The 144,179-nt window shown below is 37.9% G+C and overlaps 1 protein-coding gene across 1 annotated transcript; it reads right to left on the bottom strand.

Annotated features, from left to right (window-relative positions):
* Positions 1-31,651: 31,651 nt before the first annotated feature.
* LOC127540253 (cytosolic beta-glucosidase-like) lies at positions 31,652-130,308 on the bottom strand. The gene is made up of 5 exons (XM_051964860.1): positions 129,912-130,308; positions 106,900-107,127; positions 100,155-100,960; positions 98,866-98,989; positions 31,652-32,957 (listed from the first exon to the last, which is right to left on the bottom strand). The coding sequence occupies exons 1-5, from the start codon at positions 130,000-130,002 to the stop codon at positions 32,755-32,757; spliced, it is 1,452 nt and encodes a 483-aa protein (XP_051820820.1). The 5' UTR covers positions 130,003-130,308; the 3' UTR covers positions 31,652-32,754.
* Between the last annotated feature and the right edge of the window lie 13,871 nt (positions 130,309-144,179).

The raw sequence follows: 144,179 nt of genomic DNA, 5'->3' as shown, positions 1-144,179 counted from the left end.
GAGATAAACATTTGGTTAAACTGATTTTTTTAAACAGAAGGAATCCAAATTACCAATATCAAAATTGAAAAGGATAAATTCACTACCGATGAAGAGGAAATTAAAGCAATAATTAGTAACTATTTTGTTGAATTATAAGCCAATAAGGCTGACAATCTATGTAAAATAGATGAATATTTACAAAAAAAAATTAAAACTACCCAGATTCACAGAAGAAATCAAATATTTTAACTACATTTTAGAAAAAAAAATGGACAAGCCATCAATGAATGTCTCAAGAAAAAAATATCCAGGACCAGGAGGATTAAAAACAAAAAACAAACAAAAAAACATAAAAAATTACAATAGCCTTAATAGATACAAAAAACATTCATTCCTAATAAAAAACAAGAATACACAAAAATAAAAAAGCTTTCCTTAAAATTATATGCAATTAAAAGCAAAAGTAAGTCTTATCTGAAATTGAAATAAGCAAGAAGCCTTTCCAACAAGAACAAAAATAAAGCAAAGATACAATTATAACCACTTTTATTCATTATTTTTTCTAGAAATGCTAAATATAGCAATAAGATCCAAAAAAGTAAAAAAATCAGAATAGACAACGAGGAAATAAAAAATGTAGGGGTCAGACAGAAGGTGATTAAAACCATGAACTTGAGAATGAGAATGTTGAGGGAGAAAGGCGAATGAAGTGATCTGACTGGAACTAGATAGATTACAAAGACCATATGTTTCAGATTCTGAAGATCTCTTTGGGGGTTCTACATTCAAAATTTACTAGCAGCATAACCTTGGGACATAAGTTTTGCTTCACTGTATCTATTTCCTTACTTGCAAAATGGGAATAGTATTATTTCTACTATCTACTTCATAGAGTAATTGTCCATAAAATATTTTGTAAACTCTATGTTACAACAGAAATATTAATTATCATTCTTATTTGGGAGTCCATGTCCTGAGGAGATGTGGAATAAGGTTAACTAAGTTATTATCTGAACTAAGTTCAGATTTTTTTTTCTAACTGAAGGGGTGCAGATGGGCGCTGTCTAAAAATCACTCCTGATACCTCTCCAAGACTCAGTTTGCTGAGCAATTTGGTTCACTGAAAAGCAATTCCGAGACATTTAAGCTTTCAAACTTGAGTGTAAGTTACCTGTAATTAATATTAATTAAGACAGAGACTTTCTTCTATGAAAAGAATGTGGGAATCTGCAGGGTTCATTTTCCTATTTGTCAACTTTTATTTGAAAACAGCAGGTGAAATTCTGATTTGAACAATGTTTAGCCTCAAACTATCATGAAGTTGTTTTGGTATCTATGAAATTTGCAAAAGACTGCTTTGGTCTAAGCTCCTGAACACTTTTTATTGCTAATTTTGGCAATAAACCTGTTAATTAGTTAATTGTAAAACATTAGTGAATCAAGCAAAAAGAATCCATCTGTTTATAAAATTTCAAAGATTTCTTCTGGGCATTACATTTAAAAATCAGGGTGGATACTCACTGTATCTCTTCCTGACTATAAAGCCTTCTTTTTTTCAATGCTTATACAGTAAAATTTTAAAGTCAAGAGCTGATATGTTCAAATGAAACTACTTGGCTGGAGGGGAAAGGAGGAATCTGCTTTTAAGGAATTTGTAATGATAATGGGATACAGAATGTTTTCTATGAGTTGGTGAAGCAAAGGGAAGATTCTTATCAACCATATTCCCTGCCATTGGCCTACTACTGCTGCCTAAAGACCCCCTATGCCCACAAAAAATCTAGCATTAGCTCATTCTTCTTTCGACTCAAAAATTGTCCCCTAAAGTACGGGAACCTAGGAGACACCGATAGCATAGTGTAAAGTAGTTCATCAAAATATCTTCTTCCATATTAAGAGAGATAGAGCATCATGGGGACACTGGATATTTGGGAAAGAGGGGAAGGAAAAAGTGAGGGAGGGATCAGAAGGAGAATCCTGAGATGATCAAAGAGAAATTTGGCTCAATTCACAAATTTTCCTGATCCCGGGCTTATACTTCAATACACACACTTGGAAAAAAACAGTCCTGGTTTCCTTTAGTAAACAAGATGTGACAATAAAGTAATGAAAGTAGTTTCCCAGTGGGGCTCATAAACTAACTCTGAAGGCAATTCCTAAAGAAGAGTTACAAACAAGTATTGTTGGAATAAATTTATAGTTTCCTAGTAAAACTACTTTGAAGAACAACACTCATTGGGATATATAAAGTTCTATCAGGGGAATGCTGTGGATATAGTTTACCTAGATTTTAGTAAAATATTTGATAGCTTCTCATTCATACTATTCTGAGCGATAAAATGAAAATATATGGGTTAGACCATAGTAACTAGGTTTATTCAAAATTGATCGAATGCTAAGAATCAAAAAGTAGTCACAGAGGATTTGATCTCACTTAGAAGGAAGGATCACTAATAGAGAATCCTAGGTAACTATGCTTGATTCTGTGCTTTGATCAGTGACTTCTATGATGGAATAAATATAATGTTTATCAGATTCCAGGATGACGTAAGCTGGGGTTAGGATAGTGGTATATTACAAGCACTTTCAACTGATTCTCTAAATCAATTTGTTAAAATTTCAGTACAATCATTTACACCTCAGAAATTGGGAAATGCTCCAAATCAAGGCTCCAGGTATTGTCTTGTTTACTGTTTAGATTTCCAAATGTCATGGAGAAAATATTAATTAATCAATTAATGTATTCTCTCGTAATTAACTTTTATAGACAGATTAGACTTAAAAGTGTGTTCTGAAGACATTATTCTCTTTTTTTCCAGGAGGTCTGGTTGTTAAACATTTGCCAGCATGAGGCTGAGTCTTCAAGCAGAGGTTGTGTTGACCACTTGCTGGATGTATTGTGGAGAACTTTCTTGCTCAAGTGAACGTTAGATTATATGACCTCTGAGAAGCTCATGTGCCTCCCAGATTCATTAATTATGTAATAAAATATAGAAGAAAAAGTACAATGTTCAAACTGGCAACCAGTTTAATGACTATATTCCAACCTAGTTCTGAAACTAGGCAAGTCAATTCATGCACTAGATCTTGTGCATTGGTTGTGTAATCTTTTCTAATGCAAATAAAAGCTGAAAATGAGATCTCAAGCAACAGACCAAAGTAGTGATAAAGGCCTTGAGGAAAGCTGGGGTGTTTAGACTCACTTCCTTGTGCATCATTTCCCCATGGCCTTCTCACTTTCCTCAGACCACGTTCACTCTCTGAAAGAAGTACTCCCTGAGCCACCAAGATATTTTGTCCAAGACTGTGGCAGTCCTGGACAGATCTAGAGACTAGGACACCACAATCATTCAGTAGATCCAATGGTCACAAGGTGACAGCCTTCAGATTCAGCTCTGTATACAACATGTCTAAAGCTTATGACTGAGGATTTCTTCTTCTCACCTAGAGAAAATGTCCTTCACATTAATCTGCCTCCCCAGGGGCTTCTAGTAACCTGCATATATAGACCATAGGTGTGTAACATGAAGCCTGCAAGAAGCTACAAAAGGCCCAATGGGAAATGGGGGCTAGAGAAACCTTATTGAAATGTAATTAGGAAATGTTTAAGAAAATGAATAAAAATAAAATACAACATAATATTATGGTTTTCTGAGTTAATATATGGAAGTCAGGGATCTGTTTCTTTCTGAGTTTGATACACTGATATAGATATAATCAATAACACGAAAGAGTGAAGAGGAGAAATTCTTAATGACCAAGAGTCAGAACTCTTCCTAAGCAAATTTGTGATGTCAAATCAGTCTTACCACATCCTTTTCACCAGGTATGGTGTTCTCTGAACTCCCAACAACCCAAGGAACTCCAGTACCATTCAGTGCCTCCAACAAGTTAATAAGTTGTTTCTTGTTTTCTTTTAAATGTGGGTTTCCTGAGAATTCTGCAGTTTATCCTATCACAGTATCCAAAATTGCAATCATTCACATTGATTCTTAATGATCTTTGAAAGACATAGACATTGTAATTCTATGATTGCATGAGGAACCCACTAATAATTATTGTCTCCCAGTAGAAAGCAGAGTCCTGTAGAAATGAATTATAAGACCGATAGTTTTGGATGGGAAAAAAGAGATAAAAGAAGTTTGGAAATATTGAGACATTGACCCAACCTGAAGGAGGTATGGGAGTAAGGGACTAAGAAATTAGAAGAGAGTAACAGAACAGGGAACAAACAGGAAGACTAAAGAATTGGGGAGGGGGGAGGCAAAAGGTAAGTACTTAAGGAAGAATGGAGTGAACTGAATACAAACTTTGCTTCCATGAAAGTGGAAAGAAGGCTGCTCTAGGAGGTCTGGACAGCTCTACTAACTACACAGACAAATAAAGGGCAATCATTTCAGATTCAGGGACATCAGAGCTCCCGGATCAAGAGAGGACTTGGAATAGACCATTGAGATCAACATCGGATTTGTCATCCTACGATTTCAGTATGCATTCGAGATCTCTAATTCACTTTCCACCAACACCATCATGACAAGAGAACTCGAGGATGGGGAGCCACATATCAAAACATGCATAATTATGCCTCCAACACCTGTTTGGTAGATACATGAAAAGACTTCATTTCCAAAGGCTGTTGATAGAGTGAGACCATATTAAAATACAATATTTTTTAGCAGAGGGGTAAAAAAATACCATCTTTAAATATGCCAGCACATAATGTCTCATTTGTCTCATATAATGTCTGATTTGAGGATAAAGATCCTTTTTTCAGCACTGAAAGCATGCCCCCGCCTATATTCATCTGAATTACAGGATCATTTTCATATCCAAATGGAACATTTCTTTTCATCTGACCAGGAATGAAGATGATACAACATTCTTGGCTGAGATTGAAAATATATCAGGATGGAATATTGATAACAGTCCCCGGTTTAGAAAAAGGGAGGTGGGACAATGCACTGTGGAAACTGATAAAAATGAAACAGTTCCTAGCAGAACCGAAATGATAACCTCACTAGATAGATCCTAATGACAGATGTCTTTGAGATCTAAAAGGAAGACTCCAGGGGGAAAAGGAAATAAACTTGGGCATTCTAATAAAAGAAAGAACAATCTAAAGGCTAATGTTAATTGAATTATGTGTTGTAACCAGATAATATTCTATTGTAGAAAGATGAAAGCCGCGGTGATATCAAAGCATCTGGTAAAAAGACATCAGCTCGACTCCACGGAGTTTATTTTTAAAGGGGCAGAGCCTAATAATGTCCTCAAAAGTAAGATGATCCTAATAACCCCCAAATTTCAATAACTCCAATGGATTTGTCATCTATTCAATTTGGATTCTTCTTCTAATAATGCAGATTTCAGCTTATCACAGCAACTCTTGCCCATGGATTTGGGTTCAGAAAGTTTGGATGGGAATCCTTGTTTGGCTATTTTTCTGCTACACAACTTGGGGTAAATTATTTCATCTTGTTTGGCCTCAGTTTCTACATGTCTAAGCTAAAGTGGAAGGAGATTCTTAAATCTATCATGTTTCCAGAAATCCTCAATGCAGGACAAAACAGACAATCTAAAGTCCTGGAGAGTTTTCCCATCATTATCATGACATTGATTTTTTTTTAATGTATACACCCTGTATTCATGCCATGTCAAATATTCAATTTTCATCACTTCCAAAGTACTGATTAAATTGTCCACATGTCCTCCAGAATTTAATCAATATGTGTTTATTAAGCTCCCATCATGTGTCTGTCCTCAGGCAGCTTGCTGTTTTCAATTCAATTGCTGTGCTCTTTGAAGAGTAAGAGAATATAATAAAGACAAGAATAAGCATATTGAATTCATGAGATTAAGAAGAAAATAATTTAAATAATGTTTGTTAGGAAGTAGAGTCAGCTTCATTCAGTATTCAGATCACAAATCCTTAATTGGTCTCAGAATTATAAGTATATAAGGGTGAGGATTCAAGACCAAATGAGATCATGAGGTCATTCTTCCCTAATGTATATTACTGATGGCAAATTCGTCTCAACCTGCTAATTCTAGCCTCTCCTACCCACTGACACTCCAAAGATTGTTCACTTTTCACAACTGGATCAAGTCCCTAACTATTCCAGTTTCATTGATCATCCTTATCATTGGAACCTGTGTGTGTGTGTGTGTGTGTGTGTGTGTGTGTGTGTGTGTGTATACATATGTGAAATGCCTCCAAAGAATTTTAGAATTAGAAGATACCTCAGATGCCATCAAAACAAGCATTACACTATAGTAATAACATAATAGAACTTGTTTCACTAGATGAACTTTGTATTCATGCCCTTTATTCTCTGAGGCTCAGTTTCCTCATCTTTTAAATGATGAATATAATATTTACATGACTTAAGCTAATAAAGTTTCTGCTGGGAAAGCCTTTAACAAAGATACATATCCCTGTATATCACCTATAAAAAGGTGACATGTTATTGTCTGTGGACATTCTAGTTCACTTGAAATGTATTTTACTATATATTTAGCATGAGAACACTCTATTGAACACTTTCAGTGATGAAGAGTTCATTACCTTATAAAAAATAACTCATTCCATTTCAAATCAGCTTAAAACATTAAAATGATCTGCCTGAAATCTACCATCTCTAAATGCCCCCATTGGTCCTCATTTTGCCCTTTAGAGCTACATAGAATAGTTCAAATTCCTCTTCTACATGATTTGTTGTGGTTGTAAAAGAATTTAATCTTTATTATTTTTTTTTAAAAATTGCATTGATGAAATGAATAATTTTGATTATATTAACTGAGAAAGATTTTGTATAAACAAAACCAATGCAGCCAAGATTAGGATGGAAACAGAAAACTGGGGAAAAAATTTACACCCATGAGTTCTGATAAGGACCTCATTTCCAAAATATATAATTGACTCAATTTTATAAGAATACAAATCATTCTCCAATTGATAAATGGTCAAAGGGCATGAAAAAACAACTTTCAGATGAAGAAATTAAAACAATTTCTAGTCATATGAAAACATGCTCTAACTAGTGATTAGAGAAATGCAAATTAAGACAACTCTGAGATACCATTTCACACATCTCAGATTTGCTAAGATGATAGGAAAAGATAATAATAAAACTGGGACACTAATACATTATTAGTAGAGTTGTGAACTGATCCAACCACTCTGGAGAGAAATTTGGAACTATAGCCAAGCAACTATCAAACTGTGCATACTCTTTGATCTAGTAGTATCTTTACTGACTGCCTGGAGAGATTTACATGAGCTGATACTAAGTGAAGTGAGTAGAACCAAAAGAATATTGTACACAAGAATTGTGGGAACTGAGTGTGGATCACAAGATAGTATTTTCACCCTTTTTTGTTGTTGTTTTCTTGGTTGGTTTTTTCTCTCTCTCATTTTTGTTGCTTTTTGATCTGATTTTTCTTGTGCAGCATGATAAATGTGGAAATATGTTTAGAAGAATTGGACATTTTTAACCTATATTGGAGTGCTTGCTCTCTAAAAAGGGGGCAGTGGATGGGAGGGGAAAAAACATAGAATACAAGGTTTTGTAAGGGTGAATGATAAAAACTGTCTTTGCATGTATTTTGAAAAACAAGCTATTATAAATAGCTTTAACAATAAAATATTAATAAAAATTAAAAATAAAATATTGCATTGATGATGGTGATATTTTACCATGAAACTCAGTCAAAAAAGTTACCTCCCTTTATCATTTTTATCACTTGAAGATAAGCCATCAAAGATGCACAATAAAGAATAGTTTGTACAGAGATATTTAGAAGCTCTCCCTCCCTTGAGAAATTCAGGTCTTTGAGAACAGGGATTGTGAAGTTTTTCTTGTTTTCATTTTATTTTTACTTCTAACATAGCCCAATAACAAGCACATAATAAGTGTTTATGTGCTTGTTATTGGGCTATGTTAGAAGTGTTTAATAAATGTTTGTTAAACATCTGACCGTGAAGTCCCATGTCATCATGTGCTTCATTGTTGGCTCTCTCCATAGATATGTTTCTACTGTATTGCGGCTCTTCCATATTTTTATTTTCTTCTAATGTTATAACTGTCAATCTCTGTGGTACCTGACTTAACAAGGTATATTTGGGCAGCTTTCTCTGTGTCCCCTTTATAGATTAAAACTTTCTTGATCAAAGGCACAAGATTGCAAGAAAATATATTATTTCAGCAGCCCTCATTTGGTATATTGCATCCCCAGAAGAAAACCAAATATTGCCAGATGTTAAACTATGGCTTAGATGGGCTTGATAAGAAAAACTTACAGAGGTCATTTTGTCTACTCAGCTATCTCCAAATAAAACTTTGTACATTAAAAATTCCTGTTCTTGTATTATTTTTTCCCTAATCACCTTATATGTTTGAGAGTGATTTGAGAAAGCTAATTGCTTATTTATCCAACTATATGAAGAGTTTTTCCTAAGTCACTTATTTTCTTTATTTCAGGGCAGATGTATAGAAGAAATGGATATTTTCTTATATCAGAAAAGACTTGGGCTATACTTTAGGGAGAATTTTCTAACTAAAAAGTCTATGACAGATCATGATAATTTTTAAAAGGCTATAGAATATAGTTTTATTAGAATGGTTAAAACAAATAGTAGACATCTGTCACTAAAGAACATTTAAGGTTTGAACCTGCCTGGAATCAGAGAAATGGATTAGGAAAACTCAAATCTATAAGAGGTTTCACTCAATCTAACATAGCCCAAACCCATGCAAAACTGTTTGTCTTATCGACCTGTAGCCTTTACAATGGATTTCTATTTTATTCTGTGTTTGTGTCTCTTTCTTTCTTAGGTATGTTTTTAAAGAAGACTATTAAACAGATTCTGTTTTTTTTTGCCTTTGTATTTTAGGCACCTTAAAGAGTCTTTTAATATATAAATCATAATAGGAGCTTAAGAGAATTGAACAGTGACAACAATCTAAAACAATTCATGGGAGAGATAGTAAAAACAAATCAGATAAATATGGACATCTCAAAAGCTTTTTTTTTTTTTTTTTGATTTGTTTTTTAAAGGGGAAAATCCAGGAAGGCAGAGAGACAAGTATGATACAATAGAGACCTGGTCCAAGCAAATTGTTTAACTTCTCAATTCAGGATCTTGTCCCACAGAGCCAACATAGCACAGGCCATAGTTTTCTCTTCCCTCCCAGTAGTCTTTTACCCACTAGAGAAAAGAGACCAACCAATTGCCTGAAAAGTCATTTCCAGGATAAGGAGCAGGTGAAAATAGGAATCAACTAGAGAAATGCTATTCCTTCGTATCCAATGCAGCCCTGAAATGAGAGAGAGTGATGCTCTTGGGTAGTGTTGAGTTGGGAAGTAGTCTTCCAATCATAATTTATGGCCTTCAAAGAGTTCTTTGAAAGCCAGGAAGGGGGGAGGGGGTTGATCATAGAAGAGTACTTTCGGAGATATGAGTTGTTATAAAGAGGAAGCATTTTAGGACTTTCCTCATTCTATAAAGATGTAAAAACATTCAACAGAGCATTTTGCTTGGTTTGACAATTACATTAGACTGAACACTCACTCACTGGTTTTACTACAGTTGTTAACAGGTAGAGAAATAATTCCCAGAACTAAGATCGATGACTACATATTCTCCCAATTGGCTTTGACTTCAGAAAACCAAATTCCCAGTTAAAAGAACTTCCAAAACTTGTGTTTTGGGGAAAATGGCATAGGATCAGTTCATAGAGTCACAAACCAGGTTCCCTTTAATAAATTCTTATATAATAAAACAAGTGACTTAGTGAATGGATAGATGCATTATAATTCCATCCAAATATGTTAAGCATTTAGTATTTCACTGAACTAGAAGCAAGATGGTTTATAAAGACTATTCCAGAACTTAACGTTTAAGGGAAATTGGCTGCCGATTTTCTCTTCAGTGTTACCAGGGAACAATAGTTAAGCGTGGATGTTTACAGAACAGTGAAATTTTACCTTTCTGTTTACTTCCCAGACACTTTATTACTGAAATAAAATATTTCCTTCGAACTCTGTCTCCCATTGGTCCTGATAATTCCATTCCCCACCTCCCTTCCATTCATTTGACTCAGTTCTCATCACAAAATTTGCTTCTGAAACACTGGATTTGATTTTTCTGAAATGCTTCAAATGTCTGAGAGCATGTGTTCCTTTCTTGAATGTTTCTTGGCCATGGATAAAGGATGTTAACAGCTGCAGCAGAACCAATTAGAGTCCATTCTAACCCGATAGACAAGACAAGCAAAATGCCCACTTGAATGTTCTATGTCCTTATAGAATGGAGATTTGCCGCTCTCTGGGTCCATCTATAATAATGAACTCCTGGTGTCGTTTTCCTAGCACAGATGCCCCCATGGTACCTAATTACCGCGTGCCACCTAATTTCACTTGTCCCAACTGACTGTGATATAAAAGAGAAAGATAAGACCTTGATGGTGGTATAGGAACAGAGATTTTAGGAGAGCAGAATACATGAATATCAACTTTAGGAACATTCAATTAAAAATGCAAAAGCAAAGCTGTCAGAGAGACTGGAAGGCAGCTGGATGAAAGGAAAAAGATTAGTGAAAACCCTGGAATGAAAGCACTGTTTTCATACAATGCTCTAATCAGGAAGACAAGTGGCAGTTGTTAGGAGGCACAGAGATGCTGAACAATGCCTTTCCAGGGGAAGCAGTCACCACAAACCAGGCGAAGCTTCAGGAGGCTACACTGACTTGAACATGGGAAGAAGAATTGCCTAAAGATGTTATGACCCCACATCTGGTGGCCTCCCGGGGACAGAATCTCACATGGAGACATTCGCTCGTTGACGATAGTGAGTATATTTCCCCCTGCCCCACCAACTTTATTAAGATCCTACTCCACCAACTTTATTATGATTTTTCTGTCGATGTACATTTCCTACTGCCCTAATTATCTAACTTTTCACATTAATGGTAACATATGTTGAGCTTCCATTTTGTCTAATTGACAATATTAAGAAAGCATTTTATCTGCTTATTTTCAAAACTGAAATTCAATTTAAAGGCGACATATCAGATGTCATTAATTCTTCGATAAATAAACATCTATATTTCACTAGAACAAAATCTCCATTTCAAATCTTTGTTCCAGAATTCACAACCACAAACAAGGTTTGCAAGCATTCATCTTCTTCCATGCCATATTAAAACAACAACACATTTTCCTCATGTGTCATTTTAATAAAATCCTTCTATGAAGAAATGTACTAAGTAAGGACTTGGAATAAATGCTCCTATCTCTTCAATTCATTAAAAAGTGAGTTAACTTGTAGCTAGAGATGGCAAGATGGTGCAGAGGAAACAGCACTGGATTTGAAGTCAGAAAGACCCAAGTTTCTATTCTGCTTCTGCCATTTAGTATTCTGTGACCTTGGAAAAACACTTCATCTCTCAGCATCAGTTTCCTCATCTGTAAACTAGAGCCAAGAATAACACTTACTTCACAGGATTGTTGAGAGCATCAAATGAGCCAACTTTTACAAACTCCTTTGCAAACTCAACACACTATATAAGTGCTATCTACAGTGTGTTTTTTAGTAAACATCTACTGAAGTGGAAACTGGTTTTTATTTGGGGAGGGGTTGGTTTTGGGGAGGTTGTTTTATTTTGTTTTATTTTTGTAAAGTAAATGAGAGATCCTGACTCCTACCCTCAAGGAGCTTAAAATGCTATTAGAAAAACAAAGTGAATATTCCAGTAACAATCATGCAAAGAAACATCTGTACAAAATACCCAAAATTGACAAAATGGTTGGCTTTGCATTGACATAATTTGGTGTTAGAAAATTGCAGTTAAGATCATTATACACGGCAAAAAGAAGACTATACGATGATCAATTCTGATGGATGTGGCTGTCTTCAACAACAAGATGGTTCAAACCAGTTCTATTTGTTCAGTGACAAAGAGAGCCATCTACACCCAGAGAGGATTGTGGGAAGAATGTGAAACACAAAATAGCATTCTCACTCCCTCTGTTGTTATATCTATATTGTATATAGATAGACATACAATTTTTTTTCTCTAATTTCATTCTGCCTGGTTTAGATATCAGATTCATATTTTTTTTTCCATTCTGGATCCTCAATCCTTTTGGAGTTTTCCTGTCACTGGTCTTTCTTAGTTCTCTAATATATCTATCTATATACCCCTATATTCTGGAGGTATTGCTAAGGTTCTGTCTTGTTTCCTTTTTTCTTCTCTATACTCTCACACAATGAACATCAACTCCAGTGGGTTTAATTTATCTCTATGATGATGACACCCCCTTTGTTTATTTCCAGTTTCACCCTCTCTCCTGAACTCATCACACATCAACTAGCCATCTAGTCAACAATTTGAAACACATACCCCATAGATATCTCAAATTCAGCATGGCCAAAACTGAGTCCCATCAGCCCATCTTTTAAAGTCTCCTGTTTCTGTGAAGAGCACCACCCCCATATTTCCATTCACTCTGGATCAGAATCCTAGTATCATCTTTAATTGTTCCCTATCATTGATTCTACTTATTCGGTTTTCAAATCCCATCCATTCAACTTCCATGATCTCTCATATCTTTCTTCATTTCTCCACTCAGAGTCCCCCCCTCTACTTTGGGTCTCATTAACTGTCATGGGGACTGTTCATAAACTCTATGTCTCACATCTCTCCACTTTCCAATCTACCCTTCATGTATCTACTTAACTAATTTCCTAAAGCACCACGGTGACGGTGCCTCTCCTCTATTCAATGAATCCCAGAGTATCTCTAAAACCTCCAGGGAAATATTTCCCCCCTTTGGCATTTAAAACCCTTAGTAAACTACCACTCACCTACTTTCCCAGACATAATGCATATTATTTTCCCTGCATATAACATGGCAGATTTGTAGAAATGCTACTCACCTGCCCTTCTGTTCATCTTCCATATACAGTGGCACAGCCAACCTCTCCTTACTATTCTTCATACACAACATGCTGTCTTCCATCTGCCTGTCTGGAATGGTCTTCTCTCTCACTCTATTTCCTAGGATCTCTAGTTTCTTCAAGGGGCTTTTCCTGATATATCATGAACTAATGAGTTTTCTCCAAAGTCACCTTGGCTGGGGACAAGGGGCAGAGGGACTATGCATTTTGTATGCATTCATGTAGATTTCCCTAAAAGTGATGTGAGTTTTTTGAAGTCATTGATTAATTTATTTTAGATTTTATGCCCTCAAAACTTAGCATGGGGCTTATTACATAGGAGGGTTAATATTTATCGGTTGATTGACATAAATATCAGGACTGGTACCTCCTTTACTTACTTGCTTTGGCACAATTCTACTGAGAGGCAAAGGCATGGCCACATGACTTTTTGTGATCCCCACCAGATCTCTGGATTTTCACAGCATATTTCCTCCTCTCATTTATTATACTTCCTTTTTTAAAAAGTGCAAGGACAATTTAAATCCTATGGGCAATCTTTCCATTATAATTATTAAAACAATAAGGAAAAAATGCTTGAGGGAAAAACAAAATTCTGGTCAAGAACTTGAGGATGGCCTGACCCTCCACTTGACATGAAGTACATGGGAAATGGCTGCACCAACAATTGATACACAGCAGTGTTTTCTTTGTCATTGCTGGACAGGAGGGACTTTCATAAAATGATTTTCTGTCACCATCTGAAAGTGATCGGGTCTATGAACAATGTAATGGCAGAATAAAGTGCTTCTGGAAACCCCACTGAGGAGATACTGTTCTTCCCACATATTTCATGGATATGGCCCTGGGCAGAAGGAGGGAGAAGAAGGTAAGTTAAAAGTTTGGCTCAGGCTAAGAATCTTCTATTTCTCTTGGAATGGCTACTCAGCATGGCTAGGGATTTGCTCAGACTAAAGATAGATCACATTAGGTGGTTGACAGCAGTTAAAATATGAGGCCTCATTTGTAGCTACCAGAGGCTAGAGGGTGTTTTTTATGAAGTTGCAGCTTATTTTTTTTTCACAATAAATTGGGATAAACATAAATGTAGAATGTTAATAAATATAGAAAAATCACCATCAGAATTAGAAAATATACACCCTGAAATGAGACATCAGGAGCCAAAAGATGTATTACTCATTTTTAAAATATCTCATTTTATCTTCACAACAACCCTAGAAAGCAGATGCCATAATTATCCCATTTTGCAGTTGAGGAAAGTGAGATAGACTGAAGGTAAGTGACTTTCTTAGCCATAGAAGCAGTAAGTTGCTAAGGCTGGATTTGAACTCATGTACTTCCAGCACTCTATACAGTATGTTTCCTAATTGACTGTAGGCCTCAATAATAAGTCATTGAATCCAAAGGATTGATCTTTCAGGATAGTCTATGATTCTAAGTGTCTCAGCCACATAGATAAGACAAATTGACTACAAAAAAAATTTAGTCTACTATTCTCCCAAAGTAAAATTGGAATTAATTGAAAGATTTGGGATTTTAGAGATTTGTAGATATTTCCATGTATGTCAGGGCTCTCTGACAAATTGATTACAGCTAAGTTACAGGATCAGAGAATTTAGTTTAAAAGAACCTCAAAAGCTCTCTAGTTAAATCAATCCATCAAAGACACCCACTTCCCCCTTACAAGATACTCAACATGTAGTTATTCAACTTCTTGAAGGTCTCTTTTGAAGAGAACCGACTCGATCTAGAAACATCCCATTTTCCTTTTACAGATTGGGATAAGGATTGGACCGGTGATTCCATCAATCTAAGGAAATCCTTCTTCTGATGCAATTTAGATTGGTACCTTCTCTGAAACTTCTGCCTCAGTTAATGAGAAAGAAAATTATTTGCTCAGGGTCATGAAGCCAATATGGAATCCCAAGTCTTCCTGATTCTGAAACCAATCTCTAATGATACTACTGTGTCTCATTGCCTCTTTCTGCTTTGGAATAGTGCCAAATTGAATGCTCCAAATCTACAGACATATTTGATTCTTCTGTCAAAATATAGGTCCATTTTTTCAGACACTGGCAACCCTAAAAATGCATTAATTCCCTAGCTACCCAGAATAACAGGGACATTATTGTCCTTGGGATTCATTAAGTCTTCACGGACCTTTAAATACTCATTACAATTACTAACTAGCTTTTAAAATGAGTAACTTTGGCCCAAAAAGTCCAACACTTGGCAGAAGTCAATTGTCATTATTGTTCTTTTTATTATTATTGTTAAGCATAGTAATAGTAGTGTTGGTGTAGTAGTAGTGGTAGTGGTGATAGTAGTAGTACGAGTACTGTTGGTAGTAGTAGGAGAAGGAGAAAAGAAATGGTGAGAGTAGTGCTCATGGTAGTAGGAGGATGAGAAGGAGAAGAAAAGGAGGATGAGGAGGAAGTGGAGGAAGAAAAGAAAGAGGAGAAAGAGGAGAAAGAGTGGTGTTGATGGTCATGCTAGGAGTATAGTAGTAGTAGCAGCAACAGCAGTAGTAGCTGTAGTAGTGGTGGTAGAACAGGTAAATCACAGGATCACAGAATTTAGTTTAAAAGATATTGATGAAATCACAAGTCTAAGACACCAATAACATTAAAAGCAATAACTGATATTTCTATGGGCTTTAAAGTTTGGAAAGTGATTTATATACATTATCTCATGACTGGCTGAACTGCCCTGCCCCTTCCCTACTGACCCAATTTGATCCTCAGATGGAAAACCTGATTGGTCTTTGAGACTGTAATTGAAATCTTTCCAATTTGTTTGGATTAGACCTTGAACTTTTAGGCAGTAAAGATAACAATGGAAAATGAGATAATAATAGCTTAGAGTTCAGAGTTGGGGTGTATGGTCCATAATGTTTGATTATAGGACATGGATATCAATCATGTTGTATAGTAGGCATTTGGGGGGCACTGATGAAGCTATCCTATTCACATCATGTAGAAATTGTATCACAATTCCCTAAAGATCTCCAAGTCTTTTGGAATGGAAATATTAAAAGCTGGCAGATATGCTACAAGCCAGTTGGCTCTTAACCTTTGTCTCCTCAGCCACTCCCATAAGTTGTGATGAAGAGAAATTAGATGATCTTGTTTCATTCACTAAGTTGAAATGGTTCATATATTCGACTTTATCATAGTTCCAAGATTTCATACAGCTGACCCCAAATGTTCCTTGCTTCTCCAGCCTCACATTTCTCCTGTTTATGGCATTCATTACATTTGAAGGGCCTCAACTCGTGGGGTTTATGCACAGTCATAGTTTGGGCAAGGTTATCTCATTGGAACTATTATTATTTCTAGGATGCTGTAAATAAATCCTTGCTCCACATCTAAGATCCCTTATGACAAATAGAGCATTTCCAGAGTCCTGTTCCATTTTCTTTGGCTGTAAAAGAGGAGTTTGGTCCATATTGGTTCGAAGGTACTGCCACCCCTAGGATTTAATTTGATAATTAAAGTATTAAGACAATAGCTTATCTTTCCATTTTATTATAACCAAATCACAATTATTCTTCTAGGTAGAGACTAATAATTGACTCCTAATTTTGCGCTCTCCCTCACTGATTGTTCATAGTGAGGTTGGCTCATTTCATAGAGGAGAGCCATTCCTGGTTCCCCATGGAGAAAGTCAAATTGTCGTTCCCAGGGAGGCTCAAAGAAGCAATGGGTGGGAAGGGCTACTTCTGAGCATGTGGTGACCCATTGGGAGAAGGACTTGACATTTCATATGAAGTAATAGACCAAGAAGTCCATTGGTTTTCCTCCCACATCTTGTGACAGAAATGAATGAGTGGTGGAAAGGGAGACGAGAAGAAAGCTTCTGTACAGCACTTTCTTGGGTTGTCCCAGTAGCATGAAATTCCATTCCAGCAAGGCATGAAAGGTCATGTTTCTCTACTTCCCTAATCTGGAACTTAATTACAGGAAGAAGAGAAAGTGTGCAAAGAGAGGGGGAGAAGGAAAAAGAGAAGGTTCCGGGCCAGAGACAGGCTAGTTCTAAGGCAGAATTTAGTGAGATTGAATCAGCAAGGAAGTGAGGGGAAGGGGACCTTTTACTGGATGATCACTTAACAAACATGTGTGTCATACTTTCAGTTCACCAAGTCCCCCCATTCCAGAGAATAACAGTCAGCAGGGGCACAGGAAGTCCACAAAGTCCCAATCACCCATGAGCTGGCTTATGTGGGATTTTGCAAGAAGGCCTTAGTGCATAAACAGACAATCAGCTAAAGGAAACTACCCCATTACCATGCCCCGTGATTAAGAATTCTATATGTGCCTCCAATCACTAACAGGTCATCTAGTCATGAGGCCCTGGGCCTCGGCTGAATATATGTCATCAAAAATAGAAGCAAGGAGAGATGAGGCAAAAGGAGGGAAGCCATAAAGGAAAGGCAGGAGGAAATCTGGGAAGATAAGGGGCAGCAAAGGAGAATGAAAGAAGAAGGCAAACAGGAGAGGCAGGTCGGGAGAGAAGGACGATGGGAAGAAAAGACCAACAGTCACACATTAGGGCAAATATTTCACTCCACATGGAAAAATGTAATAAAGCATCCCCCTGGTATTGCAGCTCCCCTTCCATTATTAGAGCACAAAGAATTGTCTCTGCTTCATTATTGCTTAATTCCAGAATAAATGTTGCCATCATCCCTTCGTAGAATTATGAACTGTGTCTTTATTTACTTGCACGGCACAATTTTCAAACACGCGACAGACCATTGCTCATGTTCTTCATTGTCATGGTATTAGGGAAATGTAGCATAGGCTCCAAATTTGCAGCTGCTGTCCAATCAATAAGAAGATCACCCCATCCGAATAATGCCCTGATACGTGACAGTCTCTCTTTGGCGGCTCTGTTCCTTGGGACTTGGGAACGCTGTCACCCAGGAAAATGAGCAGCATTTCTGCTGACAGCTTTGTTTCCTAGTCACCACTTTTAATGAAGCTCTTCCAAAATGAGGTACGAGATTAAATACATTTTACGTGCCGTTATCAGAACGATGATATTAGCATTCTTTGTGGCAGCGAGGTCCCCGGCAAATTACAATGGACTTACATATGCAATACATTCAGTAAAAATCGGGACTTCCAAATGGGATCAGGCTCATGAGTGTCAACATGCCACGGCGATGATATGCAGACTTTATCCCCCACGTTTTCTTGACAAGAACAAAAGTGTGCTTTGGCAGACTTTCCAAGTACATCAAATTACTGCCCAAAATGGAATTTATTGCCCAGGCGAAAGTTTAGTAAAGAAGGCCCGTAAACTGTAATAAAAGGCTACTATATCTCCCGCTCCCTCGCTTCTAATGTGACAAGGGTATTATTATCCAATATAGCCATAAAGCCTTTTATAGAGATATTTTTCCCCTTAGCCCTGTTATTTTAATTTGTGCACAGGTTTGAGTCCAGGCAATTTCCCCCTGCAAGAGCTCTCCTCTAATAGAATTATCCTCCCTCCTCCCCAAGATGGCCTCCAGTCTTCAGTCCACTGGCCGCAGTAGGTCACAATCGTGTGCAGACCCACAGACACCTCTTGGGAAATTTCCATTACCTGTGCCAGATACCTAGTGCCATGCAGTCCTCTCTAGAGTCAGCACAGTCGGTCCCAACCTGCAAAACCTAAGCATTCAGGGAGCTCGGTGAGTTTAGCTTTCTCCGCTCGGGTACCTTATTTTGTGAATTCTTCGGTCTTCTCGTAAAGCATCCCTTTCCAGAAAAAGTAAGCCTAACAGGATTAAATGTAATTTAGAGTCAATAAGGAGAAGTTTGCCATCAGGCAGTATTGTAATAGATGGTATTATCAAAAGGTACAGGATTTAGAAGGTTTGCAGTGACCCATTCTACTGTTAAAGATGAAATCGGGAGGAAAAGAAATGTCATTCTTAGTCAGACCCTCTCACTAGTTCCCTCATGCAAGCAAATCAATTCACAGTCCATTAGAGTAATAAGAGCCGGGTATTATATTTTATGGGATTGGGCGGGGGGGGGGGAGATACATTTAGAAGAGAATCGAAAACACAACCCAGGATTCCTGGGACAATCTTCTTTATTGCCACTCGAGTGGTAAATAAAATGTTTTCGGTTCTGCATGACGCTGAAAGTGAACACACAAACGGTACATAAAACGTCCTGCATGAAAGAATTGCAGCTTGGCTCTCGGCGTGGAGGCCCCTAAATCATCACCCACCTGGCAGGGAGCTGCAGCTCTCCCCTAGTGGCCCTGTTTTGAGGTGTGTCTCTCAGGGCACCCATGTTGTGAAGGAGCCGTTCCTTACCTAAGATCCACTTGCCACGGCTATGCAAGGAGCGACTTCTTCAGCGCTTAGCAACAGAGCCCTGGCCAGCTAAGGGAGGGGGCTCTGTCCTCAGGATGGCCAACTCACTCTCCTATTCTTGTGCCAGCCAGGATCCGTCTTTACCAATGGTCGGCCTTAGACAGAATGGGTTACAATAAGGAAAGAGATAGGAAGGGACCAAGAACTGATTTCTAAAGTTCCTTTGATGATGTACTGTGGACAAGAAGAAAAGCTTTAGCTTCTCTGGATGACAGATTCACCAGTGGGAAGCTGGTCCTGAAGTGTCGTGCTGACTATCTCTCCCTTCATTCCATATTCTAGCTGTGCCCTCCTGTCACCTCCAGAATCAAGTATAAAATCCTCTCCTTGGCATTCAAGGCTCTAAGCTGCCATCCCCAACCTTTTCAGTCTTCTGAACCTTGTGCCTTACACACTGTGCCATCCAGTACCACCTGTCTTGCTGATGTCCCTTAAGTAAGATGTTCCACCTCCTGACTTTAGTTGTATCTCATGCCTGTTACTTTCCTTATCCCTGACTTCCAACTTCCTTTAAGTCCCAACTAAAATCCACCATTTTCTGCATGCCTTTTCTGTCTCCACCCCTTTATACTTTCCTTCTTTTGATTATTAGCAATTTCTCCTTTTAGCTCTTTTTGCAGCTAGCTGTTGGCATGTTACCTCCCTGTTAGAATATGAGAGCCACAAAAAGAAGACAATGTCTTTGCCCTCTCCTTGTGTCTCTTAGCACTGTACCCAACATATAGTAGGTGATTCCTAATGACTGATTGTTGACAAATCTGGCCTTAGTTCTCCTCGGTTCTAGCTCACGTCCTACCTTACCTTTCCTCTTCATTTTACCTCATCTCTGAACTGATTGTGTGATCACTTCCCATCCACTGCAGCGGGAGAATTAGATTCGTGCAAGAGGGGACAAAAGAAATGGAAAAACTGGGGGAATGGGAGTTGAGGAAAGAAACAAATGTCAACTTTAAAGTGTTTGGGGAATGGGAAGTACAGGTCAGAGAAAGGCAAAGGAAAGTCATCATCAGCATCAAGTTTTATATGTTTTCCCTGTCCATTCCCAAATGGAGACAGCTGGGTCACAGGGCAGATGGATCGCTAGGCTTGTCAGGGAGAGCTGAGTTTTAATGCTGCCCTACATAAATTTCAATTATTATAGTTAGTGGTGATCATATTCCTTAGAGACAGTAAAGAGAAAGCTATGAAAAGCTGGGTTCAAGCTTAATCTCTGATACATACTGGCTAACTGACCCTGGAGACTAACCTAATAAGCAGCTCCCTATAACTATCAATAGCAGAGAAGGAACTGACCTGCATTGGTAGAGGTAGGTTTTCTCATTTGGGAGTTCCTTATATTAATGATATCACACCTCACCCTATCATCATGACCACCAGCACAATCACCATTATTGTCATCATCATCACCACCATCACAATCACCATCATCATCACCACCACCATCACAATCACCATCATCATCACCATTAGTTTATCTTTGTTCTTACTTCAGAAACTCACTAACTCATGTCCCAATCACATCCTCATCTCTGTGTCCAGCATTTCCTATCTTGATGGGGATCTGTGATGGATTTGTAAACCGTGTCTCGATCAAGGGACTTCTCATTGCTCAAATCATCAGCCGGCCATTCAATCATGCCATGGAGAGGCAGCATGGTATAGTAGATAGAGTATTAGAGTTGCAGAAAATTTGGCAAGTCATTTAACTTCTCTCAGCTTCAGTTTTGGGAGCTATAAAATGGGGATAATTAAAATAGGTGGAATATTTCAACAGACCACAGTGAGAAGACCAATGATCAAGTCCTTCCTCAGAAACCTAGTAGTAGTTGTGTAACACCAGACAAAATATTTAACTTTGTGTTTCCATTTCTTCATCTGTAAGATGGGCATGGGACTGGATGGCCTCTAGGATCATTTCCACTTCCATATGGATGATGATTTGTTCCTACTTTACCTAAATTTCACTATTTTCCACAATATTACCATGGGATCCCTTGAACCTGGCCTCTTTATTGGCTCTCTCTCCTCATTTCACTACAAAAATTGCTCAAACTGGCTCTGCCCATTTGCTCAAGCTGTCTCTTTCATGGAATGTCTTCCAATGTCCTTTGTACCAATCTCAATCTAATATCCCCTTGAAAAATACATCTCATATTCTATCTTTTCTACAAAACTGTCACTGAAGACTATAATATTCTCCTTCTCTTAAATCCCACAGCTTTTTCAGTCAGTCCTTCATTCTCTATCTCTTTTTTATGTGACTTCTTTTTTCCAGACTAAACAATGATCTCCTCTAAAGCAGAGATTGTATGTCCCATGTCTGGGGGATTTCAAGAGAACTTTGGACTATAGTAGATACTTTAAAAATATTTATCGACTCCAGTTGTTATTAAAGCCCCATTCAAAAATGGAAATACAATCATGACTCTCTTATTTTATACTGTTGAATAAGACAAAGGAAAAAGTAAATCTTAACAGCTACTTTGTAGCCATAAAAGCTTTATTAAAGAGGAAATTTCTAAGCATTTACAGAACTAGTATTGATCAATTTGGCTGTTTTTTCCTTCCTCTTTTTCTCCTTAAAAAAACTATTTCATGCTATATCTCAGAGAAGCAAGGAAAGAACCCAATTAAAAACATAAAATTTTAATAATTTTTTTTAAAAAGAAATGGATATGGTTACCATTATAAGCTAGGGTAGATTAGTTAAGAACATATTATAGCAGACTGATCACAAATCATTTTTCTAGGAAAAAAATGTTATTTTTAATTTATGGAACAAAACAAGCATTTCCATAACAGTATATTTTTTAAAAAATAATTGCACATGTAACTGCAAATCTACTAGGTACAATTTACTATTCCTTTTAAATATACAACGGTTGTCATGTAAATTTATTTTCCCCTTTTTTTTTCCTTCCCTTTACCCACATTAGAATTTGCCATCATTAGAAATACAAACACATATATACACACATACATGTATATTCATATATATATAAAATTATTCTTCATATACTTTTATTTATCAGTTCTTCCTCTGGATGCTGATAACATCTTTCTTTATATATTCTTTATTACTAATTTGAGTATAAGTCAAAATAACTTATTCTCTCATCCCTTTGTAATAGGGATTATGAGATTGTTAGGTGACGCCAATGACATAAACATGATTACCTAGTCATCAAGGAGTAGATTCATACCTCTATTCTTTGGAGAAGAAGAGATCCTTGGTTGATAGAAGAATAAGGTGACTTTTTAGAAAGCCAAGTTTCACTCCCTTCTACTTCTCTAATAACAATGTCTATGGCCCATTTTGTCCCCATCAAGAGTTCCTTCTATTAAAAACAAAATCTGGCTTTTGGCTTACAAAGTAAGTCTCAGTCCCCTACAAGCACCAAAGCTAACCAGATCAATATCCACCGATTTTTATTAATACTGTTGAATGGAGAAGGACTTGATATCCAAAGCTTTTCAGCAAGACAATAATACAGTTCTATAACCCTCTTTCGAATGAACTCCATTTCCCTCACTACCCCAAAGATTCAATCAGATTCCCCCATAAAAACCACAGCCCAGAACAAATGGAGTTCCTAAGCATGAATGGAAGTGATAATTTAAGTGAAGGGTCCACACGTGTCTTTCCACTCACCAGCTTCCTTCTGGGCTCTGCTTCTACTTTTACTCTGGCATCTCTGCATCTTTTATCAACTATGGAGTCCATCTTGGTATACATCATCATCTTCCGAATAGCCCCCTAGCTCTCACGTTTCACTGTGCAACACCATCAGGCTTTCAAGTTGCCTGTTGCACCCATATTAACCCTAGATTGGCTTCTCATGCACTTGAGAGTGTGGTTCTTCCCCTCAGATGGTCCCATACTCTTCATGAGTGTTCTAATCAGAAGTTCTTTCTCCCTCTCCATATTTCACAGTCCCCTGAAAAGGGGTGATGGGGAAAGAAGTCATCCATAACCTTTAAAGGGATGTTTGAGTACTTTTGGTATTTTTTAATGGGGTTTTCTCATGGATATATTGGAAAGGGTGGTACCTATTAAAATCAGCTGGCTCCTAGTTAGTTGCCTTAATAGACCCAAGCAGCTGCAATTAATAAATGGATGTCCTCTTGTGCTTAATAAATATTTATCGAACTGAATTGAATTGAATTTGAAACTAAGAGAGGTCTCTAATGCACTTCCAAGGAGCCTTGCCCTTGACCCTATTCTATTCAATCTCTCTCAATGACTTGGATGAGAACATAGGTGGCAAGACTGACTGGCCTAACAAATTCAAATTTAATAGAGATAAATGCCAAGTTAAGTCTTAGATTCAAAAAGAATCAAATGCACAAGTAGAATATTAGGAAGATATGTTTAGAAAGCAGTTCACTTGAAAAAAAGAATAGGGAGATTTAGTGAACTACAATCCCAATAAGAGTCAGCTGGGTGTTATGGCAGTCAGAAATAGCTAATTTAATCTAAGGATAGACTAGGAGGAGAGGAGTGTAGTAGTAGTAGTAGTAGTAGTAGTAGTAGTAGTAGTAGTAGTAGTAGTATTGGTAGTAGTAGGGCTAGTACTAGTATTAGTAATAGTAATACTAGTAGAATTGTATTTTATTCCAATGCATCATCATAGTCCAGAGGTGACCCCAGTTTTTCAGATTTATGCCAAAAAGACATATGTTTCAGGTATTTGAGGGCTATGGTTATTCTTATAGTTGTTTCTGAGATGATAGTTATCGTGGAATTAAAAGCTGGAAAGGACCTTGAAAATCTCTTGATTTAATATATTCATTTTATACATTTGAAAACTGAGACCCAGAACCCAGGAATTATTTATGTAAAGTCAGATAGCCACTAAATAACAGAGCCCAGATTCAAATCCAGGTCTTCTTATCCTAAATCTGCTATTTTCCCAAATATATCAGACATCACCATGCTGTGACTTGGGAAATATAGGGTCTGGTTCCATTTCTATTGCTATCATTAGCCTGCCATGATTTTTGTCAAATCACTTCACTTTTCTGTACCTCTTTTTCCTCACTTGTAATTTAGAAGGGGATTGAACCTAATGGTCTTTAAGGTCTCTTCTGCTCCAATCATCTATATGTCTGGTGAAAGAATCTCTTGTCAAGGAACTAGGTCTTGGAGCTTCTCCACTTCCAGGCTAGATTCCACCCAATCACTTTGCACACTTCACTTATCTACCTGGGGGAAGAAGGGGAAAAGGCAGCAGAGGGAGGATGACTATTCAAGTGCCAGTCACCAATAATTCTGGGAGAAGTCGCTTATCTGTAAAATTAGAATTCTAATAGCACCTACCTCCCAGAATTGTTGTGAAGATCAAATGACATAATATTCATAAAGCGCTTTGCAGACCTAAAAGTGTCCTATAATGCTGACTACTACTGTTGTATTAGGGGAAAAATGAGATAACATTGGTGAAATTCTTTGCAAACATTACAGTTATATAAATGCTAAATGTTATTATTATAATTTTCTGGTTAGTGAGTAATAATATGAAGAAAAACTAAGGGAGCTAGTATCAATTATTGTGTGACCAAAACTGTTTACTTGCTTAAGTATCTCGTTTTAGTTCAAATTGTGCCAAAGAATAGAAATAGAGGACCTTTAAAATCAATCTTATCATCCCTTGACATCCAGGAAGAAAACCTGTGTGGGAGAATTAGAAACAGTTGAGCCAAGCAGGGATTGCTCTGTATCCCTCCTTTTTTCAAAGGTATTAAGGGCAAGGAGGAAGGGTAAAGAAGAAAGGAAAAGAGGGAGGCTTTTTTTTTAGTTCTCCCTTCCCTATTTCCTCTACAAACAAGAATGGTCATGTCCCATTTGTTTCCTCCTCGATAATCTTTCCATTCTCTCTGCACCCCTAAGTTCAGGCCTTCATCCCTTCACATGTATATTAGCACTTAGCCAAGCTGCTGTCTTCTCCTTCATTCTCTGCATTCTAAATCAAATGGTACACTCCTGCCATATTAATCACTGTGTCATGTCCCTGCTCCAAGTGCTTCAGTGACTGAGTCCCTAATGACTGCAGGATAAAATCCAAATAGCTTAGCCAGGCAGTCCAAGCCCTCCCCAGGCTGAATCCCAACCCCCTTTCTTATGTGAATTTCCATGTGAATCCTCTGTTTTTTAGCAAAACTGGTCCCCCCCCAACTCCATGTTCCTGAAAGATCTTTCATGGTTTCCTTTCCAAGGATGGAAATCCTTGGCCTGGAAGGTCTTATACCCTTTCTACTCATTCTCAACTTGATTTTTTCCCTCATTAAAATGTTACTGACTGTTCCTTGCATATAATACTCTATCCCTGATCTCCTGGTACTGTCTATCCCCATTTCCTCCCCATCACTGCCTCTTCATTACCCTGGTTTCCTTTAAGATTCCATTCAATTCTCACCTTGTCTAAATGTCCTTTCCCCCTTCCTAAGCCTCCAAGACCACTTTCCATCTACTCTATACATCTTGTGTATACTTAATTCTTTATGTGTTGTTTCTACCATTAGGACATAAATTCCTTGCAGGTAAGGACTATCTTGCTGTTCTTTGAACCCCAGGGGTTATCAAAATGGCTGGCTCACAATAAGTGCTTAATGAATGTCCATCCATTGATTGACTGCCACTTATTTTCTCCATTCTTAGCCCTTCTTTAAAGACATTTTTGCTTCCTTGATGGCTTTCAGCTTCTTAGCTAACTCCACTCCTTTGGCACTTCTATACAATCTTCAATTGTTATCTTTTCAAGTGTGTGACTCATACACTGGCGACAGTCTTTTTCCATCAATGTGTCCCGAGTCTCAACTCCCTGGTGCCCCCATCGGCTTTTCTATTGTCACCATTTCTCTTGAAGGAAATTTAACAAGAAACTGAGAGTACCACCAAAATAAATCAACAGCCCCTGCCCTCCATGAGCTTTTACTCTAGTGTGAAAATGTAATGTAAACAGAGATAATTGAGGAAGGAGAGGTGATTATCAGAAAACAATTCCTATCTGGGAGATGACTAAGAACCATTACATTGAATTCCCAATCTCTATATTTTTGCCTGCCTGCATATTTTTTTTAATTCCCTTCACAGGCGAATTGTACAATATTTCAGAGTCCGACTCTTTTTGTACAGCAAAATAATGGCTTGGACATGTAAATTTATTTTATATTTAATGTATATTTTAATATATTTAACACATAGTGGTCATCCTACCATCTAGGGGAGGGGAGGGGGAGAAGGAGGGGAAAAATTGGAACAAAAGGTGTGGCAATTGTCAATGCTGTAAAATTACCCATGCATATAACTTCTAAATAAAAAAGCTATAATAAAGAAAAGAAAAGAAAATGATTCCTAGAAAAGATAGCATATGAGTTAAGCCATGAAGAAAGCTGAAGATTCTGAGATGAGAATGAAGATAGTGTTCATTCTAAGAGTAGAGGAAAAGAGCATGAGAAATGTAAATGAAATACTGAGTTAGGGGGAGAGCAAAAGAGCCACTTTGAACAAAATGTACAGTATGTGAGTAGAAGAACATGAAATGAGTACAGAAAGGTTACAATAGGGTCCGGATATAAAAGACTTTGAACACAAGAGTTCATTTTTTCCCTACAAGCAATAGCAAGTCTTTAGTGATTCTTCAGTAGAAAGATCTGTGCTTTAGAACGATTAAAAGGTACAGTAATTAGGTGGTGAAGTAGATAGAACACCAGCCCTGAAGTCAGGAGGAAAGTTCAAATCCAGTCTCAGATACTCATTCTCTGTATGATAGGGAAGGTCAATCTACCTCAATAAACTCAAAAAAATAGATTAAAGGGTACAGAAGATGTATTAGAGAGCAAAGATACTAGAAATTGGTAGAAGGTAATTTCAATAGTCAGTATTAGGAATCAAATACAGAAACTAGAGCAAAAGAATATTTTCAAGAAGGCCTTACAAATCCTTCTAAATGAAAAAGACCAGAAACATGGAATGGTGAATTTGGGGTCAGAAGACAACTCACAGCCATGCCATTTATCTGCCTGTGAGTCATGTCTCTGGGTCTGTGTCCTCATCCATAAAATTGGGGGGGGCAAGGAAGGGGAAATTATAGATCTAATAAAGATTCCTTCCACTTCAAAACCTATGTTCATATAATGGCAAGATCTAAGAAATAGCTTCTAAAAAGAAGTAATAGACATTTATATAGATGCGTTTAGGTTTACAAGCACTTTACATCCATACTACCTTATTTGATCCACAATCCAGTGAGTTAGATGCTATTACTATCCCAATTGAAATGAAGACTAAAATAAAACTAAGATGAATGAATGGCCCATGGTCATGTGGCTAGTAAGAGTCTGAGGCAGTATTTGAACTCAGATCCCTGTGAACTCAAACCCAGCACGTTATCCATAATCCATCTTGGTGAGTGAAATCTGAGAATTCTTCATGTGGAATGACAGCATGCTAACATATTAAGTGGTAAATCCTGTCTAACCTTCTCTTATCAGTTCCCCACTCCTTCCCTTCTTTCCGACACAGCCTATAATTATTCTAAAGGCCATTATAAAGTTTCAGCTTCCTTAAAATTTCTTCTAACTTTATTCTTTAAGACTCATCCTACTTTGTGTTTCTGCACTATATCCCTCCCAGGACAATTAGATCTTAAAATATTGTGATCAGTAATGAATATAGTTCTCCAGGTGAAGCAGAGAGCTAGTAATTAAACAGTAGTAATTCCATCCCGCTTGATTTATATTTGGCTCTCCCAGTAATGAAACCCAATGTTCTATTTTCCTCTTGCATGGCTCCAATAGAATTGGTCTTTAAGGATTATCCTTTAAATCTTCTTTTTTGGTCACTCGATTTTATGGGTGTTTTTTCAGCACATCACAAATGCATTTGTGATTCTCTCATTCGAAAAATGATGGAAAGCTACTGGCCAAATACTCATTCCCAGATTACAGGCACTTGACTGGCTTGATCCAGACAAGTACCACCATTGCTAGCCTTCTCCTTGATGGTGTCTTTGAAGAAAGCTCAGAAGTTCTCGGCTTAATGCAAGATTTGCTAATAACATCAACAAGAATCAAAGGACTTGAATATTCAACAGCCCTGTGAAAAAATACTGCTGTTTTTAAATAGTTTTAAGCAATTCTGAAACTTTATCTCCACAAATAAAGTCTCTTCTCTTTTAAGAAGGAGGTGTTTGGGCTATAATGCACATACTCACAAAGGAAAAAATAAAAATAATACAAATGGATCCAATTAATAATTGTGATAAAGAAGTTTTCCCTTGGATCAAAGAGGCAAAAAAACAAAAAAACAAAAAAAAAAAAAAACCATTGTCCTCAATTGACTTTCTGGATTTCTAAGCTTAAGATCTACGATTTTAAAAAATAATTAACAACTTTCATTTTCAGATTAATAAGAAAAAAAAAACTTCAGGTTCAGTTTTTTCTGACAGTTAAAAGCCAATCAATCTTGCTCTCAAATGCTAATACGAGCAATTAAAAGTAACATTAATTGAAATACTGCAGGGGCTGTTAAGTCTGCCCTCCCCCACCTCCCTTACTTTAACCTCATGGCAATACCAATTTAGAGTACTAATTAATGAGTCGCCCTTTGTCTGATCAATCTTTGGAAGGGAGAGTTGGCCTTTAAAGCCCAACAGAGAGCTGCAGATGGCCAATGCACGTTGAGGAAGTCTGTGTGCCAACATCCAGGATGTTTATTTCACCTGGTAGACCAAATGTGACAGGGCATTTTATTTACAGTGTGAATATTAATTTTCTTTCTTTTTTTTTTGGTGAAGAAAATGCAGAGCTCATTTGTATTGTTATAAAAACTTGTAAATATGCCCTGTAGGATAAATAATATTCAAAACAACATCCTAATTAAAAGGAAAACTGAGTTGTCTTGCACAATAATATGAGGGCACATAAATTGTAAATAAGATACATTGTGAAAATGAAAAAGACGGGTTGGATAGGAAAGGAATGAAATAAGATTTTGAACTGGGCTTTTGAATGAACACAAATTGTAAGATAATGTCTCACTTAACAATAAAAATAAACAACCATTGGCAAAGATGTAATGGAATTTCCTATGGACACCCTTTTTATCTTAATATAATTTCCCCCAGTTGTTCTGTTATAGTCATTTCTCTCTACCTTTGTCCAAAATCATCAGGGCGTTTTCGTTGTTGATGTTGTCCAATTGCAAACGTGAAAACAACTCAGAAACCCACTGAAAATGCAGAAAGGTGACATGACACACCCATGAGGACTATCATTTCACCCTCAACTAGAATGTCCTGATCTGCCCAGTTGTCCCTAAACCCATCGTTCATGGGAATGGAATGGGAATTCAGGCAGCCATTAAGATCGCCAGAATTAGATTCACCAACCAATTAAATGCTTCTGAGTGGATCCATTCTATGAACTTCAGGTCAGAAAAAAGACATAAAATAAAGGGGACTGGATGGGGATAGGGGATGGACTCCTAAGAACAAATGAAGATTTCCTAAGAGTTTGGCTGCTTAAGGAATGGAGGGTCATGCTTCCCATCTTGTTAATAAATTCTGGAGACTCTTAAGGGCTGGAAATAAGAGGGACATTCCAAAATGAGAGTAAGAGGCTGACATGAATATTCTTCCCCAACATTCCCTTCTCAGATCTGATCTTCTGTTCTCTCTTTTCTCCTATTTTCTGTGTGTTTGTCTGTGTGTGGTACAGGAGGGGGTATTTCTTTTCCCTTCTAGCATTCCTCTTTTTATGATATTCATTTGCATGCTTACTGTGTTCTTGATGGCAGGAAATGTTTCATCTTTCTTTTTATATGCCTGATGTGTAACTTAGTGCCTTGCACATAGTAGGAATTTGATATATGTCTGTTGAATTGAATTAAATCGACTCCCCTTAGCTACAGAGGGCTCTTGGCAACTTTCTCCTAGCAGATTTGTGTATCAAGCATTTGTTTCACACCTCTCATGTACATTTTCCAAGATAGTGTGAGACATACTAGAAAAATACAGTATAAAACAATGTCTCTTCTCTCAAAGAGTTGATAATCTAAGTGTGAGAATAACACATGCAAATGATAATAATGAGTAATAATTAGACCTTGCATTTTCATGTCTTTAGGGTTTACAAAGAACTTTTCTTGCAATAACCTTTTAAAGTAGAAAGTATTATAATCCCCTTTTATAGATGAGGAAACTGAGGCTGAGAGGGAAAATGTATGGATGTGGGCAGATCACACTCATCGGTAGATATTTCGAATCCCTCTCTGAAAACAATAAAAAGTGTCTCTTGTGTGATAAAAAGTGTCTACTATGTGGTCATATGAGTTCTTCCTGAGTAGGGACAATTTTTGCATTTCTTTGTCACCCCAGTGTTGAACACAGTGCCCAACTTATAAGAAGCATTTATTAAGTATTTATTGTTGTTTTTATAACATGGGTAGGACCACTGAGAATTAAGTTTCTGGATTACAATCCAGAAAACCATGCACCTTCCTATTTCATTATCTGCCCAGGGGGAGGAAATTCTAGGTCCCTGGAAAATCTGTTCTAGGATAAGGAAAAGTTGGGTACATGGTCTTCTGGAGAGATGCTTACCTTGAGACCAGGAGAAGATGCAGTGAGTGACATGGGTCAGTTCTTGAGCAGCCCAAGGGCATTCAGCAATTGTCTAACCATAAGTCACCCTTGAAAGGACCCAAGGATCTCCAAGGACAGGGATCGTGGAGGAGTTAGTGTGTCTGTTCAGTACAAAATGAGAGTCCAACTTCCAAGCAGGCCCAGGAGGAGCAATGGGCCAAATTAGATCAGGGTAGAAAGAATAGAGCCATCACTACTGCTCAACCGAGTTTGCCATAATTGATAGAATACCAACAGCTCTATTATGATACTAGTTAATAGCTCTCTTGATGTTAATCATATGAAAATAACTAATTTCCTTTACTCTTATGCAGTTTTTAAGAGAGGGAGAAAACGATTTAATTTCCTCCAAATCTGGTTAGCTAGAGAAAGATCTACTTTTTTTCAAACATCAATGATGTTTGAAACTCAAATTTTTAACAGAATTATCCCATTACTAAGATATCTACGTGTAGCTTTGATTTAAATGTCATCGAGATCAAGAAATAAAATAGGTCCTTTCAGGATAGCTATCAGCAAAGAGCCACTAAATGAAGGGGAAATGAGCCAGTGCCCACTTTCCATAGGAAGGCTACAGTTGGTTTGTCACACTTTAAATGTGTATGTGTGTATGTGTGTGTGTGTGTACATATATATGTGTGTGTGCATATGGGTATAAATGCATATGTGTACATATTTAACACACTATTTCTATAATTGCTTTTCCTTTATGATTGATGAAAATTTTATTTTAGGCTTTTATATTCTGGATATTTTTTTAATTCCAAAAGTCAGTGAGTTATTTTCTATTCTTCTTTCAAAAAAAAAAAAAAAGCATGTTGTTTTCTTAGGACAGGATAATTACTTCCAACTCATCAGGGGATGCTGACCCCTTTTACACTTCTCATAGTCAGATCCATATGTGAAGATATCCATTGAATGAGAAATCAGATGACAACAAAAGAGTAAAGCATCAATTCAAGCTATAAAAATCACAATAGCATCTCCTTACATTCTAAAAATCATGAGATATGTGTGTAGATAATTTATTTACTCTACAGAAGCTGTTTATTTATTTGTGGAATTGCATGTAGATACATAGACTACTTTTTTTTGAACTCCATGACCACAGGTTTGATTTATATAGTGAAAAGAGCCCAAAAGTCAGGAGGCTAGATTTCAATCCCTACTCCATTGCTCTGTGAGTTTCAGAAACTTATTCATCTCTCTGGTTCTCATTTATTCAATAAATGAGGGTAAATGTGAAGATCCCTCCACATGTAAAAATTCTGTAATATTTTGTATGATAAAAAAGAGGGAGGAAGTAGTTAAATGAATAAAATTAGGAGGTGGCATTAAATATTCTCTAAGGTCTCTTAAACCTGAAAAGTTCTATAATACCTTGCATAAAAAAAATGAAGAAGTGGGATTAAATGATCTTTAAGGTCCCTTTCACATATAAAATTCTATAATATCTCAAACCTTTAAAAAACCCATTACCTCATATCCTGCTGTAGAGAAAGTTAGAATAAAAATTAATAAGTAATTAAGATATTATTTAAAATCATCTTCAATCTTTTTTGGACTAGACCAATGATTAAATTACGATATGGAACTTCCAGTAAAGAAATTCCATTCTCATGATCTTACGATCATGATCTCACGATCTCATGAATGTATTTTAACATGTAAATCAGTCAGGAATCTGATTATAAATTTTGCTCCATGGGGATTGTCAAACATGTCCTTATGTAGGCATGAAGGATTTTTCTTCTTCTTCAAGTTTCTCCAAGTTTGAGTTTTTCCTGTTTCTATAGGGATCCTTTGATTCCATTATTCTGGATAACCTTGGCGTACTCCATCGCTGATTTGTAAGGAACACGAGGTAGAGCTGGATTTTCAAAGTCGACTTGATAGAGACCAAATTTATTACTATATCCCGCAGTCCACTCAAAGTTATCCAAAAGGGACCAGACACAATATAATTGAAGATTGACTTTATCAAGATGGATAGCTGTAATTAAGAACAAACAAAAAATATTTGTATAAGATTCAGATGGGAAAAAAATACTTGACATTGATATGGTGGCTAAATGTTTGTCAAAGACATATATTTATCGACGTCATTTCTTTTGCTTCTCACAATAACCTAGTAGAAAAGTTACTAGAGATACTATTTTCCCCAATACAGATGGTGAGGTACCCGTGGTCCAACATTTTGAGTCAGAAGTAAAATTTAAGCCTGTCTTTCTAACTCCGACCAAGTTGCTTCTCTAAGATGGGCTTCATGAGAATGGAACATATAGCATGTAACTGAAGTTCTCAAGTACCAAACAAGCAATTATTGGCCAGGTAGACTTTAAGTTTCTGGGGACTCAAAGAGAAAAAAAATAAGTGCTACCTACCCTACATTCTACTCTGGCAAACAGCTAGTTTAGAGACATGATGTTTACAGGGTACATGCAGAGTCAATAGAAAGGGAAAGGTGACCAATGGTGGGCAGAGCAGGAGAGACCTCGTCACAGGAAGCGACATTTGATCTGAATTTTGAAAGAAGCATCAGTTTCTGAAAAGAGGCATAGAGACAATGCCATGTATGAAGAACAGCAAACCAGCCAGCTGGCGTGAATGCAATGTTTTACAGGAAATGATGTATAATAAGCTGAAAACTTAGTCTGAAGGCTACAGAGGAGCTCATCGTGTCCCTAGCCCTTTTCCATCACCCTTGTTTGGGGTCCTGGACTATTCAGTGTCTGAATGAGAAAAAAAGTCAATAATTCAATTTGTTCTAGATCTCAGTCTAGATCTTCAAGGCTTGAAGATCCTTGCCTTGCCATCTGCCCTGCAGCTAGGGGCACAGTAGATAGAGCACCAGCCCTGTCATTCCAGCTATATGACCCTGAACAAGTCACTTAACCCTAATTGCCTCAGCAAAAAAATAAATGAATAAATAAAAAGAAAGAAAGAAAGAAAAAGAAAAGAAAGAACTGTATTTTCTTCATGCTTGGTACCTTTGTTCAGTCATTTTTCAATCACTTCTGATTTTTGTGACCTATTTGGGGTTTTCTTAGCAAAGATTTTAGGGTGGTTTGCCATTTCCTTCTCCTGTCCATATTTATAGATGTGGAACTAACGCAAACATGGTGAAGGTACTCACCCAGGGTCACATAGCCAATTAGCATCTGAGGCCAGATTTGAACTCAAAAAGATGAGTTCTAATATCTTCTCTCTGTCTACCACACCTTCTAGCTGCCCTAGCTTGGCACGTAGAAAATGTTTAATAACTCCTTTTCTCACTTATTCCTTCCTATAGATAAAAGGGAATGAGGAGCATTTTTTGAGCCAGGGAATGATATGCTCAGTCCTGGGCTTTAGGAATATCCTTTTGGCAATTATATAAAGGATTGATGAGAGAGGAGAAAGACTTGAGGCAGGAAAGCCATTTAGAAAAGTAGTGAACAGGCAAGACATGATAAGGGACTGAACCAGGCTAGTGGATGCAAAAAAAGGGCCAGATGCAAAAGATTTGAAGAAGTCTGATCCAAAAGATATGGTAACTAATTGGATCTAGGGGAAGGAAGAGGTTGAGGGAATGGCACAGGTCAAGGTGGAGAATAAGCCTATGTTGGGTACTGAATGCTTTGAGAAAGGAAAGAAAATGACCCAGATTTCTTTAGGAGACTACTACAAGGATCCAGATTGGGTTTCAAAGGCAGACTGAGTGAATCTCTGAACAAAAGAGCTTGCCAGTGAGGTGACAAAGGGAAAAGCTGGATATGGCGATTAAGAGCAAGCCATACCTCTCTTTCTCCAAATGATCTAGGATGAGGGTGAAGGATAGGAGGGAACTGAGGTTAGCGAAGGAGCACCTAGTGCTAGAAATGGTCACCGGGGATACAGGATCTCCCAGAAGGAGGCAGGTTTTTGAAATCTAGACTGAGATGGAGTTTGTTCACTGGAATCAGGGGCTTTAGAGGGCCCACAGGAAAGGGGGAATAGAAGAGGACATAGAATACAAAGGGATAAGGCTGACATAGTTAGGGGTGAGATTATGGAGAGAGATACAGGAGGAAGAAAGGATCTCTGCCTCAGCAGACAATAACTGAATCACAGGGGTAATGGGAGCAAGGCGGAAGCTGCACGATGGATCCTTTTATTTTATTTAGTAGTGCACTCGAGAATAGGAATACGAGTTTTGCCTCTAATTCACTGTGTTGTCTTAGGTGAGTCACATGCCCTCTCTCTGTACCTCATTTAGCATGTGTGTAAAACCATCTGAGAAGATTGTGCTGGATGCTCTAAGATCCCTTCCAGAGCTAACATTCGACAATTAATTCTAAAAGCCTGCATACGAATCAACGTTTTTTTCCGATCAAGTTCCATTTCAAAACCACTAGAAGAACATCCCAGCTAGAGGAATCCTCTGGGGAGGCTTTCAGACAAATGAAGAATCAGTCCATAATCTGCTCGGGCGGAAATGCTGACTTTTCACCTCTCGGCTCTCCCCCAGAGCCACCTATGTACAGAGCCACCTCACCTCCCAGTCTCCAGACTTGGGGAAATGGTTTTCTGTGAGTATCATGCAGATTTCATGGATGAACAGTTCACATCAGGTTAATTGACTCACATCTTCTTTCCATTTGCCAGGTGGAGGCACCCAGAGTCTTTGACTGGGAAAGTGTCTCTTATAAAACCTCATGGGTAGAAATAAAGGAAAACAGGGTGCTTTGGCCCCTCTTGAATAAAGCGTTATTTAAAAATGGAACCTATTTATGATACCCATAAATCCTAGCCTTCTTCTCTTATGCATACTATGCTCCTGTGTATTTATTTGGCCTGTCTTTTCCCCTCTCCATCACCACCCTTGCCCTGAGACCATCTGAAACTAAAAGGACCTGTTGGGAAGGGAACTGAATCTGAAACTTAACATAAGTCCCCCGCATCTTGAAAAGAATCAAAATGACAGCATCCCAGCGTACGAGCGCCCGAACACAACAACCGCCTTTGATCCTCCAGCTTTTTCAGAGTGCTCACACAGAAGAATCTGCCCCTTTCCCCCTCCCTGCCTCTGCCATCAGGTCTGGAACTGGATCGCTCAACAGCGAGCGTTCCGATGACAGAGCCAGACAGTTGCTGGAAAGGCACGCGGTACCATTGATCACGTACAAAAGCAATGATTCATGTGCTAAACCCTGGGATAAAACGAGGCTGTTCCTGCCTCGAGGAGGGACAAAAAGGTAATCTTGACAGTCTCATTGTTAACTGTCAGGGTTCCACAGCAGGCACTGAAATTCTGTTCTGAGGGAAGGGGCCCAGCTCCTCTTTGGCATCATGGGGCCCTGCAGGTAGAGCACGTCGCCCGTTCGAGTGGAGGCTAGGAGGGAGCCTCCCGGAGCAGGCCGTAGAGGGCCCCAGTGAGGGGAAGATCACAAACCCACTCTGGAACCTCCACGCCTCTCTGCATTCAATCTTTGGAAAGGGAACGGAGCATCATCATGTGACCTGTCAGGGTGATTTATGAGGTCCCAAAATCTTGAAGAATAGGGGGAAAAAACACTTTTGTGTGTTCAATCTCCTCCTCTAGCCAGGGTTGAATGCAAAGATAACGGAGACTGACAGGGATGATTGTGAGAACAAAGCAAAGAGGGGGGAGATAAATATGATGAGCATCATGATCCCTGGGTCGTATATACTGCTTTGGGCTAGAAGGTAAGGAAGAAAAAAGTCAGCAGGTTAGAAATGAAAGCTCCTATTTCCATGGCGATTTAACAAAGAACTTTTCTATCCATCTTGGACCCAAGGAAAAGGAAAGAGAGGAAGAAATGCATTCCACTTTTTCCTTTCTGTGGCAGGAAGGGGAGGTGGGGGTGGTATTACCAGCAGTGACTCAGTTGGGCTTAATTATCTTTCTTTTTTAAAAGGGAAGAAATACTCCAGATTGCGGATGAAAATATAGTCAGAAATATGGATGAAATAAAAGCAAAAAGAATTAATAAGGAAATTTAATAAAAGTAATAGTATTCTCTTTGTAACCCCATTTGGGATTTTCTGGCAGAGATACTGGAGTGGTTTGCCATTTCCTTCTCCAGTGAATTTTACAGATGAGGAAACTGAGGCAAACAGCTTAATTGTGTTGCCTGGGATCACACGGTTAGTAAGTACCTGAGGTCAAATTTGAACTCTCCTGACTCCGTCCAATGATGGCACTTAACTACCTCCAAAACACCTATGATTTAGAGTACTCACATAACTTGGCTACAGTCACAACCTCCAGTACAATGATGGGGGATTCCTTCGGGGCAGATATTGTCTTGGAAAACCAAATATGTTTTTACAGTTCTTTTTTATTAATACTACAACATATTAAAATCAGAGAGGAACTACATATTATTCTGGTTCAGGTCACTCTCGGGAGGGTAATGGGCCGCATGTGGCCAGCAATGTCGGACACCAGGTCTCCTCACTACACCTTCATCCTCTACATTCTGCTTCCCTCTCTGCTTCTAATCCAGGTGAAAAGAGAAAAAGATCCTAAGTGCCTTGCTCCTATGTGGGATCCTTGGTAGGGGACTCCCAAATATAATGAATCTCAGGCCAGTGCTGTGATTAAAACACAAAGCCCATTAGCAGCTCATTATCTCAAGGCCCTGAGCAGAATTCTCTCAAGTCTCCAGTGAGGTTGGGTCCCAGCTCTCTCTGTTCCCCTCCTGACTGCAAGCTTGGAAAGCAGGAGACTCTCTGCCAAGCCCTGACAGGGATTTGTTTCACTATCATTGCCCAATATAAGTAGCCTTTGGTTTCCTGAAGATATGGGACTTATTTTAAAATGGAGGTCATGGGAATACGGAAGCTCCAGTCAGTAGACCCAAAGCAGCTTAAAAAGACTTCAAAGAAAGAATTGGGCAGAAGGGAAGGTGTTTCCCATAAACCAAGGTTTTGAACAGAATGAGCTTGAAAGTTGTCCCTAAAGGAGAAGAAGACTCTGGATCATCCTAGAACAGCTTGGGGCCTGGGTGCTAAACATACTGTGTTCTTTGATCTTCCCCATACTTACAACCCTATCGCAATATCTGCATTCTGGGTAAAACATGTATGAACCTTAGGAAGCCTTGAAGGGGAAGGGGGTAGACATAATGTTATTAAACACCCTCTATATACTGGGCAATATTCTAGACTCTGGGGATACAAGTTAAAGAAATTGTCCCTTACTTTCAGGGAATTTTCATTCTTTTTGAGGTTTTCTCCTATCTACTTCCCTGTCTCAATAAGCATCAGAATGGGCCTGTCCATAGCAAGGAAATACAGAAAAAAATCTCAAAGCTGTAATCATTAAAATGATTTCATACTGGCTAAGAAAAAGAGTCACAGTCATGGAAAGTTGGGGAGAGATGCAATGACTTTAGACTACTTGATGAAGCAATTCTTAATGCTGATGCTTTTTGTACAGGAGAATACAGCCTCCCCAACCAGAGATTTCCTTTTTGATGGGCTATAGCTCTTGCAAAAGAAAAAATAAATACTCCTTCTCCTGGCCCTGGTGAATGCAGGATTGGGATGTACTCAAGTCTATTCTTACATGGTTCCCACCGAAGTGCCAAGAGCTTCCCTGGGCTGAAGAAGACAGGGAGAAATTTCAAGAGGCACAGTCCATGGGGTAAGGATCCAAGAAAATAATGATATAAGAAAGCAGAAGAGGAGATAAAAGTCTTAAATCCATGCTACAAGTGAAAGCCAGGTCAATCATCAACAGAGATTTGGTTTCTCACCAAGCCTGAGGTATCTTGTACAAGACTCTCTTAACTGGGAAGAGGATGCTGACACATGCAGTATTTCCTAAGCATTTTCTTTACAAATTACAAGAGTCTTACACAAAATGTTCCAGACTTGGCTGAAAACCTAGATTATATCAGAGTTACTCAGTGCAAAGCTGAAAGTAATAGGGGTATAGGGAAAGAAAGCTGGTTGAAAATCAGGAGCACAGCCAAATCTGGAGAACTAGAAGGAAGCATGGTCTGAAGTTTAGGAATCAAGGGTTTTAGTACCAGATAAAAAACAAAGGTTGTACCGGACAAGAAGAGCTCCATTTTACTTGACTCTCTGTACTGTACATACAGGTCAGTTGAACTGAGTCAGGCTCTTCCCTTCAGCATCCCTACAAAAATTCTCTTCAATTGGAAAATCACCTTTAGTACCGCCATCATTTTAGCAACTATGGAGTCCGAAGGACCTGTGACAGACAATCGCCAAGAACAAGCAGACATTCGTTCTTCTCCACATCTGCCATAATGGCCTCAGAAACAGAAGATTTCCTTTTCTGGCTTTGAAGCAGCATAAGAAAAAGATCTGCTATCACCCAAGTAGAGGGATCTGAAGAATGGAGTCTTGCCTCCATTTTAAGTTTACAATTGCCCAAGCAAGGAATACAGAAAGTGGAGGATGTATGAAAGATACAGAATGATACAGGATTTAGGAGGAAGCTCATTTCACGTTCCAGAGGAGCTGATGTCTAAACTCCCTTGGACACAGCTTTCAGAACAAAGGCTCTTTTAATCTTTTGGGTCATGGATGTCTTGGCAATCTGGGATAGCCTATGGATCTCTTCTGACCATGTTTTTAAGCATAAAATAAAACACATAGAATTACAAGGAAAACTTGGTTAAAATGCAATTTTATTAATTTGTTTGTTTAAAAATATTCACAGTCCCCAGATTAAGAAATTCTGCCTCACTGCCCTGAACCATATGGAATATGTGGAATATCTAAAAGGCAAAATCAGGGGTGGGGGGATATGAGGGCAGAGACATTATGGAACCAGATTTTAAAATCTACTTAAAAGCAGTAATCATAAAAATGGTTTTATACTGGTTACCAAAAAGAGAGTTTATATAGATAGAGATAGTTATATCTATATATATAGTTATAGTTATATAATATACAAAGTTTTATATATATATATATATAAAGCAAATGTCATCTAGTGGTCTATAAACTCAAAAATTCTAGCTACTGGGGTTACAACTTACTATTTGACAAAAACTAATGGGAAAACTGGAAAGCACATTGATAGAACTAGTTATACACCAATATATCCCACCTTACACCAAGAAAAGCTCCAAATGGCTTAGATGACCTAGACATAAAAGAGGATATAATTAACAATTTAGAGGAGCAAGAAAGAAATTGCCTTTCAGATCTATAAAAGTTTACAAACAAAGGTTAGAGAGGATCACAGAAATAAAATGGACAATTTTGATTACATGAAATTTTTAAAGTTCCTACAAAAAAAAAAGACAATGCAGCTAAAATCAGAAAAGAGAAAGTTAATGGAGAAAAAAATCTTTGCTGTAAGTTTCTCAGATAAAGGATTCATTTCTAAGATATATGGGGAACTGATCCAAGCTTATAAGACTAAGAGCTAGTCTATTCCCCAAAGGTGACACAATTTTCAGAGGAAGAAATTCAAATTATCAATAACCATGTTTTAAAAAGTTCAAAACAAATATCAAACAGAAAAAGATAAAATTAAATTAATAATTAATCTGGAATCTGAAATTCCACCTTGTATCATTAGGCTAATAAAGTTGATCAAAAAAGTGGGGGGGAAATGACATATATTAGAGATTACAGGAAAATAGGTACATTGTTTGCTAAAGCTGTGAATTGGTCCAGTAATTCTGTAAAGCATTTAAAACTATGTCCCTAAATTATATATGCCCTATGATCTAACCATCTTACTACTCCACTTAAATTCCAAAGGGATCAAAGGAGGAAAAGAATCTATATATTCAAAAATACTTTCAATTTTTTTTTTACTTCTGCAAAGAACTGAAAACTAAAGAAGTACATATCAAATGTGTAATGGCAGAACAATTATGTTATATAAATTTAATGTGATTGTAGTGTATTGTACAAAATGACAAAAGAGATAGTTTTAGAGAAATCTGGGAGGCTGTAATAAGGGTCAAATATAAAAAACATGTCTAATGGTGAGCAGATATTGCATATTCAGCTGATATTATATACATGTAGAAGAAGCTAGTGGAAAGTAATGATGACATATATTGGATGTTCATGACTCCTTGATTCAAACCATGTTTAGATATTCTGTAACTGGTGCAGTCTACTGACCACCTGATGAAGAGATGGATTATTGATTGTCTCTATGTGTGTATATGTATATAAAACCAAATATTGAGGTACATCCAAAAAGCCAAAGCAAGGGTGCTTATCATTCCTGCCTGCTGTGTTCAAATGAATAGGCAAAGACTTAAGTTTTTTAGGTGTAGGCTTTTATTTGAGACCAAAGTGTGGTTCATGATTAAAGAACTCTGTTTTGTGTCTTTTCCCATTTATCTTTCTATAGGAAAGGAGATTAGATATGGTTGCATCCTTGTGAATGTTAAAAGATTTGGAGAGAAAGCTACCAGAAATCTGGGAGCGGGTTTATGTGTTAGAATTTGGTGAGGAGCAAAGTCCTTAGAAACGTATTTAAGCCAGCCCAACAATAGCAGAGATGTGGACTCATCCATCCATCAGCCACGCTGAATTGGGAAGTGAACTTGGTTGGGCCAATACTACGAGAAATTGCATTAAGTCTGAGGTCATTCACGCCAGAGACCAAAGTAAAATAGGAAAGAATGTGCAACTGAATGTTAGGGGAAATGTTTTAAACTTCTGTTCCTGCTATTTCCTTACAATAAATATCCATTTGTTAAAGCTAATTGATAGTAATTGGTTTAATGGAACTAAGGCGGTAATCACTGGTAATTAATAATAAGGAACACACTGGAATGGGGGTTTGAACTGATAAGTATTAAAAGAAGAATTACCCCAACCCCCTCAGGGATAGCTTAGAAGTTTAAGAAGGAGGTATTGTTAGCCTTACTCTCTGAGAATGGGTCCAAAGTTTCTCTCTGTGTACACGTGTGTGTGTGTGTGTATATGTGTGTGTGTGTGTGCATGTATACATATATATATATATATATATATACACACATATATATCTATGTATATGTATGTATATATATAGTGCTTAGTAGACTAGAAAGTCCAAATAAATGTTATCATCATCATTATCATCATCATATTTAAAGACAGAAGGTATTTGCAGTACCTCAAAAATATTATTCTAAATAATTCCCATCATGTAGGACATACTGGTGAAGAAAGCGTAAGAACTTGAGTCTGTTCTAACAGCAGAACTATTTTCAAATGTCACATTTTCTATCAGGTGTTTTTGTTTTGGGGAGGCAGGAGGAGAGTATACCCCTTCTTCATAAGATATTAACAAAGGAGGAGTACACCAGTTCATGTAGATTTCTGGACAATCCAATTATTATAATTTTAATAAAATATATTTTTTGAATCTAGCATTTGTTCATCCAAATCTTTCTTTTCCTAAGTTTATATTTTTGCCACTTATCACATCAGTTTTTTCGCAACGGTCCTTGCTTTGGGATTGCCTCAGAGGAGAGAGGGTCACAGATGCTTCTCAGCCACTGTTGCTCACCTGGAGTTGGGGGCTTATTGTGCATTTTCTATATTTAGATCTTAACCTATGTTGTGCTTTTTTTTCTTTTTAAGAGACATATAGCAGGTATATCTGTTCTCTGGCTCTAACAGTTCTCCATTTCCAAGGCTTTGGACTTTTAGGGGAGAATGTCCTGAGGGGCATGTGTCCAAAGCTAATGTGGGATGAGATAGTATCCAGGCACTGTCCTCAAATCATATCTAGGGAAAGCACCCTCTTCTGGTGAATTAATAAAAAGTGGTCATGGAAGCCATTTGAATAAAAATTTCACTAAAATGGATGAATTAGGGGCACAAAGATCATTTGTCGAAGGTTTTCCAAAAGTTCCAGAGGAGCCACGGAACCAGATTTGAACTGGCACAGCTGAGAAAGTCGGATTTCACAGCACAGTGGAAAGCCCATTGAATTGAAGTGAACATCATCAGATCCTAGCTATGTCACTTATTACCCATGTGATTTTAGGCAAGTCATTTTACTTCTCTGTGCCTGTTTCCTCAATCTATAAAATGAAAAAGTTGGTTCTTGATGGAAAAATGCTATTTTTGCTCAAGATTTTCCCTCTATGGCAATTTAGGGCTTTCTCTATAGGGGGAAGTACTCTGGACATTTTCTAAGCAGGAATATTTGTCTTTCTCTTCACGGCTGGGAAATCACTGAATGAAACTATTATATTTCTCCACCTTCTAACTGACTTCACAGCAGTTTGCAAAGGGCATTGAGTCAGCACCAGAAATCTGTAAGTAAAGAGACTAGGGAGTTAGGAGGACCTGGGGAAGAGTAGAACATCTGGGGCTGGAGTTCTGTGCTCCCTGGAAGTAAGGTCAGTCGCAGGTCAAATTTCCATGAACGTAGGCAAAATAACCTCTAATGATATGGAGTTTGGGGTGTTGCTGTCAAGAACATTTCAAGCTTGGGATCACCACTTAACAATGAATGGGATTAAAATTGGGTGACATTTTCTCAGATCCTAGAAATGCCCTCCTGTTTATTAGTGTTGCAATTCTATAGACTCTCCTGCCTACATTTTCAGAGTACAATAAAAACATAGAGAGCTTTAAATTGTAAACTTCTTGAGTGGAGGAATTAAGTGTGGTTTTACGCTTTGGAGAGCTCCTAATTTGACAAAGGAACTCAACAAGATAGATTACTTTGTTCTCCGTTTATAAACCAGTCCCTAGGAAGGCAGCAGGAACTTTCAAAAATTGTAATAACTGAGAGACAGAGAACCCATTTTTTGAGATAAAGGTCACCGACATATTGTTTTGTAAGATCTTAGAAATAATCCTACTGATCATTGATACTTCAAAACTGAGATCCTTCAAAATTCAAGATGGTGGTCTCTGGGGATCATTCACCTAGTCATATCTTCTGAGAGAAGTCTGGTGCTGGTTTCTGTGGCATTGGAAATAGGGGAAATTTTTGCTGTGGTGGTGAACAATAGGATAAGACTATATTCTTTTCTATGTGCTTTCCCACCCTGAAGAAATTTCCACTTGGGGCTTTCATTCTCTTGATTAGAATGACTCTCCTGGACCATTAATTCAGGAAAAGTACTTGCCTTGCTACTTTGCACCTCTGACTCTCCAGCCATTTTCTCCATAGCCACACCAATTATCCACTGTCCCTCCCCACAATCCACCCACAGTCCTAGAGCTGTGAACAATGTTTTGCCATCATATCTGGATGAAAGGTGATAATCTACCTTCCTAAAGACTGATTCACCATACTTTCAACCTTGGGTGCCTTCCTATCTACTAGTACCTTTTGCGAAAGGACTCCCCAATTCAAATTTAAATTTCTTGACAACATAGACTGTCTGATTTTTGTATTTGCATCCTTCCTATTAGCACAATGTTCAGTAAATATTAAACGTTTAAAAAATGCTTTTTTCTTTATATGAAAGGCAGACTTGTGAGAAAACAGAGTTTTTAGTGCATCAGAGTTACAATTTGCTAAATAATAGCTGGAAAGTTAGCTAATCTCTCTCCTTCATCAAACTTGATCATTTGTCTTTCAAAACTTAGCCCACAGTTCATTTTTCCAAGAAAACCTTCTCCAACTAAGTAAAAGGAAATTGTACATACATCTCACTCAAATGGATTTCCTTTCATATTAAACAAACATCAGCATTTTCTTACCATTATTTTTCTTATAGTTTTCTCTCATCTGAATTCCACTGGAAGATTCAATAGAGTAAGGACTAGTTAATTAGTATCTGAGTATTATATTCATAAGAAATGGTCATGTACAGCTAAGTAGTGCAATGGGTAATAGTGAATCAAGGAGATCTGCTTACAAATCCAGCCCCAGATACTTACTAGCTGTGTAACCCTGGATAAGACTTAGGCTCCATCTAGCTCAGTTTCCTATAAAATGGGTATTATAATAATAGCATATACTTATTTATATGCTTGGGAGAGTTTCTAATTTGACAAAGGAACTCAACAAGATAGATTACTTTGTTCTCTGTTTATAAACTCGTCCCTAGGAAGGCAGCAGGAACTTTCAAAATTGTAATAACCAAGAGACACAGAACCCAGTTTTCGAGGTAAAGGTCACTGAAATATTGTTTACAGGATTGTTGCAAGGATTGAATGAGGTATCAGTAAAGTGCTTAACAATTCCTGGTACAAAGTAATCACTTAATAAATGTGTTTTCTTTTGTTGTTTTTTTCCCCTTCTCCCTTCTCCTTAGAGATGCTGAAAAAATGTAAAATGAGTTAAATCCACATGCTTTAAAAACATAGAATTATCATATTTTAAAGTTGAAAAGGATGTCAGCATCTGTCAAATTGAACTCATGGTCAAAAGACTCATCACTTTGACCCAGCAAACAAGTGACCTGCTTGAAAATCTTTAATCATGAGAAACTTATTGCCTCCAGGAGCAATTGATGCTTTTGGATGCCTTGATTGGGAATTTGCCTCTTTAAAGGGATTCTCCTCTCTCAGACCAAATAGAACAAATCTAATCACACACACACACACACACATACACACACACACACACACGTCTTCAAATTATTATGCCCCATCTCCCCCGTATCATCCTACTAACAAGTCTTCTCTTCTCCAAATCAAAGAGTTCTTTCCTCATATATCACCCAAGATTCTTTGACTTCCTGGTCCTCCTCTGCACACAAAATTGTTCCAAAGGTAACGCTCCTTCATTTCCAAACTATAGGAGGGGAAAGCTGTTTTTTTTTTTTTCATCCTCACCATCAGCTTCAAAAAGTATCTAAGGGGCTCTGTACATGTAACAGTATAATTCTCTTCGTCCAGAGTATCAGCAAACTGGATGACAGAAGGTGGAGAAGAGAAAGACAAAGTATAGTTCCCTATGAGAATGCTAGTTTGATTCAGCGTATACATAAGGGTCAGATGGTAGAACCGAGTTTGAGCCCAGGTGGGGACAACTAATCCAGACAGTCTGAATGGTCCTAATTTAAAAGTCTCACTTTCCCACTTTTTTAAGGACGAGCAAGGTCATCGCTTGGTGATACGGCCACAAGCTGTTCAGGGAAGAGCCTTTGCTCAGCACATTTCAGCGACCACGTGAGGCTGAGTCCATTTCAGAGAGCTACATAAAATAAATAATAATGCAAAAGTGTATTAGTTCTGATAGGGCACTGACAGCAGCTCAGAGAGGTGGGTCCTTGCAAACCCATCTTTCAACAATGAACTGACCCAAAGATCCAGGAAAGCCCCAGACAGGACCATATGGCTTGGTATAAAAACATATTTCAAACTCTGTTTATTATGCAGATCTTTCAAAGGTTCACCACTCCGTGATGAAACATAGCACCTGCACAGCTTTAATAAGCTTCAAAACCCAGCACAATTATTAAATCGCAGACACCTGAAGAATTTGTCTTCTTTTATACCGGGCCCTTGTGCTGCCCACCAATGACTGAACTCATTCTTTTTAATTATTGGGGTTTGCAGTATTTTGTAAGCCGCAATCAATATTTATTCAGAAAATAAAACTCCTTATGGACTTCAGAGTGAGGGCCATGAAATATGTCTCTCCTCTTAAACTTTGAGGACGAGAACATTATTACATCCAGAATCCTTCATTATGCCAGAGGAAAAAAAAGAATTTAATCACGCAACATTGAAAAGGTAGAAATCAACTGTACAGGAAATTAATATCAGTTGATTTAAGCGGATATTTGTTCATCAACGGGATGGACAACCGCATTCATTTAGGGCTCATGTACATACATTACATTTCAACATGCCTGATCAGAGTCAGCTAATTCAGCAGATCAATTATCAGGGGAAACATCTGATGTCAAAGGTGTAATCAAATTACAAATCATCATGGCTGCATATAGAGTTAGAAGTAGAAGGAAAATTCCTACAGTCAATGGTCTAGGTTGATGAAGCTTTGATTTTTTTTTAAACATATACCCCCTTTACTACCCCACATAAAAGTCACAGATGGTAACCTGTCAGATTTAGGTTAGTCTCAACTCGGAAGCCTTAAATTCAGGCAAATTTGGTAAAAATCCACAATCAGGAAATCAAGTAACATCAAGTCCCTAGAGCTCTGTTTCTGTGCCTGTCGGACAATGAATTTGTTAGTGAACAAGAAAATGAAGATTTTGTGCTTAAGGTTCTTCATGAAGAAAAGCAGATTATCACAAAAAAAAGTTGGCACATGAACAGAAATGGTAAAGATATGGAAACATATACTATAAAGTCCCAGCTATACTCTAGTTATAGCTAAATTGGACATTGTTGGGATTAGAACAATTTTGAGACTAGATTCAAGGGATCGTAGTTCCTGAAAGAACCTTTAATAGCATCTTCTCCAAAATGTTCATTTTATAAATAAGGTCCAGAAACTTGACCTAACATTAGGAGAAAAAAATAACTCTTATAGAAGATGTCTAAAAATGTAAAGAGCTTTTTGGAGGCGGGGAGAGAAGGACTATTGGAGGAGGAGGATGTTGGTTTGGAGACAAATGAAAGATAGTATATAGAGCTGGATGAGAATTACCTGGGACAGGCAACAATTTTGCTGTCGTTCCATTTTGAGATAGCCATGACCAAGCATGTTTGCTTCTAGAAATATATGTCTGTCTCACAATAACTGAACTTATACCGGTGAAACCAGATTGAGCTGGATTTCCCACTTTAACTTAGTTCTCTGTCTTAATTTTCTCTTAGGAATGTCTCTGCCCTCTCCATCTTCACAATTTTTCTTTCCCTTAAAGCTTTTATTTAAGCTTTTATGAGAGTGTTGATGGGCTTTTATGAGAGTGTTGATGGGCTTTTATGAGAGTGTTGATGGGCTTAGGGACAGGGTCTACCTAGAAAGACCAAGGAGACTTCCTCCCTGATTAACTATTTCTCCTAATTCATGGAAGCAGGATTAGTATTCTAGAAAGGCTATCATTTCCATATCCCTCAGTGAAATCGCATGGCTCTTGGAATCTGGAGAACTTAGGTTCTGGTCTTATTTTGACACTACCTTCTGTCTCCTTTTCCTTTTTTGTGAAACAAGGAGATTGAATAAAACCTTTTCCGACTCTGAAAATCTAGGAAATTTAATCTCCATCTTATGCTACTTTAGCTGAGTCCTGATTTCACTAAGAACTGAATAAGTCTTTTTTTGTGTTCTTGGATCAGGCGTTTCCCCTCTATAGGGTCCAGATTTCTTTGTCTATAGAAACCAAAGAGCTGTAAACGATACCTAAAGATACTCTGAGGAATTGGGGGAGGAAGAGGTAACTTTGGAGGGAAATAGGGAATTTGACATCAAGCTCTCTTTCATCCCTTTCTCCCATTTACTATAAGAATTAAGAATCTTCTTCCATCTTTAGTAATTAAGTTGGTTGGTTGATTGGTTTGATTCCAGGTTTGAAGAAATAACTATCAGGTCCAAAGGAGTTTAAAAGGAAGCTTTTTAATGGCCCTCTGCTTATGGTTTTAAAAGGGCAGTTTTCCCAGCAGAGGCCTTGAGGTATCCTGGGGTCCCCATCTCCCCAGAATAAGGTTGTGTGCATTCCCCCTCCCTCCGAAAAAAAGGTCAATGGCCTAGTTACTTATCCCGGCCTCAGTTTGTGGTGATTGCCTCAGGAGCAAAAATGTCTAGTTATAATTCCGTGGTTGGCTTAGAATATAGATGAGCAGCTATGTACTTGGGTAAAGCACATGGGCACGTTGCTGATGTCTCAGCTTCGGCTCGTGTGTAGAGAGGAGTGGCCTCTCACTCCCATCATGTAAATGTATAGAAGCTACCCGGAGCATATTTGTTGTGTTTACCTCCTAGAACCAAGCTCCATTAGCCCAGTTTGCTAAAGAGTGAATCATTTTAAAGTAGCATTAATGTCCTGTGATATTACTAGAACAGTATAAACAACTGCAGACCTGACTGTCCAATGGGAAACTGCTCTCTAGAGAAAACTACTCACCCATATACCATTGGCCAATTACTCAGAGTCTATTTAGTAAATTATCTGCTTTTGTGTGCTAATTGGAACTGAGTGCCTCGCAAAAGTTAACTTCCTTTATGTGAGTGAGCAAGTAGCTCCAGATATTAAATTCTGTCTCTCTAGCTCATTCCAGAAGCAGTTCAACTATTACTGATATTTATTACTGTTATTTATCTTGGTGAAACAGCCCACTATAGTACAAGGAATGTGACATGGATCAAAAACATGGTGGTGGGGGAAACAAATAAATCTAACCAGGTATGCATACTAGATATGGTTAAAGATTTTTGTGAGGAGGATGTTTATTTATGTTCCGTAGTTGTTGCCAAAGAAGTCCCAACTTTTAACTGATTTATCCTTTTAGATGATAGTGTGTAATTGATCTGCTATAGAACTGTCTTCCAAATCCAATCAGCTTCTACAAGTTTAGCTCATAACGCTGCCGTGTCATAGGCATGGTGTGAGAAATGAAGGAGATGGTAAATGGGCCCCAGAGTAGTCTTCTCTTCTTACTGGGTTTGAGCCAGTGATATCTGACCCAGCCCGGATTAAAAACTACAATCCACCTGTTATAAAGCTCTTTCTCAAGTTGAGATGCCAAAGGGGCACAACCAGAACCTGTGATAAAGAATAGACTTTGAAGTTTAGAGAATGATTCACTCTTTAGATAAGGAATGACTGATGGCCTTAAAGTACCACTTCAAAGTGCTAATTACCGAGGGGAAAATATTTTCATTATTAATGTACTGTATTTTCATCATATTGAGTGACCAACAATAAATTCAAATAAAATACAAAACTTTTTTTGAAAATTAGATATTTGGATTTCCAGAAAAATAGCTAACAAAAATGTGGGGGTGAGTCCTGCTTCATCTCATTGATTCAAAATAGCTAGAAATTATCTAAATATACTTAAAAAGAAATAACTCTTTATAAGGAAATTCCATGGAAAAGGAAAAAGAAAGACTGAAAAAACTGACATGCAAAGAAAATCTCCTACTATAAAAAAGGAAGACTATGCAGTAAGGAGATACCAAGAGAAATCTCCATCTGCAAAAAATAATTCTGCAATAACTACACATAAACACACACACACACACACACACACCTCAAAAGAGAATGAAATGGCCAAAGAAATCAGGGTAAGAAGACTTCATAAAAGAAAAGAAGGAAGAGATATGATATGAAATGAGACCTCAACAATTTTTTTTAAAGTTAAAAAACAGTGAATAACAATAAAACAATACCTTTAACAAAATTATGGATATCCTGAAAATATATAGAGAGAGATAAAATGGGATTCAGAAATTCATTATAAAACAAGAAATATTAGAGCAAATCAAGAGATGGTGAAATTAAAAGTATCTGTGAGGTTTCTAAAATTAAAAATAAAAATTGACTTGGAAGGGTTATGTTCAAAAAGAGAATAGAAGAATTGTTCCAGATTCAATCATTCCATTCCAATATAATAGTCTTCCAGAAAACAAATAAAAATAATGACACAGAAAATAGGAGAGATGGAAAGGAGCAGAGAAAAGTGGAATAGTCCAGAAAAAAAATGACCAAAAAGATATCAATTTCATATTGGTGATGACAAGTAGAGGATGGAAAGCAATAGCTATCAGCACTCAGCACTTAGTTGTGAAGGAGTGAACTGATAAATATTATAAGCAGAGCAATAAATTAGGTTTCCTGAAATCACAAAAGAAAGTTGCCCAAAGGTACTGGAACCAGAGGGAAAGAGAAGATTAATACAATCCAGAGGCCACTGCCAAAGAGGCCTTCCCAATTTAATTCATCCAGAAATGGAATTGCCAAGGTCCAGAGCTCCTAGGCCAAAGATAAAAAACATTGAAAGTGGCCAGGAAGGCCTCATGCATCAATAAGCTCCAGTACTGGAATGTGGCAAACTGAAAATGAAAGCGAGGAGTTTGTACCAAGAATCATTTGCCCTTCATCTAAGGATGATATGGGGGGAAAGAGCTTTTTAATAGATTTAGCCACTTCTAAATAGTCTTTGAAATTGGACAGTCTTTGAGATGCAAATAGAAAGTACAACAGAAACTTAAGAAATGGAGACAAGCTTGAGGAGCTCAAGAGCTATTCCAAGTAGGCAATAGAAGGACTTGGTATCTCAAATTGAACCACTTGTGGTACTCATTATCAAAATTGTTTGATATTGTAGATAATAGAAAAGTAGATCAGCAGAATAGACTACGAAAATAAGATGTAAAAAAACCAAGACACATAGAAGACTAGTATTTAATCATAAAAGCAAAGATTTAAAGCTAGAAGCATCTTGAGAGGTTATTTTGTCTAAAACTTCTTAAAACTGTGGGTCATGACCCCATATGGGTTACATAACTGAATGTGGGGTTGGCAAATATCTTGGCCTCAGTAAAAAGTACCAAATATTCCACCAAGATTTAATTCTTTATGTAAAAATAGACAAGCACATCCATCTTCATCTTTGATAAATGGTGAAATTGTATGCCAAAGAATTGTTTTAAAATAAGTTTCTTTATAATTTATTATCAGTAAATGTTTGATTTGTATTCCCATTTAATAATATAAATTCAGAGTCACATAAAATTACTTGGGTGACAAGGTGTTACAGTGGAAAATGTTTAAGAAACCCTGATTTAATCTAATTCCTTCTGGAGACCCAGAGAAACTAAATGATCTGACCAAAAGAAAGACAGGAAGTTAAGGACAGAGGTAAGATTTAAACACAGATTCTCTAAATGCAAATCCAATAATCTCTCTATTGCCCCATATAGGAACCCCTACAACTCAGGAAAAGAGATGGCATAGAAGAGCTTTTTATGCAAAAACAACTGGGAATGCAGACTGCTAAAAAATTGTCTTAGATCCATATCTGATATTTTATATCACAACAAACTCCAAAAAGAAAGCAACCTAAAATAAAGTGTTATACCATTTAAAAATTAGATAAGAATGAGAGATCGCTATTATTAAATAACTAATAAAAATGTGAAATTCAAAATAAGGGAATTGACACAATTATATGATTAAGAATCATTCTTTAATAGATAGATGGTTGTTATTCTTCTTCTTATGGCAATATGATGAGTTGTATCTTTTTCCTATTATCTAAGAAAAAGGTTTTGGGCTATAGCCTCAGAGTTTTTAAGATCTGCTCTGAGATAAAGAAAACTGAGAAAAAGCCCAACTCTCATAGGACATTTGGATCCAGCCATCTATTAGAACGAAGCTGGCCTTTCTGAATAAGAAAATAATGTCATCCTAGTTCTTATCACAATAATTTATAAACAATGGCTATGTTAATAAAGTTGAAGTCCTGGAAAAGCTTTATTCAAGTAAAGATTTTTTTTTTTCCTTATAGGCTCTTAATCTTTTTTCCCTATTACAGCCTTCCAATGGATGCTCACATTTAGCTTTCTTAAGATTAAGCAGATTAGACAGGAAAGAATTAAAGAGGGCTTTCCATAAGTAAAACTGAATGTGAAGAGGATTAGTGAGAATGTTACTACTCTTGCTATAGAGCAAAGAGAAAATATAGCAGGGCTATCTGTTTTCAAAAATGAGAGGGAGGGGAATTGGAACCATTCAACAAAGGAAATGACCAAATGGATCCCAACTCCATTTTGTGGATGACAGGTGAAAGTGCAGGAGCTTACAGGAGGTTTCAGGGCAGCAGTCAGTTATATATGCAGAAGAAAATTGGCAGGCACTAGAATTTTAAATAAGACAAAACCAAATTTATTGTTCTTTAAATTAAGAGTCCCCTAACTCCCCTAAACCCCTCTACACACACACACCCAAAGCCAAGGTCACAGATAGAGAGGTATCTGCCTGAGAATACAATAGATGGATAAGTAATGTAAGGTGAGCAGGAACCCTCCAGTCCCACTTATTGGAAGCTGTGAAACTTGGAGCTCAATATTTCTTCTTCTTGTACACTCTATGTCACCCAAGGTACTTCCTCTCAAGGTTGTGGCCATCACAAGGACTCGGAGACGGGAATAGCAGGAAGTACCCAATTATCAGCAGATAGAGGGGTTTTCTTGCCTCCTCCTTGAAAGCTTCAGTAGAGGATTCAGTGTACATCCTGCCTGGCCTGAGCTCTCAAGGAATAGAAAAGAGCTCTAGAGTGGGGGATGTTGGGAAAGGGTCCACCCAAAATTGTGGTGCCTATTCCTGCTATGTTCTTAGTTTGCAATAGGAGGAGAGACTCTACTGGCATTGGGGCAGCTGCCCTGAGCTCCCATCTCAGGAGAGAATAAGCCCTTTCCTTTGAGCAAGGCCTTCCCAAAATGGGGCAAAATGAGGCTTGCAATGTTAGCTCAGAAAGATAGCCAGCAAGGCAATAGAAAGTCTTTCATCCTCTAAGCATCTAAACTCTCTGTCCATATATTGGTCTCTTTCTGCAACAAGGAAACCTTTGGATGATCTGAATTCCACCAAATAATGAAAAATGGAAATCCACCAGATAATCATCAAGTTAAACTCACTCATTTTCCATTCAGGTTGTTTTCCTAGGTTGCTATCTGTCTCTCCAAACCACCTGAGGGTAACTTTCCTGTTCTTGCTTTATAAGAGTCCACAGAGACAAAAAAAATAATAATAAATAAAATTCAAATTTTAGACTTCAGAGTGGCAAGAGGTGAAGTTTTGAAGGGACATCCAAAGCTTGAAGGTTTAGACATAAGATAAAAGTCTAAGCAGTCCAGAGCTTTAGCCTAAAGATGCCCTCCATGACTCCATAACAGGGAGGATGAGATGTGTGCCATATAGGTATTGGAAAAGCAATTTAGAGGGAAAAAAGTTTAAAGCAAAAAATTAAGACCAAAAGGATCAGAGGACACCGTTGTGCCAAGAAAGCAGGATCTGGATTTTAGATATTAGAGAAGAAACACAAGAGCAAAAGATACTTGTGTCAGCTCTGACAGGAGAGCAAATGATGTTTGCTCTTGATTCATTTATTTTTCCTGCTGTGTAAGGACAGTCCTGGGGCTACAAGTGTCAGTTATAACCAGAAAGATGGCGGATGCCAAGTCCTGTACTCTGGTACTGTTTCAAACAGGTAGAGCTAGTGAAGTGATCTTACTAGTTACACCAAACCACAGAGATGAAAGATTGAAGACTGAAGTTATTGAAGATAGGAAAATATTTTCATTTGCAGATATTATATCTGGTATTATCAAAATCTTCACTTTAATAATATAGTCAATGACACTGACATGAAAGCAATAGTAAGAGACCCACATTAAGTAAATGTCCTTAAATGTTAACCTGTTAGGAGAAAAAACCTGAATGTTACAAACCTCCAGGAAGCCTTTTTCTCCCTTCTTTTAACACAACCTTTGCTATATCACTATTTACTTTTCATTCTTTTCTATTTCACTTTACTATTTTTCCATTTACTCATTATTTACTATTTACTTTCTGTGCTTTTACTCTTCAATACCATTTCTTATGTAATTTTTTCATATTTGTATGCTTCATATGGCAAAGACTGGCATTCTTTTTTGTGGGTTGGACTAGTTTCCCTTTAAAGGAAGAATAAATAAATTCTCTTTGGGATTGGGATCGTCCAAAGGCTTCCTTGTTGCACAAAAAGACCATTCTATGGACAGGGAGTTTAGATGCTTAGAGGATGAAGGACTTTCTATTTCCTTGTGGGCTATCTCTCTGACCTAACATTGTAAGCCTCAAGAAAGGGATGAAGACCAGAGTGATGTCCAATGAAAATTAATTTTTTCTTAGATGCCTAATGGACACGATATATATAGATAGATAGATAGATAGATAGATAGATAGATATAGATATAGATATAGATATAGATATAGATATAGATATATCTTGCATTTTATAGTCCATGAATGCTTTCTTCCACTCCACTCCCAAACCCAAATCATCTTGAATTATGTATGGTCCAAATGATCTCATCTCAAGAACTTGACCGTAAGTTTCTAGAAAACAAAGAGATGGTATTTTGCTTTCCTTTCTTTGTAGAAAACACATTGCCTTGCACATATCTTGTAAAAATGCAATAAATAGATTTCAATTGATCATATCAAGGTAGTACCAACAATTATCCCAATCAGAGGGGTAGAGGAATTTATTTGTGTAACAACAAAGCCAGTTGATGACTCGGTAGGAGACATCCAGCTTTTCTTTCTCTAAGGCTGCCTATAAATCATGCATGAATATGGGGAGTGTTTGGATGTCTCAGGTCACGATCACTATTTTGGTCGTTCTCTTTTTTTTTTTTTTTCCCAGAAAGAAGGATAATGAGAGGACCATATGAGGCTTCATTATAACACAAGAGTGCAGAACTAGGGGAACCAAATTACCTAGATTGCTTTCCCAGAATGCCAGATATACATGGATTTGTCTCCCCTGTGGTATACAATTTCCCTAGGAAATTCTTACACATGGTTCTGGATAGTAAGCTGCATGAGATCTTATTTATAAAACAGAGCTTAAAGTCGGGAATCAGGGAGACTGTGTTGTAATGCCAGAGATAGCTGACACCTGAGTTTTTATGAATTCTTTTGTATACGCTTATTGTAGAGGTTGTGAGCCTCTTAAAGCCAGTGGTCATGGGACCTTGAAACCATCATTCCTTCTGAAAGTCAACAAAAATGTGCATTTGTGGAAGGGGTCTTGCCTTTTATTACTCACATTCAAATTACAGAACACCTTGCCTCCTGCTCCCACTACCAAGTAGTTGAGAGTAGCTTCCTTGACTACAGCCAGAACAGGCTAGAAAACTGGCCAAACCAAGACTTTATTTCCTCTGGGGACAAAGGTAACAATGCATCCAAAGCATAAGCAAGATAAACTAACCAGGAAGGGGAATAACATTTCCTCCCACCCCTTTTCTTTATTCTGGCTGGAAGAAATGGGCAAAGGAGAGGAGGGTGGTTAGTTTACCCTCCTGAGTGGGCCACCAACCTGCAATTTGAGTTAGAAGACTCAAATGAGGGATGAAAGCCTGGCAAGAAAGCCTGAAGAAGTTACAGTAGCTGGGCCTCCATCCCCAGGAGGGTTTTGGACTCGGGACCAAGACTATGCTCTAAAACAGGGATCCTCAAACTACAGACCCATGGGCCCGATGCAGCAGCTGAGAACGTTTATCCCCCTCACCCAGGGCTATGAAGTTTCTTTATTTAAAGGCCCACAAAACAAAGTTTTTGTTTTTATTATAATCTGGCCCTGTCTGAGCAACAATGAACTGGCCCCCTATTTAAAAAGTTTGAGGACCCCTGCAAGAAATTGAGCTAAGCTGTTCATATGGGTATTATACCCTCTGAAATGAATACATGATTTTGTACATGATAATCTGACTGTCAGTGGCAAAATGTGACGGCTGCTAGGAACCAGCATACAACTGGGGGAACACCCTCAGTGGGGACTGGAGCCATTGGCAGAAAGACTAGACCCCACCACCACCACTCTGCCTTAAGGGACTGTGTAACACACCTGACCTTCAGGCGGTTGGGGCCAAGGGACCATTGTCATACTTGGCTCCATGACATTGACCATACTTTAGGAAGTTGATTCTATTTTCCCAAAGATGCATCACCTCTTTTTTATGAGTAAACAATCCCAGGCTCTTTAAATTCTCCAGTGTCCTATTTTTTTTTTCAAAATTGGCAAACATATATATGACAACATACACATTATTATTTTTTTAAATCTCTTCCACAAACCGTTCCCTTCTTTCTCCCAGCTAGAAATGGACTTGCCTTTGATTTAATTGCACACTTTTCATCTTCTAATCTTTGATACTTTGGCATATCATATTCTCATGTTTGGTATTTGAGTGTGTTCTATCACCTCTACTAGATTTCAAGGGAGGAACAGTGTTTTATTCATCAGTATATCTCTTCTACGACTCACTATCAGAATGCCCATAGTAGAAATTATTAAGTACTGGCTAACCAATGGAAATACAGAAGTTAAAACAGCAAACTATTTATGCTTTTCTCAAGTCACAGAAAAAGAATATTTTATGACACGTGATTCTATCAATATAGGGAGTTCTTAGTAGGGAAACTCCTCATACGAGCACAGATTTCAATCCACGTGTAACTAAGAAAAAGAAATCTCAGGTTGATGCCTGAAACATATGAATATTAATTAAATTGTCCCTAGGTCCTCCCAATCCCAAGCCCCAGAGTTCCATCCACTGGGTCACACTCCTTGTGAAGTCATCATCTCAAAAGTAAAATAAGCAAACCAGATTTAGTCTGGAATTGGGCGGAAACCCAAAGTCATAGTATTTGTGGCTGAACTTAGACAAATTAACTTTGTGGTTCTCTTAACTATGATAAAATCCATTTTTAGATATATGAATTATCATTCATTTGGGAGGCAACACAACATAGTGAATGGAACACTGAACTTGGCAATAAGAAGACCTGAGTGTGAATCCTATTTCAGATACTCACTTGATGTGTGAGATCTCTGAACCTTGGTTCTTCATGTGAAAAAAGCAGATAATCATAGAACCTTCCTCACAAGATCGTAATGAGGAACAAATGAAATGATTGATGAAAACACTTTAAAGTGCTATATAAATGTGAATTACTTTACATGTTTGTTGCTTATTATTATTGATACCAAGTCGCAGACAATATTCAAAGATAAAGAGAAATCCAAAAATAACTTTCTTTCTTTTATTTGATCTTTTCCATAACTTGTCTATCAGGAGTAAATATGATGTGACTGGCTAATTCCCAACTGTGGAAAGATTTAAATCTATGCCTGATATCCGGACAATCAAATTATGATGTCGTAGCACGGGAGCTAGCCATGAGCACGGCACAGAAATGCAGTTACCTCTATATTATTAGCACAAATAAAATTTATGCCCACAGTTCTGAGGGCTGCATTTTCTTTTAAATCTTCTCCCATCAAATACAAATATTTTGCTAAGCCAATCAAATTAACCCACCGGTAGCATATTGGGGAGAGGGGAATCAATTCTATAACAAACCTTCGAAAAGTGCGGCATTGATCATATTTCAGACAGGTTCATTCAGGCTATAAATAAATAAATGTCTTCCAACTTAGAGTTTTAATTTCCTTTTTCTGGTTTCCTTGAGAAAAACTGTTCCAAGTCTTCACACCAAACACTCTGGCCCTTTCTCTCCTCTCTAAAAATACTCAAAGGATTTTTTTTTTAAATAAACATAAACATTTTTAAGTAGTTTAACACCATTGACTACAGCTCATCAGAAAGACACAAGAGAGTCAGTGTGGTGACATGGAAGGAGGGCTGAGCAGTAAAGGAAGGATACCTGCCTGCCAAGCTCAATCTGTCCATTTCATACTAGGTATTCTCAAGTATATCATGTGATTTTTTTTTTTTGAGGCACAGTTTCCTCGTCTATAAAATGGGTGTCCTGATTTCAGGGCTAACTACTATACAGAGTTGCTATGAGGTTGAATGAAATGATGTGTATGCAATTACTTTATAATAATAGCTTGTATTTTCTATGGGTCTACAAAAATGTTTTTGTTACGATTCTATGAAACAAGTGCTTCACAGCATAATAACAGCTAGCACTGAGCATTGTAAGGTTTGCAATGTGCTTCCCACTTTATATATATGGTCTCATTCATCCTCACAACAACTCTGTACTATTATTATGTCTATCTTATAGATAAGGAAACTGAGGCAGACAAAAGTTTGGTCATTAACTAGATCATAAACAGTGAGTGTCTGTGGCTCCCAAACCCTGAGCAGCTATCCCAAGCAAATCAGCCAGCCAAGGTGCAGGATATGCTGAAGGAGAGAAAGGAGGCAGCATGTGGAAGCAAGGCAGACTACTGCAACTATACTGTTCTTTCAGAACCTGATGGTTGACAGCCGAGGACTCTGAACTCAAGAACACCGATCCATCACACACCTGAGCCCCGTGGCCATCTCTGAGAAAAATGATCTCTGATCCCTATAAAAAGGTGCCCATCCACACCGGGTGTTGACCAACTGCCACCCAGAGGCAAACGAGCCTAAGGAACTATGGGAGAAACAGCTGATGAACATCCGAGATCATATGACATGAGGGGCATTTTAAGATTGTTAGGCTACATTCTTGAAAAGCTAAGGGTTCTGGATGATCTTTAAGAACAATCTCCCAAAGTCAAAAATAATGTCACCAAAGGGAGGAGGGGAGAGAAAATGAAAGAAGAGAACAGAAATGAAAAGATCATTGAAGCAGTTTTCAAATTATCTTAAAAAACATGTAATAGAGATTTATGGTCTCAAATGAAATCCTTTTTTTCTGTTCTCCTTTGGATATGGAAATGTTATCTTTTTGTTTTTTAATGTAAGAATGAGAAATAAATAAGAGTATTGACAGTGGGAGAAAAAGGATTAGAATCAAAACCAGGAATTCTTCTGATTTATCAGCTACTGCACAGGTTTATGTCCATACCTACATACACACACACACATGTGCATGTGCATTTGTATATGTGCATTGCAGAAGCATACACATATATAATATGATATATCTGTGAAGATGTGTGATCTGTACCTCTATATATGCTTTATTTGTGTGCATATACATATGAAATATGCATGTATATATATGTGGGCATGTAGATATTATATATACAGACACATACTTGCATGTATGTATAACAGAAATGAACAGCTACTAGCTTAAGCACAGTCGTGTTGGGTAAAGAAAGCAAATTCCTCATAGGAACGTCCTTTGAGAATACAAAAACAACTGTGAACTGAAAAATCCCCCATTGGCAAAGACCCAACGAGAACACACGGCACTGAAAGCCCAAATGATCCACAGGGAAATTCCGTGGAGTTTCTCCAAATATCATATTCCCTTCACAAGCAAAGACACAGTAAGGTCATTTGGGCTCCGTGGTTTGCACAAGGTAAGTAAAGAGTAATCAGTTCTGTTGGGAATTAGGAGGATATTGAGGATTTGGAGGAGTTATACAAGAAAATTGAGACCTTGGAACAGATGTCTTGGGTCTTCTATCACTCCTTTTTCAATCAACACTCTTGGCTTGCTAAATAGTGGCCAAATCTCTACTCTTTTGTGCTGTGTGGAACTCCCTTGCTTACAAGGTAGCCCCATATACTGAGAAATTCAAAATGGGGACAGTTGAAGGAGAAAGCTGTAGATGATCACGAAGAAACAGCAATAATTGGCAGTGGAAGGGAGGTAGCTGGCTCGAGCGGGAAGCTTCAATAGGGGTGAGTCAGAATAGTGGTCAAAGCTTCCCCATCACCCTGTTGCTTTCACACTAAGCTCAGTTTTCAAACGCTCTTTGTCATAGAAACTGTTCTTTAATCTTGTTCCTGCCTATTTTCTATTTTCTATCTATTCTATCAATTCTAGAATTGATCTTTAATGAAGTGTACAAATATAAATTTAACCCTATTAAAGTACATCTTATTAATGCTATATTATTAATTTGGATTCTCAAGCTCCTGCTTCTGCAGCCAATGTGTTAACTAGTCCTACCGACATTATTTCATCTAAAATCTGATAAAAATAAGTTATCGGTGTTTTTATACATGTCATAAGGAAATAGTTTATAGTAACCCAGGCCTGGGTTCAGGAGCCTGAGTCAATCTTTGAGAAAATTTCTTCCAGGATGACTTTTTTTTGTGATTTGAATACACCTTCGGTCCTAACATTCTTCAGTTCTGAATCACACGAGCTGGGCCATCATCCCACGGATCTCTCCACCATAAAAACATGGCAAGGGACTTTGTTAAATGTTCTATAACGCACATGTACTAAGTCCATGAGATCCCTTAATTTTCCACCTTAGTTGCCCCGCCCAAAAAAGAGATGAGCTTAGGATGACATGAGATGAGTAAGTTTTCATGGTGACTGCTTCCTTTTCTACATACTCACAAACCATCTTGCATTTTGCTGCTCCAGACGCCCCCAAGTCCATCCTAGACTCCCCTCCTGATGTAATTGCTTTTCTTCTATGATCTGCTCTCCTCCTTCTACCCCAGGAAGGAAGGGCCATCTCCCAACCCGAGGCTGCTACACATTGACTGGGCCTTAAGGAGAGTAGAACCAAAGGAAGCATCCCAGTGGCAGGATTTGCGACGTTGTGGATGGAGGAGGGAGAAACACAGTTGTTGCCCTTTACAGAAGATTGCTTGACACACACAGGGCAGCTGAGAAGAGAAACAGGTGTTTGCAGGTCTGCTGGGGGCACGGAGGCGCAGAAAGGAAGTCACAGCCTGGAAGTAGCCTCCAGACTTGTACATTTCCACTAGTATTTGAGGAAACAGGCTTGGGAAACTCTCGGTGCGTTATCCCGGAGAGGACACTGGTTTCAGCCAGGTTATGTTCAGTGGATGTTTGTGTGGACTGAGATCAGGGGAAAATCAGAACAAGCAAGCTGCTTAAGTGTCTACAAGATATTCAAATTTGATTCTCAAGTAAACAGCTTTTGCCTAATATGGCCTGGCGAATGTGATGGATTTGTTTTTCTTTTGAAAAGATCCATAAATTAAGCCCACGCAACTTTGGAAATGCAGAACCCTGCTGAAATGACGAGCTCTGCATTCAACCTTTCCTGCCACTTCCCAACCTGCTAGTGCCCTCCCCCAAAAGTTTACTCTGCAGCTATCTACATGTACTCATTATGGCTTACATGTTGTCATCCCTTATGAGCAATTAGGTCTCTCTCTCTCTCTCTCTCTCTCTCTCTCTCTCTCTCTCTCTCTCTCTCTCTCTCTCTCTCTCTCTCTTCTCTCTCCTCTCTCTCTCTCTGTCTCTCTTTATCTCTCTCTCTTATCTCTATCTCTATCTATCCATCTATCTGTCTCTGTCTCTGTCTCTGTCTCTCTCTCTCTCTCTCTCTCTGTGTGTGTGTGTGTGTGTGTGTCTCTCTCTCTTTCTGTTTCTGTCTTTGTCTCTTCTCTGTGTCTGTGTCTGTCTGTTTCTCTCTGTGTGTTTATCTCTCTTGCGTTTTCTTTTTCTCTCTCTCTGTCTCTCTTTTTCTTTCTATTTCTGTCTCTCTTTTTCTTTCTATTTCTGTCTTTGTCTCTGTCTGTCTGTCTCTGTTTCTGTCTGTTTCTGTGTCTCTGTCTCTTTGTCTCTGTGTCTCTCTGTGTCTGTGTCTGTCTCTCTCTGTCTGTCTCTGTTTCTGTCTATCTCTTTCTGTCTGTTTCTGTGTCTCTGTCTCTTTTTCTCTGTGTCTCTCTGTGTCTGTCTCTGTCTCTGTCTCTCTCTCTCTCTCTCTCTCTCTCTCTCTCTCTCTCTCTCTCTCTCTCTGTCTTTGTCTCTCTCTCTCTCAGATCCACCTCTTCCCGTTGAATAAACTCCAGTGGTTCCCTCCAGAATCAAATATAAAAATCTCATTTGTCTTAAAGTCCCTAACCTGGACCCTTCGGACTTTTCCAGTCTGACACCTCACTACTTTCCATAACCTCAAGTTGCAGGCGCTCCTGGCCTTCTTGTTCCTGGCACCAGAGCTTCTCTCCAAATCCCAAGGTCTTCCAGGCTCTCTGGCATTCCAGGCCTGGAAGGTTCATTTCAGCCTCCTGACCTTCTTCAAGTCTCAGCTAATGTCACCTTTTACATAAAACTTTCCCCAGTCCCCTTAATCCTAGTGTTTTTTCCTCCATTATGATTTTCAATATATCCTCTTGATTATTAATAATTTACACATTTTCTCCTTCATGTTTTCTGCCCCTCCTTCAGAGCAGGGACAATTTTTTGGCCTTTGTATATCCAGGGCTTAGGGCCATACTTGGCACACAGGAGGGGCTTCATGATGCTTGGAAAGATGTGTATGCTGAGATCGTGTTCTACTCTGAAGAGCTAAAAGCTGGCTCCTTCCAGTGGATGTGAGTTCAAATTTCAACATTATGACATGTGACCCACATGTTGGTTAATTCCCCTGGCCCTAGATTTCATCATTTAAACAAAAATGAACAAATTGGGCTTCTGCAGCTGTGGGGATGCCAGGGTTCCCAGCTTGTCTCCAACTCTAATTGGCTGTGGCACCTTGGGCAAGTATTTGGTCCTTTGGGTCCTCAGTTTCTTCATCTATAAATTGGACATCATTTCCATAGCCTACCTCCTTAGTGTCCTATATGTGAAAGTACTTTGTGACCCTAGAAAGTACTCTCATAACACAAGGTCCTACTAATGACCTTCTAGTTCAAGACTCCATCGTATCCACAGTGAGGATCCACCTGTTCTGGCCCGGTCATGGGCTGGGGTGGACAAGTCGTGATTGGGTGGCTAAGGCGCTGCTGGTGACAGGCTGTGAAAATGATGTCCAAATTACCGATGAAGAAACACACATGTACATCTGTGTATGTGTGTGTCTTATTATATATCTGTATATATCCCTATTGTATATATGTGTGTGTATGTTATATACATATATATCCCTATTATAAATATTTTTCAGAGGGGCAGTGGACTTGCCACCTTGGATTTTTTCATTAAATTTACATTGGGTTATAGTTCAAACTGTCTTCCTCCTACATGGCAACAAGAAGATTATACGATGATCGATTCTGATGAACGTTTCAACATTGAGGTGATTCAGGCCATTTCCAGTGGTCTTGTGATGAAAAGAGGCATCTGTACCCAGAGAGAGGACTGTGGGAACTGAGTATGGATCACAACATGGCATTTTCACTGTTTCTGTTGTTGTTGGCTTGTGTTTTGTTTTCTTTCTCATTTGTTTTTCCTTTTTGATCTGATTTTTCTTGTTCAGCAAGATAAATGTGGAAATATGTATAGAAGAATTACACATGTTAAACATATATTGGATTTAGTTGCCATCTAGGGGAGGGAATGGAGGGAAGAGAGGGGAAAAATTGAAATACAAAGTTTTACAAGGGTCAATGTTGGAAAATTATCTATATGCGTGGATAATTAAAATTAAAAGCTTTAATAAAAAAATAGAATTTAGATGCTTAAAAAAACTGCCTTCCTCCCCACCTCCCCATCCTATTCTGGAGGAGACCCCTATTTGATGCAGATTTATAAATAAACAAAACCATACTACACATGCTTCTCTTTATCGGTTCCTTCTTTAAGATGGATACCATCTTTCATAGGTCCTTCCTAGTTGATTTGAGCATTCACAGCACCCACGATAACTTGGTTGTTCACATTTATTCTGCAAATAATTCTGCAGTTTATTATATTAGAAATTCTCTTGGTTCTGTTCACTTTTATTTTCATTCTTTCATTCAAGTCTTTCCATAGTTTTCTAAAATCCACTGGCTCCTCATTTCTTAGAGCACAGCAGTATTCCAGACTCTGTCACCTTAGAATGGTCACTTCTCTGACCTCCCCAGTAAGATGAGGGCTTTGGTGCAGATGATTTCTAAGTTCTGCGGCTGTGAACCTATAAAAACACGTCGGTTCCATAGAGAAAGGTCTGTCTGTATAAGTTCAAGATCAGAATAAACATGTCCTGGGCTTTGTAAGCAGCTCCATTTTTTTCTTCCCCTTACATTAAGTTCAAGGGTCGTTTTGATGCTAGATTGCGGCAGATTGGAAACAATGAAGCAGGATTTTGTATTCTCGGGGAGTAAGACTGAAAACAAAAACAAAAATTCTGAAAGCTGTTGTTGTTTTGATCTTTCTCTATGTTGGAGTGGAGATTTTCACACTCTGCTACATGAATCACCAAAGTGCTAATTAAGCCTTGCTCCTCACGGTAAGGTCCTTTTGTGCTTCCCTCAAAGTGATAACGAAGGGAATATCACTGTTTTTCTTAGATCTGAGATCACAAAATGTCCACAGGCTGTTGCATTGATACAACAGCAATATGGTTCCGAAAGTTACTGCCAACAGTCAATTATAGAGGAAAGAGCAATTCGCTCGGTCTTGTACCGTACCTGGATTCGAGATTTTGCCCTCGTACTTTCAACTCCGTGATCCGGAGTTTCTTCCGCTACAAAGTAGCACTAATACTGTCTGTACAAGCCATTTCCATCAGAAAGTTAAGAGGAAAGCACTAGAGAAATCCAAGACAAGCTGTATTTATTAAGCACCACTGTGTGCAAAGAATTGTACTAGATCTTTGTCTTATTTTTATATTGTTTTATTATTGTATTTGCATTGTCAATCCAATCCATGTGTGCATGTGTGTAAATATACATGTGTGTATAAGTATGTATATGCCTATATGTGGAGAGATAGAGATAGATAGATAGACAAATAGATGACAGAGACAGACGACAGATAGATGGTTAGATAGAAAAGACAGACACAGACAGATAGATGAATAGACAGATAGATAGATGGATGGATGGATGGATGGGTAGATAGAGAGATAGATGGATAGATAGATAAGATAGACACAGACAGATAGATGAATAGATAGATAGATAGATGGATGGATGGATGGGTAGATAGAGAGATAGATGGATAGATAGATAAGATAGACACAGACAGATAGGTAGATAGAGTCAGAGAGATAGATAAGACAGACAGACACAGACAGATAGATAGATGGATAGATAAGACAGACAGACATAGACAGACAGATAGATAGATAGACAGACAGATAGATAAGACAGACAGAGATGGTGGGACAGATAGATAAGACAGACAGAGACAGACAGACAGACAGATAAGAAGACAGAGACAGACAGACAGACAGACAGATAGAGATAGATAGATACATGTATGTCTTGTCTATAAGGAGCTTTAATCTACTGTTGATATCACCTAGAAAAATATAAGTACATAGATGTTATTAGTATCTAAAAGGCCACTGGACCTAAACTCAAAGTCATTCCAACCCTGTAGAATCTGTGAGAGTTACCACATGGCATTTTTCACGAATGAGCCCCGGGGTTATCTCTAAGCCACAATGAGCCACTGAGAAGCACTTTTGTGAATACAGTCCAAGAAAAAGATCCCGCTATCCACCGACCAGGCTTATAATTACAGAAAAGTTTCCCACAATTAGGTCAGTCACTAGGTGATAGATTTTTTTGGCTCTTATGAACTATGAAACTGAGAAGAATTAACATTCCACTAACACCCCATATTGTGATCGTGATGGAAGGAAAACAATAGAGCAGAAGCCTCGATGAACTACGTAGTTTTAAACTCTCTATAAATATAACAATAATAAAGCAGTAATGATAGCTAACATGTATATAGTGCTTGCTACGTTCAAGTACTGTGCTAAGCATTTTATGCTTTATCTCATTTGATCCTCACAACAACCTTAGGAGATAGTTGTTAAATTGTGGTCCCCATTTTACAGTGGAGGCAAACTGAGGCAAACAGGTGAAGTGATTTGTCCAAGGTCACACAGCTAGTAAGTAGCTGAAGCTGGATTTGAATGTAGTTCTTTTTAACTCTACACCAGGTGTTCTATCAAATGAGTTGCTACTCTTAATGAACTCTACCAAAGAGCTGCAATACCATTGGAAGAACTTAATGATGTTGATATTGGTGATATTCTCACTTATAAAACCAGACAGAGGCAGAGTAGATAGAACTATTCAAGAACTGGTTATGTGTCTCTAGGCAAGGCTTTTAACAGCTCAGTGCCTCTGGCCAGTTCTCTATGACTATAAATTGAAGAACATGTACCAATCTTCACTGGTACCTTTGGGGAGTTTCTATATCAGTGAAATCAAAAGTCAAATAAAACATACATCTACACAACATAGAGATGGTTCACCGAAAGGGAAGGACAATTCACAGATTTTTGTCAGACAAAGGAACGATAGTATCGATTTCGTCACGGGCTCAATGGCAGCAAGAAATCGTTTCATCAGTCAGCTTGCCTCACAACATTTATGATGATCATAAGCAAAAAAGGGAAGAATATTGAGAATGATTGAATGTGAGAACTGAATTTCATCACCCCAAAATGAAATCAGCTCTATGTGAAGTGGATCTAAAATGGGATCATATAAGAGTAGGAATCTGTGTGCAATCATATCATTGACAGGGTATGGTGAATGCCAAAATCAATATCAAATTTAGGAAAACTGGTGTAGACATGAAGATTCTGGATGTCATTATACCGGTTTGTTTTAAAACCACTCACACATGCTATCAATTACCCAACAAATTCTGGGTCCTTTTATCCGCCCGTACTATCTTTCCTGAGAGATGCTTGGAAAGGAGGCTTGGAAAATGTCCGTTAAGGAAACTGGGCCAACCCAAATCTCTGAAAAACTATCAGCAGGAGAATGTCTGCCTCCAGAGCTTTCCCTGATCCGGTCATATTCCATACTTTTAAAGGGACAGATTCTCTATTCTAGAGTCTCCATAACTATTAGTTCTCTGATAACCATATTCCTCTACTATTCACTTACTCTTATTCACTCATATGTACTCATTCTCACTGTCTTAGCTTTCATTTTGTCATATCAGTATGATCTTCCTCCATCAACCCTTTTCTCTATTCATATACACTATCAGTTGCAAGCTAATTCACTCCTTAACTGTATGTCTGACAAATTAGGCTGAATTGAATCAAAATACACTCCAAGGTGGGATATTCCCATCATTAGCATAACACCGAACAATCATCTGCTACAGGTAAATGTCCTGACATCCCTTTATATAGCTTAGGGGTTTGCTACCAATTATGAATGACTGTATAGTCCCTTTGACCTCCTAAAAATAGTTTTCTATCTTTCAACTGCCATTTACCCAAGACTCTAACAACTGTTACCTGCCCTGAATGTGTGTGTGTATGTATACATATGCATATAAACACATACATATGTATATATAAAAATATAAATATATATGGGGTATGCTCAAAAAAGGAGAGAAGGAAAATGAAAGAGAAGACTTTGCATCTATTATCATTTCTTAGAAAAAAAGTAACTGATATAAACGAGTCACTATAATAAACATCATGAAGAGATCAAAAAGGACCAGAAAATCATCACTACTAGAAAACAGAATTTCTGAACCTAGAGAGATGAAACACCCTCAGGAAAAAAAAAAAAGCTAGTTTAAAATACAAGGTCATTTGCAAACATTTGGTAGGAGGAAAATGGAAGATTCAAAAGATATAAAAGAGCAAAAAACGAATTAGGGAGAAAACTGTTTGCAGAGTTTGGCACAAGACTGAGATTAGTTAGACCATCCCAAGAGCATTTCTAGACAAAACTAGAACAACAAATGGGCAAAACAGAGTGGGTTTACTCTAAAGTCTTTTCCTCAGTAATCTCGTCTAGCCATCAGCAAGAGGGAAATGGCCTTATATCGATACCTGACACTAATCTCTTTATGATGTGATTGATACCTTCAAGTATTCAAAAGGATGTATCCAAAAGTAGAACAGGAGATCTGGGAGTGAGGCAGGGTTGCTAGTACCTGCGAACTTAGTAGAAGTCTTCCATTCAAAGCCAGATGATAATATATTATCGTTCAGTTGTGAGGTAGATTTCTTGGACTCTGAGGCTCCTTATAATCCTAGGATTTAGGAAGTATATAGACCTGCTTCAAGGGGTTAGAAATGGGCTTAAAGAAAAACAAGGAGAATGGATAGACCTTCTGCAATTAACACAGAGAAATTTCTGCCGCTGGTAGATCCCTACGCACTCAGGGATCAATTTTCAGAATGTCTCAAAGAATAAGTCAGTTCATGAAATATGTTATTCTCCCCCAGTTCCTCTGCCAAAGGAATAACCACAAGATACCAGGAACTACCCAACCCTACACCTAGTCTTCCTTTTTCTGTCAAAATTTTACTAGAGTAATGGATGCTTGTGCCACTTGTATTCCTTCAATTCAAGCTAGCAAAAACCTATTGAGCACCTACTGTCTACAAAAGATTGTACTGGGGATACATAGAGAAAAATAGAAAGGGTCTCTGATGTTGTTCTATTGAGAGAAAGAACATGTAAATATAAAGTAATCTGTAGTTCAATCAAATGAGCACTTAGATGCAAATCCCTGTATCAGGAATACAAAGAAACAAAAGGAAAAGACCCATCCTAAGGAGCTTACCTTTCTACTGGGGATAGGAAATGAACCTGAAATTTCTTGGGGACACTCTCCTAATGCAGGTCAGGACTTTCTCTGAAATCTGTAATCTTGGAGAGCTGCCCTGGGCATTGGCTGGCTAATTGACTTGGCCAGCATCACACACAGGCAGCATGAGTCAGAGGCAGGGCACAAACGCATCTCTCTGCCTTCAAGGTCACCGCTCTGTCCTCCATCCATTACAACATGGTGCTCCTTGTTGGGGATGCAGTTCTCTTTGGGGGACATGCTACGCAGACATATAAGTACACGCAGATCGCACTAACAGCTAGGATAATGAGGAAAGATTTCCTGTGGGAGGGAGCACAGGAAGGAAACTGGGGAATCAGAGGCAGGGGTGAGGTACGAGACTGTTCCAGCGAGGGGAGATAGCTTAGATAAAGGCACGGAGGTAGGATTCCATGTTTTTGTACAGGAAACAGCTGGAACACTGTCTGAAGGGCCAATACAAGACTAAGTGGTTCCAATTGGAGTGTCAATGACCTTAACTGGCAGAAGGAAGAGTTTGTGTTCAGAAGCAGCGAGGTGGTCAAGTGGACAAGAGGTCGGACTTCAAATCGTGGAACCTGAGTGTTAATCTAGCCTATCCTAGGCAAGTCACTGAGCTCCTTGCATCCTTAGTTTCCTGTAAACTGGGGAAAGTTTACCTGCTTCATAGGGTTGAAATAATCAAATATAAGTAAAATATTTTATAAAGTACCATTTGAATGTTAGCTATTATTAAACTAAAAGCAATAGGCAGTCCCTGAACTTCTTGAGGAAGGCAGTAACATGGTCAAACCTGGGCTTTAATGAAGATTAACTTGGCAGGATAGAACACCAGGGAAAATGGAGAGAGGGATATCACTTAGCAGACTCTTGTAATAATTCAAGTCGGAGGTGACGAAGGATTGAAGGAGGGGAGCAGCTGATGAGTAGAGAGAAGGGACTAGTCTAAGAGAGAAAGTGAACGCTACTCAACAGGTGATGGGATATCGGGGAGCCAGAGAAGGTGCTGAGAGAAAGGAATGAAGCAAGAATTATTCCAAGTTTGTGAGTGGAAGTAGGACAGTGCCTTCAACAGAAATAGGGGAGCTTTAGGGAGAAGTGGATTAATGGGAGATGAGGAGGGGGAGGGAATAATGAAGTCCATTTTGAGTATGCTGCCTTTGAGATGCCCCCAGCACTGTCTTGGGCACACAATAGAGACTAGGCTGAATATATAAACCGGAAAGACTCTATTAATTCATATTTGTGGCTGCGTTTTTATATTTCCTAATGTAAACTCTGAATAGGAAAGAAGAAAGGAACATGCAGGCACTTTGCTAAGCATTTTATAAATATCATCTCAATGGGTACAGTCTCAAGGAGGGGAGAGAGGGGAAAGGAAGGGATAGAATTTGAAACTAATTTTTAAATGTTTTTAATTGTTTTAAAATGGAAATAGAGAAAAATAAAATATAAGAAAGGAAATATATATGTATATTCACATATCTATATCTATATATCTGTGGACAGAGCAATAGCTGGATGGATACATACATACATAGAAAAAAAGGATAGATAGATACATAGATACATACATATATAGATACACAGATACATAGAAAGAAAAGATAGATACATAGAAAGAAAGGATAGATAGATAGGTAAATAGAAAGAAACATAGAAAGATAGAAAGGATAGATGGATAGATAGATGATAGAAAGAAAGAAAGGAAGGAAGGAAGGAAGGAAGGAAGGAAGGAAGGAAGGAAGGAAGGAAGGAAGGAAGGAAGGAAGGAAGGATAGATAGATCCTAGAAAATTTAAAAAAAACATCATCTTACTTTATTTTTCCAACAACTTTGGGAAGTAACTGCTGCCCAGTTTACAGCTGAAGAAACTAAGGCAGCTAGCTATGGGTTAAGTGACTTTACCAGGGTCACACAGCAAATAATTATCTGAGACCAGATCTGAACCCAGATCATCTTGCTTCCAGGCCCAGTACTCCAATCAGTAGCTGCCTCCATAGAAATATAATGCATGAGAATGCATCATAGTGATCTTTGAAAACCATCATCAAAATCAGGCCCAGTCTATAAAAATCATGATGAGAGGTTGGGGAGAAGGGAAACTGAGGTGTTGTGGGGCAGGACAAGCACTGAGCCGTGTGTAATTTAAGGGTGAGGGAGACACGGGTTTGTGTATAGACAAAAAAGAAATAAAGATGGAGAAAAAGACAGATAGAGAGATATTGAAGATTAGAAATAGAGAGGTGATTAAAGAGGCGAGTTCTCAAAGGAGATGGGATCAAGAGCCCAGGTTGAGAGAATGCACAATGTCTAACAACCAGAAAGATCAAGGAAGTCTTCGTGGACTGTGTAGACCCTGAGATAAGCTGGGAAGGAAGCTAAGGATTCTCAATAGCATATGTGAGGATGGGGTTCATTCTAAGCCCGACGAGCAGCCTGGGCAGAGTTATAGGGGGAAGGAAAGACGTGGCGGCGTGACTGGGATGCCTAATGTGCAATGGGAAAACCGTCTGGAGAGATTGAGGAGGCCTGGATTAGGAGGAGATTTCCATGTCAGAGTGAGGAGTCTGCACTTTAGCCTGGAGGACCCTCCATCAAATCTTGAGGAGGCAAAAGCAGGCTTTGGAATTCAATGTACCGGGCCAGAACACATTTTAACAATAATAAAGTTAATTCACGGCCATAATGATTAAGATATGACTGAATTTATAGGATCTGAATTTCAGAACTGGAAGAGCATGTAAAGATCCTTTTTTTATAATTCCTTCATTTTGGAAATTTGGAAACTAGGACCCCAAAAAGGCTAAGTGATTTGCCCAGACTCATGGAAGCAGTTAATAAAAAGAAGACTAAAATTCAAGTTTTTGTTTTGTTTTTTTCTCCCCAGGCTTAGAGAGGGAAGCCCTGAGGCAGCAGGAGAATTCTGGGATGCTTGGAAACAGAGGATAGTAGCAGAGAAGAAAAGGAGAGAGCTCCTGAGGAGGTAGCAGAGTTAAGGGGGGCAGTTTTGTCAGTTCTATCCCCTGACTGACATAGGGGTGAACTCCAAAGCCATCAGAGATTTTCTGTGGCAAGTTGGGTCCCCCATTCTGGGGGTGAAGGGAGGAGAAGCACCAAACCACTAGACGGTTCCATCCTATAGATTCTATACCAGCTGATTAGTCGACCAGACAATTCCATTTTCTCTTGAGAATTCAGCTCTCTGGAGAAAAAAAATTTTTTTTGAAGTTTGTAAAAGAGACAGCTTAGCTCGGAGAGTGTTAATAAATACCAAGCCACTATTCTTCAGAATTCAAGCTCAGCAAAAATAAACCAAAGACTAATTATCTCTATCCAAAGCAGCTGCTGCCCATAAAAATTTCCTTCCTCCTTTCCTTCCTTCCTTCCCTCCTTCCTTCATTCCTTTCTCTCTTCCTCCCTTCCTCTCTGTCTTTGTCTGTCTGTGTGTATGTGTGTGTGTCTCTGTATATATTGCTTGTTTCTGTCTCTCTGTCTCTGCCTTTCTGTGTCTGTGTCTATTTGTCTGTGTGTATCCCTGTATGTGTGTCTGTGTATGTCTGTCTGTCTCTGTCTCTATCTTGTGTCTGTGTGTGTGTGTGTGTGTGTTTCTGTCTCTCTGTCTCTCTCTGTCTCCTTCTATCTCTGTCTTTCTTTCTCTCTACATGTGTCTCTGTATGTATGTCTGTTTCTGTCTGTCCAGCTATCTGTTTCTCCTTCTTTCTCTCTGTCTCTTTCTCTCCCTCTCCATCTTTTTCTTTGCATCTCTCTTACTCTCTTTCTCTGTCCATGTCCATGTATGTATGTAAGTAAAATGTTTCTATTCACATATCATACATGTAGATACACAAATAAAATGCTCCTCCTTATGTTTCCTCTGTTTCTATCTCTTCCCATCTCTTCATTCATTTTCTGTCTTTTGTCTCCCCTTTATCCTTTCCCTTTATCCCCTCACTTTTTAATTTATTTTCTACCTCTGGCTTCGACATTCTCTTTCAACCACTCTCTCCCCACCTTCAGTTTCCAAAGTCATCTCTGAATAAAAAAAAAAGATTATTAAAAAAAAAAAATTGATCTTATTTTGTGCTTTCTATCCCACAAATAGGTGGATAAACTATTTTTACATTTTAAAGCTAAACCCTAAAAGCTAATTTTTAAACTAAACTATGCTTTTGATCCCAGAAATTCTATTTTCTTACAACAGAAATCCTTTAGAATTATAATATTATGAGTTTAAAAAAGAAGACTTCAGTGTACCAAAATCCTATTCTTGATGAGCTCAAAACTATTCCTTATTTTATCTGAATCCAGATCATCATGAATTACGGATAATGCCGAGGGGCTCACAGCAAGCATGCGATCGGCCTTCTATGATCGCCCCCAGAAGCGACCCTCCAGTGACCAAGCTCTGTGGAGCTGGTTCTGAGTGTTTAGACATTATAGTCTTATTCTGATCCTCACCCCAGCTTGCTTTTAAGGAGTGGGACTGAGGTCACCGCAGGCTATGATAGCTTCATTGGGAAGCCAAGGTTAGTCATGGACCCAGTAAGTGAAACACAAATCAATTGGCTCATAAAACAGGAGGTTGGGAAAAGAAGGACAAATAGAACCAGAAGGAAAGGTTGGGATAGAAGAGGACATTAGGAATTTGAATTTTATTTCCATTTATTTCTTTTTCTTAACACAAGCCAGAACAAACATATGGCTAGTTATCCCATATAGACATTCACTTAACCAATGGAGAGTGAAAAGTTGAGACAATCAAAAACTGAATTTCTCATCATCTTCTAGGATGAAACAAACAGGGGAGATCAAAGTTCTTCTTTACTAATTTTCTGAGAGTTAACTAAGAATCCTCGGTTTCAACTTCAATTGCTAAAAAAATTTTTGTTAAATTGATTGACCCAAAATACCCAGATTTGTTTTGCTTAGTCATGCTTATTAGTTACAAGAATTGTTTTTATATTTTATTGGAGAGGGTAAAAAAAAGGAACACTATTGATAGTGTAGTTTTTAAAAAGGAAGGAAACAAACAAACAAAAACAACAAAGAAGGGTCACTGAAACATTTTTTAATACACAGAAGGAAGTTCAATAAAATAACATAAGCAAGAAAAGATTAAATGTAATATGTTAATTTTATTTTTAAAGCAGTTTATGATAAAAAAAATTGCAGTATGGGTGCCTAAATTTTTTAATGGGCTAATCAATGTTTCTGCATTTGTAAATACAGTCTAATAAAAATATGAATTCTTGAATGACTTTATATATTGTCATGTTTCAGCACCTCATTCCATCAATTCTTATCATATGATGCCATATATGTTGAGGTATAGAAATTTGGGCTAAGTAGATGCTGGTCTCAGGGCAGATGCTGAAAAACATGTTTCTTTCTTTCTTTTTTTAGTCTAAGTCCCTCCCAGGAGTTTGTTTTCCTATGATCTGCCTCTTTCTGATCACAAAAAAGAAAGAAAAAAAGGCTAAATATTAAATCTGCCTGTAGGTAGAGTTAGAATGATGATCTAGCTTTGTTTCCTTTATCCAATGCATGTTTACTCCCTCAAAACAGAGTGAGAATTGAGAAATAAAATACTTGTTTTTACTTTTTCACATTAAAATATTTGGTACACACAGTTTAAAGTTGGAAGGGAAGGTAGAGTTCATCTAACTCAACCTCACACTCTATACAGACATCCCTTTGCATCCTTTCAAAGTGATCGTCTCATTCTTTGCTTGATTATCTATAGTGAGAAGCACTCACAACCCTAATAGCTTGTGTCATTCACAAATTAAATAAACATGGTTTCTGTCTTCATCCAATTCATTTCTTTTTTTAAAGAATGAAGCCACGGCTAGCCCTTTGTACCTCAAGAGACCTTCTTTTAGGTTGACACTACTAATCAGCATTCAGTGTAGCATACATAAATCTACCTGACTCTATAATGATCAAGTTCTTCTTTCTTTATTTTTTCCACAAGGGCATCATCAACTATTTCATCAAATGGCCAGATGAAATCAGGAAATACTTTGCCCGTATCATTTATCTTCTCTTCCAGTCTAGCAATCATATCAAGAAATGAAATTTTTCACTTGGCAAGCCTCATTCTTAGAAAATCCACATTAGTTCCTAGTGATCATGGAACAAGCTTCTGCTGAATAATTATTTATGATATTTCATTTGTAATTGACATTCAGCTCACAGGATTATAATTGTTAAGGGCTCACCTTTTCCCTTTGATGAAGATTAGAGCATTTGACCATCTCCACAATTTCCGCACCCATCTGTTCACTGCAATTTCTCAAAAATTACCTAAAGCAATTCCACAATGAGAGCTATAAGTTATTTTTGCACTCTAGACTATAGATCTGAACCCATTAAAAACAGCTAAACTCTCTCTTCCTTCATTAAGATCCAAATTCCTAATAGGAAGCTGATTGATAAGTTAGGAGCTAGTTAGGAAAACACTTAATTGTACTTCATGAGCTTCAGATCACCAGATCCTGGCAAGCTATATCTTAAGACAATGAAATAACTGTGATGTGAAAATTTCTGAACTGCTATCATTGACATCTGAAGAGTGGTAGAGGATCAAACATCTATCACAGGACTGAAGAAAGAAAAATCTCTGATTTTTTTAAATGAGGGGTAAGTCTTCAAATTGTAGGATAGTGAGCTTAATAAATTTATTTCTGGTAGAATCCATGCATATAGAAAAAGAAATGGTTAGGGGACAGAGAGAAAAGGAAATGTTGATCTGAAAGAGCCAAAACGGTTTCAAGAACAGGTTGGGCCAGAGCAACCTCATTTTTGTCTAATTGTCAGTGTGACTAGACTGATAGATTGAGAGAATGATGTAGATACATTACTTAGATTGATCAAGGTTTTTGACAAGTCCTCACACTATTATGGAAAAAATAAATATGTGAATGAAACAGTTATACAGTGGTAGCTCCAGAACCATTTGAATATCCAGAAATCCAAGGGAGACTCTTAATGGTTTGGTGTCAGCTTGGAAGAATATTTCTACTGGAGGACCCCCAACTATATTTGACCATCTAGCATTTTATTCAATATTTGGCTAAAAGCCTAGATGACATGTTTATCAAATTTGCAGATTAAAAAAATCTAAAAGGGCTAGCTAAAATGTCAGATGATTGGCTCAACATCCAAAAAGGTCTTGACATTTGTCCATAAAATTTCCAGGGGAAAATGTAAAATTTCGCACTTGGATCCAAAACCTTGACCTCACTTGGACAAGATGAGATACATTTTTCTATTCAGAAGTTCACCTGCCCTCTCAGAACTCAAATCTGTGGTTTCTTTGGCACTCTAAGACAAAATTCATCTGGCAGCTTGAAATCATCTGGACCGATTGGTATTCTCTTACTATCTCCTTTTACTTATCTTAGATATAGGATACAGAGAGTTAGAGACAGAGAAACAGAGAGACAGAGAGAGAGAGGCAGAGACACAGGGAGAAAGAGAGAGACAGAAATTAAGAGAGGAAGAGAAAGAAACACAGAGAGAGGAAGGGAGGGAGAGAAGAAAAACAAGAACAAGAAGAACAAGAATAAGAATATCCATAGGAGGAAAGCCAGTGTGACAAAAGACCTCAAGGTCATGTCATACATGCTTGCTTGACCTTGAGAGACTGGAGACAGGTAGCCTGGAAAAGAGATGCCTTTAAGGAGAGAAGAACTCTTTTCAGGATTTTCAGTTCTTTTCAGGATTTTTCTGTTGAAGAGCAAATGTGACTTATTCTACTTTGTTAATAGAGAGGGGGATTAAGAACAATGGGTAGAAGTTGTAAGGAGGTAAAATGCAGTATGATAAACTTCCTAACAATTAGAGCTAGCAATGAGCTTCCTTGGAAGGTTGTACGATCCTCCTCACCTTGAGATCTTTAAAGGCAGCCTGTTACTTAGAGAATTCCTGTTGAATAGGAATTGGATTAGATGGATCACTTACAATTCTTCAGATTCTAGGATATTCTGTCCTTTTTTGGATAAGCCCCCTTAGCAGCCACAACAGTCCCTTGAGTAACATTCAATGTTTAATAATACACCAGAATAAATATTTCTCTTCACTCATAAAATTGAAGACTGTTTTTAGAATCTGTCTTGTGATTCCATTGAAGACCTCCTCCAATGCCTCATTGAGGGGCAGAGAGGATTCTGGAAACCTGAAGGCTGTGCCAATTAGATGCAAGCTCTAGTAGCTTCTTAAATTGGAAAGACTTCAAGTATGGGTGTATTGGCTAAGTTTGCTTATCATCTAAGGACCAGCCTCACTAAGCTTAAAAGGACACTATCTTCTCTAGCATGATACATTTTGCAGCCACGGTGAGTTCTGCAAATCGTCTCCTTGACCTCTCTTCAGCCTTGGACGTTGTCAATCACCACTTTGTCCTTGACAATCTCTTCTCCCCAGATTTCCATAACAAGTTTCTCCCCTTATTCCCCTCCTAACTGTACAACCCCCCCTCTCAGTCTTCTTTGCTGCATCTTCACCCATGGGTGTCCACTAAGGCCCTTTCCTGGTCCTTGTTACTCTCTGGGAAACTTTGCTTAGTCAACTCATCGGCTTCTATGGATTCAGTTAACATCTTTATACAGATGTGTATCAAAGAAGATCAAGACATCAGGGAGGGGATGCCATGAGAAGCAAGTAAATGGGATTCAAGTGAGGGAGGCATATAATTCTATACATTTTCACGAGCTGAAGCCCATACTTGTAATGCTCTCCTGCCTTGGCTCTACCTTCTGATATATCTGACTTTTTTCAAGAAACAGCTAAAATCTCATCTTCTGCAAGAAGCTTCTTCCCGCCTCCTCTCAATGCTAGTGCCTTCCCTTTATTGCTTTCAGCAATTTCTCTTATTTGTTTATAGTTGCTTAAATTTGTCTCTCCCTTTTAGATGGTGAACTCCTGGAGAGCAATCACTATTCTTGTCTTTCTTTCTAATCCGAGCTTAGTGCCATTCCTAGCACACAGTATGGAGAAGGAAAGGAAAAGGTTACAAATAACAACATTATAGATATTACCTGATAGGGTGCTGTAATAACTCCCATTTTACAGATAGAGCTAATAAGTATCTGAGGCAAGATTTGAACACAGATCTTCTAAACTGTAAGATCAGTATTTGATCCACTGTGCTACCTAGCTGCTACTATAGGCTTAATTAATGCTTGTTAAAAATTCCCAAATCATTGAGGGGTTGTGGCCAGCTTTGGTGGAAGGAACACAAAAACTAGCTACATCACAATTTTGGAAAAAGCTGAATTCTTTTATGTATAACAGGATGTCCTGGCTGATATATAACCAACAGCCATGGAGAATTTCTAAAATATCCCCTTCCGATCCCCTGTGTGATACATGGTACGACCAAGAAGCCTTATAAATGGCTAAAAGCATAATCATCATTACTGTTACTTTTATTTCCTAGATTAATCTGGCCTTTAAACATTAAAAAGAACCTTAATTTTCAGAGTCATCATTACCATAAATTCTAGTTTGTACCATCTCATTGTATCTAAGTATCAAAATTACATATAAACATTTTCATTTTAAAAGAAAGTCTGCTGTACCTAGCCACAAAAAGATAATGCTAATTAGCCCTTCTTATCATTTATCTTTGAATATGGATGGTGAGATTAAAGTAAAAATTCTGCCTCCATTCAAGTAATCATATAGACAAATAGAATATAATTAGGATGTAACAAATAATAGATTTCTGTTTCATCATCATCATCATCCCCATCATCATTGCTAAATATTTATTGAGCATCCAGAGTGTACACCACAGTATCCTGGGTACAATCAGTGGAGTTATGAGGACATGCCGTTTGGCTCCTTAAACCGAATACAAATGACCTTCTTGTTAAATGATCCTGAAACATTTAATATGGTTGGCAAACAAGAGAAAAACTTAAGTTATAGTGAATCTGCAACAACGCCATCATATAGAATAATGCATGTCGGGTGCTTTGTAAACCTTAATGCACCACATAAATGTGAATTGTCCTGTTGTTATTATTACTACCATTATCATCATCATCTAAGTTTTCCAAAAAAATCAATGTCTGAAGACTCGGTGCCAACAAAGCATAATCAAATGGGAGGTGAGAGGAAGGCCGGGGAGGGGAAACCTGCAAGTTCATTGAACTAAAAAAAAAAAAAAAAAAAAAAAAAGAACTCCTTCCACCAATGATGATCAGCACCCATTCTGCAACTTCTGGAGGGAGAATGGGGGAGGTAGTGACACTGAGAAGTTAGGTCACTTGTTCAGGGTCATACAACTCAGAAAATGAAGCTCTCCATGCCCCAAGCAAGTTGCAGAACAGGTGCTGATTGTCTTTGGTCTATTAGAATGAAGAATACATAAAAAGTAAAGATAAAGTGACCTCAAAGATCTCTTCTAAGTCTAAATCTATAATTTAGATATAATCTATAATCCTTCAATCTAACATCTCTAATTTAATAGGCAGTCTTAAAGAGTCGACCCAGGTCCAAAAATAGAAATCACTTGTCTCTGATCAGAATTAAGATTTGAAATCAATTCTATTTTTTTCAGATTTGAAGGATTTGAAACTCTTTATTGGAAAAATATAGTCCTGTGATTTGAGTTTTGAAAAAGAAAATTTCCTATGATTATGATTACAGGTTTCCTTCTTTTTTTTAAAATTTTATTTATTTTAGTCTAAACTTAAGAATTAAAATAAGCATTTATATAACACTGTTGAATAAAAAAAAATGATGGGTGTAGATGATACCACAGAGCTGTTGTATTCAACTTGATATTTCTTTTAAATATATAATAAAGCCACAGAATTTTAAAAAGTTGAAAAATGCAATTTGAGTGGGCTGTCCCCATGTGTAGTGATCTCTCTGTCATATGCTCCAAATTTCAAAATAAGTTTTATCAAAGATTCAGATAGCTCTCTCTTCTGAAGTCCTTGAAGATTTGCAATCCTGCATTGGCCACGCCTTAGGGCTGCAGAATAATTTTTCAAAGGGATGTTAGAGGGTCTCTAACCCAAGTCCCATATACTAATATTTCAGAAAACTGAGACCCAGAGTGGTAGGATGATCCACAAAAAGTGACACAGCTAACTAGCTGCAGTCAGGAAAAGAGTCACATTTCCTTATTCCCAGTCTGGTTCTCCTTCCTTCTTAAAGAAATGGACACCATGGTAGTTTTGGTAAAGAAGTTAATAGGAGAACCAGGTGGTGCAGTGGGTAGAGCACAAGATGAAGACTCATCTTCCTGAGTCCAAACCTGACTTCAGATACTCCCTAGTTATGAGACCCCGGGAAAGACACTTTATCCTGTTTACTGAAGTCTCTTCATCTGTAAAATGAGCTAGAAAAGGAAATGGCAAACAATCCCAGTGTCTTTCCCAAGAAAACCCCAAATGGGATCATAAAGGGTCAGAAGTGACTGAAAACAATTGAACAACAATAATGACAAAGAAGTTGATGCATATGGGCTGGGAGATTTGTTTCTGGGCTTGCTTGTTTTCTGCTTCTTGTTTTATTCTTTATTATAAGAAGATACAGCCCCTTTGTGAGGCTGAGGGTGGGAGCAGTGCCAGATGCAGTTACAAGGGAGCATCTGGTAGAGAAGAAATGGATTTGGCAACAGAAGTGGTGTGACTGGTTTCTCAAGAGAATCATTCACTTCCTTCCCCTCCCCCCCCTTTTTTTTTTAACACTTTCAGTCAATAACCTTCCTGGGAGATGCTAAAATAGAGACTTCTTTAACGATTCCATCCCAATGGGCAACTGCCCTTAATACTAAGAAAATCCATGGAACTTCTCCTGACCACAGCAGAACAAGGCAATTCTCTTCCTTCTTAGAATTTTATACACTGACTTTCATACAATTTAGTCTTCTCTCCTGATTGTAATTGTAAGGTCCTCTAGGACAGGAACTTAATCACCTACTTCTGCACTCCACCAAGGAAACACTTAACAAAGGTTTCATGTCTTGCCTATTCCTTCTCCTCTCTAAAATGCCACTTGAGCTAATGTCCCAATATCACACCCTAAAAATATAACCTATTTTCCAATGCTCGAGGGCATGGTAGCTCGGCTTAAACATAAACATGATGGAAACAAATTACACCTTCCCTCCAAAAAATGGTTATTTGTCCAAAAGAAGTCTTATTACATATGACCCTTTCTGGCCTTCTCTAGAGATCATACTTTAGATCATAAAAAGCCAAAACTTTGTCTCAGGAAGATTTACCTACTAGCTTGTCATCCTAGAGGTTTGCCCTTCTCTCTAGATGGGGCTTTTACAATTTATCCCATGTCAGTGTTTTGTTTTTGGTTTGTTTTGTTTTGTGGTTAGACATATCCTTTGAGATTTGTTGATCTAAATTATAATTGCTTATTGAAATGGTGGAACTTAAGCAAAATTAAACAAACTTCAATTTCATTGAAGCCATTCCAAAACATTTTTGAAAGAACAAAATATTTAAGGTACAATGAATCACCTTGATAACAAATGCTAAGCTTTTCCTTTATATTCCTTTTTGATGTAATTCCCTCTAAATCTTAAAATTTTAGTCAAAAAACTTCTTTCTCTCTTTTTTGAGACTAGGTCACCAGACTAGAAGTACAAAGGCCACTCAAAGGCCTAATTCCAACAGCGATTAGCACAGAAGCTTTAACCAGCTGCATTTTCCCAACTTAGGCCGGTTTGCCCCTCTTAGGACATTTGATAGTCCTCCACCCCCCAGGGTCCTCCATATTGGTGCTGAATTTGGTCAGGATACCTGCAGTTCTAAACTCCCCAACTCAAGTGATCCACCAGTTTCGGCTTCCCCAGCAACAGAGACTCAATGGGAACTATCAGGTCTGACCAAAAGCCTTCCCAGAGATTCCTCCTTACCTTTTAGCTTAGTTCAACATCCCCGTAACACAGGCTGCCTACTTCTCAAAAACTAGTTGTATCTCTCCTGTATAAACCATAGAACTAAGTAGTGGCCAGTTTTGCTCTTTCTTTCCTAATTTCAGAGCTTTCTCTATTTCTCTATTGCTGTTCAATCACGACTGACTGTTTGTAGCCCCATGGACATTGGCAAAGACCCTGAAGTCATTTGCCATTTTCTTCTCCCTTTCTTTGTCTACACAAAGGAAAAAACCAAAGTCAAGAAAAATAGTAAAAATGCCACCAAAGAATAAAAAGTCCTTGTTTATAGCTAGATAGATATAGATATAGATATATGTATAAAAGATAGATAGATATAGATATAATATATAAAATTTCCTTCCAGAAGAAGTCAATTTTCAATGTCATTCTTTTTAGTTCACTCTTTTCGTTCTGTTCTAAAGCTGAGCATTAGAATCAGAAAATGTGAGCTCCAACAGGGACCTTGGAGATAACGAGGTCAACCACTTCATTACATAAATGTGGAAAATGAGTCCAAGAGAAAGGAATACTTGCCCAAGCTCATACAACTAGTTATCTAACTGGGACTAGAACAGAGATCTGAGCATTTATAATCCACTTTCCTCACCATATCTCATTATTTTGTTTAAAATAACTTACATGTAATACTAAAATTATATTTCTGGCCTGCATAAATAATTACCATAGCATAATCATCATAGTTAAATGATTCCTTCCACAGCAAAACTATCTTGGTGAAATTGATAGTATGCCTTACGCAGAACAATGGACAACATTTAAGCAAGGTTTTGGATACAGCTTTGGATTAGGTCCATTCATTATAGGGTCAGCAAGGATAATTTGGTTCTTTAGAATTCTCAGTAATTGTCTCCAAGAATGTGATACATCCATGGAGGGTTCTGCAAGAGGAAGATACAACCGCATCTTCAGCTATAAAAAGTCTCTTTTTTAAATAAAAAGACTTTCAATAGCTTATAATAACACATGTATGTAGCATTGTAAAGTTTGTGAAGAATTTCACAAACATTATTTCTTTTGAACCTAGTAACAAACCATTGAGATGCATTGTTTAAGAATCGGCATTTCCATATTACAGAGGTAAAAACTGAATGTCAGAAAGGTATGATGACTTTTCTCATAGTCATTTAGCTAGTGTCAAAGGCAGAATCTGAACCAAGTTCTGTGTTCAAATCCAGCACCATATTAAATCTTACTACTTCTCTCTCTATTTTATTGAAATATTACACAAAATTGAATATGAAGGGTTCTGTTATTATTGGAATTTAAATCACTCCCCTGCTGATAAATGGAGGCACTCAGAAGAATACAAAGACTCTTCAAATCCACTGGGACGCCATTTTTGTTCATGATCACAATAGTCATTAGAAGTCATGGATATTGATAGAGAGACCGAGGCAAAGCTAAGAAAAAGGTCAAAGTCTTGTCTCTGACAGAACCTGTCTGTGGAACTGAGAGAGTCACTTTGTGCTTTCATGATCTGGCCAATTTTGTAAGGAATATAAATTAGAGAGGAGGTTCCCACCCACATTGTTATGCGTAGTTTCCTTTCTCAGGAGTCCCCTAAGTGAGTGAGTTTCCAGGTCCATTCTCTATGCCTAGCCCTATTTCCATGGTGGCCGGAATTGACAGATACTGAGGAGAATTGGACTCGCTTCTTTCTCAGTTTTGAAAGACAGAGTCTATGCTTGTGCTGTAATCAAAAATTCAGACAGGAATGAACCCTAGCCAATGGATTCGTAGCTGATGGACTCCGGGATGGGATTGTCACTGATTTGCTCACAAAACATTTCACCAAGATTTTATCCTCACCCCACCAGTATAGCAAGGGGAGGTTTCTCATCAAATGCTTGCAGAAAGTGTGTGCAAGCCTAGATTTTTAAAAAACAGTGCATGCACTCGCTTATAATTCTCCCCAGACTATAATTTACAATGGTTGTTTTAGTCTTCCATGGGAATTACAGAGGTTCAATTCTATTGCAAAAATATTTATCTCTGCAGAGTATATAACTAAATGAAGGCAGATCTTATGCATGCTAAACTCCTGAATGTATGCTAAAATTCAAGGCAGCTGTGGGTGAGGAGTGAACAAAAAAAGGGAAAATGGCTAAGTCAGAGCTCCATCTTTGAAACACAGGGAGAAAAGCATAACTTAAAAGAAGGAGGCAAAATGGGGATTCGTCATGGGAGGAGATCATTTTGCTGGCAGTGGAACTTTGATAATGGAAGCACCTTCACAAACATCCATCGGATGGACAATTGTCTACTCTTAGCTTAAACATTCTCAAGGATGGGTAACATCTTACAATCGGAAGAGAGCACCGGACCTAGTCTGGCTCTCCATAGTCACACATGAGAACCCTTCAAATATATGAAAAGTGAGCATTCCAACCTGATTTTCTCTCCTTCTGTTTAAATATGTTGAACTCTTTCAATCACACCTTTTCATTCTCTAGACACACTCTACTTTCTTATTGTTTCTTTTTAAAATGTGGGAAAGGCATTATTGGCTTTGGAAAACACATAGTAGAATGTTGAAGGGGTCAGGACACAGAATATGGTATTCATTCCCAGATGCAGCCACTGGATTGTTCATATTTAACCTGCTGCATTTTTCCAACTTAAATTTTCCAACAATATGCAAATTAATTGAGATAAACAATGATTTCATTGTGATTTCATTTTCTTACAGCAATGACCATGTGCTTCTGATGACATAAGGCTGATTGAGACACCTGGTTTTTTTGTTATATTTTTGTTATTAAAGACAACTTAGTTCCAGAATGGAAGGATTCAGGTGGATAGATCCAAAAATGTGATAAAAAACATCAGTAAAGCTTGAGGGATTTTTTTCTATTATTACTGGACCAAATAAGGTCTAGTAATAGTATATTGGTAACAACAATAGTTAGCATTTATATTATATTTTAAGGTTTGTAAAGCGACAATCATTACAACAGATGTCATTATTACCATCGCCTTTATAAAAATAGGAAAACAGAAGCTAAATGACTTGCCCAGAGGCACCCAGCTGAACTCAAATCTCCCAACCTCTAATTCCAGCATCCTGACTTAAAGAAGGTGTAAGAGTAGCTACTTATAATTATCTAAGACTACTGCTAAGCCATCAAAGAATGCAGGAAAGAGAGGCCCTGCCAAACTAGGGCAAGTTCCTAATCAGAGATGCATTTATCACACTGGAAAACACCTTCATGGGTGGATATTTGCAACTTCATTCTATCCTCACTTTGAAAATTGGCTTTAAAGCGAACCCTCTTCAGAAAGAGCTTGAGAACCTTCTTCTACATGGAGCCTTTCTGTGAGTCCTTCATCTGTTGGCACCATTTCCTGCACTAGATTTATTCTCTCTCCCTTTATTCAGTATACACTAACTATGGGATCTTCAAGAAGTCATATAATGAGTGTTGTAGACAGCTCCCTCAGAAGACGAAAGTGCAGGAAAGCCATATGGGAATTCCCTATCCCAATAAAGTCATGGAACCTCTGTGGGTGTGTGGGTGTGGGTGTAAGACAAAAAGAGAGAGAAAGAAACAGAGATATAGAGAAAAACACACAAAGAGAGGGAGTCAGAGAGCCAGAGAGAGCATCTATCTGTGTAATGACCATCTACCTGTCTGTCTCTTTCTTTGTCTCTCTGTCCATGTCTTTCTGTCACACTCTGTCTCTCTGAATCTTTCTCTTTCTCCCTCATTTCCTCTGTTTCTCTCTATCTCTCTCCATCTTTTTCTTCTCTGTTTCTCATTTTCTGTTTTTCTCTGTTTTTGTCTCTCCATCACATCATCTATCTAAAATTAGCACATATAATATAGAAATCTATATATGTGCATGTGTGTTTGTAAATATGAATGATATATGTGAATATAAATATATGTGATCAGCCAGTTCCTATCTAGGTGTGCGTGTCTGTGTGATACAGATTCCAAAAAGTCTTAGTGCAGTTCTAAATTTTAATAGGCTAGCACGGCATTAAGACTTTTTGGACACTTTGCACATACAAAAATATATGACTACAAAGGTAACATTACAGTTATATACAAATTAATTGAGATAAGCAATGATTTTTATTGTGATTTCATTTTCTTACAGCAATCATCATGTGCTTCTTATGATGTGAGACTGATTGAAACACCTGACCTGTACAGATGATATAGTATCGCACTATATTTTTCACCTTTAGTTTTCTGTCAGCTGAGATCTGAATTTTTGGACCCTGCCTATGAGTTTCATTGTGCTCTTTTGTTGTGTGTGTATGTCTATTTTTTCCCAATTTCATAGTTTTTAAAGTGGAAGGAAATGTGTAATGTATAAGTCCTAAAGAGCATACTTTGTTATTAGATTATTAAAGATATTGGACTAGCCCTTAGTTTTAAACATTTCAAGTATCATTTAAGTCCACAATGAAACAAGATGAGCTTTAACAAAACACCAAAGGGAGTATGATTCAAAGAGAAAAATTAAACTAAGAATGGACAAACCCCTACTGCAAAATAGCCGAGTTAATCCAAAGGGAAAAGCAGACATGCAGAGGGATGTGACAGCTCAAGCTGTTCCTGATTCCTCTATAACATCATAAGAAAGCAAGACTAGTTCTAGCAATAATGGTAGCTAGCATTTATAAAATGCCTACTATGTCCCCAAGCATCGTGGCAATAGAGTGACAAAATTCTCATTGGATCCTATTAAGCCTGGGAGGTAGGTGCTATTATAGACCCCATTTCCAAAAGAAGAAACTGAGATAGTGGGTAGGTTCCTCACCCAAAGGCACACAGTTATTCCTCTAGTGTCATATTTCTTGAGAACACTAAAATCCAGTTAAAAAGTTAGCTGCTGTTTCTAAGAAGGAAAGAAACCCATTGATCGTGGTCAAGACAATGCAAAGTTTGGAATGGTGAAGATTAAGAAAAAGTCTTTTTTTCCAGCCCATTTCATTAAAGGCTATACTGTTGTCAGAGGAAATTTAGGTGGATCTATCCAAAATGTTTGGAAGATTTTTTTTCTAATTCTAGTAAAGTTGGAAATCCTGTCCCCATTAAAGAGAATGATGAACTCTAATAAACATGTTGATATACTGAGAAATGGAGGAGCTGAGTGGTTCAGTGGGCAAAATGCCTGAAGTCAGGACATCTTTGTGACTTCAAATCTGGCCTTAGATACTTCCTAACTATATAACCCTGGGCACATCACTTAACCCTGTTTGCCTTAGTTTCCTTATCTGTAAAATGTACTAGAAAAGGAAATGGTAAAGCACTCCAGTATCTCTACCAAGAAAACACCAAATGGAGTCACAAAAAGTTGGACATGACTGAAAAACAACAACAAAATACTGAGAAACAGCATTGTTACAAAATATTATAAAATCCTCGAAAGAGAAACCATCCTGCATGACAGCCTTGATATATGTATGATTAAGAGGTGGAAAGAAAGCTCTTATCCAAGAGAGGGAGAGAATCATATTTCACTGCCTTGGGAACTCACCTGATTTAATCTCGATTGAAAACCTATGGATTAGAATCACAACGAGGCTTGGAAAAATTAACTGGTATCACTTAACATCCACTGTGATCAAAACATTAAAGAATGGGTCAAAAATCTTGTGAACGCAGCCCAAAATTGTGTAAACCAAATGATTAATGCAAAGAGTCATATTTAAAAGTATTTAAACTCGTCAAAAAGTTCACAAGCTTATTATCTTAATAAACATATTTATTTTTCCTTGTTTCAGTTAGTGTTAATTTTCACATACATATTTGTATGCAATAAATTACATACATGATTATATATGCACGTCAAGTCAATAAGAATGTCAGGCACCAATGTTCCAGGCACTGTGCCAAGTAGTGGGAATACAAAGAAAGGCTAAAACAGCAAATGGATACATATCATATGCATATAGTTATGAGTATATATTTACATTATTTCTAGCTTCTATTTCTGTTCTTCAAAGAGATCTCAATATTGATCCAGCTATTCACCAATCTGGCCTAGTCTTTGGATTCATTCTTGACCAAATTTTTATTCAGATTCTATTGCTCTTCCTCCAGGGAAGGATTTTCCTTTCTGGCCCTGATAATTACCCCAATTACCATTACCTGTAGATTAACTTTAGGTATTATATGAGAACCTAGAAGTAATAAAATAATAGTTCTTTTAAAAATAGACTATAAATTCAGATTTCTTAGCAATTCATACATTGCCTATCTAATTATTGAGGATAGTATTTTTTGTGTTATTTTAATCATATATATATCGAAAGAAGGAAAAAATGAAGGAAGGAAGGAAGGAAGGAAGGAAGGAAGGAAGGAAGGAAGGAAGGAAGGAAGGAAGGAAGGAAGGAAGGAAGGAAGGAAGGAAGGAAGGAAGGAAGAAAAATTCTGAGAAAAACACATGGGTGGAGAGCACAATGGAACTTCAACATCGTACCTTGGGGGGAAATCGTCTATGAAAAAAGAGTTGGATGGAATGGAAATAATACTACAGTGTACACTAGGAAACTTGGGTTCTAGTCTCAGACATTGGATTAATTTCATGTATGATGCTGAGCAAAGTCCTCAGAGACTCTGGAGTTCTCTCCCCTTCTTTGTACAATGACAATGGCTTTACTGATCTTGGAAGTTCTAGATATCTTTCAAGCTCCAAGACTTTGCATTCATAAATGATATCCAAGAACCGGGATTGGTAAAAAGAGAGGGAAAAGGTTATTACCAATACAACCTTTCGTTCTTTGGTCAATACACACATTTTTCAGAAAATGGTAGGGTTTCTCCTTGTTTAATAATGTATCAAGGGGGCAGACAGCCAGAGATTGACAGTATGAATGTTTTTAAGTCAAAAACTCTTTGTATTAACATAAATTCATTTGTTCTGCTCTGTGATCTCATGCTGTACTTATGGAAATGTGAGGATTTTGTTACAGAAGCAACTTCTATGAAACACGGTAATTGACCATTTGAATGTACCAAAGTTCAAAATCATGGTTCCCAGAAGATTTAAAATAGTCACTTAAGCCAAACCTGGTATTATCAAGTGCGAAACATATTTGGCAGAAATAAAATAACAGTTAATTTGCAATAGCTAGGATTACGGCATTTTTTTTTTAGTTATTATAACATATCTATATATTGATGGACTGCTTTCCAGACTCGGCCCAGAATGTTTATTAGGATATGACATCCAGTTCAGTTTTGCACAAACAAACCATTTTGGCCACTTCTCTCTAATCAGTCCATTTTGTTGAAAACACCCCTTCATATAGCAAATACCAAGAGTTCTACAGTACAAATGAATAATAAAAGAAACAACCACTTCTATTATATGTAGATATGTCAGTTAAGCTACATTTTCAGGCACCACATGCAATTTTTAAAATTGCAATGTACAAAGAACAGCCACTGTATAGACATATATATATATATATATATGACATATATATATATATATATGTTCACATATATATGCATATATAATATATATTTTTAAATATGGGTATGTCTCTTTATTTCGGTGGGAACAAAGAAGGTTAAGAGGTGACTCAGTTATTGTCAGAACTATAATTGATTCCTGAGAAAGGCTGGGGAGCTTCATTCCCTAGAAATCTTTAAGAAACAAATAGACATCCATCTGATGGAAATGGTTTAGCTATTTGCCTGCCTAACAGCAGGAGCTTGACCACATGACCCCTTGGTCTGCTCTGTGATTCCGTGATCAGGTTAATGACATGGAAGGTATCTGACATAGACTGGGAATGCATGGATGACAAGGATCCAAAGCCCCCAGGTGCAGTCACCAGGTAGACAGATAAGTAGATAATCAAAATAACTGTATACTTGATATATTAGGAAGTGTCACATATTACAAAACTGTTGTTGATAGACTACTGTCCACCAGAGAGCTTCCTGTCTTGAAATGCTCCAATGAGAGCCACATATTCTCATGAAAATGCAAGAAGGATCTGGGATCTCTTCAAGGATGGGAACTCCAGGTTCCCACACGAGTTTGCAACTTCTCTGTGAAGAGTTTCCCATGTCCCAGACTCGAAAAGACTTTTTCAGATTCACAGACATTTGAACTTCCAAACTTTGAGTCCAACAATCTATCCATGGTACCGAACTATTTTTAAATATATGTTCTTAGAGCATTTAAATCCTTTCATGTGGCATAATAAGCTAATCTCTGAAAACAATAAAGATAGAAGTACATTTTTTTCAGGCTTTGAAATGATTTTATTCAGAAACAAACATATAGCAAATGGCATGGATTTTAAAAATTTTATCTTGCTGTCTTTTGTTTCCCAATATATCCCTCTATCTCCCTGAAAGTCATCTCCTTTAACAAAGAATTTAAAATGTGGAAAAAAACAGTCAATCCAAACTAAAACATTAAAAAAAAGATCTAGTGCAAACTGAAGCAAGTTTTTTTTAAACTTTATTTTTCTTGTGTGTGTGTGTTTCTTTGCAACATGGCTAATCTGACATTAGGTTTTGCATGATTTCATATGTATAATGAATATTTTGCTGGTCTTATCAAGAAATAGAGGAGAGAAGGGAGGGAGAAAGAAATTTGGAACTCATTTTTTTAAATGAACATTAAACATTTTACATTCAATCTGGGAATACTTTATGGAATAAAAACATTTTAAAAAATTAAAAAATTGATCTATCATTATATGCAATGTCCCCATACTCATATTTCACTATCTTTGCAAAGAAGTGGGAGAGGTATGTATCATACTTGTACAAGGCCAAACTTGGTTATTATAATTTTACAATATTCACTTTATACTGCTTTGTTGTTATTATTCTTTCCACTAACTTCATTGTATTCAACATATATATATATATATATATATATATATTTCCCCTGTTCTTTTTATTTCACTTTCCATCAGTTCAAATGTTTTCCAACACTTCTCTATATTCATCATTTTGTAACTAAATTCAATTCATTATATTTAAATACCATTTTTTTTAGCCATTTCTCAATCAGCAAGCATCTACTTTGTTTTCAATTCTTTGATACTGAAAAAAAAAGGAGAGGGGAAACTTCTTTAATCATTTGATCATATAAGCGTGCTTTCTTTTTAACATTGTATTTGTTACATGTAGATGTACAACCTCATGCATTTCAAGCATTTAAAAATGTTATTCTGAGGAGTCCCCAGACTTCATTAATCTGCCAAAGGAATGGGTGATTAGGGAATCACTGTACGCTTTTTTCCATATTCTCTCAGAGTTATTGTTGTCTTTATTTTGTAGACATTTGGTATTTATTTATCTGGCTTTGGTCATTTTTTTTTTCCCAGTAGAATATAAGCTCCTTGAGAAGAGGGGCTTTTGTTTTTACTTTTCTAGTCCCCAGGGTCTAATCCAATTCTTCTTACAATGTAGGTGCTTAATAAATGTTTGTTGAATTCAGTTAAACTCCACAAATAGCAAACCCCACACTTTCATGTTAAAGAACAAACTAAACTTAGCAGTTCTGAAAGGATATCATTGGCTCAGCCTCTCCTATGGGGTACCTTACTAGAGTTTCACTTTTCAAAGTTATGAAATCATTCCTTTCTCTGCTCAGACCATTTTTAGGGACAAACCTAAACAAATCAATTTTTATTTTAGTGGGGACTGATTTTAGCTCCCTTCCCAGATTAATATCTCCCTTATGTGTACAAGAAGTGGGCACTAGGAAGTGAAAATGGGAGGAAACAAAAAAGGCCTGCTAAGAATATGCCCTGAGATCACAAAAATGCTCAGCAGAACAACCAAGTCACAAACTTGAAGAATGATTCAGGATGGACTTTTGACAAGAGTCTAATTTTGGAACTGCCATGGACTGTGAGCCTTTCAATCTGATACAACTCGAACAAAAGGTTAATGATAAAGTCACATTTAAGGAAAAGTTAAAATTATTACTCAGTCTAACAGAATTAAGGAACACACTTTATGGAGAAGGTATTTGATGGTCATATTGAAGTGCCTTAAAACTTGATAGATTAGGCAGTGCTTCGTCTGACCGTGTTTTGAAATGTGATTTTACTACTCGTGATGGTAACTGGCCAAGAGTTGTTCGGCTGGGGATTTTACACTAATACTTGGAGCTGATTCGATGCATTAAATTTCCTGTCAGAGATTTTATGCGATCTATAGTGACTTTGTTTAACTTGTGTCTGAGGTGACCCCTTTGACCCAACAAACTCCAAGTGATAACTTGCTTCATAGATGAAGAGTGCTATTCATTTTCAATGTATTCCAGCAAAGAAGGAAACACTTAACTATTTCTTGACCTTAAAAATGATTTAGAAATGGAATCATCATCTTTTTAAAGAGTATAGCAAAATTTGGTACTCAAGTCCACATTTCTGGTTACAGATGTCGGAAGGATCCCGCCCTCACCCCCACCCCCAAGAGCTTATCATAAGATTATTAATTTAGAACCGGAAGAGTCTCTCAGGGAGGCCATCTAATCCAATTCTCTCATTTTACAGATGAAGAAACTGAAACTTATAAAGGTTAAGTGCCTTTCTCAGGGTTATACGGTTAGAATCAAAGCAAAAATCTGAAGCCGGATCAACATTCTCTCTCCTGGACTGCTGTGCCAGAATGCCGCTGGACAGATTCATGCTAGGTATATAAATGCGTGACAATGTATATACAAAGGTAGAGAGCATAATTATAGATGGTTTCAGAAAACAATTCAGCCAAGCCATTAATTAATTAGTTGATTAATTAATTTCTCCCATTAATTAATCCTGATGCCTCAAAGTTTACATCGTAGCCTGGGAAATGGTAAACAATTATAACAAAATATGCTACTAAATCTTGTCCTTGACACCTTTGGTCAATGAATAGTTGCATCTTGAGATTTAAAAAAAATCCTTTCAGTTCTTACTTGGTCTCCCTCTTATATCAGGTTCACTATCAAAAGGGTTAACAGTGTTTTGCTGTGGAACTTTTATTATTTGCTCTCAGAAAAGGAAAATTGATACTTAGGGGATCTCCTGGCTCAGGAACATCATTACAATCAGACTTTCCTGATTACTTGACATGTCAGGAACAAGTGCGGTGTTCAGGATCGCTTTGACTATGCCATCCCTAGGTCCAATAGCACTTCTTTCCCCCAGATGCTTTTGTATCCACCACCTCACCCCCACCCCTATGTTGATAGATCTTCTTTCTTCCCCATTCCTAGCAATGATTGTTTAAACTTCCAAAGTCCCTGACTAATGGACACCCACAGAAAAGAGAATTGGCTAAAGTCCATCGATGAAACCAGGAGTATGCAAGGAATAGCTAAAGACCATGAAAATTATCTATTTTCTGTTTCCACAGGGATACGTGTGCCCATCTTATAGGCACTGAAACACAATGAAAAAAGGGATTACTACCCCTGGCTTTATCACAAACAAGAAGTACTGTGATTTATGGATACCCATTCAGTTCCTCTACCAGGGGTCCTTAACCTGGGACCAGTGAACTTATTTTTTTCTGGGTTTGTTTTTAATAGTTTGATTTTGATTTTGATTGTTTAGTTTGATTTAATAGTTTGTATTTTGTTATAATCATTTCCCTTTATAATTCTACATATCTTATTTTAGGTATTTAAAAATGTTACTTTGAGCTTCACAGCTGCCTAAATTTTCTTATCTACAAAACAAGGTTGAAACAAATTTCCTCAAATGTTTCCTCTAGCCTTAACATTCTCATATTCTAGATTGAGAGCTAGAAGGCACCTAAACCAAACTTCTGCTTTTGAACATTGGAAAACTGAAACAAAAACCTGAAGCTACTCCTCCAAAATCACTCATAGTGTGTATATTGGAGAAGAAAGAGCTCTAACTCCCAAACTGGCAGCCCTTTTCCCTGTTTCAAATTGCTTCTTAGCAAAGGGGGCTATGCAATGCAAGCTTGTCATCCTGCCCCAGGATGCTCACAAAAGCTCAGATCACAAGGGCTGACTTGCTCTTTAATGGTTCTCAGGATACATCTGCATTGGGGAATAGGAGATGGAGGAGTGGAAGAGACTGACTCTAAAATGTTCAAATACATACACACACACACACACACATACACACACATACACACACACACACACACACACACATATCTATATATATACAGACAGACTCCAAAATGGCAAATAGATGTTATAGATAGATAGAGATATAGACATAGATGTAGACATAGATATAGATATAGATGTAGGTGTAGATATAGAGATAGAGATATATACAAGATCCATTTTCAAAGTCCCCTTTAAAATAATACATGATTTGGGGCCACAGAGGGCATCTATAACTGACATTTTCCTTTCAGTTCTGGATCTCTGCTACATTTCTCTGAATGTTCAATACGTTAACGTCTGAGACCTTTCTTTAGATCGGAGGTTCGTTCTTCACGTCATTTTGTTTTATTTTTAATGTTCATTTGGAGGTTGCAATTGTTTAACACAATTTACCCAGTTAAACGCCCTAGGTTGTTTGTGCCCTGGAATCAGACTAGGGAGCTAACCAGCAGCAGGGCACTTTTCCTTCTTGCATGGGAAATGGAGGGGGCGCAGGATGGAAGCGGGAGGAGTCCAGCCAAAAGAAGCAGAATATTTTTTTTTTCTCAGCATCTTGTCAGGGTAGAGAATGGAGCCTCTAAGATTTACAACCTTCTTGTTACAAGGTATCAGCTTCAACACTCTCAGTGAAGTCTTCAATAACAGCGATGACATCTTGCTGTGGGGTTTTGTCATTAAAAGTCCAAAGCTGGTCATTAACAAACCTTCCCTGCAATCATAGACCGCTGTGCTAGCTCAGGCATGGCACTGGACTGGGAAGCTGGGCTGGCACACAAAGTTGCTAAAATCAGGCTTTTTTGCTAGTGTGGAAAATATTCTTGGGGAAAGGAAAATGGCCTTGCCAGCTCTTTATTTTCATTTCTTATAGATATGATTCACCTACTGACATTTCTTGGGATCGAACCATGATAACGATTGATGATGAAGATGATGATGATGATGATGATGATGATGATGATGATATAAAGACAGGATCTGAATTTGTGATTTTCATTGGCATAGGTGCTCCCAGATAAGGAAACTCCATTTACCAATGCAGATCACTACTTTCCAAGCGACTCTGTCTTTGGGAATTACCTCAAGTTTAAATGACTTGTCCAGTGTCACACAGCCCTCATGTAAAAGAATCAAGACTTAAAATCAGGTTTTCATGATTTTAGGACAGTTACCTAAATACTGCACCAGGCTACTCTGATGATAATAAGTGGTCATTGCATAGTGTTCGAAGGTTTGCAAAGTATCTTGAATACACTGTCTCTTTTGTCCCTCATACCTTCCAGTGGGATGAGTATTACAAGCATCCCTCTTTTTTTTTCCATGAAAAAAGAAGGCTCCAATAAATGAAGAGATTTGCCTAGAGTCATGTGGCTAATAAGTTTCAGGTAAGATTTGAGTCAATGTCTTCGGAACTCCAAGTCTAGCATCCTGACCTTCTATACCAGGTGGCCATTACACACTTACAATTCAATTTAATTCAGTGGACATGGATTGTACACTTACTAAGTATGAAACCCTGTGCGAAGGGTTGAGGGAAATGCACATAAATAAAACAATAGCCCTGCCAGGTCAGTCTCTGTTATTATCCTCATTTTTCAACCCAGAAAGGTGATTTCGTATAGCGATCATATTCCAGCATCAAGATTTCAAAGTACAGTAGATAAAGTACCAGCCCTGAAGTCAAGAGGATCTGAGTTCAAATCTGGTGTCAGTCACTTAACAAGTCCTGGCTGAGTGATCCTGGGCAAGTCACAACTCCAATCACCTCAAAAAAAAATTTTTAAGCATCTAGATCCTATTTCTGCTTTGTGCTAAAGGATTTCTGGGAGGAAACCTTCATAAAAATTAGAGGTAATTTTACTGATCAGATGTCCCCCTACCCCAATCTATATCCAAGTAACTGTCGAACTTATGAGCCCATTTAGCCTAAGGATGCTGTCTTCCTATAGTCACTTTCAGACCTAATTATTTCTACTAAGTGCTAACTAATTTCAAATCCTCTTTATGCTACAACATCATCCCATGTTATCTTAATGTATTAAGGTATCCCCTTCCATTTTTGATATATTTGTCCAAATGTGTGAGTCAGTTTCTGCAAAGACTGGACTAAACTATTGGAGGGGGCAGAAGAAAGCAGCATAGGAAAGGGAAATTCCAAAATCATTTTTCTGACGTTTCTCCTTCTCCTTCTATCTCCCCCCGTAATCCCTTTGATACAGCAAGGACACAATTTGAAATAACAGCAAGGACATCTACCCTCATTCTCTAAATATGATATTCAAGTTCATACAGAGATATCTCTGGAAGAGCCACTTGGTTCTCCCCAATCTTTTTAATCTCCTCTTGGGTCCAGATCATCTTCCAAGAAATTTCCATCCCCAGAAAAAGAGTCACTACTTTCTAATGACAAAAAAAAAATCCTGGCCCAGTCTCAACAACCCCTTCACCTTATAATGGGGCATAGATCCATATAAATCCCCCAAGAGAATCAAGGATCAGAGTAGGGTTTAAAAAGAAGATAAGAGTATTAGGATCTTTTTTAAAGGAACTTAAAGACTTAGCAATGCCAGCTATTGTCAAAAACAGGCCAGATACTCACATGACAAAGCTATCCCGGGTACCCACTTGCCAGATTATTGCTTCTCCTGCCAACATTTTGACTTTTTATCCACTCTGGCAACCCTCTCAACAATAATAATGGAGTGGGACATTGCTACTCCCTCCTCAACAGAACTCCCACTGGAAATAGCCAGAGAGCCAACATTATGACATCTATGGTGAGCTTCCTGGGGAAGCCATACATTTAATGAGACCTGCATTGTTCCAAAGACATTTCCCCCCATATGAGGGTAAAACAAAATGCAACATCACGCTCGCTCTAACTCGGGGAAAGCAGTTTGGAAAAAGGACAAGGTTGCATTTGTAAAGAAGAAACAGGTGCCGAGGACAATTACTTGAAGGTGATCTATCCATCCTCCAACTTGGGAATTTTTTGTGTCTAGACATTCAGAGACTATTCCAATATACTTATGTAACAGAGAGCGTAACCTGATCTTAAACTGATTTCTTTGTCTTTTCTATAAAAAAAAGAAAGAAAATGGATTTTTTTATTCCTTCTCTGCCCCTTTCCCCCAAAAGAAATGGAGACATCAGCTTACTTTTTTACTGCTCTGCTAAGTGCCGTGGAATTTTCTCTAATGAGAGAGACAAGACCTCCAGGAGAACGTCATTGATTCAACTCTAGTGCCATTATGAGCCCATCTTTCTATGTGATGATGGGGGGAACAATTTGTTCACGGAAATCACAGAACCATCATCCATCTGACTCCCTGGGTTTTGGCTAGGCTCTCACCTACAGCGCTCCTGCTAATGTCTTATTTGGCTGGTTATTATTTTTAACCGTTCACCTGGTGCTTTTTACTTATGGAATTCGTGCCAATCATTATCATCAGCCGTGCCTTAAGGGAGCTTTGGGAAGGAAGCAAGTCTGTGCAGCCCCCGTTTTCCAGATGAGAAACTCAGGACCAGGACATGTGCATTTTAGACAAGGTCGCAGAGCAAGATGGTCCCTCACATTCAGGTAGTCGACTGCTCACCTGAGTCCGAGGTTAGGCCAAAGCAGTTAAGAAAGACCCTAGGAACCACAAGACAAAAGTCCTCCACTAACATCCTCAGACTGCTAGGGAAATTTCCTCCAAAAATATAGAAAATAGCCAGTTTATGACTTAAAAAGCTAAATCCTAGGGAGTCATCTGGGATACAGAGAACGACTTGTATAAAGTAACACAGAACTATCAGAGATAGATTTGAATCCTATTCGTCCTAAGTCTAAGTTTAGGATTCTATCTACTAGAATCCACATCCTTTTAGAGAAATGAATGGTTTTTTAATGGCATCCATTCCCTGCTCCCCGTACCTCTCTAGCCTTTCCTCGTCTCCACATCACCTATAACATCACTCACTTTTAATGTTAACCTTCAGAATTACTATCTCGTGCTAAAATATGACCGACTTGTGCTTCAACAAACCCCTTTATTTGCAGAGAAAACTTGAAAGGCTTTATATTACTGATTAAATAACTTTATATAGTGATAAAATATCTGTTCCTCATGAACATCAAAAGTGGCAGAAGACTAGAGGTAAAGGAATCCAATTAGCCCAGCCCCGGCAGTGTTAATTAGTAAGTATGTATTGAGCACCTACTATATACCAGACACTATACTAAATGCTAGAAAATAAATATTCTTGGCAATTTATTTCATTCCTTCCACAAACTGAAATTCGTGATGATCAGAGTCTACTCTACTGAGTGCTCACAAAAACCTGAAGGATAACTAGAAAGGGATAAATGAAAGAGAGCAATGGGGAAAGTCTCACTTTTTTACCTCTGGTTACCAATGAAGAGAATTCAGGAGAATTTAATCATCAGAAGACATTAATATTTTAAAACACAATACCTAGTTCTGACACAGCGAGAAGTGTTCCTCCCTGAGTTAATCGGCCATCCCTTTAAATAAAAATATTCGTTGGCGATCGTGTCACTCTGAAGCTTACCGCTCCGATATTTAATTAAAAAGACCTTTTCATTGTCTATCTGTCAGGCTGTGTCTTGGCATGTGGATTATTAAAATATGCAAACAAATATGAGAGTTGGTAAATGATAATCTCTGGGGAATAAAATGTCGTGCTCTTCTCTCCTTTGGGATCAGCCTCATAAAACCAGTCCAACAGGTGTTCGTTTTCTCTTTGATTCTATTCTGGGAGATTGACGATAGACTCAAATGACTCACCTTCCTACTTCCTAAATACTTCTTTCTAATCACATTGCTTTATCCTGATTTACATGAATTTCAGCTTCAAAAATCATTGGTCTTTGCTGAATGCAAATAGGCACATAGGAAAATTATATTAAGTTTGCACAATTGATCTTTCATCATTTCAAATGGTACCTTTGTACAGTTCCTGTATTGTCTGTCTGAAATACTCCCAGCGTTGAGTGTCATCAAGTGGAGCAGGGTCACCCTGGGGAAATCCATTCTCGGTGATGTAAATTACAGGGTTATTATACGTATCCTAGAACAAGAGAGCAGAAGTTTTATTCTGAACAGATGTAAAAAAAGCTCATAAAATCAGGTGCATTACCCTCTATCTTCTCTTATCTACAACCCCCAAACTAGTTTTCATCAAATCGCACTGACCCTATTAACTTAATTTTCCACGAGCTGACCTTTTATGACTAACAATGGAAAAGCAAAATTGTGCAAATATCCATGAAGACAGTGAAATGACTCTTACTTTAATGAGAAGACTGAAATATCTTCCCTGCATCAGCATCTGCTTATTGTAACTACTCCTTAACCCCTCGGTGCTGCCGGCAGCTGCAGCCCCTGTAACCCCGCAGCAGGGGGGCCTGATGACTGACAAGTTGAAATGTGCATGTTGGCTATGTTATGTGCCATGCGGTATCAAGGAAAGTGTCTGCTTCTTGCTATCCTTATAATGGCTTTCAAAGCTCACGGTCACAGCATCTATGAAGTCATTTCCCCAAACTCTCTGGATTATGACAACTTTCATTTGGCCCACAACATTTGCCCAGGTTGACTCGGTTCTCGAAGCTTTTCCTACACATCTGCTATGTGTTAGGCACCTGGGATGCCCAAAATAAATCCATTCCTGCCCTCAAGGAGCTTATGGAGTCTACAACTCTCAGTATTTCCTTAGAAAATGATGGTAGGAATATGTGTATATGTCCAAAGAAACTTTTTGTTTATCTCCCCTACCCTTCAACTACCAAAAAAGCTCCCCCAGAGGAAGAAAAGACTGTACAAGAGCTTCCTTCCAGCCCTATAACCTGGTTTTCTATGTTCATGTTAAATCCATTTGATTCAGTGCCTTTACCATAGTAGATTTTAATGACTTTTTGCTGGATTGAATTGGCAAAGAATGGATCAGATTCTCTCTCTCTCTCTCTCTCTCTCTCTCTCTCTCTCTCTCTCTCTCTCTCTCTCTCTCTCTCTCTCTCTCTCTCTCTCCCTTGTGATCATCCCCAACTCACTCTCCATTAGATCCAAACTTTTGATCTTTGGTTTCGAGATCTTAGTCCCAAATGGCCTCCATTTAACTTTTATTGCCCAACAGTAGACAGAAAACCTATTCTTCTCTACCCAACACCTCCATTGCATAAGTGTGTATGAGTATGTACATGGATGCAAATAAATTTGAATGCACACATATTTACCTTAATGTATTTCAAGAGTTCCCGAAGGCCCCATGGCACCACGTAGATCCAAGAGCCAGGAAAGGAAACCTGCCAGGACGGATCGGGGAATACTTCAACCTCTATATCATTGAGAAGACTCGGTTCTCCCCCTGAATTCTCCCGGTGCTTTGCTAAGCTAGCCGTGTAATATTGTACAGCAAAAAAATCAGCAGTCCCTTTGATCATTTTCTTTTCTTCATCTGTGAACTCAGGGAGTCTTGACGATGGATAACCTTGCTTTTTACTCATGGCGGCAACCCGGGACTTCAGTTCAGCGGGATAATCACCATCGATAAATATAGGTTTTGCAAATGAATCTAGGGCCAAGACCATGGCCCTTTTTGCAGCTTCCTGGTCAGCTACAGATGTGGGATTGGCTGGTGCAACCCAGGGGGAGAACAATGCTACGGACACCTGACCATTCTGCTTTTTTCTGAACAAAGAATCGTAACTGTGCCAGGCTTTGGCGTGAGCTTTGATCATATTATGAACTGCCTGATAAGCTCCGATTCCAGGGTTAGGGACACCTGGAGGAAACATGCCTTTTTCATAAGCAAACAGAGCAAGGATATTGGGCTCATTTATAGTGATCCACAGTTTGACCCGATCTCCGAAAGTGCCAAAACAAAATCGGGCATAGGCGTCAAAAACTTCAATGATCGCCCCAGTTTTCCAGCCCCCTTGATCTTCTAAAGGTTGGGGGAAATCAAAGTGATACAAAGTTACCACGGGTGTGATGCCATTTGCTAAAAGGTCATTTATCATCTTGTTGTAGTAATCAATTCCTAAAAGAAAAAAAAAAGATAGAGAAAAAAAAAAAACATGATTGTTTTTGAAAGACTAGAAATGAATAGGGAAAACATAATTTAAAACATGGCCGAGTTAAATTCTAAGATAATTGCAATTCAAAACAAGGTATTCTCTGGGGGATAGAATCAAGGTAGTTCTATACCTGCTCTGGACATTATTATCCTGAGTATTTTATAGCTTCCTAACATTTGTAGAAACCAGCCAAAAGCTACAAACTGAAAGTAGGGGGTAGAATAAGTCAAAGAGAAAGGGATATTTGGGGGATTTGTTACAGTCATTTTCAGTCATGTTCCACTCTTCATGACACCATTTGAGGTATTCTTGGCAAAGAAAATTGTCCTTCTCGGAGCCCATTTTACAAATGAAGAAACTGAGGCATGCGGTGTCAAGTGATTTGCCCAGGGTCACATAGCTAGTGTAAAGTGTCTGAGTCTGCATTTGAACTCGTGTTGACTCAGGGTTTGTACTCTAATTACTGTGCCACCTGTTTGCCCCTTATTTGGGGAGTAGCCATTAGATTGGGACCTATTTCACATTAAGCCCTAAATCTGAGGCACGGGACTATGAGTTACTCTTAAACCTGAACTTTTGGCATGGTGTATCTCCCACCCACCAACAGAATAGAAGTTTTGGAGGGCAGGGACTTTCATTTTTTTTTTAACCTAACAAATGTCTGTAGAATTGATTTGAACTAGTCTGGAGCTTTTTTATCCGCTCACTACTTGTGAGAAGATATGAAGATATAAGCAGGGGTCCTCAAACTTTTTAAATAGGGGCCCACTTCATTGTCCCTCAGACTGTTGGAGGGCCAGACTATAGTAAAAACAAAAACTTTGTTTTGTGAGTCTTTAAATAAAGAAACTTCTAGCCCTGGGTGAGGGGGATAATCGTCCTCAGCTGCTGCATCTGGCCCGTGGGCTGTAGCTTGAGGATCCCGGAAGGATAGAGAGGTACCAATGTATGGACAAAAAAGCCTTGGATTTAGAAGTCAAAAACAGGAACTTGAGTTCCCATTCTGTTACTTTATTGTCTTGTGAAATTAATGCCATTTTGCAAATCATTTCATGTGTCTGAGTCCGAATCTCCCTCTCTATAAAATGGAAATGAACAAGATGGTCCCCAAAACCCAGTTCGGCTCGAAAAAGATACATTAAAAGGTTGAGGGGAACCTCAACCCATCTAACCCTCCTAACCTTTCTTCACATACTACTTCCCTCCCCATCTTTTCCTGCTCACTTCAGATGCTATTTCCCCTAAAATCCCCTGCTCAATAATGCTATTCTTCCCCTCAGAGCTTATATAGGACTTTGCTTGCTCCTGTCTAATATAATATATGTTAACATATACTAATGAGCTGTGTGCATCTTCTAGCCACCTATTAGGCTTTAAGCTACATGAGGGCAGGATTGGCAATCTCTGCTTTAAATAGCTCCCTCTGCCCACTTACCACCACCAAGTCTCCGCTGAAGAGAGACTGGAATATACTTAACAATGCGTTGACTGTAAATTCTAGCCTGGTCCTTATCCTTTGATGAATTGCAGGTAAATAAAATATTCAATGGAAGTCAAATTCTTACTTCGAAGTTGTTGCAAGCAACAAGATATCTGGTAGTCAATAATTTACTTCACAGTGTTGAGCATTTTACTTCTGGAGAGTAAAGCTTCCTCATCCCGGATCAGAAGAGGAATTGCTGTATGGGTCCCCGACAGGAGGGAGTTGGGGCTTATGAATTATTCTGTAACTTTTTAAATTCAGTACTGTAGAAATTCTTTCATATGACTGCAGGCTGAGAGAGAAGCCTTCTGAATTTCTTTTCAAGGATGCTATAGGTAATATTGATAAATATGTAGATGACTCTTGGGCCTTCTATTTCTGGGAAATCGAAAATGCCAAAAGGCTCTTTCTTTATATCTTGGGGCTAGTATAGTTCGGTTACCAATATATTTTTTTGAATAAATGCATTTTATAAAACAAACACTCTTTTTGTTCATGTGTCTAGAATGGTTAAAAAAAAAGACTCCATCAATGGAGGATATGGTCCTTGACCCCACTTCAGACAATTCAATATTCAATCACTTAGGACAGAGAATGGTCCATTATTCTTTTCTTAAAGATTTCCCAGGATAGAGATTCTCTAATCTCCTTCTGTAGCCCATTGGTCAATAAAATCTCTCTGGCTTTAATTCAGGCCCATATCTCCTTTTATCCTCTTTGAGCATGAAGAATAACCAAAATGCAATTTTCTCTAGGGGGTTGGGAGGAGGGAAAGGTCAGGAGATGGTAGCCATAGGCGTCGCCTTGGATGTCATGGAGACAGGTAGACCCAGATTCAAGTTTTTCTTTAACAAATGCTAGCCATGACTACAGACAAATCAATGAATCTCTTGAGATCCAGGCAATTCTCTAAACTAAAAAGCATGAAAGAATTACTGATTTATCTGTGAAGGGAATTTCAACACTGGGACTTGCTTACCCTGAAAATAAAACCATAGATCTGGACCTCTAACCCACCTCCCCCCAAAGAATCCTTATTATACATGGAGCCATTAATGATCATTAAGCTTCGAAAACCAACTGGTGGGACAGTACTAGAATACTGGGTTTCAAATCCCAAACACCTGAGTTCAAATCTGACCTGAGGCAGTAGCTTAATTAATCTCCCATTAATTTCTATTTCCCTCAGTTTTTTTCAATTATAAAATAAAATTGTAACAAGTATTTAGCATCATATCTGGCACATACAAGGTGATGTATAAGCTTATTCCCTTTCCTTTTATTTTCTAGTCTATTGAGCCTTTGTTCAAAGGACCCATATCCTATTACTTTAATCATCTTTATCACCAAAAGCCAGGATAACAGACGTTGATTGGCCACCTCTCAGTTCTGCTTGTAGCAGGGATTCCCAAATTGAGTGGGAAGCTAGAGTAGATGATCTCTAAGGTCCTTTCCAGCTTTAAGGTTCTACCAGTTTAATATTTAGGAACTCCTTTTTTTTCCATTTTAATACATGATTCCATTTTTTAGGGAATTACTGGAAACTTTAACAGATTAGACTTAAACAAAAGATATTTTAATAGGGTCCATGTTAAAATAGATTTTTAAATCTCAGGATACACAGAAACAAGTGAGACCAGTAAGAAAAAACAAAGTCCAGCTCTTCTTCTAAGCTTAGAAAACTAGACATTTGCAAGAGAAGTGGGAACAATTCGACTTTTTGAAATTTCCTTCAAGTCTTGAAAGATAGAATTTTATAGATTTCCAAACTGGTAGTCGATCATCTCTGGGGGATCCTTGGAAAGACAGATGCTGGTATGTTTTCTGATTCTTCCCATGTCCTTTGAAAAAAAAATTTAGAAAAAAAGATGATGGCCTTTTCTGAGCTGTACCATTCCAATTCCTTCAACAGATCACTGCCCCAGAGAAGTGAGCTCCTGTGTACTGAAAAGAAGCTGCTCTGAAGCTAGGCCCAAAATGGTCTGATTCAATACACAGGTTTTAATACTAATGAGGCAGCCTTTAAAGAAATGGGGCCAAACTCCAAAAAGTTAAGGCCTTAAAGCGCACTGTTGTCCTTTTGAATGTTTCAACTAAAATATAATCTCTGTCTCTACTGTACTTCCAGGGGGCTATCTACCTAGCTCTCTCTATAACTCATAGATGTCCTTCCTTCCTATTAAACAGTAAGCCTCTTGAGAACAGATACTGTATTTTATTTCATTTTTGTATTCCCAGCACTTTCCACATAGTAGGTGGCAATGGAAAACATGTTTAAATTGAATTTGTTGTTGAAATATCACCAGTAAAACTATCGCTTGGTTGTGATTACTCATTTATACTAGGAACAAGCCACATTTCGCTCACTCATTCATTCAACAATTTAAGATGCCCTAACTGAAGACTCATCTTCCTAAGTTCAAATCTCACTCAAAATTAGCTGTGGAACTCTGGGCAAGCCATTTAATCCTATGTGCCTCAGTTTCCTCATCTGTAAAATGAGCTAAAACCATTCCAGTATCTTTACCAAGAAAACCCTAAATAGGGTCATAAAGAGCTGGACACAATTAAAAAGACTGGGTAACAACAAACTGCAAGGGAATACCTAATGATGGGTACAAAAGGTGATACAGAAAGAGTTGAGCCATGATCTGTGCTCTGAGAGAGCTTTTACTAATAGCAGAGAAAACAGGAGAGATATAAGGATGTCATTTGCCTCCTTGAATATATGAGATTGAAAGTTAGCAATGTGTCTTTGGATAAGTAATTTACCCTCTGTCTGCCTCAGTTTCCTCATTTGGAAAGAAAAATGATGATATTATTTACCTCACAAAGTTGTTGTGAAGATCAAATAACTTTACACATATGAAGCACTATATAAATGTGTAGATATATGTAATATATACATATTCACACATGCATAAGAGATCATTTTAATTATATTGAAAATTCTATCCACTGCTTCAGCTAGCCTATCAATTAATTCATTTCAAAACTCAACAAACATTTATTAAGAGCTGTGTTCAGGTCACGTACTGGAGAACAGGTGGGTAAGCTAAAAAGTATGGCTTAGTTCCTGCCCTCATGGACTCTACAATCTAAAATGGGGCAAAAGTGGAGGAGGGAGAGAAGAATGGGACAGGATATATAGGAGCATGTTAAATCGATGTAAAAGTGAATACAGAGAGTTCTGTGATGTCCAAGAGGAGAATGTCAATTACTAACTGGCAGAACTCCAAAGACAACATGGGGCAATGAAAGAATACTGGCTCTAGAGCCAAGGACCACACATATTTGATCCTGCCCCTTGATAGGTATATGAATCCTGGAGCAGTCATCTCATCTCCTGGGCTTCAGTTTCTCCCTCTGGGAAATGGGAATGGAGGTGGAAAGATGGATTAAATAATCTCTCCAACCCTTTTATTTCTGGATGGAGGATCTTTTCACAAACTGGAAAAAGATTTTTTCTCAAAAATTTATAAAAATTTAAGTTTTAAAAGAGAGGTGGGAACTTGAGGTGGAGTGGAGTCAGGCAAAGCAGTTGGGGCTAACCAACAATAAGTCATTGGGTTAGGCTTTTTTTTTTTTTAATTTCTCAAGGTGGCCATCTGTAACAATGAGACAAATCTGGACTATTAGGTTAAGACTTTGCTTAATTTTAATTCAGTGATTGAAACTTCCTCATCTCTTTTATCATTTGGGATCCTGTCTGTTCTCTCTAAGAGTTAGCGTGGGATTTGAGAGAGATCAGACTATTTTAATTTCAGAAAGCTGGGGCTATAACCACCTTGTATAAAAATAAACGTCCAACTTCAAAATCTCTCAATGATGTCAACAATCATCATTAGCATAGCATCGAGATGCCGAGGTCTGAGGTGAGATGATTTACTCCACAAGAAGAAGTTATTTAAACAAGAGCTTCTACAGATGGACAGAGTGAAATGTGAAGTAATAGCAGTGGATGGGTCCCATAAATAACCCAGGACTCTTAACAGATAAACCACTTTATTGCTATAAATCAAGCAATTACTCCCCAACTTTAATTCCCACTTAAATTTATACCGGCTTAAGTTATGCATGCCTTTTTGTAGCTCCACACCATTCTAAGCAGCTCAAAACCATTTCATATGTCATCCCTTTGAAATGCACCAAAGGCTAATAACCAAATAGCACCTTAAGTAAACAAAATCCTTATTCCAACCTCTAAGAACGAAATATTCAAGGAGCCTAGAATATTAACTAGGCAACTAATGCAAGCCCATTAAAAAAAAATTTTCCCATAATCAGCTCCCCCCCCTCCCACCCCAAACTTGCAGTTTCTGAGCTGCACTGCAGAAGAGCACACTGGATTAATTATGCCAGACTGCAGCAATAACCTTGAATTAAAGCTGCAACCTTCTATTTTTAAGAAACAATTGCCTTTCTGGTTGATGAAACCTGTCGTCCCATCAGGTAACAGACGTGACCAGGAAAGAGAAAAGCGATAATGAGTCAATCCAAGCTGTTTGATACATTTCAGATCTTCCTCCCACAGAGTATAGCTGCCACAAGCTACATCAGCAGTCTGGTTCCTGAAAACTCGATCTCCTCCCTGATGGGTGAATGTGTCCCAGACATTAGGGCCTTTTCCATCTGCATCCCAGCCTCCTGATTAAAAAAGGAAACAGAATTTGGTTACACTTGGGACATCGAGAAGCATGCCCTGAATGTAAATATTTATCCTCAAAGACCACACTAGGTTTCTGGGGATATTAGTACCTTGTTTTATACTTATACGTGTGTGGTAAATATAAAGTAGGGGTATGGTTTAAATATAAAGAGAAGAAAGGGAAGAATCATAAGGAAAATAGGAGTTTCCATTGGCTTGGAGCTGGGAAAGACCAGGATTCAATTGTGAACTTGGTGCTCATGGGCAAATCAGCAGCACCTAATCAAATGAAGATCAAATGAAAACCTCATAGTGTCATATAATGTTGTCATTATTCATTCACACACTTTTTATGAAAATGATTCTGATGGTAAATAATGAGTTATCATTATTGCTCTTTGCCCTTTGCCCACCGTGCTTCCAGTGATCCATTATTTGACCATACAACATACAGAGGTCCTACCAGAGGATGGTAGAAAAGTCAGTCAGTGAAAATGAGTTCTAATTTTGACCCATTTAATAACTATGGGTTCTTTTTTAAAACTCCACTTTCTCTCTTAAGTCTCTTACTTTCTCCACTTCTCATCACAAGTGATTTGGCCAGATCCTAATAATTCACATTTTACATTATTGCTATCTTTGTTACTTTGGGAAAACAGTTTAACTTCCCTAAACCTCAGTTTCTTCATCTGTAAAGTATGGGTATTTACCTCATGAATTTCGATGTCCCTCCCATATCTCAATCTATGATTCTTATAATAACTGTAAGACAGTTATTATTATCCCCATTGTACAGATGAGGAAACACTTGCAATTAGTAAGCGCTAAGGCAGGACTCAAAATATGCCATTCTATCCATTGCACACACTTTCTGTCAAGATCAGGAATAATCTCTAAAATTGTTTTCAAATCTAAACATGTTCTATAACTCCCAAAAATAACTTGAAAAGATTCCTGACATGAAATCTCTTTGGAGCCTCAGTTCTTCACCAAAACTGCTAGAAAGAAGACGCTTCTCCCTAGAAATACAAAGGATGTCCAACAAAGGCCCTCATCGTCTTTCTATGGTTAGTGAAGCTCCTAGAGCATTCTGGTGGTCCCCCTCTGCTGATGGACTCTTTTTTCCACATTGTATCTACATTAGGTAATGATATTGCTACTATAATTCCCTACATGTGCCAGTAAAGACCCAGTCTGGTCCCAGTAGATCAGATTTAGAGTAATGAATCTAGATATGATTTTCTATTTTCTCCCAAATTTTGAAGCATTCAAGACCCTTTCTGCTCGAGATACTCCCTTTCTGCTCGAGATACTCTTGATTGACTAAAAGTAGAATAACCAAAAATGGAGGAATTAAAGTCACTGAAGATGTCATCTCATTTTTGGACTTAGGGAAAAATCGTTTTGATATTCCCACTTTTTTTTTTTTAGCAACTCATTTCTTCTGGTTTCAGTTCTCAAACCTATTAAATATAGGCGACTTTATAATAATATTAAAACTAATATTATTATAAAAGATTTTGAAAATTATCACTCACAGGATGCACACATCTTTATCCCCATCTCTAGGCAGTATGTACAAACCATTGTTTATTTGAAAAAAAAATCTGATAAGATTATGGAATTAATAAATATTTATTGAAAATCTGATATTTTAACTGCTTTGCTAGTAGTTTTACAGATTACTAGTGATTACAAAAATCCTCAAGATATCCCAAACTAGAAAATTCCCCTCTAATTACTTGACGCCACAGGAATTTTTCAGGCTGCTGAACGGAGCAGAACAATCCATATATTTGGCAAGCATTAGCGCAATTACTAACTCTTCTTCTTAAAATAATTTCTAACATTAATCATGGATTCTTGAGTACGCTTTAAATTGCATCAATACTTCTAAAGATCCATGATTTTTCATCACTATACATATCAACAGCACTGTGCCTGATACTTAGTAAGCACTTAATAAATGCTTATTGACTGACTGGCTCACTCTACAAACAAAAATTATAACCACGCCACATATCACTAACTAGTTTTATGAGCTTATATGGCAAAAAAATAAAATAAAATAATTTAAAATCACCTTATTAATAACCTATAAATGGAGAGAGAGAAAGAGAGAGAGAGAGGAGAGAGAGAGAGAGAGAGAGAAGGAGAGAGAGAGAAAGAGAAGAGAGAGAAAGAGAGGAGAGAGAGAGAAAGAGAAAGAGAGAGAGAGACAGAGAGAGAGAGAGAGAGAGAGAGAGAGAGAGAGAGAGAGAGAGAGAGTTTTCTTGGCTATTCCAAGAACAAAACACTCCATCTCTCAGCTTTGGGTATTTCCTCCCAACTGTTCCTCATGCCCAGAATGATCTCCTTGCTCATCTTTTCTTAACTTTCTTCAAATTCCATCTAATATTCCACTTTCTCCAGGAAAATTTTACCAAATCTTTCAAGTAAAGATTAAGTAACAGATTATTCCCTGTTATCTTCTTTATAATTGTCTCCCCCGATGGCTCCTGAACAACTTGAGGTCAGAGATCATTTGCCTGCCTTTATATCCTCACTGCTTAACAAAGTTCTTAGTGCTTAGTAGGTACTTTAAAAATGTTTATTAATTGGCTGCCATCTCAATGCCTGGCTGAGCAAGTTGGACTAGGACTTTAATGGAGGATGCAAGGAAATAATAGTGCAACATTTTTTCAAATTATTTCTTGAATTAGTTTCAAAGACTGAGCAGAACACGCCAAATCTACTTATCAACTAAATCCCAATGTTTTATTAGAAGTACTCACATTTTCTACATAATTTCTAAAGGAGAATCATTTTATCATGCTTTATAGCTGAATAAGACACATTAAAATCACAGGCTTCCAAAGCTGAAAGGGAGCTCAGAAGTTATCTGGGACATGTACCCAAACAGAAACATTCTCTATAATATCCCTAAAAAGTGAGCATCTAATCTATGCTGGAAGACCTCCAGTAATGTGTGTTATTATGACCAGAAGCAGCCTACTTCCTTTTTGGACAACTCTAATTTTTCAGAAGTTTATCTATAAACCATTTATCTGGCTTCATGTACCTTTAACCCATTGCTTTTAGTTCTATCTTCAGGAGCCAAATGGATCAAGAGGAATACCTGTTCCAGATAGCATCCTTTCAGATACCTTAAGACACCTTTCCTGTCCTCCTGAAGTCATCTCTTCTCTAAGTATACAGAGTTCCTTGAATGAATCCTTAATGTAGTAGTTTCCTATCTTCTCACTTCCCTGATTAGGCTCCTCTGGACTTGTCCTAGTTTGTCAACACCCCTGCCACAATGTGAATCTTAGAAAGTTACACAATACTCAAGGTGGGGTCTTGCCAGGGCAGAGAGTAGAAGGACCTCTTTCATTATACCCCAATCGACCCAAATTAAGAGCCACAGCCTCCTAAAAGAGGTAAATAAAGGAGAGAAAAGAGTTAGTTTTAGGATAAGGCCACAAGTAATCCCCACAAAAAATCATTTCTTAGGACATTTGGTCATCTGGCATTGTGGAACTCATGATAATTAGGTTCTAAAATCACTGTATGAATATAATGCCAATTTAAGCACCAATATCTGGTGCAGAGGATGAATATGATCAAATTCTAGAAAGACTTCAACAACACCCTCCAAATAAAATCAGTATCTCCTTTGATGCCTAGCAACTTCATTGCAAAGGTAGGAACAAGTAAGGACTAGATCTATTGTAAAAACAGAATCTGTGCTGGAGGCAACACAATTATGAGGGTGTTTGGAGATTGGTTCCCAAGGTATCTAAAGGAAGGAAAGACAACAAAGGCATAAGGGTGGGAGAGGAATGGAATCCTGCACTTATTCATAGTGAAGAAAGCTTCTAAGAGAATGTCAACAACTATGAATCTCTGTGCCTAATTGATAAGTATCATCAAAAGTATATTTATTCATTTTATTAGGAGAGAACAGGCAAGCTTTCTTAAAAAACAATCCAGAACTGATGCTAAGTAAAGTGAGTAGAACCAAGAGAACATTGTGTACGCAGCCAACAAGAAGATTATAGGATCATCAACTCTGACAAAGTTGGCTCTTTTCAACAATAAAATGGTTCAATTCCAATAAATTTGTGATTGAGAGAGCCATCTGTACCCAGAGAGAGCACTATGGGGATTTATTGTGGATCCCTCATAGTATTTCTACTTTTTTGCTGTTTGCTTGCTATTTTTCCTTTATCATTTTTTTTTTCTTTTTGATCTGATTTTTCTTGTGCAACATGATAAATGTGGAAATATGGATAGAAGAATTGCACATGTTTCACATGTATTGGATTACTTGCTGTCCAAGGAAGAGGATGGAGGGAAGAGAGGGAGAAAAATTTGGAACACAAGGTTTTGCAAGGGTGGAAAACTATTTTTTCATGTATTTTGAAAATAAAAAGCTCTTCTTTAAGAATTTTAAATAGCAATCCAGACAATGCCTTATCTTGACCATTACACAACTGAAGAGATATATAGAATACAAAATCTTATTATGTTTCTTGTTAGCTATTTTAAAAAAAAATGATGGGTCAGTTAGGTGATGCAGTGGATAGAGCACCAGCCCTGAAGTCAGGAGGACCTGAGTTCAAATCTGGTCTCAGACACTTAACACATCCTAGCTGTGTGACCTTGGACAAGTCACTTAACCCCAATTACCTCAGCAAAAACAAACAAAAAACATTTGATTATTTAAAAGTTCTATTTCAACAAAATGTCTCCTACCATGCATCAAAATATGTCAAGATTTCTTAAAAGATAATCTTTCTTGACTACTTAGCAATTACATATACAAGAATATATCAGGAAGATGAATAACAGACAGCCATATATGTAACCCTCTGTTGTGGAGTAGGTTTAGAGTCCAAGTCGAAGAGGGATTCTCCCTTTGGATTATGTGTTGTTTGCCCTTTATTTTCAAAGAGGATCAGTTGCATCTTGAAGTGACATCTTGTCTTGCTTGTGAATTGGATTTAAGTGAGGCAGAATTGCACCAAGTCAGCAATCTCGCTCTCTCCTCCAAAGTCCTTGAAGTCCAGTAGCAGGACAAAAGCCAGGATGACTAGTACTTGCTGGGGATTCAGAGATGGCCTTGATCTTTTTTGATGTCTGAACAAATTGGTCTCATCCACTCATTCTGCTGGGGGAAAGCTTCATATGTGAGGTCGTCATACCCCTTAGTGACTGATAGATTTGGGATCTGTCAGTAATCCTCGACCTTGTTTAGCAATCTGCCAGAGTAGTTTTACCAGGGTCCGGCTGCTGCTCATGTTACAACTTTTTGGAGCTACAAGTGACAGATGAGTCAGATGAACACCAAAGATGGATGAGCAGTCATGAAAGAAAGGGGTTTGGCAAGCTCTCACATCTAAGACGCTAGTCCTCCCGATCCCATACACCTACGGGTGATAAGATTCACCTGTTTGCCTATGGCCTCATGCCAGATACACCACATAGAGTCCTAGACGAGATCTGTTTAAATTTTTTAAAAAATTGATCTAGCCATCTACACAGGAAAAAACAAGTGGATGAAGGAAGCCTTCTGTCCAGACTCCGTCATAAAGTTAGATGGCTACTCCATAGCACTCATCCATTAGGATACTTTTCTTGGACAAGCAGTACAAACAGGTAAGGAAAGCCCCAAATTAGACAAATGGATAAATGAGATGCATTGACTTTCAGAAATTACAAAGTTGATCCCAAAAGTCTCCAAGAAAGGAAAAATAGACCAACTTTTGAATGCCAGTATTCGATCGATGTTGTATAACAATAAATCATGACATATCATAGTTTTGGAAACATTTAAAATGAGAATTACTCAAAGGTCAATAAAATAAGACATATTTGCAGTTGTAAATAAGGTACAATACACCATAAATAAAGATCTCAGAATAAGAACTAGAGAAAAGAATTTCAATAAAGAAATGAATGATCATAAAAGATGATGTGGTCATGTTGTAAGATTGAGAAACAAGAGGCAGATCGCTCTACTACTCCCCGGGTATTCCTAGAAGGACCCTAGAATTCTGGTAAATCCTCTTTGGCTTTGTATATATTTGTATGTTGATTGCAATTATTAGATTATAAGCTTCTGGAGCTTATTAGATCATGAGCTCCTTACGGACGGGAACTATCTTTTGCCTTTTTTTTTTTTTTTGTACCCTTAGCGCTTAGCACAGTGTCTGCCACATAGTAAGTACTTAATAAATGCTTATTAACTATTGATTGATCAGTTCTGTGATGTGGAATAATATGGAACAACATGGATAAAAGTCCCATTGCTACAAGTGAGTTTTGATTCAAATGATTGCAGGGAATATTTCCTTCATCAATGGGATCATAAATCCCTTTGATTGTCCGGGTTTGAATAAGCCCATCATATCATAGTGTTTATTCATATTGAACTTACAGACCACTAAACCCCCCTTTCCAATATTTCTATATTATTCTCCAGATATGCCTCCCTCCCATCTTTTATTTGTAAGTGATTTAAAAAAAAATTCAGCTGTTTATTCCTATTAAACTTATCCTTATTAAATATGACCCATAGTTCAATCTCACTAAGATTTTTTTTGCCTTCTTATCATTCACATAAATTTCCTAGAATTCCATTGGGCACAATCTCATTGCAATGGCTTCCTGGACTCTGAATCTGAGTCAGGGATTCCTAACTCAAAATGAGCAGAGTGTGGGATCCTGTGCGTAGAAGGGATGTTTTTTTCCTTTAGCCTTTGTATCCCCAAGCTTGGCAGTGGGTAGCCTGACTCTGCTGGTCCTTTCAGGAAATAAAGCAGTTTGTATTTGTCTCTTTCTACCTTCTGCAAGAAGCCTTAGGATTAGTGCTGGAGGCCAGTTGTTCCTGTTATCTAACTCAACAAGATCCCCATTTGGTGTTTTCTTGGCAAAGATACTGGAGTATTTTGCCATTTCCTTCAGCAGTTTGTTTTCTCAGAGGAGGGAATGGAAGCACACAGGGTTAAGGGACTTGCTTAGGATCCCCACCAGCCAATAAATGTCTGGGGCCAGATTTGCCCCCAAACTCCATCCATTGTGCCATCCTCCCAAGTACACTACCCTTGGAGCTGTTGCCTTCCTTCTAAGATTACCTCCAACTTCTCCTGCACGTTTCATAGGTAGTTGTTTGCCTGGCATTTTCCCCACTGGAAATGACCCCAAAAGATCACACACTGGTTAGTCACTTTTTATCTCCGGGCATTTAGGACAGTACCTGGCATAGTGTGGGCCCTAAAGAAAAAGCTTTGATTGGGGATTTGACTTTTCCCTTCCTAACTCTCTTTAGCTTAGAGACTCAAGTAGCCATCCCCACCTAGGATATTTTTGAAGTCTGATGGGAGAAGTGCAAATCCCTGTGTGGCCAAGGAACAACAGGGCAGAAATGGTGCCGACCGTACCAATGTGTCATACTGCTGGGAAAGAATGGCCTGGCCATGCAAAAATGGAGCAGAAATGCTTAGCTGTTCATGGGAGGAGTGAGGGAACGCTCACAGTTTTCCTTCTGAATGGAGGATTTGTCTGCTTATGGACCTTGGTGAGACTCCAGGGGCCTCCCTTCTACCAGACACGCTTGAAAAATATCCCTTGTCTCCCAGTTTTCCAGAGCTGTTCTAAAACTAAAATGCAGCGGGTTCTTCCTTTTTGGGGGGTTCCCTGAGTAGGGGAGAAGAGGTAGGAGGTGAGAAATAAAGGCTGTTTGTGATCCTCTCTCCACTCATCTGGAATGGCTTGCTAGTTAGCTAGCTGCTTCTTGCAGCTCCCAGCTCCCAAGTTCCGAGCAGCCTGTTATCTCCCTTCCTTGGGCTATTTGGATAATGTCTGAGTTTGCTCTGCCAGAGGCCCACAGAGCCCATTTTCTTTGGTCTCTATTATCCTTTCCACAACATCTTCCATTCCTCCTCCCTCCCGTGTTGTCTTTCAGGGGGTCAGTGCCAAATCCCTCTTAGCCTGGCACCTCTCGTACTTTTGTTTAGAAAACACAGTTTCATCATTCTACCCTCCTGGCTGCTCCCATGCCCTGCACTGTCTGTCTCTGAGACTTTCAGGATTATTTCACACACGCCCTCACTGGCTCTCTGCTCCCTCTTTTCCCAAGAGATCGCTTCCATGCTTTGCCAGTTTATGCCTTCGCTTCGACCTAGGATGCCCGCTGCCCTCCGAGGCCCTTCTCTACCTGTGGATCATTTAGACCTCTTTACATGATCCAAATCCCTAAGGCCCCATGAAGACTTCTTTACTTTCCTCAGCTGGCAGGAATCTCTTGCTCATTGGAAATCATTGCATTTCACATATGAACTTATATTTTAACATGTATCACAGTCAGACATGCCCGTCCTACAGCTTCTTTCAGATCACCGGGGGAAGGCCCTGCGGCTTCATCCGCCATTCTCCCTTCTCCAACACAACACATTCCACATCATAAGCACCTAATAAATATTTGCTGAGTGACTGAGTGACTGTGTCCAAACCCCTGTAATGACAAGCCATCTCATAACTGAATTCTGCTGTAGCTTCTAGCGCCAAAAAAAAAAAAAAGCCTTTCTGAATCACCATGTATTATAGAAATTAAAGGTCAAAATTAGGTTATCATCTGGTTCTAGTCCATTGCCCAAACAGAGCTGGACCCTGTGCTGCAGGCTATTCCGGGCAGAGTATATATATGAGTCTTATTAAATCTGTATCGCTGTAAGGTTCATTATACTTGAAATGGTTAATTAGAAGAGTTAGGAGAATCTGAAATGTCACAGCAAGTTTCTCCGGGCCCACTGTCACGTTTCACGGTCTGTTACTGAACCCATTTAGATTAAGCTGAGACCCAGTCCAAACAAACCGTTTCTGGGCCTCTTATCTCCCATCTCCCGGTTCTGTGCCAATGCATCAGCACTGGGTGACTCTGGGAGATCTATTATGTCCTTGACACACTGTTCACAGCTAATAATTCTGAGTATTTCTTGGAGGCGCTGAGTTTTCTTCTGCAAAGCAACAGTGGAGGGTGCGTAAATGTCGCAGGGAAAATAATCAACCTGGGAAATCTCGGCACAATCCTATGGGAGGGGCTGATGATTTCTAGTACATTTTAAGTCAAGATGTAATTTACTTTTATTTACAGACTCGAACGTCAGTTGTTATGCTTCATCTCTGTGTTTCAAAATATTTATAAAACACTTACACTAAGGCAGATGTTTGATTTTGACGACATAGGTCAGGCTCATTGGCTAACACCCAAAATCATATTGATGCGCCATCGAGATTTAAAATAATGTTTATGTTATTTATTTATTCATAAATATATATAGCGCCTATCACCGAGTATCTGGGACACCGTACAAAAGGTTTACATAAATTTGCCTGCTTGTTCTCTAAGCCATTTGGCATCAGGCAGACAAAAAAAAAAATTCAATAATACTTTCAAATGACAGAGTGTCTTTTATGCAAACAACTCTAAGTGACTTTTTTTTCATTAGTATTGCAGTCTCCATTTTATTCACTTGTAAGGCCTGGAAACAAATTGACTTTCCTCAATGCCCTGCAATGAATTGTTGACATTAGAGATTAGCACATGGGTCCCAGTCCCTAGTTCTAACTAGAAGGGGCTAAAATTATAAAAACATTTTTTCAGGTGTTAATGTCTTTGACCTCCCCTAAATATTTTTTAACTGAGTCTATTAAATAAGGCATCATGTTTATAAATGTTGTAATGCGTCCAGTTGGATTTTATAACTTTTGTTTCAATTTGCCCAAGGCCTACCACAGTTTTCCAAGCCCTGACAATGACCTATTTTAATTGAATTCTCTCACAAACACTTAAAAATTCACTCTCTAATCAAATCCAGTTTCTAAATAGAAATTAAAGTTGAATCATAAAAAATGTTCACATAAAGGCCTTATTCGGTTTAGCATCATAACTTACAGCTATCTTGTCAAAATAAAGTGACAAGAAAAAGATTTGGGAAGTTATTTTGTGATATAAGACAGTTCTCATCAATTCACTAAATCCAAGCAGGAGGGCGATGAATTTTGATGCAAATTATCTGAAGTTGTCAAACTTTTAAGCAATTCTCTTTTATTCTGGTTGTGCAGAATTGATCTAAAGAGTGCAGCATTTGGAGCTGGGAAAGATCTGGGTTAAATCCGACCCCTCGCTATTGACCGGTTGTGATATTGACTGGCTATTGACATGAGCGTGTCACCGGTTCTGCAGCCTCACTTTGCTTGTTAGTAATATTGTGATAAAACTAGCAAGAGATAAATAATAGCTGACAGACCAATTGGGGGGATTTAATGGAATCATATCCATATGTCCTCTCCAAACCCTAAAGAACAATTACATATCTGCTCCATTATTATTATTCTGCTATAAAAACCATATTGGAATATTCACTCAGACACTGAAGGTATGAGAAGACATGTTTATTTGCTTCAATGACAACCTGCGGTCCTTTCCTTGATCTAAAAAACAAACCTGCACATGCTATAAATGCTCTCAGTTGTTTGGCTCTCCAGATTTAGTTGGCTCATGGATTCTAGGGGCTGGATGGTTTTATGTTGAAGTTGACAAAGATGGGGCCAGACTTCTTACCTTTAAAAGATCAGGTAAGGTGAACGTACAGGTATCAGAATCACCTTGAAATAAAAAGTTAGTTGCACTCATGGATATTCATCAGTCACTCTAACTTCCTCCTCCTTTAGGTAAAGAGTCTGATCTAACCAGCCTAATCAATCCCATAGCTCAGTTAATTACATATCCCCCTGACTTAGGTCACAGTTATATACAAAGAATCACCAATGAAGGCAAAGGAGGAGACGCTCTCTGTTTTTGTTTTGTTTTGTTCTTTCCTAGTTGTCACATTGGACAAGTGGCCAAGAAAATGATTGATGGCTGAGCAGTTGATCCAATTAAGTCGTTAAAACATCCAAAACAATATCCCATCTTCTAATTTAAGATGAAGTTGAGGCTATTGAATATTGACTTAATAGTGATGACCTAATGGAGCTGCTTTGAAATTGAACAGGATGTACATATAAATACATTTTGCATCTCATAAATATCTAAGAATTATCAAGAACCAGAAGCTTCTTAAATGTAAACAGAAATTTCTGGTTGTAGCAATTCCATTTCCAATAATTTAAAGCTTCCCCTATTTTATTTATCTATGCTGAACTGGATCATTTTAAAAATCATGGTGTTGACTGATATCTTGCCGATGGGAGGAAAATGTCGACAGTGAGGGAGGGAGACTGAGTAGCAATGGGAATATTAACATGAAGCAGAAAGCAAGAAAGTAGGGATTAAAGAAGTCTGCCTCCTAACTTTTCCACCCTTGGCTCACACATCTGTCTATTTAACCTTCTCTAACTACCAGCTGGGCTGAAGGTGACCTTCCTTCCTGCCTATATCAATATTCACCTCTTCTGTTAAGCTCTACATCCCTGCCAACTATTCCATCCCATAATAATTTCTATTATTTTATTCTTTAGACCATTCCTTGTGGTTTTCTTCACAAGTGCAGTTCCTGAACTTTTTCTGTTTTGTCAGATAACTGAGTTAAGTTGATCTTTAGATGCTAGATATACAGTTCATCCAAATCATAAGCAAAGCCTCCATTTAACCTATCAAAGCGTTAGTCTACAAGATTCATAGAAACACAAGATTGGAGAGTTGGAAGGAACTTCAGTAATGATCCAATTGAACACAAAGATGAAATGAATTCCCGTTAAGATATACCAGACAAATGATCATAAGTCACAAGTGATAGATCACCAAGGACAGAGGAAACCACCCATCTTTGTGATACTACATCCTACTTTTACCCAGTTTCAATCTTTAGAAAATTTATCCTGACATTAAGCTTTTGCTTCTACCTATTGGTCTTGATTCTGGTCTCTGGAGCCAATCAGGATAAAATTAATCTTTCTCCCATATGACATCCATTCAAATACTTGAAAACCATCATAAGCCCAATTCTATCCACCGACCCCACTCCACTCCAGTCTTTTCTACAGAAGAAAAATCTCAAGTCTCTGTAGCTAATCTTCATATGAATGAACTCCAGACCTTTTTTCATTCTGGTTCTTCTATTCTATGCACCCTTTAGCTAATCAATATCACTCAAACTGAAGTGATCAGAACTGAACTTAACACTTTTTTATAGAAATTTTTTTTAAGTGGGGGGGGTACAGACCCATGTCCCTCTTTCTAGAGACTACACCTTTCTTTAAAAAAAAAGCTGACTATCACATTAGATTCTGGGGGGTTGCCATATCACACAGTAGACTTACTGAGTTTGCAGTCCACTAAAACCCACAGACATTTTTCATGACAACTGCTGTCTAAGCATCCCTCTTCCATCTTGTATTGGAAAATTTATTTTTTGTAGCCATCCAAGGGTAAGACTTTACATTGGTCCCTATTGAATTTCACCTAGCTGGTCAAGATTCTCTTGGGCCCTGACTGATTTCTGCCATGTTAGCTATCCCTCCCAGATTTGTGTCATCTAAATTTAATGAGCATGATCCCAATGCCTTTATCCAAGTCACTGATAAAAAAATTTTTTTTGACAGCTCAGGGCCAAACAATGATCCCTAGATATGCTCCAGCACTTTTTCATTATGTCAAGAAAACCCAGCCTCGTTTCGCTTGATTCCTTCCCCTCTGCTTTTTTTTTTTCCCCAGCTGCAGGGTGCTAGTACTAATACAAAAACATTAGAGATCTGGCATCTCTGCCTTGAGGGACTTGACAAACTCATTTTTTTAATTTCCTGATTTTACATTTGCCCTCATTCTAAACAAAGGTCACTTCTCATTTTATGCTGTTGTTCTTTTGTTTCAATCCCATCCAACTCTTTTTGACCCTGGTTGGAATTTTCTTGGAAAATATACTAGCGTGGTTTTAGCTCCTTTTACAGATGAAGAAACTGAGGCACACAAGAGTAAATGGCTTGCCCAGAGTCACATAGCTAGTATGGAGCTGAGGTCATATCTGAACTCAGATCCTCCTGATTCTAGATCCAGTGAACTATCCACAATGTTATTTTTTTATACTTTGACCTAATAAAACTAAATCATTGTGAAATCATTTCCACTCCCTTCCACTTCATGCTGTATAGACAAAGTCTTTTTTCAGTCTGTTAAAGACGCCCCTTAACACAGACTCTGATGTATATCACTTACTTGAGCCCCAGATCTAGTCTTGGATAATAATTTATAAGATACATGAAGTGGTTATGGTCCATCAGTTGAAAAATTAGCTTTTTCAAAGATCCCCAAATAGGCATCTGTATGATGGACTATAATGACTCTAAAGAACGATTACTGTCTTTAGAGTAAATAATGTACATTTTTAAAACTCCCCAAGCAGATATTTAAATGATAATTCATGGCTGATGCCTTTTGTTAGTGATTTTTTAAAAAAAAAATCTTCATAGCCAATCCCTAACTTACAAATATAATATACTCCAACAATTCACTCTTAAGTTGTTCAGAGTTCCAAAAATACTATTGCAGTTAGTTCCTTGATTACCCCTCAAATACTCTTTAAATTCACTAATATACCAAGATATTTGAATCATCATTTCTATAGAAAAAGCATGGTGAATTCAAGCCTGGCATCCCAGGAGCTTATTTCTGGTGACTTTTTAATTAATTATAAATACATCTGTGTACAAGAAGATTCCTTTTCTAGTTCAGTCATTTCTGCTTGGGTTCCAAGCTGGAGGACAATGTCAGCCTCATGGATGGCCTAATTCTTGAACTGTCCTCTCACTCTGTGAGCCTTCTCTCAGTCTGGTCTTATAGTTGGGAATTGCTGCGACTTTTTCCCTTATACTCTTCCTCTCCCCCCAGAACTGCTTTAAAGGATCCTCTTTGAGATACATAATCAATAGCTAGCATTTTAAATAAGCACTTCTTTCCTTCTAATTTCTAATTTTTAATTTAACTTGAAGGTAAAGGTTTTACAATCCTGAGATGATTAAAAAAATCTGAAGGATTTTTCTATTGATTATTAAACCTAAAACATATTTTGATCTAGTGTTAATTTTATTTGGAGGAAGGTGAAACACCGCAAACTGTAATATAGTCATCTCAATTATCCATGCTAAGAAAAAAAGATCGGTAGTTTGGGTCATCTAAAACAACCGATTGTTTTTCATTTGTGAGATTGGGTTTTAGCACATTTTATAATAAAATTTTGATTAACCATCCTAGTAAATTAAAGGGGAATGATTTCAAGAAAGAGCCACTCTTTATCTAGTGAGCTAGATGACCACCAGATGATGCTCAGGTAAAAGCAGATGGTCTAATTTGAGGGAGGGGACTCAACTACCTAAAGCCCATTGCTCAAATGCAGTCTTCAGTAAGGTATTATCCCAGCTAATGAACAGAGTGCTTGATCTGGGGTCAAATTGGACTTGCTCAATCTTCTCTTTTGTATAATGTGGGTAATAATAGCACCTCCATCCATAACAAAAGTGTTATTTTGAGGACCAAATGACATGATATTTGCAAAGTGCTTTGCAAACTTTAAAATTCTAATTAATATCATTATTGCCATTGTTGTAAATATTACCATCATCATTCCTAATTTTTTTTATTAAAAAAAAAGAAAGTTTTCATCCATAGAAGGGTGCATCCATAGCAGAAACACAAACTAGCTTATAGAATCACAGCATGTGACAGTTTGAAGGAAACTCATAATCTCCATTCCACCATCCCCACTGACTGATCATCCAGTCTTCCCTTAAAGGTCTTTCATATGGGGAACCCACGGCCTCCAAAGGCAGCCGATCCAAATTGTTAAGGCTTCCCTTTTCTGTATCTGCTTCTCTGCAGCATCTACCTAACTTGTCCCTTCTTGGGCCAAGCAAGAGATGTTGCATAACTCTTCCCCACCTTCCAAATACTTAAAAATAGCTATGATATTCCCTTATAAGTTGTTTACTTATTTAATATTTTTTTTTACCGTTTGAGACTAAATTAGTGCAGACCTAGAATCAGCAAGACAAACCTGAGTTCAAATATGACCTCAGATACTAGCTGTGTGACTTGGATAAGTTACTTAACCCTGCATACCTCAGTTTCTTTATCTACAAAATGAGCTGGAGAAGGAAATAGCAAATCATTCTAGTATCTTGACCAAGAAAACCCTTAAAACATGGTCACGAAGAGTTAGACATAAGTGAACATTGTAGAGACACAATCTTATGACCGCTGGCCAGACCACTTAGTTGTCACCTAACAGGAGTCAAGGTCCTCAGAATCTAGGGGAAAAGAGGAGTATGTTTTTATGGAAGCAAGGAGAAACATGGGAGCCTGGTGTTCTGTGCAGTGAGGGCAGGAAAGTCTAGGTAGAATGTCACAATTAGGAGCCCCAAAGCAATAAAGAAGAGGAGCACTGGAGAGGAACCTCCTGTCATTCCCTAATGTGCTTACAATTGAACTGACCCTGGATCCAATGATACCAGGATAATTGAGGAAATGACATCGATCCCGCTTTCCCGCTCTGTCTCCCATTACTGCCTTTCATATAGTTAAGTCCCAGACAAATCAAACTGCTTTTCCTCCCCAAAACATGTCTCAGCCTCTTTTCTCTTACTGGTTATAGCCTACTCTAGCGTCTATCCATCCTCCATCACTTAGCTCAGGTTCCACCTCTTGTGGCAAGTCTTGACCCCACCCAATCAGAAATCGTCTCCTTCCTTAGGATTCTGTTAGTTCCTTATCAGGCTGATGGAGTCTGGGACAAAGCTCGAGCTATATGTGGCCACCTTCAGCACAGCAGATCCCACTCCATGTAGCAGAGGATGCGTGTCTTCTGTTAAGAGAGATCTGGTTCCTCCTGAAGGACCAGGAAGCAGGAATAAGTGAGCCTTGTTCCACAGAGCCCACTAGTAGCAGCCAAGCCTCCACTGAGTTGTCTGTATCCTTTGAAGGGGCACACAGGCAGACCAGACAGAGAGTGTTTTCCTTCCCTCCCACTTCTGCAACAATCTTTCCCCCTTTACCTTAGCACTGGCCAGGCTAGAGGGATGCACCCGCTTCTTACCTGAGCCACAAGTGGGGGATGAGCAGCAGACCTTGTTCTTAGGGATCCCCTCCCCTTGGAAGTCCAAGCAGGTCTAAAAGCATTTTTGGTTCTCTTGACTCTTGTCCCCACAGCTTTGAGCTGCCAGGTCAACTGTCCCCCAGCCAACCCAATTATAACCATGGCAGAACAGCCATGTAGGGTCTGTGTGTGTGTGTGTGTGTGTGTGTGTGTCCATATCCATGTCTCGCCTGTGTATGTTGGGATGTGGGTGGTATGTGTGTGAGTGTCTGGTTCTAAGTTAGGATATGTGTAGGAGGGGATGTCTGTGTGTTGGATGTATGTGTGATGCGTTTATATAAGTGTCTGTGTGTATGTTAGGGTATTATGGGGGGGTATCTGTATATCTGTATCTTTATGTCTGTGTATGTATGTGTTGGGGATGTGTGTGTGTTGTGTGTGTATGTGTGTGTATGTATGTGTATGTTTGCATGGAATGTGTATATGTGTGTGTGTGTGTGTGTTTTAGGATGGGGGTGATAGATCATACAAGTCCTTCAACACCTTTTTCATGATTTTGTCTCTCTCCTCACACATAATCTCCAACGACCTCAAGGTTGTCTATCTTCCCAGCTGACCTGAGCCAGACTATCCAGAAGTGGATGGAGATATGGGGGTAGATATATAAAACAAGAGGGAAAAAGCCCCCCCAGAAAAAGCTCACTGAGCTTCTGTCGCCTTCCTCCCCTCTGGATTCCTGCATGGCTGTGCACCAAGTTCCCATCTCTCCATCACTCACAAAGCCTTATTCACTTTTCTTGCCTGTTAATTCATTTACTGCTTGGGGTATTACAGACTCTCTACTTTGTTTCTTTTCTACATAAGCAGGTTAGCTGTTTGCACAAAGGATTATTAGAGAGAAGTCATCTATCTCTTCAAGGACTAGGACTTACTGAAGAGGGGAGAAGGACATACTGTGAATTGCATCCTGCCAGATCCGGTAAACAGACTGAGCTTGCAAATTGGTGGGGACCTGGACATTAAGTCCTTATTTAACCTTGAGAGCAGTTCTGCCCCGATACTTGGAGCTTAGGCAGTGAGCCTGCTGGCTTTTCTGGCTGAGACCCCTTTAGGATTTGCTCAGAAACTTTGGCTACTTTTTATTAGAGTTATTTGTATATAAATTATCTCCCCGTCTATATTCTAGCCCCATGACAGTGAGGGTAATAATGTCTTACTTGTATATATCAATTTCAGTGCTTAATAAAGAGTTTTACATTCAATGAGTGCTTTTTTTTTTTTAACTGAAGACAGCTAAAGTAGGGTTTCTTAACCTGGGATCTATGAAATGAGGTGGGTTTTTAAATATTTTGAAACTAGATTTTAATATGATCTTATCTGGTTGATTTTATGCATATAGAAACATTATTCTGAGGAGTTTTCTGAACTTGAATATGAAAAAAAATTCACCTTTATTTTTATTAATGTCTAACTGAAATTTAATATTCCCCAATTATGAATTAGATGGGAGGAAAAAAACCACATGATTGGGAGAAAGGGTCCATAGCCTTCATCCATCTGCTAAAATGGTCCACGGCACACAGAAAAAAAAAAAGGTTAAGGACCTCTCTCTTAGAGACAGGTAAAGAGGAAAAGTCTTTTAGTTGGCAACTTCTGCTGCCTAAGCAGAATGCAAAGGAAGTAAAGGTTGATTACAGGCGCGAGCATCTTTCTTGGGACAAGGAGGAGTGATTTAGGAAAGAAGTACTGAAGGAGATGAACCTGAAGAAATTATAACCCTGTTACCTCCTATCCTCCTTAAAATGAATCAGGACTATAGAAGCAAGCCGGTGATCCAGGCTGGAGTGAAGGCAAATAGCAGGGTCTACAAGAAACATATAGACCTCATCGCTGTTATTTGCCCTTCATTTTCTAAGAGGACCAATCTTCACAAGGATGATGTCTTGATTTGCCAGTGAATTGGTTTTGAGTAAGGCAGAGCTGTGCAAAATCATCAGCCCCACTCAGATAAAGGTCAAGCCCATCAGCGATGGACCAAGATGTAGCGGATGACCTTGGCCTTTCTAAATGAATGACAGCTGGTTCCTGCAGTTGATGGAATAGGGAGCCCGTGATCTGGTAGACTTTCAGTTGGAAGGTAGGTGATCACTAAGTAGAGAAGTTGTGGATAAGATTCATATTGTGAAGAGAGGATGGGTTTTTGAAGTTGCTTTGCAGTTCCTCCATTCTTTGATAACCCAATGACACTATGATGGGGGGAAAGCCCATTGGAGAGATAGCAATGAATGGTGGATAAAGAGCTGGTATTGGAATTCAGAAGACCCAGCATCCAGTTCTTCCCCTGCCTTAGCACTGGCTATATTATAGTAAGCAAGTCCCTTAATTTCTCAGTGTTCTATAAGTTGCAAAAAAAAAAAAAAAAGTGATGGTGATCTGCTTTGGAAAAGGCAGTCCCTTACTTGGAGTGCCCTGCAGTGATGAAAATAGCAAGTGTTCCTTCCTACCCAATCCACCCCCAAAAAAGTCCCATTGTAATATTGATGGATTGACAGTTGTAAGGCTGAACGTATTTGATTTCCAGGAGCATTGACTCCCTTATTTGCCACTGCCATGTTTCAGCTAGTGGTTAAACATCGTTTTCCCATGGAAACCCCCTGCGACACCATTTTCCTAAATGACTTGCTTTTCTAGAACCCGTGAGGGTTCTACAAGAAGAACGTAGAGATCATTTTCTCTATTACTCATCATCTCTATAATGGTGTATAGTAGGATGATACTATATACATACATATATAAATCTAGTCTAAAGCTTTTTTCCCCTTTTATTTTCACTCTCTGTGACTTAGGTATCAAGCCTGTCTTTGTGTGAAAGAAAGAATTTGATGGGAGTCCTTCAGAAGTACAAAGACTGCAACAAAATGAGCTAAGATTCTAATAAGTCACATCATTCGTGGGCATCTAGGAAAAGAAAAAAATCACAAGATCATTTGATAGAAACAAGAGCAATTCATGGAAGATTAACCTTATTTTCTTTTTTGACAGGGTTATTAAACTAGTAGATTAGAGGCCTGTGGTAGATATAGCTTATCAAGATTTTAGTAAAGCTTTTGTTTTGCTATTTTTATAGAAAATATGGAATTTTGCCTACTTAGGGACCACATATTTTGACCCCAAAAAGTATAATTTTAAGAAAAAAAGATAATTTTAGGCAACTGGAAATGTGTGGTATTGTATCCACTTTTCACCAAATTCACTGGGAATTATCCACATACAAGAATTACAGTGTTGAGTTTTTAGCATCATGGATGTTGCCATATATATGTTATTCTATGCAGAATAACCTAGCAAAGAGATCAACTAAATGCCATATTCTTATATATCTAAGCTTCCATTTGGCCCAAATGGAGAACAGTCAAAATTAGAAGGGTTAAAATAATGAGAACTGCTACTTTCTTATAAATATTGCATTTAAGTCACTCACATCATATACAGGTATCATCTATATTTTCCTTCCTGCCTTTTAGCTCAACAAATATTATTTTACAGTTTTTACAATGCTCTTTACGACTCATCTAAAACACATAATTTTCCTCCTGCTTCACTTTTTATTTATTATTTACTTATCAGATTTATATCAAGGTTTTCCTCCAAAAAGCTCAAGCCACTATATAGCCAACTCTTACATAAAGAACATTAAAAACTTCTTAAAATTGATAAATAGTAAAGCAGTTAGAAAGAGAAGCAAAGGGGCTATGAATAAAGAGATTTTCAGTCATCTTTCTAGTTTTATTCACACTATTCTCCTGTACCCACTCTTTGGTCCAATAAAACTGGGATTATTCATTGTCCAGTGATCTCATTCTATTCTGTCCTCTTTTGCCTTTCAGCTTTCTTTTATCCTTTTATTTGTTGTGTTAGAATATAAGCTCCTCTTAAGCAGGAATTGTCTTTTATTTTGTTTATTGTTTCCTCAAATAGTAGAGTACTCCATGCCCTGCATGGAGTAAGCACTTAATAAATGCTAATTTACCTGATTCCATGATTTCGCAAATCGTATCTCCCATACATAAGAAAAAAGGAATAAGTATCTAGAGGCAGATAAAGACTTTGTAAAAAAAAAATCATCTCATTTGATCTTCACAACCCTGGGAAGTAGGTGCTATTATAACCCCATGTTACAGTGAAGAAAATTGAGGTAAATATAGATAAAGTGTCTTGGCCAAGGTCCTATAATTAGAGTCTCAGTCTGAATTTAAACCTAAGTCTTCCAGCTTCCTGGCTTATTATTAACTTTTTTTTTTCTCCTGAGGCAAGTGACTTGCCCCGGGTCACACAGCCAAGACGTATTAAATGTCTGACATCAGATTTGAACTGAAGTCCTTCTAATTTCAGGGCTGGTGCTCTATCCACTGCACCACCTAGCTGTCCCTTACTATTAACTTTTAACATGGGAGGAGAGGGGCACATGCCAGCTGTTTTCAAGTATTCAGAAAGCCAATGTATAGAAAGGATTTGGTGCGGTTCTGTTTGATCTCAGAGCTCAAAACTAAGGGGGGTGGTTGGAATCAGCTGTTTCAGAGATCGACTCAGAATTAGTGCTAGAAATCCTTTCTTCATATCCTAATAATTCAAGCAATTCGAAAGTTGACTGGGCTTCTCTGACAGGTTTCTGCCCTGCTTGGACCTTCCCTCCCCTCCCTTTCTCTTCCCCAGCTCAGGTGCCTGCTACTCCAGGAAGCTTTTGCTTATCTCCCCAACCTCACCCACCCCAAACAGATTCTTTCTTCCTTTAATCTCTCCTGATACTCTGACCTCTCCAGTGTGCTGAAGCACACACCACACAGCAATTTAAAGTTTAAAAAGCACTTTCTTCAAAAACAATCTAGTAAGGAAGGAAGTGTGATTAGTATTACTAAGAAGGCCGGGGCTCCAGAAAGTTATATGACTCGTCATTATAAAGCAATTGCTTGCTAGAGTCAGGTGTTCTAAGGACAAAAAACAGTCCTGTTTAACTAAGTGATCTCTAAGGTCCCCTCCAGTTCTAAATCTCTGTCCGTTTTGCCGTCATGGGGACATACTTCTCCCCGGTAGAGTGAGGAGGGAATCAGCTACCATTCCCTGATTTTATTATTTTATTAGAAGAGGTCAGGATGAAATTAAGAGCAACTGCCTTCACCTGAGAAGTGAAAAGGATTTTTTTTTTTAAGTTAAGGAAAAGGTGACAAAGCCCAATAACAGTCAATGTTTGAGAGGCTATGAAATGACAGACCCACCATCGTTGGAGTTGTAAACTGATCTAAACTTTCCAAGAAAGAATTTGGAATTGTGCTAAAAGTGAGAGGTGGCGGGAATCAGATCTGTTGCTTTCCTTGGTAGAGGAAGCTCCTGGATGCACAAGCTCCCTCTCCTACTGCAACTCAGCACTTTCTCTTGGACTTTATGTACCAACTTAGAATTAAAGAAAAAACACAAACATTGTAGTATTAAAGTAACAAGAACATTGTAGCATTAAAGAAAGAGTAATAAAGAAATAACAAAAAACATTGTAGTATTAAAGTAACAAGAACATTGTAGCATTAAAGAAAGAGTAATAAAGAAATGACAAAAACATTGTAGTACTAAAGAAAGATTATTAAAGACATAATAAGAACATTGTAGTATTAAAGAAAGAGTATTAAAGAAGTAACAAGAACATTGTAGTATTAAAGAAATAAGAACACTGTAATATTAAAGAAAGTGTATTAAAGAAATAACAAGAACATCGTAGTATTAAAGAAATGACAAAAACATTGTAGTACTAAAATAACAAGAGCATTGTAGTATTAAAGAAAGTGTATTAAAGAAATAACAAGAACATTGTAGTATTAAAGAAAGAGTATTAAAGAAATAACAGTATGTGCCAGAGGTATGACTTTGAACCCAACCACTTCTTGATATCTAAGTTGCTTTCCTATCCAACATTAACATGCTTCTGCTAAGAAAAAGACCCATGCACCAGAAATCTTACAACTAGGCATGTACCATATCCCAAGACCAACAAAGAGAGAACTCAGGGTCCACTGCACCAAAATATTCAGAGCCCAGTTAATTGGAGTGGCAGAGAATCTTAACCAAAGTAGGTGCTCATCTGCTGGAGAATCACAAAGCCACATGAGGTAAATGAAGGTCTTAGAATATTACTGCACCATAAGAAAAGAGGAAGATGGAGATTTTAGAGAAGCATGGGGATTTTTCATATGAACTGATACAGAGTGAAGAAATGAGAACCAAGAAAACACCATATAAAATGACTCCTGGAGAAGAAGATAAAAGATAAATATAGAAAAAAATTCTCCATTTGGCATAACTTTATTATAATAACTGGATCTGTGCCTGGATAAGAGATAGAAAAAAAGGAGTATTTTCTCTCATTTGGAGATAAATATGAAACATTGCATCAGACTCAGTTGTTATATTGGCTAGTTTTGCCAATATATCTTTTTTACCTCCTTTCTTTTTCATTCTGTAAAAAAAAAATTCATACGGCTCGCTGAATGGAAGAAGGGATTTATTTGGACATAAAAGTGATGTAAAAACAAAAGATTAAAAAAAATTAAGACTTTGACCAAAAAAAAAAAAAAAAAAAAAAGGAAGTCACACAAATCCCAATACTGTCTCTTTCATGATTCCTCCCACTCTTTTGTATTCAGATTTCTCACCGAAGGTCCCCTTACCTTCCACTTGATATGCTGCTGTGGCTGCTCCCCAGCCAAATCCTTCTGGGAAGGTCAGTTCTTCTGGGCACGAACTGCTGGAAAAAGCCATTGTCGCTGTCCAGAGAACTGCAAGTAAAGGGGTAGCCAAGCAGGGATCACTAGAGTACCACAGGGCAGACAAGCAAACAGGGAATAGAAATGAAGCGAGATTAAAAGGTCAAAGTAGACTTGGCTAGAGCCCTGATAAGAGTTCCCTGCACAGTCAGCAGGGAAAGAAGTTATGTAATTGCTTGTCTTTTTTTTTTTTTTTAACCAGAAATGTGATCAGCTTGAGTAATATCTTAGTCCTCACATCAGCCAAGTGGAGAGCATTTTCCATGATGTACCCTTTCTCTCTGGCACTTTCATTGTTGAATCCAAATTTGTTAATCCTTGGGGCAGAGCACAAAACAGCTTTTTAAGTTAATAAACATACCTTTTCCCTTTTAAATAACTTAAAAATATTTTGAAAGGTTTTTACTTTTTACTTTAAAGTAGTCTAGAGTATTGTAGCAGAGAAGGAAGGGAATAAGCATTTCTACAATGACTGATACTTTGTAGGAAGGTATAATTCTAAAGTAATTGCTATCATTATCCTCACCTTACACTTGAAGAGCCTCCACCAAATAAAAGTTAAATGACTTGCCCAGAGTCATTCAGCTGGATAAGTGTCTGAGGCCAAATTTAAGTGTAGATATCCCTGACTCCGGGCCAAGAGCTCTATCTGCCAGCTTCCTCTACAATGAGTAAAGTGACTTGAGTTCAGATACAGCTTTGCAGGTCATAAAACAAATCTGAAGAATTTTTTTACCCCAAGGCTAAAATGTTCACAAGCATTTGCTGTAACATTAGGGGTTTGGGAATTGAATCCAGGGAAGGAAAGGATTAAGCAAAGCAATGGTTACACTTCACAAATACTAAATCTCCGTGTGTAAACCAAGAAAGTTGGCCTCCAGCTTGGTTCTGCCTTCAATACTCCATGATCTCCGACCCAGAAATTTAACCCGTCTGCCTTTCAATTTTCTTATCGGAAAAAGAAGGGAATCGGAAAAGATCAATTGTTCTTCAATTTTTGTGCCTCTGGACTAATTCTCAGAATAATTTCTTTTATTTTTAATAATAGCTTTGAATTTTCAAAATACATGCAAAGATAGAATTCAACATTCACCCTTAAAAAACTCTGTTCCAGGGTTTTCTTCCTCCTTTCTCCCCATATTCCTCCCCTAGACAGCAAGAATCCAATATGTTAAATATGTACAATAATGCACATATGTGTATATTAAATATATGTTAAATATGTATTCTTCTATACAAATTTCCAAATTTATCATGCTACACAAGAAAAATCAAATCAAAAAGGAAAAAAAATGAAAACAGTAAGAAAAAAAGCAAGCAAACAATAGAAAGAAAGTAAAAACATTATGTTATGATGCACATTCAGTACCACAGTCTTCTCTCTGGGTACTGATGACCCTCTCCATCACAAATCTATTGGCCTGAATCACCTATTTGTTGCTAAGTCACATCCATCATAATTGATCATCATATAATCTTGCTTTTGCCATGTACAATGACCTCTTGCTTCTGCTCACTTCACTCAGCATCAGTTCATATAAGTCCCTCCAAGCCTTCCTGAAGTTATCCCACTAGTCGTTTCTTATAGAACAATAATATTTCATCACATTCATATACCACAATTTAGAATAACTTTGTATATGCAGAAAATAAAGGATTCACAAAGCAAACTAATTCTATTGAAAGAGACATTATTCTATAAGCCCCTTTGATTCTATTGCCTTAGATTCAGAACATCTGTGCTAGACAATCATCAGATTCCTCTAGTTCTAAATGCTAGAAAAGGGTGATTAGTAGGAGCCAGAATACATTCACTAACAAGTTAATCTCATTTCCTTTCTTATTTTTTTTAAACATTTTTGATAGGGTTCCTAGGCTGATTGGTCCAGCCATAAGCATAGCAGACTTGAACTTCAACAAATTATTTGACAATTTTTTCGTAATATTCTTTTTTTTTTCATAATATTCTTGAGAAACGAAGATTGGATGTTAGCACAGTTAGGTGGATAAATAGCTGGTTGAATACTAACAATTTTCAAAGAATGCTGGTTAATAAATCATTGTCAACTTGTACGGTAGTCTCAAATTCACATTTTTATGGTGTGCTAAAAATGCTTTCCTGACAACCACCGTGGGAGCAGCTAGTAAAAGTGTCCGGGTCCCTGTTTTTTAGAAAAGAAAATTGAGGCTCCAGTAGATTGACTTGTCCAAATTCACAGAAGTCAAAACTGTCAGAGTCACAGCTTGAATCTCTGACTTCAGTCCAAGTATCTTACACCTGGAATACTAGTGCCATATTGGTGATTGAATATATTTTCCAGTATACAATTCTGCCTTAAGGTTATTGCCTCCAGGATTTAACCTTGATCCTTTTTTTTTTCAATATTTTCAATCTATAACCTAAACGAAGGTCTAAGAGGCATGTTTATCAAATTTTCAGGTATCTCAAAGCTAGGAGAGATACAGATGACTAATATATTAAATGACAAAATCAGGTTTCAAAATGATCAAAATGATCTAAATAGTTATAACAATGATCAGACAAGATAAAATTTAACTGGCTAAATATAAAGTCTTAATTTAGATTTTCCCTCAAAAAACAGCACCTATGGAGAGAATAGCTAAAAACTGTCTGGATAATTCCTAAAAGAAAAAATGTAAATGATTTGATAAATTTGATTGATAATTCATTTGTCACTCTACTCCCAAACTTAATTCCAGTACAAGGGTGAAACAGCTGTTAACAACAACAACAAAACAAACAGAAATATCAACTACAGAAATGGAAACAGAGGGATCAAATCAAGAGTGATAATAATCACATTATAATCTCCATTCTAATCATATAACATTAGATGGAAAGGAAGGAAGGGAGAAAGAGAAGGAAGGAAGGAAGGAAGGAAGGAAGGAAGGAAGGAAGGAAGGAAGGAAGGAAGGAAGGAAGGAAGGAAGGAAGGAAGGAAGGAAGGAAGGAAGGAAGGAAGGAAGGAAGGAAGGAAGGAAGGAAGGAAGGAAGGAAGGAAGGAAGGAAGGAAGGAAAGAAAATAGAATATCTATTATGTGCTAGTCTCATTCGATCATACTGAGGTGGGTGCTATTATCATATCTGTTTTATAGATGAGGAAACTGAATTTAAATGACTTACCCAAATTTACACATCTAGTAGGTGTCTAACATTTGAACTCAGGATTTCCTGACTCGAGGCCCAGATCTATATATCCATTGAGTCACCTACAGACATGCCCACACTAAAGATGTGGTAAGTGCTATCAGATGAGGTTGGTCCACTGTTTGATTTTGCTTAACTATTTCTCTTTGTTATAAGTGGGATCCTATAATTAGGTGATATTTAAGAAGTGAGAATGGTATAAAAAAGAAAATTTTCAAGTATTAATAAAATATTAAAGGGGAAAAATTTTCCATCACATTTTTAAAGAGCCTGGCATTGTAGAAGACTGTTCAGAATGCTGAGAAGTCTCTTCACCCCCTGGAATCCTGCACTCAGGCTGAGTGCAGGATTCCAGGGGGTCCATAGAACCCAAGTTAAAAACCTTTGATTTAAAGTGAATATGCTATTTATATCACACATCATGTCCCGGCCGACAAAGGAAATCTGGTTTAGAGTTTGATAGTTATTGAACTCTGACACTTACTAGCAACATGGAAGTAGAAATCTCACTTAAAACTCCTGAGCTTCAGTTTCCCAGACTGTAAACTTGTGATAAGAATTCATGTGGTATCTCACAAAGTAAAGTACATAAATTTTGTTAACCCTAAAGAACTGTATAAATGTGAATTATTTTGGAAACAATAAGCTTTTGAAGGACTGTAAATTGGAAACAAGAATTTTCTGTTGGAAATTACAGGAAGACATAATATAGATCGATGCTAGGAGAGATTTTCTAATAATTAGAATACTACGATCCTCATTAAATGTAGTAAACTCCTAATTATTGGAAGGGTTTCGACAAGATTGGATTATCCTGAGTTAGTGATTTTTTTAAAGGATTCTTTCTTGAATTGTTGATTTATTAAGAGACCAGTAAGGTCATCTCCAGCTCGAAGAATCAACTTTATGATTCTATTCTTACTGATGCACAAAATAAGTCAGGAAGATAGAGGAAAGAAAAAAATAGTTTTAAAGAGGGAATGGAGTAATAGTTTAGTAGTAGTATTATTTAGAACGTGATACTAGGAGAAATAGAAAGCCAAAATAAAGAACACTTTACCACTAAATTCAGGAACTTCTGGTTTAAAAAAAAAAAAAAAAAGAGGGGGCAGAGGGAGCGATTGTCCCCACGTGAATGAATGAATGAATAAATGTATAAATGTTATATGGTTTTCAAAGGGAAACACTAGATGGCACTATTGCAGTTTTTTCAGGGCTGTAGAAGTTTAAAGTAGCTTTAAAAATCAATTCATTCATACTAAGTTTTCCACCCTTGACTGCCTGAACTTCTAAGGATTATGAACTCCTTTACCAATCTATTTCCCAGCCAAGTCCCCTCTTCTGCCCCTAATAACAAGGACTATGGGGTCCAAATTAAAGTTTAAGGTCTGCACCTAAAGTTTGAGTTACTTAGCCCCTCTCAGGGTTGGGGATTTCTCCCAAGGGCCATTTGGATATTTCTACCATCATTTGCTGGCTATTAAAAAATGACCAACTTTTAGAACTCTAACAGAGGGGTGTTATTCCATCTAGCTTTCCACTCATCAACACCCACGGTTACGATGATTTTGTGGGTCTTGTGCTCTCAGACTGGACATCCCCCACTCCTAGATGGAGAGTTTCCTATAGATCACTTCTACCTTCCATTTAAGATGTATTTTTTGTTTCTGTTCTGTGTGTTCAGTCACATCTGATTCGCTGTAACCCCATTTGGGATTTTCTTGGTAAAGATACAGTAACAGTTTGCATTTCCTTTTCCAACTCATTTTACAGATGAGGAAACTGAGGTAAATTAGGTAAATTGACTGGTTCAGAGTCACACAGTTAGTAAGGCCATAATCCTGAGGCCATATTTCAACTCAAGAAGATGAATCTTCCCAACTCCAACCTAGTGTTCTATGTCTTGAGCCCCCAAGAGATATTTCATTATGAGTAAAGATTACATATTTATCTTTTGAAAGGACTCATAAGATAGAACAAGGAAGATTTACCTGAGAACAACATTTCTTCTCATTCCCAGTTAAACGGGCTAGAAACCTCCAAGTCATTTCTGCCTCATCCATTTCTTAGACTTCATGCGTCCGATCATTTCCTAAGTACAATCATGTCTATAGCTACAATCTCAGAATCCTACTGTCATTAGCTTCATTCAGGCCCTCCTTACCCTTCTCCTTGGTTATTTTGATAGCCTCCTAAGTGGTCTCCCTGCCTTCTCCAATCCATCCCCTCTCCCATAATCATCTGCAAACACTCTCCCAGACAAAAACCTTCAGCTTGCTCCTATGACTTCTGCAAAATGGCATGGATCCCTCAGCTTAGTAATTTGGATACTCCAAAATATGATACCAACCTACTTTTCCAAGCTCCTTTCATATTATCCTCCCACATCGTTTACACAGATTATTCCCCGTGCCCAGAAAGTACATCTTCCTCTTCACCATGTGTTCAAATCCTCTATTTTCATTTGTTTGTGGGCTAAGTGACTTGGCCAGAGTCACACCACTAGTATTAACTATGAAGTGTCTGAGGCTTGATTTGAACTCAGATCCTCTGACTCCAGAGCTAGTGCTCTAACCACTGCACCATCTAGTTGCCCTCCTTCTCTGTTGTCAAGGATAGTTCATGAAGATCTTCATCTCTCCAAATAAAAAATTCCCTAGCATACTTGGTTTTGTCTCCCTTTTACCCTAAATCACCTTCCTTGTCTTCTACTTAATTGTGAATAGGTTGCTTTCCTCAGAGCTGTTGTAAATAACCTTAGGAATAGCAACTCTCTTGTTTTCCATCACTTTGACCTTAAAGCCAAATAGTGCTATACAGGTAAGAGGAATTAAATAACTATTTGTTAAACTTGTTTAAAAAAAAAACCAACCTGGTGTAGCACAGAGAACTGGATCTGAAGTAAGAAGACTTGGGTTTAAATCCTAGTAGGTCCATAACTAGCTTAAGGTCCCTATAACTTCGCCCAAGATGGTGAGATCCTAGGTGAATTCTTCTTTGCTTTTGGTGATCCTTTGTCCAGAGAAAGGAAGAACTCCTAGAAATCAATGGCTGGCTAGAAAGAAGTGCTTAACCAGGAAGAAGAGCTATTTCAAGACCCTGATCCTCCAGAAATAGGATAACTCAAGCTAAAGAGTTGTGCTTATCCAAACACAGTCAATCTTTGGAAGGGATAACACAACTATTAGGCAGCGCCATGGGTGCCTTTGACCAGAATCTCTAACTTACATCTGAAAAGCTACCAGCACCAAAATTCCTAGTGACAGCTCCAAATGCTTGCTCTCATACTTCCTATCTCTGTGGACTTTGGCCACGTCACTTAGGGACCACTGAACAAGTGCTAACTGTGTTCCTAAGGATTAGGTCACTGACTACTTTCACGGCCCCCATCCTCAGTACATATTCTGAGCTAAAGCATCATGGTGACATTTCTGCACTAATACTCATCAAAATTTTAGTGTTACAAGTTCCACCCTACTCCCAAAATTATTTTGTAATTAATATCAATTGCATATTTTCCCAGTACTAATGGTGTGGGTCCCTTTCATTGCCTACTGCTCTCCAGTTTGTGATTATGGGTTCCCCTAGCTCTTCCTTTCTAAATCCTCTCCCAACTATCTCCACATCTTCCCCTGGAAAATACAGTCAACTGGAAAAGATTAAAAAAGACCATCTACTGGATGCTACTGGAAAGACCATCCACTCAAGTCCCTAATGGCTCTATACTCAATCTTATCACTTCCCAATCAAAACACTCATCCCTTCTCACCATTCCGCTATTGATATTATTTCCATCTATCACAATACAAAGCTCTTAAGATAAAGATTGTTGGCTTTAGTAGTTATATATTCTACAGATAGCCTTGTGAATAAAAACATAATAATTTTCCCCACTCTTTCATTTGTTCATTCATTCATTCATTCACTAACATTCCCTTGGCTAAGGTTGATTTTTGACATTCCTCTCAGTGCCCTTCTAGTGCCGGGGGAGAAAAATCTACCACTCTTTCTCATTAGTGACTCTCTGTACATACTTTGTATGCCAGGTGACAATCCATACTCCAGAATACCTCATGCCCAAGGGCAGGGATGTAGTTCATATACCCAGAACAAATCGTAGAATCCCAGATTTCTTACAGAATTTCAGTGGTCAGGCCATGCCCAAAATGAATCTTTTCTAAGACAAAACCAAAAATTGATCATCCATCTCTTATACCAATAAAAGGCCTCTTGAAGCAGCCCATTCCACTTTTTAATTACTGGTCATTCTTGCTGACACCAAGAGCCTTTAAAACTTCTCTTCAGTGATCCTACTTTTGCTTTGGGAAAACCAAGTCTAATTCTTCTTCCACATGACAGCCTTTCAAAGACGTCAAAATGACTATGTCTCTCTTGATCCTTCTCTTCTCTAGGCTAAATATTCCCAGTTCTCTCTACAATTTTTGATCATATCTGCATTGATTTTAAAATCTAATGCCTGTAGATTAGTCCCTTTTTTTCTCTTAATTTTGTTGTTTGGTCTGATCGTTAGTGTGCCTGGATAAGATTTTGTATCTCAAAGTTCCTATCTCAGAAATAGAATCAGATTCCCATTTCAACTAACTAAAATGGGTCTAGGATTCAAAGCAGAACATTAGATTTTGTGGCTTTCTAGTCTCTAAGACAGTAAGTGACTGTTGAGTTGGTACAGATGTTAGAGAGCATCAATAAAACTGAGAAGAGACATTCAATCAAATTTGTCACTTTGTTCAGAACTTCAAACTGAAGTGATAATTTGCAAAGTATTACTGTAATTTGCATCTCAATATTTCAAAAGTATGTGATTTCATCCATGCAAATTGCAACCCCTCCACACCTTAGGAAGTTTCCTGAATTGCTGAGACTAAAGGAAAAAGAATCATCACTAAAATTCATTTGAGACATCTCCTTGACCTTGGTGCAATGAAAATAATTCTGTCAGGTCCTACCAAATGGCAAAGATTTTGTCCAGGCCCCGGGGGGGGAGAGGGAGGGGGAGGTAGACCAATTTAGTAAAGTAAATAGAAATCCTTCACTAAATTTAAAGAAGCTAACAATCCTCTGATCAAAGAGGAATCTGCCGGTGGCTCATTACCTGACATTTTTCTTGCCCAAGCTTGTCTCTGTTGATATAGTCTTCAAGAATTACTGGTCACCTCCAAGACACAATCACTAATGAGACAGAATCAGATTATTAGAATGTTATTTTACTGATAGAATTTGCATTATGATTTTGTTTGAATACTCCTGAAGGCCAGAGAAACTTTGAAGGATATAAAGTTTCATGAAATGTGTGGCCCTATTAAAAAATGCTTCTCTAAGTTCCATTTGTCCTCTGTATATTGCAAAATAGAACTTTAGTAAGAAGTTAGACTCTATCCTTTCATGTCTATCCCTAGTCTCCTCTCTGTCTTTCTCCCTGTGTCTCTTTCTCTCTGTGTGTATGAGAGAGAGAGAGAGAGAGAGAGAGAGAGAGAGAGAGAGAGAGAGAGAGAGAGAGAATGAGAAAGGAGGGAGAAAATGAGGGAAGAAGAGAGGGAGGGAAAGAGAGAGAGGAAGAGAGAGAGCACAAACTTTGGAATGTAGGAACCACTTAGATAATAGTTGAGAATCTAGTTCTGTGTTTACAGAAAAATATATTTCTGGAGAGTCACATTTTCAAGCCCTGGAAATAAAACAATATAAAAAGGTTTATTTTATTTACATCACTGTAGAAGAGCTTAGTGCAGAAAATGCCCAGGGGGGAAATGCACTCCCTGGTTTATTTGTTATTGTATCTAATGAGCTTAAAGTGTTTTATTAGAGCCCTGGAAGCCCAACCTGTGAGCATGGGAACCTCTGTCAGTAGAGATAAATGTGCTGAAAATGGTACTGAAGGAGAGGAGAAGAAAAGAAAGAGAAGAGCAAAAAAGAAAGGAAAGGGGGGAAGGAAGAGAGGAAGAGAAGAATGCAAGAGATGAATGTTTGATCAGTATGGGGAAGGGGTTTTCCATACCATCATTCTCCAAACCAATGAAACCATGGATCTGGGATACACACATGTGCCCGCTCACATACCTATGTATGTGCCTGTGTGTGTGTGTGTGTGTGTGTGTGTGTGTATGAAAATCCATAAATATATTATAAGAAGTAAAAGTTCTGAATCTTTGGTGATAATCTCTTATTGACAATACTCAGTAATTCAACCAATCCCTCCAAAGCATCAGCTCCCTCCAAGTCTTCCTTTTCAATAAAGACAGAAATTTCGCCTCTGTTTTACCTGATAGTATGAAACTTCTTAAAGCTACTAAATAGAGAAACCTTTAATTGGCAGTCTCAAGAGAATCTTAGTTTCATAGCTTCTATTTATTTATTGAAGATAACATCCTGAAATGTAACATTAATATAATGTAAAATGATGAAAGTCTCACTTAAGGTGAAAAGAGGAATATTGCTGCAGAATTACAGCTTAGCTATTGGGTAATTGTCAAAACCAATAGACATCACATTCCCTGCCCCCCAGGCAGTGACTGAGGAGTACAAACGCCTTCACAGATGATTCAGTACTGAGTGGGTTGTTACCCAGAAAGAAAGGCAGCCAATAAAGGTAGCCATCCAAAAATCCTTTCTGTTGCTTTTCAACAGGTGAAGACAAGTGGTCAGGCTAGCCTCATTTCTGATTGAATTGCCTAGCCTCACCAGGATTTTTCAATGTCCATATCTACAGGAGAGTGTCTTGAACCTTTGTTCAACCATAGTTTAGGGTGACCGATGATCCCCACCCAAAATCTAAGGGCTATAATCTAAGCCTTCTTTTAACTGGTCCATCACCTTTGGAGTCATCACCTACATGTAAGAAGATTTGGCAACCAAGGGTAAAAGGATTAAACCCATGATACTTAAAAGGTACTCAGTTTCTAAGTCATTTTTGGCAATCCATAGGTAGAAGATATGGAGGAGACACATTATCTATTTGTACTTATAAACAGGTGATTAAGTTTGCTTCAGGATTTGTTTTTACCAATATCAAAAATTCTTCATCCCCAAAGTAGGTAATTTAAGGGAAGGGGAGCCCAAGCTTCAACAGGAACGTATAAAGGAAAGGAAGGGGAAATAAGGGCAAAATAGACGCATCATAAAGAAAAAAACATCCAAAGATATACACACATGTGTGTGTGGGCATGTGTGTGCATTCCAGATCCATGGTTTCATTGATTTGGGGAACATTAGTATGGAAAACCCTTTCCCCACACATCCTAAATATATCCTGTGGAGAGATAGTGAACGTCATTTATCTTTTGGAAGATTATAGTCTTTAGCATCTGGCTGCTTGACCCTCTAGGAAAGATCTCAAAAATAAGACATAAAAATGTTTTTATTTCCATGTTATAGAATTTTTGTTTATTTCCCTTTATTTATTTTTTTAGGGCTCAGGGACATTTCTCCTACAACTTTTGGTTAACTAAAACCATCTTCTGTTAATATTAATCTTATTTGTCCAAAATCTCACTCCCAGAATAATAACATTAAAAGAAGATTATTTGATATTCCTTTGACAAAAGGCAAAAGGGAGTTTGAGCTTCTCAAAGTCAAATTATACCCTCTATCTAAAGTATATGTCTAAGTGTCTCAACAGAGATAAAGTTCTTAGGAGTTACAAGTATCACCTTCTCATATATGGAAGAAATAGAGTAACCTTAATGGATATTTTTTTTTCTTTTCCTGTTTACCTTTTTATTCTTTTCTCAAGTTTTAGATGTGATCAAATTTTCTATTCAGATGTTTTTTATCATGAAAAATTGAACTCCCCCTTTTTGTTGAATGATTACCTTATCACCTGAAAAATTGCACTCAATATTGCTAAAAGAACTTATCCAAGTTCTTTTGCCTTCTGCAACATCATATTTCAAGCCCTCCACTGTTTTAATAAAAAACTGCTAAGTCCTGTGTCATAGGACTGTGACTATTGTGCCTTGATTTTTGAATTGTTTCTTTCTGGCTGCTTGTAGAATTTTCTCTTGGACCTGATAGTTCTGGAATTTGGCTACCGTATTCTACAATATTCTTTGGAGTTTTCATTTTGAGATCTCTTTCAGGAGGTGATTGGTGGATTCTTTCAATGACGATTTTACCCTCTGATTCTAGGACACCAAAACAGTTTCCTTGAAAGATGTTATCCACACTTTTTTTTTCTTAATAATATCTTTTAGGTAGTTTAATGATTCTTACATTCTTTTTTTCTGCATCTATTTTCCAGATCAGTTTTTTTTTTTTGTTTTGTTTTGTTTTTTTCCAATGAGGCATTTTATGGTTTTTTTCCCTTTTTTTCCCATTCTTTAGATTTTGTTGAAAGTCAGTAGGTTACAGTTTCCCAAATCCAATCTTTAAGGAATTATTTTCTTCACTTAGATTTTGTACCTCCTTTTTTACTTGTTCAATTTTATCCTTAAGAAATGGTTTTCTTCAATTTTTGTGCTTCCTTTTCCAAGCTATTGACTCTTTTTTTGGTGATCTCTTGCATAACTCTCATTTCTTTCCCCAATTTTTCTTCTGCTTTTCTTACTTGATTTTTTAAATCCTTTTTGAGCTCTTCCAGGAAAACTTTTTGGGCTTAAGACCAATTTATAATACCCTTTGAGTCTTTGCATATAAGCATTTTGATATTGATGTCCTTTTCTGAGTTTTTGTTTTAATCTTCCCTGTCACCATAGTAACTTCCTATGGTGTGGGTTTTTTTTTTTTTTTTTTTTTTTTTTGGTTTCTATTCATTTTTTTAAAAAGCTGAGCTCTACTCTTGAGGCACAGGAGGCATTGACCCAGTCTTCTTACATTGAGGGTCCAGAGTCCTGATGACTGGCTTTCCATTCCAGGACTCCCAAGGCTGGCGCCTTTCCTATTATGTTGAGGCAGCCCATCCTAATTATACTGTGGTGTCCTGGATTCCAGGGGTTGGCAGTTTGCCTGCTCCATTGAGACTAGAGGCTTCACAGCTAGCCTGCTGTACCACTGGCCTGCTGAGCCAGAACTGTGGGATTGGGTTGATCTGTGCTATGTCTAAAAGCCTCCCAACTGATTTGCTCAGATACCATATCTACTGGGCTGCCCTCCCTTTTTATCCCAGTGAAACAGATCTTTCTTTAATCCTGCTAAGATATCTTCACTCTATTTTTTTTTTTGGATTATAATTTTCCAGAATTTTTTTAGAAGCTTGATTTAATGTTGTTCCTGAGGGAAACTTGGGAGAGTTCAGGCAACTTCCTGGTTTTTCTCCAACATCTTATCTTGCCTCAGTTTTCCCTTTTCAATACATCCTGCATGTGGCATCTAGGTGGGAAAGTTGATAAAGTACTGGTCCTGGAGTTAAGAAAATATGATTTCAATCCTATCTTCCAATACTTCTTATTTAAAGATCCTAGGCAAGTCAATTAACTTCTGCCTGTTTCCTTATGGGAATAAGAATAGCACTATCTCACAACGTTTTTTAAGGATCAAGTGAGATATTTATAAAGCCCCTACCACAGTTCCTAGAATATCGTAGGCACTTAATATGTGTTTCCTTCCTTGAATATTTGTGCCTATAGACTCTTAGAGAGGTCCTGATCCTTTCTGGGTCTTTTTTTTTTTTCATTTGGAAAATGAAAGTGGTCAAACTTGATAATTTTTCAGATTCTTGACAACTCTAAATCCTATGAATGAGCTTGTGATCATTTATTCATTCCTTAAAGTTGGACTGAATAGAGACCAAGATTTGGAGTCAGACGGGAGGAATGGAAGCTTCACCTGAAGCACCAACTTTCTGACTTGTGATATGTCAGTCAACCAAAGTATTCACTTATTCCTCTCTGAAAAAGACAAAGTAATGTCTTACCTCACAGATTTTTTTGTGAGGATATAATAAGAACTGGTAGTATTCTCACAGCTAGTATTTCAGTAAGTCTGTAAGCTTTGGACAGCTTTTCATATATATTATTTCATTCAATCTTTACAAGTCACAGAGGCAGGTGCAATGACTACTCCCATTTCACAGATGAAGAGATGGAGACTGAGAGAAGTTGTCCAAGATTAGTTAATATCTAAGACTTGATTTCAGCTCACGTCTTCCAGAATCTAGATCCAAAGCACTTCCCACTACATGGCTATTATTCAAAAAGCATGTATTATGTGCTAGCCACTGACAGGCACAAGAATGAGTACAACTGGGTGACCCTAATCTAATATAGTCAGGGACATGAGATACTTAAGTCAATCTAATATCAAGTAGTTCAGGAGAAGTCCACAAGAGTCTAGAGGAGTTTAGAGAAGGATAGGGGGAAGAAGCTCTGATCTGGACTTTGAAAGAAATTTTAGCAAGCATTCACACAACCTGCACAAAAAAAGTAATAATTCCTGCAAGAAGGAGGGGGAAAGGGTCGGGGGAGGAGGTGGAGAAAGATTAGGAGAGGAAGCTCTGACCTCTGTTCCTGATGCAGGGAAGCGTCCAGAATGTAGGATCTGGAATGAGAAAGACCTGAGGTCAAATCCAACCTCAGACACTTACTAGCTGTCCTAGTGACCCTAAACAAGACGTTTAAGTTCTGTCTGCCTCAGTTTACTCAACTACAGGATGGGGGTAATAACAGGTTATTGTAAGGACTGAGTAAGATAAGTAAAGCACTTAATGTCATGTCTAGGAAGTAGATATCTCATAAATACTCTTTCCTTTCTTTCCCCTTTCTTCCCCTTCTCTTTCTTTCTTCTCCCCTCCCCATCAGTTCCTCAGAGACTCTCTAGGAAGAACCAGGTTTTCTCTCTGCCATTTTTCTTCCTCTGTCCTTGCCTGTCTATTTCTCCACCTCTCTCTCTCTGTCTTTCAGACTTATGACTGTGAAAGATAATCATAGTTTCCGTGGGAGTTATTATCGGGATTTAAAGTTTGTCAAGTTCTTTTTATCCCTGGGGAGAGCAGTGTGTAGTGGGCTGCCCTGGAAAGCTCAGGTTTTAAAGGAAAGTGTATACCAGTAATGGCA

Source organism: Antechinus flavipes, chromosome 6 (assembly GCF_016432865.1).
Source record: "Antechinus flavipes isolate AdamAnt ecotype Samford, QLD, Australia chromosome 6, AdamAnt_v2, whole genome shotgun sequence".
In the NCBI taxonomy this organism is placed as follows: domain Eukaryota; kingdom Metazoa; phylum Chordata; class Mammalia; order Dasyuromorphia; family Dasyuridae; genus Antechinus; species Antechinus flavipes.
This window is presented reverse-complemented; position numbering and strand designations above follow the sequence as displayed.

Excerpts from the sequence above, each read along its gene's own strand:
- LOC127540253 (XM_051964860.1), bottom strand. The coding sequence starts at position 130,002 with ATGGCTTTTTCCAGCAGTTCGTGCCCAGAAGAACTGACCTTCCCAGAA. Across the intron at positions 98,990-100,154 it reads AACTCTTGAAATACATTAAG|GATACGTATAATAACCCTGT; the intron begins GTAAATATGTGT and ends CTCTTGTTCTAG. Across the intron at positions 32,958-98,865 it reads AATACAGGAACTGTACAAAG|CTATCCATCTTGATAAAGTC; the intron begins GTACCATTTGAA and ends TCTTAATTACAG.